This window comes from Bos grunniens, chromosome 19 (genome assembly GCF_055505025.1).
Source record: "Bos grunniens cultivar Pamir isolate PY7600 chromosome 19, Bosgru_T2T1.0, whole genome shotgun sequence".
NCBI lineage: Eukaryota > Metazoa > Chordata > Mammalia > Artiodactyla > Bovidae > Bos > Bos grunniens.
In genome coordinates, this window is record NC_141183.1 from 19,099,153 (window position 1) to 19,222,198 (window position 123,046).

The 123,046-nt window shown below is 39.0% G+C and overlaps 1 protein-coding gene across 8 annotated transcripts; it reads left to right on the forward strand.

The window, feature by feature from the left end:
• Window positions 1-24,486: 24,486 nt before the first annotated feature.
• Window positions 24,487-119,426, forward strand: GPATCH8 (G-patch domain containing 8). Of its 8 annotated transcripts, XM_086357355.1 has the most exons (11): window positions 24,487-24,557; window positions 45,572-45,646; window positions 46,637-46,671; window positions 51,802-51,819; window positions 53,898-53,970; window positions 71,752-71,796; window positions 73,887-73,954; window positions 75,348-75,434; window positions 95,302-95,445; window positions 108,448-108,578; window positions 113,280-119,426. In XM_086357355.1, exons 7-11 carry the CDS (start codon window positions 73,928-73,930, stop codon window positions 117,184-117,186), a joined length of 4,296 nt encoding a protein of 1,431 aa, XP_086213481.1. In that variant the 5' UTR covers window positions 24,487-24,557; window positions 45,572-45,646; window positions 46,637-46,671; window positions 51,802-51,819; window positions 53,898-53,970; window positions 71,752-71,796; window positions 73,887-73,927; the 3' UTR covers window positions 117,187-119,426. The 8 variants fall into 8 exon arrangements, with proteins under 8 accessions (XP_086213481.1, XP_086213478.1, XP_086213479.1 ...); XM_086357352.1 differs by lacking the exon at window positions 71,752-71,796; XM_086357353.1 differs by lacking the exon at window positions 46,637-46,671.
• Window positions 119,427-123,046: the final 3,620 nt, after the last annotated feature.

Sequence of the window (123,046 nt, forward strand, 5' to 3'; positions counted from 1 at the left end):
TGGGGCAGCGGTAGCCGTGTGAAGTGCTGGAAATAAGGCGTTGCTGTTCAGTCAGGTCGTGTGCTATGAACTACAGCCCACCAAGCTCCTCTGTCCATGGGATTTCCCAAGCAGGAGTACTGGAGTGGGTTGCCATTTCCTTCTCCAGGGGATCTTCCCGACTCAGGGATCAAACCTGCGTCTCCGGCATTGGCAGGCGGGTTCTTTACCAGGGATAAAGGGAGAAGAAAGTTCTCTGCTGGATAGGGTCCTTCCTGATCCCCAGACACCACTGAGGCAACCACACAAACAGAATTGACAAGAATATAGGAAGCTTAAGCAAAATGAGCATCCCCCAAGGTGTAATTGTCTATTGGATCATCTTTCTTTGCTCAGTCGGTGTAGATAAGTGTATACATACTAATTTCACCTCCTAATGCTTTGGAGTAGCCCTCCAGGCTCCTCTGTCCATGGGATTTTACAGGCAATAATACTGGAGTGGGATGCCATGCCCTCCTCTAAGGGATCTTCCTGACCCAGGGATTGAACCCGCAGCTCCTTCGTTTCCTGCATTGCAGGCAGAGTCTCTACCCACTGAGTCATCTGGAAGCCCCATGCTACCTACTGCTTCTCTTAAATGCTCAGGACTGCTTTCCCCCTTTCATGAGATATGATAAGTCTGTGTGCTGCATGAATCTGAACCTTCTGAGTTTGTCTCTGAGTCTCTGAGCACCGCAAACTGATGTTGAAAAATCAGGCCTAACATTTATTGATTTGTTGTGTGCTAAATACATGCCAGGCCCTGTGCCAAGCACGCTGTTGGTTTATCTCATTGAAGCTCCATAATGGCTCAATGAGATGACTACTATAATCTCCCCTCTTTTACAGATGGGGAAGTGTATTAGTTTTCTATCGCTACATGACAAATTGTCATAAACCTCATGGCTTAAAACAACACATATCAGAAGTCTGAGGGTTTGATTTCTGATCGGGGAACTAATCCCACATGCTATGCAGCGCAGCAAAAAGGAAGTCGAGGCATGGTTTAGTGGATGGGCCTCTGCTCAAGGTCTCATGAGGCTGCGGTCAAGGTGTCAGCAGGACTGTGTTCCTATCTGGAGGTTTGACCAGAGAAGACTCTGTTTCCAAATTCCATCAGGTTTTTGGCAAAATTCATTTCCTCCAGGGTATACTGACCATCTCAGTTTCTTGTCTGTTGTTGGCTGAAGGCAGTTCCTTTCCACAAGGGGTTTCCCAGTCTATCAGTCAGTGTCCTCCAGAGAAAAAGCACCAGTAGGATGTGCTTTATACCCAGCACCAGTGGGTATAAAGATATTTATTCCAAGAAGTTAGCTTACATCCAAAAGGGGGCTGGCAAGTATGACATTCACAGGGCAGATCAGCAGGGTAGAAACAGTCAGGCAGGAGCTAAAGCTGCAGTCTTAAGGCAGAACTTCTTTATTCCTCAGAGAAACTTCAGTTTTGTTATTCTTTTTCTTTTTTTCTTGTTTGGCACAGCTTGCAAGTTCCCTGACCAGGGATGGAACCTTTGTCCCCTGCAGGGTAAGCCCAGAGTTCTAACCCACTGGACTGCCAGGAAACTCCCCAGTTTTGTTCTTAAAGCCTTTTGATTGATGGGATGAGGCCACGTGGCGCTAGTGGTAAAGAACCCGCCTGCCAGTGCAGGAGACATAAGAGATGCAGGTTCGATCCCTGGGTGGGGAAGATCCCCTGGAGGAGGGCATGCCAACCGACTCCAGTATTCTTGCCTGGTGAATCCCAAGGACAGAGGAGCCTGGTGGGCTGCAGTCCATGGGGTCGCAAAGAGTCAGACACGACTGAGGCGACTTAGGATGCAGCACACACCCACATTACCAGGAACAATCTCCTTTACTTAGAGTCAACTGTAGTCTTCACCACATCTACAAATTACTTCCACAGAAACATCTAGATAAGTGGATGGGATTGAATAAGGGGGTACTAGAGCCTGGCCAAGCTGACACGTGACACTTGCCATCACACCTCCCATGGCCTCTTGCTTCCCCAAGCCAGCAAGCAGCTTCTCTCCAGTGAGCTGTCTAGCAAGGAGTCATATATAAATCATATATAAATGTAACCAATCATGGGCCTGACATCCCATCCCCTCTGCCAGATTCTACAAAATTAGAACCAACTAGAGGGATCCTCCCACAAGCAAGGAAAGGGGATCGCAGAAGAACATAAACCCCAGGAGGTGGGGACATCTTAGAGTCTGTCCACCACAGAAGCAGAGGCTAGGGAGAGGCCTGGGATCCTACAGTGGTAAAGCCTGGGGTCTGTTAAGGGCTATGCTGGAAGCCCCCTCTCCTGCTCTCTGCTAGTTCCACGCCCACGGGCTAGCCCAGCTGTGTGCTGTGCTTCTCATCTTTCCCTCATGCTTTTTCCCCAGACAACTCGGCCTCTTGTAGGTTCAACTGTCACTCGCAAGCTGAGGATGCCAAATCTGGGTTTCCTGGCTTCTGACCGTCTGATTCTCATGGGCCCATATTTCCACATGGTTGTTAGCGTGTCTCTAATGCTACATGCTACATTGTGGTGAAGAGACCCTGGTGCAGTCTCAGCCTTGGCTCAGCCACCAGCACTTTGAGGAGCCTGGGAAGTCCCTGGACCTCTGCCTCTCAGTTTCCTGGACTCTTCTCCCCTACTCCCCCCAGTCCTCTCCATTTACTCTCCCACATCTGCCCAACGCACTCCATTCTCCCCGTCTCTCAGTGAGATCTCTATTATGGTTCCCCTTACGTCTCCTCCCAAGTCATTCTGCACCCCAGCTGGCATGATCACCTCATCCACTCCCAAAAACCTGTCAATGACTTTCCACTGCCCTTGGCATCAGTGGTGAGCTCCTTGCTCTGACCTACCAGTCTCTGTGCGGCTGGGCCCTGGTTCACAACTCCAGCTTCCTCTCCGGAACCTACAGTTCCCTGAAAACTGAGTTCAGGCACCAGTGTGGCCCCAGTGCCGCTCAGCACCATGCCTGGAACCTAGGATGAACCACCGCATACCTGGTCATGTGAAAGAGAGCAGTGAATCAGGCAACCCTTCAGGTCCTCCTTATGATTCCTCTAATCTCTGTCCGCTCCAACCAGTAACAGGTCCCGGGCAGCCAGTGTTATTGCGAATAGATGGATTGGCCACACCGGGCCTGATTGCCATTTCCATGCCCCTTGTTCCTATTCCTTTATTGATGATTCTACAAATTATATAATTACATAGAGGGCATATTGTTTTGGCCTGTACCCTAAACACTACACTGTGCATCAAAGTCTAAAGCTAATCAATATATTTACTTGCTTTCCTCCTGGACCAAAGAACTCTTTAATATAATTTACCATTTATGTTGTACATTTTAATTCTCTTCTTTAACCTCACTGGACATTATTATTATTATTATTTATATCATCAATACTTATTTAGATTTGTGTACAGATCTTTTCACTTCTTAAAAAATTTCTTTGAATTGAGATAGAGTTCATCATTGTAAGTGTAGAGTTCAGTGGTTTTTAATACAGTCACAAGATTGTACAATCATCAGACACTTTCATAACATTTTTATCATCCCCCAAAATAAATCCTGTACTCATTAGTAGTCATCCCCATACTTTCTTACCCTAGTCTGGGCAACCACTAATCTACCTTCTGTCTTTATGGACTTCCCCATTTTGGATATTTCACATAAACAGGATCACTCAGTATGTGACCTTTTGTGTCTGGCTTATTTTATTTAACTTAATGTTTTAAAGATTCATATGTATCATCAGATCAGGTCAGTCGCTCAGTTGTGTCCAACTCTTTGCGACCCCATGAATCGCAGCACGCCAGGCCTCCCTGTCCATCACCAACTCCTGGAGTTCACTCAAACTCACGTCCATCGAGTCGGTGATGCCATCCAGCCATCTCACCCTCTGTCTCCCCTTCTCCTCTTGCCCCCAATCCCTCCCAGCATCAGAGTCTTTTCCAATGAGTCAACTCTTCGCATGAGGTGGCCAAAGTACTGGAGTTTCAGCTTTAGCATCATTCCTTCCAAAGAAATCCCAGGGCTGATCTCCTTCAGAATGGACTGGTTGGATCTCCTTGCAGTCCAAGGGACTCTCAAGAGTCTTCTCCAACACCACAGTTCCAAAGCATCAATTCTTCAGTGCTCAGCCTTCTTCACAGTCCAACTCTCACATCCATACATGACCACAGGGAAAACCATAGCCTTGACTAGACGAACCTTTGTTGGCAAAGTAATGTCTCTGCTTTTGAATATGCTATCTAGGTTGGTCATAACTTTCCTTCCAAGGAGTAAGCGTCTCTTAATTTCATGGCTGCAGTCACCATCTGCAGTGATTTTGGAGCCCAGAAAAATAAAGTCTGACACTGTTTCCACTGTTTCCCCATCTATTTCCCATGAAGTGATGGAACCAGATGCCATGATCTTCGTTTTCTGAATGTTGAGCTTTAAGCCAACCTTTTCACTCTCCACTTTCACTTTCATCAAGAGGCTTTTTAGTTCCTCTTCACTTTCTGCCATAAGGGTGGTATCATCTGCATATCTGAGGTTATTGATATTTCTCCCGGCAATCTTGATTCCAGCTTGTGTTTCTTCCAGTCCAGTGTTTCTCATGATGTACTCTGCATATAAGTTAAATAAACAGGGTGACAATATACAGCCTTGACATACTCCTTTTCCTATTTGGAACCAGTCTGTTGTTCCATGTTCAGTTCTAACTGTTGCTTTCTGACCTGCATACAAATTTCTCAAGAGGCAGATCAGGTGGTCTGGTATTCCCATCTCTTTCAGAATTTTCCACAGTTTATTGTGATCCACACAGTCAAAGGCTTTGGCATAGTCAATAAAGCAGAAATAGATGTTTTTCTGGAACTCTCTTGATTTTTCCATGATCCAGCAGATGTTGGCAATTTGATCTCTGCTTCCTCTGCCTTTTCTAAAACCAGCTTGAACATCTGAAAGTGCACGGTTCACGTATTGCTGAAGCCTGGCTTGGAGAATTTTGAGCATTACTTTACTAGCGTGTGAGATGAGTGCAATTATGCAGTAGTTTGAGCATTCTTTGGCATTGCCTTTCTTTGGGATTGGAATGAAAACTGACCTTTTCCAGTCCTGTGGCCACTGCTGAGTTTTCCAAATTTGCTGGCGCCCTTTCACAGCATCATCTTTCAGGATTTGGAATAGCTCAACTGGAATTCCATCACCTCCACTAGCTTTGTTCGTAGTGATGCTTTCTAAGGCCCACTTGACTTCACATTCCAGGATGTCTGGCTCTAGGTCAGTGATCACACCATCGTGATTATCTGGGTCATGAAGATCTTTTTTGTACAGTTCTTCTGTGTATTCTTGCCATCTCTTCTTAATATCTTCTGCTTCTGTTAGGTCCATACCATTTCTCGGAGAAGGCAATGGCACCCCACTCCAGTACTCTTGCCTGGAAAATCCCATGGACGGAGGAGCCTGGTGGGCTGCAATCCATGGGGTCGCTAAGAGTTGGACACGACTGAAGCGACTTAGCAGCAGCAGCAGCAGCATACCATTTCTGTCCTTTATCGAGCCCATCTTTGCATGAAATGTTCCTTTGGTATCTCTGATTTTCTTGAAGAGATCCCTAGTCTTTCCCATTCTATTGTTTTCCTCTATTTCTTTGCATTGATCGCTGAAGAAGGCTTTCTTAACTCTTCTTGCTATTCTTTGGAACTCTGCATTCAGATGCTTATATCTTTCCTTTTCTCCTTTGCTTTTCGCTTCTCTTCTTTTCACAGCTATTTGTAAGGCCTCCCCAGACAGCCATTTTGCTTTTTTGCATTTCTTTTCCATGGAGATGGTCTTGATCCCTGTCCTCTGTACAATGTCACGAACCTCATTCCACAGTTCATCAGGCACTCTATCTATCAGATCTAGGCCCTTCAATCTATTTCTCACTTCCACTGTATAATCATAAGGGATTTGATTTAGGTCATACCTGAATGGTCTAGTGGTTTTCCCTACTTTCTTCAAGTTAAGTCTGAATTTGGCAATAAGGAGTTCATGGTCTGAGCCACAGTCAGCTCCTGGTCTTGTTTTTGCTGACTGTATAGAGCTTCTCCATCTTTGGCTGCAAAGAATATAATCAGTCTGATTTGGGTGTTGACCATCTGGTGATGTCCATGTGTAGAGTCTTCTCTTGTGTTGTTGGAAGAGGGTGTTTGTTATGACCAGTGCATTTTCTTGGCAAAACTCCATTAGTCTTTGCCCTGCTTCATTCCGTATTCCAAGGCCAAATTTGCCTGTTACTCCAGGTGTTTCTTGACTTCCTACTTTTGCATTCCAGTCCCCTATAAATGAAAAGGACATCTTTTTTGGGTGTTATTTCTAAAAGGTCTTATAGGTCTTAATAGAACTGTTCAACTTCAGCTTCTTCAGCGTTACTGGTTGGGGCATAGACTTGGATTACTGTGATATTGAATGGTTTGCCTTGGAAACGAACAGAGACCATTCTGTCGTTTTTGAGGTTGCATCCAAGTACTGCATTTCGGACTCTTTTGTTGACCATGATGGCTACTCCATTTCTTCTGAGGGATTCCTGCCCGCAGTAGTAGATATAATGGTCATCTGAGTTAAATTCACCCATTCCAGTCCATTTCAGTTCGCTGATTCCTAGAATGTCGACATTCACTCTTGCCATCTCTTGTTTGACCACTTCCAATTTGCCTTGATTCATGGACCTGACATTCCAGGTTCCTATGCATCATAACATATGTCAATACCTCATTCCTTTTCATGACTGAATGATATTCCATCGATGGAAGTTCCACTTCTGTTTATCCTTTCATCTGTTGATAGATGTTTGGGTTGTTTCCGCTTTTGTATACAAGTCTTCATTCCTTCCTGCATCTTAGACCTTCCCTTTGGCATCCCTCTCCTTCTGCTTGAATTGCAACCTTTAGAATTTCCTTCAGTGAGGCTCTGCTGGTAGCAAACTTTCTTAGTTTCACTAGTTTTCTTTGAAAATTCATGGTTGAACTCTAGGTCAGAAGTTACTTTCTTCCAGCATGTTCAAGGTATCATTCATTCCACTGTCTTCTAGATTCCATTATCGGGTTGAGAAGACTACTTTGAAGGTTTTCTTTCTAGATTTGTCATTCTGAAGTTTCATTGTGACGTATCTACATGCAGGTTCTGTTTTATGTATCCTGTTTGGGTATTTGGACTCCTAGAACTTGTGGATTGATGCCTTATCAATACTGGAAAATTTGTAGTCATTATCTTTCAAATCTTATCCTTGCCACACTGTCTTGTCTTTTTCTTCTAGAACTCTGATTAATCTATGATTGACTTTTTAAAATTTATCCTCCGTGTCTGTCAGTCTCCTTTCTCTTTTTGCCCCTCTTTTCCACATTCTGGGTAATTTCTTCTGCTCCATCTTCCAATGCCTTTCTGGGATCCCACTTCACCTTAGGCTTCACCTGGAAATTCATTAACTCTTTTGTCAAATATCTGTGATATCGTTGAGATTTAAAAAATCTTTTATGCATCATTTGCTGTTGTTTTCAGTGGGAAGGTTGGTCTAACAGTAGCCCATTATTACTGGAAATGGAAGTCCTTTATCCTCGTTCCTCCTGTTTGTCATATATTCTCCCTTCCCTGCTGCCCCAAATTGGAGCCATTCTCTGAGGACTGGCTCCCTTCCACCAGCCCTTTCCCTTCCTGCCCTTTAGAACTTTCCTACCGCAGAACTAGAACTGACCGTACCCCATTCAGCGGCAGCACCCTCGGACTTGTCTTGCATGATTCACTTATCAAACAATTTGGGGAATGACTTATTATCTCCCCCACTAGATGATCATCTCAGGGAAGGCAGGAAAAGACCCTACCAGTGGCTCCAAATCCTAGCAAATCAGAAGATGTGGGGATGGGGGAGATTCGAGTTCAGGAAGTTTGAAGCCGTTTCTGGGTCTGACTAGACATCTGGAGGTGCAGGCTAAGAACTCCTCCCCTCTCCGACACACACACACACACATACACAGTGGATCTTCTGCCCAGAGCTGAAGGCTTCTGGGAAAGATTGTTTCTGGTCTGGACCCGCCTGGTCTAGTCTGAGATCTCCATTAGTCTCCTCTGAGAAGGCTCGTCCGCACTGCCTCTAGTCGACAGTAGGTGGCAGCACACACATTCTCATTGCAGCCCTGCAGCTGTTCGCGGACTTCCGGGTGGGGCTGGGACAGATCCGAACATGAAGGAATGTGACTGTCCCAAGTTGGACCTCCTTTTAGTCCCCGGTGCCCAAAACACAATACAGTAAACAAGTTTTCCTCCAACCCTCTCCCTGTCTCCTCTCCCCTAAGGCTTCGAGCTACGGCGATCCCCACCAAATCCCCGTCTCCTGTCCAGTGTTGTTTTTTTCCCCTACTTAATTTTGCCCTGGCTGACTGTCTTCTCAAATGCTCACTCTTTCGATCCACTGTCTTAACCATTCTACGTTCAAAAAAAATTTTTTTAATTGATTACAATGATCTTAAACTTTACAGATGATAATGAGTGCCAAGAAAACTATGAAAAGGAACAGAATGAAAGAGGTCTTGCCTTACAGACTATGAAGCCCCCAGAGTTAAATCGACATAGTATTGGTATGGGAATGGATAAACAGATCAGAACAGAATAGAGAATCCAGAAATAAGTCCCACTACCCAGGTTCAATCCCTGTTTTGGGAAGATCCCCTGGAGAAGGGACTGGCAACCCACTCCAGTATTCTTGCCTGGAGAATTCCAGGACAGAGGAGCCTGGCAGGCTACATACAGTCCATGGGGTCGCAAAGAGTCTGACAGGACTGAACGACTAACACACACAAACATCAGTTTCTAAGATATAACACAGGGGGTTGTTAAGTTAACCAGGGAAAAAAAAGGAAAATGATTTTGCAAAAGCAGGCTTTCCAAATGAAAGAAATAAAACTAGAGCTTTATCTTACACCAAATACAAAAAAGAACTTTAGATGCATTAAAATTTTTAAATGTAAAAAAGTGACTTATTTTACAACTAGTGGATAGAGAAGTTCTGGAGATCTAATTCACAACATAGTGAAAGTATGCAATAATACTGTATTATAAACTTCAAAAATGCTGAGAGACTAAATCTTAACCGTTCTCAACACACACAAAAATGAAATGATAAATATGATGGAGGTTTTAGCTAACACTACTGTAGTGATCATATTGCTATATGTAAAGGTATCAAACCAATAATTTGTACACCTTAATATTGTATGTCAATTGTATCTTGAAATAATTTCATAAAATCTTGTATGAAAATCTAGAAGCCTACATGTACAATGTAAGGATGAGAAAATCTTAACCAAGACTAAAAACTCCAAAGCTGTAACAGAACTATATACGTTAAAAAAATCATTTTGCAATATACACATCTATCAAATGATCATGATGTACACCTTAAACTTATACAATGTTATGTGTCAATTATATCTCAGTAAAGCTGAAAAAGGGCTTCCCTGGTAGCTCAGCTGGTAAAGAATCCACCTGCAATACAGGAGACCCCAGTTCGATTCCTGGGTCAGGAAGATCCCCTGGAGAAGGGAACAACTACCCATTCCTGTATTCTGGCCTGGAGAATTCCATGGACTGGGGTCCACAGACTCACAAAGAGTCAGACACGACTTTCACTAAAACTGAAGAAAGTTCCATTTTTGGATGGAAAAATAGACCATAAACACAGTTGTTTAGATTAACAATAGATTTTTTTCTAAATGTGCAATGCAGTTGGGAAATCATAGGTTAACAGCTCTACCATACAGAAAATTCTTACAAATTCAAGACAACCCCATAGAAAAATGGCAAGGTCATGCTCCTGCTCAGTCATGTCCGATTCTTTGCGACCCTTTGGACTATAGTCTGCCAGGCTCCCCGTCCATGGGATTTTTCAGCCAGGAATACTGGAGTGGGTTGCTATTTCTTTTTCCAGGGGATATTTCCAACCAGAGATCAAACCTGCAACTCCTGCATTGCAGGCAGATTCTTTACCCGCCGAGCCATTGAAATTCATGAAGAATTACTTGAAATTCATAAGTAGATAGAGAAATGGAACATTAAATAGCAAAATAACATGTCACTTTATACCCACCAGACTTACCAAAATTAAAGGATGCCAAGTCATCACTTTCTGGAAGGAATATGGAGAAAGGTGGATTCTAGGATGTTGTCGGGTATTGTTGAGGGAAGGAGGTGGTGCCACCGCTCTGAAAAGTAACCTGACAATATCTATTAATATTTAAAACCCTTCTACTCTTTAACTGAGCAATCCCACTCTTGCGAATTTATCTGATGGAAATGAAACCACCACTACACAGGGACAAGTGTATGAAAGTGTACAAAGATGCTCAGTGTAGCATTAATAACAAAGACACTGAAAACAGTGAACACCCGTCAGTGAGTGGTTGAATAAAGGATGACACACAATGGAATATTATGCGGTTTTTAAAAAGAATGAGAGCTGTACCAATTGTCTTGGAGCAATCCTCATGAGGAATGGTTGTATAAGAAAAGCAAGATGCAGGAAAGTGTGAATAATGTGAACATGTATTTTTAAGACTAACAACAAAAATATTTCACATATATGTGTATATATATGTGTGAGTATACAATTATATGAGTGTGTTTTTTTTTTTTTAATGAATGAATACATGGAATTCCCTGGAGGTCCTATGGTTAGGAGTCAGTGCTTTCACTGCTGTGGACCAGGGTTCAGTCTCTGGCTAGGGAACTAAGATCCCACAAACAGTGCAGTGTGGCAAAAAAAAAAAGAGTGAATACCAACTGGGGCTGTAGATATGGATTAGCTGGTCAGGGAAGTAGGAGAGGGAAAACCATGTTATTTTTTTAAGAAGAAGACTGCTTTAAAAATTTGGGGGAAGATTACACTTGTATGTGTAGATTAAATTATTTATGATGATATGTGGAAAAAATAAACACATTTGACAAGAATAAAATTGGAAAATATCTATTTCAGACATTCATCATGTTCTGTCTTCTCCTATCAAAAGGGGGTGACATTCCCAGATTTCAGCACCAAAAAAACCCCAAACCCAAAAAACAAAACAAAGTAACAACCAAGAGTTGACTTTTCCTTTGAACCCACACAGTACCCCTTACAAACTCATTCCTATCCCTACACCTGGCCTGGGAACATTAAGAATTATATCTAAATCACGTTTGTCTCCCACAAAGTTTGGGGGTCAGGGGACATTATTATCACAGTTCAGTTCAGTTGCTCAGTTCAGTCGCTCAGTTCAAACTCTTTGCGACCCCATGGACTGCAGCATTCCAGGCCTCCCTGTCCATCACCAACTCCCGGAGTTTACTCAAACTCATGTCCATTGAGTCAGTGATGCCATCCAACCATCTCATCCTCTGCTGTCCCCTTCTCCTCCTGACTTCAATCTTTCCCAGCACACAGGTCACACAGGTCAGCTGAAGGTTAAATATTCAGTAAGTCTCCCTAAGTGCCTGGTTCATTGCTCAGCCTGAAGAATCTGCAGAAAGGAAGTAGATGCTGTGGGCTCTGACCTCATAGAATCTCTTAGAGTAGCAGGCTTCAGATTTTCATGGTCATCGGAATCATGTTTTGGGGGGTGGAGGTGGTGTTCAGATTTGGCAGAACTGGAGACAGGGGACACCATAATCTGCATTTTAAACAGCACTCTTGCGTTATTCTGACCCCATTTTGAGAATCTCCTCTAAACTCAAGATCCACATGGACAATTTCTTTTCATCTCCATTTTAATTTTCAAAGACATCTCAGGCTTATCACATCCAAAATGCAACTCTTTATACCCTCTAAATTTGTCTGCCACCCACCCAACCTTCCCAATCTCAGCAAATGACTCCACATTCCATTGGTTATTCATACTAGGAACGTGGAAGCCGTTCTTGATTCTCTCCTTTTCTTATTAGCAACATCTAATCCATTATATTCAGAGAAGGCAATGGCACCCTACTCCAGTACTCTTGCCTGGAAAATCCCATGGATGGAGGAGTCTGGTAGGCTGCAGTCCATGGGGTCGCTAAGAGTCAGACACGACTGAGTGCCTTCACTTTCACTTTTCAGTTACATGCATTGGAGAAGGAAATGGCAACCCACTCCAGTGTTCTTGCCTGGAGAATCCCAGGGACGGCAGAACCTGGTGGGCTGCCGTCTATGGGGTCGCACAGAGTCGGACACGACTGAAGTGACTTAGCAGCAGCAGCAATCCATTATCTTACCAAATCCTTCTTCAAAATGTACCTTAAGTTACTTTCTCTCCATATCTATTGTTCTGTCAGTCGCTCAGTCGTGTCTGACTCTTTACAACCCCATGGACGGCAACTGCCACCTTAGTCCAGGTCATCACCATTTATCATCTCTCATGGAATTTACTGCAGTAGATGCATTTCTGTTCTTCCCACGTCCATTCTTGCCCCCTTACAATCCATACTCCTTATAGGCAATGACGGAGCTCTTGAAAATGTTAATAGGGTCACATTGCTTTTTTCCTCTAGATCTGCCAAAGACCCCGCCCTGTGTGGAGCTCCAGCTTCTTGCCATGACTTTGAGGTCCTCCTAGGTAAGACAGTCCCTGCCTCCCTTTCTGTTAGAGGACCCTTGACTGAAACCACTGCCTTGGCCAGGCTTAATGATAACCACTTGCATGAGTTGTCTCGCAATAGGAGGTTTCTCCTTCCCTGGTGGCTCAGGCAGTAAAGAATCTACCTGCAGTTCAGGAGACATGGGTTCGATCCCTGGGTTGGGAAGATCCTCTGGGAAGGGAATGGCAACCCACTCCAATATTCTTGCCTGCAAAATCCCTTGGACAGAGGAGCCCGGCAGGCTACAGTCCATGGGGTCACAAAGAGTCGGACACGACTAAGCGACTCTTTCACTTCACATAAGTAACATGGTGCTGCCACCCAAAACTAACCAGGAAGACTTGGGAGGTGCCCAAAGGAGGGAGTTCATAATATTGTTCTACCAACCTCCCAGACTCCTTTGTGCTGGAATCCATCTTGGCTGAGAGATGTGCACACCACCAGGAAGGACCCTGAGTCAGACCAATATGGACCAAGCGAGATGACTGGCCACAGACAACCCAGAAACTAACCCCATTACCATAAAACCTGAGACTGTGAGCCATGTGGCAGAGCAGTTCACCTGGGTTCCCTTACCTTTCTGCTCTCTGCCTGGGAGCCTCTTCCCAATAGTCTTTTGCTTTATCAGCATGTGTGTCTCCTTGGACAATTCATTTCCGAGTGTAAAACAAGAGCTCAAGTGAAAAATGAAAATGTGGGCCCCTTATTTAAAAATTGTTAAGAATTTCAAGATATGTTAGCAGAGTATTAAACCAAGCAAAGAGCCCTTCTGAGTACAGATCCTTGTGCGACTGGCCCTGTCTCTGTCTGGAACTGTCTGCCCCAGTTTATAATAGCCAGCTCTCAGCTCAAATGTCACCTCATCAGAGGTGTCACCTGATTGTCACTGAATTTAAAGTAGGCTCATCCAGTTCTTCTCTATCACATCACTGGGTATAATTTTCTTCCCAGCACCTGGCCATATCTGAAATGATCTCATTTGTTTACTTGAGTATTGTCTGTCTCTCCCCACCTTCTCCCCATGACCAGAATATAAGGTCAATGAAGGACCTTTCTTGCTGTGCTCAGCTCTGTATCTCCAGCAGCTAGAGCAGGGCTACTTCAGACTAGGTACAGGATAAATATTTGATGAATAAAGGAATGAATATGCTAACACAGTCCAGGAAGCTGGTCTAGCATTGACCACCTACCATGGGGGAATCCAATGGCCAGCAGTGTTTCTTTCTTTATATATATATATGTATATATAATTTTATTTATTTATATATTTTTGACTGTGCTGGGTCTGTGTTGCTGCACAGGCTTTTCTCTGGTTGTAGAGAGCAGGGGGCCACTCTAGTTGCGATGCACGGGCTTCTCGTTGCGATGGCTTCTCTTGTTATGAAGCACAGGCTCTAGGGTTCATGAGCTTAGGTAGTTGTGACTCCAAGACTCGAGCACAGGCTCAATAGTTGTAGTGCACTAGCTTAGTTGCTCTGCAACATGTGGGATCTTCCTGGATCGGGGATTGATCCTGTGTCTCCTGCATTGGCAGGTGGATTCTTTACCACTGAGCCATCAGGGAAGCCCCCAGTGTTTTCTTTTTATCCTTTGTGTATTGCGAATACCTTAGGCTCTTTTTCTCCCATTGCCTTAATTCTATCCCAAGTCTCACACTTAAGTTCCTATCTTTCCTCTGAGTGAGGAGGGATGAACAGACTGTGTTTGAATCTGATTAGCTGTGTGACCAAGAACAAATGATTTGACCTTTCTGAGACTTGCCTTTTCATCTACCCACTGAGGAATTTTTTTTTCAATTTTAAAATTTTATAATATGTATATATTATTAGTGTAGTTGACTTACAAGGTTTCAGGTGTACAGCAAGGTGATTCAGTTATACATATACACATATATAATTTTTCAGATTATTTTCCATTATAAGTTATTACAAGATATTGACTATAGTTCCCCTGTGCTACACAGTAAATCTTTGTTGCTTGTGGCATATCTATTTTTAAAATTAAAAATCTAGCATTCTACTCATGCTAAGTCAAACAAGTGGAGTCAAAATATCATAACTTTTTAGTTTGGCAAAAATTCAGAACTTTACTAAGATATGTAATATGCATACTATTTATATATTTGTACACAAAACTTTTGTATTATGCTTGATAAAGGCTTGAGAAAGAATTTTTTAAAAAAAGAAGAGATGGAGAAATGGAAAACAAACTAAATGAAATGGGAGCACTGGATATGAAATAGAAAAAGTGGAACAAGCTAGATAAAAGTAAACGATCATCATCCAGTCCAGTTGTTTTTAAACATGGCTGCTCATTAGAAACATATCTAGAACTCTGGAGAACAGAGCAATAACTGAGCATATGTATTTTTCAAAAAATTTCAAGGTAATTCTGATATGCATCTGGATTTTCAAAAGTAATTACAGGTTTTTCTATTCGATCCTAGTTTTGATGCTATAGGGGCTTCCCAGATGGTGCTAGTGGTAAAGACCCTGCCTGCCAATGCAGGAGACGTGAGAGACACAGGTTCGATCCCTGGGTCAGGAAGATCCCCTGGAGGTGGGCATGGCAAACCACTTCCGTGTTCTTGGGCTTCCCTGGTGGCTCAGACAGTAAAGAATCTGCCTGCAATGCACGAGACCTGGGTTCAAGCCCTGGATTGGGAAGATCCCCTGGAGAAGGGAACAGCTACCCACTGCAGTATTCTTGCCTGGAGAATCCCATGGATGGAGAAGCCTGGTAGGCTGCAGTCCGTGGGGTCGCACAGAGTCGGACACGAATGAAGCGACTTGGCGGTGGCGGCGGCGGCAATATTTTTGCCAGGAGAATTCCATGAACAAAGGAGCCTGGCAGGTCACAGTCCATGGGGTCGCAAAGAATCGAGCATGACTGAACGACTTTCACTTCCCTTGTTGATATAGAGTTCTATTATTTTTCTGTTGACCAATCATGATACATGGTATTAAGTGAGTAATAGTTACATAATCACAATAGTAAAAGATGTTTGTCAGTTTTCACAGTCAACAGCCAGAACCGCCCCCCTAAAAAAAGATAATTACAGTTGCAAGCCATAATGGGAACATGATTAACCTAACAATATAAAATAATTACATACAGTTCGAGGGCGTCAAGCAGAGTGATGTAGTAAGTGGAAGTGCATACATGCACATGTTTTCATTCGCCCAGCTAGTCTATGTCATTTGGTTGGTGCATTTAATCAATTTACATTTAAGGTAATTATCAATATGTAAATTCCCCAAGCCAGGCTTGTGAACTTCCAGATGTTCAAGCTGGTTTTAGAAAAGGCAGAGAAACCAGAGATCAAATTACAAACATCCGTTGGATCATCGAAAAAGCAAGAGAGAGTTCCAGAAAAACATCTATTTCTGCTTTATTGACTATGCCAAAGCCTTTGACTATGTGCATCGCAGTAAACTGTGGAAAATTCTGAAAGAGATGGGAATACCAGACCACCTGCCCAGACCACCACCTGCCTCTTGTTGCTTCTTCTCTCTAAAGGAGGAAGCTAAGAGGCTCGTGTAAGCTTCCTGATTGGAGGGACTGGGAGTGGGAAACCTAGGTTTTGCTCTGGTGGGCAAGGCCTTGCTCAGTAAAGCTTTAATCCAATCATCTGCTGATGGGTAGGGTGGTACTCCCTCCCTATTGTTTGGCCTGAGGCAACCCAGCCCTGGGGTCTACAGGTTCTATAGTAGGGTTAAAGGCAACCTCCAAGAGGGCTTATGCCAAAAGGGGCCTTCCAGGACTGCTGCTGCCAGTGCCACTGTCCCTGTGGTGAGCCCCTGCCAACCCTCACCTCCACAGGAGACCCTCCAACACTAGTAGGTAGTTTTGGTTCAGTCTCCTGTGAGGTCACTACTCCTTTCCTCTGGGTCTTGGCGTACACAAGATTTCATTTGTGCACTCCAAGACTGGAGTCTCTGTTACCCAGAGTCCTGTGGAAGTCCTATAATCAAATCCTGCTGACCTTCAAGGTCAGAGTCCATGGGGATTTCCAGGCCCTTTGTCAGATCCCCAGGCTGGGAAGCCTGATGTGGGGTTCAGAACCTTCACAACTTCTTTGGTATTATTGTTCTCCAGTTTGTGGGCCACCCACCCAGTGGGTAAGGGGTTTGATTTTATTGTGATTGTGCCCCTCCTACCATCTCGCTGCAGCTTCCTCCCTGTCTTTGGATGTGGGATATCTTTTTTTGGTAGGTTCCAGCATCTTTCTGTTGATGGTTATTCAACAGCTAGTTGCAATTTTGGTGCTGATATTTATGTTATCAGCTATTTAGATGATTTTGAGATTAAATATGTGAAAATTAATGAAGGGTTGTTGTTATTGTCATGTTATTGTCATCGCTAAGTCATGCCTGAGTCTTTGCAACCCTGTGGACTGCAGCATGCGAGACTTACCTGTCCTTCACTGTCTCTCAGAGTTTGCTCAGACTCATGTCCATTGTGTCAACGATGGCATCCAACCATCTCATCCTGTCACCCCCTCCTCCTCCTGCTCTCATTCTTTCCAGCATCATGGTCTTTTCCAATGAGTCGGCTCTTTGTATCAGGTGGCCAAATACTGGAGCTTCAGTTTCAGCATCAGTCCTTCCAATGAATACTCAGGGTTGACTTCCTTTAGAACTGACTGGTTTGATCTCCTGGCAGTCCAAGGGTGCAGTCTCCAGCACCACAATTTGAAAGCATCTTCAGCACTCAACCTTTTTTATGGTTCAACTCTCATATCAGTACATGACTACTGGAAAAACCATAGCTTTGACTGTATGGACTTTTGTCAGCAAAGTGATGTCTCTGCTTTTTAACAAGTTGTCTAGATTTGTCATAGTTTTTTTCCCAAGAAGCAAGCATCTTTTAAGTTCATGGCTGCAGTCTCCATCCACAGTGATTTTGGGGTCCAAGAAAATAAAGTCTGTCACTGTTTCTATTTTTTCCCCATCCATTTGCCATGAAGTGATGGGACCGCATGCCATGATCTTAGTTTTTTGAATGTTGAGTTTTAAGCCAGCTTTTTCACTCTCTTCTTTCACCCTCATCAAGAGGCTCTTTAGTTCCTCTTTGTTTTCTTCTGTTAAAGTGGTATCATCTGCATATCTGTGGTTGATGATATTTCTCCTTACAATCTTGATTCCAGCTTCAGATTCATCCAGCCTGGCATTTCATACGATGTACTCTGCATATAAGTTAAATAAGCAAGGTGACAATATACAGCCTTGATGAACTCTTTTCTCAATTTTGAACGAGCCCATTGTTCCATGTCTGGTTCTAACTGTTGCTTCTTGACCTGCATAAAGTTTTCTCAGGAGACAGATAATGTGGTCTGGTATTCCCATCTCTTTAAGTATTTTCCACAGTTTGTTGTGATCCACAGAGTCAAAGGCTTTAGCATAGTCACTGAAGCAGAAATAGATGTTTTTCTAGAATTCTCTTGCTTGCTCTACAATCCAATGGATGTTGGCAATTTGACTTCTGGTTCCTCTGTCTTTTCTAAATCCCTTCAGGGCTCACCTAGGGGGATGTAGTGGCTTGACGGCTGCATTATCTTTTACCTGATATGGCAGGCAACATTTTTTCATTCACAATATGAACAAGGATCCCAACAGGAAGAGATGTACAGTAAACAAAGGATGTTGCATCCATCAAGTCCACATTATAACCTCCCTAACCACTTCAGTATTCTTGCCTTGAGAACACCATGAACAGTATGAAAAGGCAAAATGATAGGATACTGAAAGAGAAACTCCCCAGGTCAATAGGTGCCCAATATGCTACTGGAGATCAGTGGAGAAATAACTCCAGAAAGAATGAAGGGATGGAGCCAAAGCAAAAAGAATACCCAGCTGTGGATGTGACTGGTGATAGAAGCAAGGTCCGATGCTATAAAGAACAATATTGCATAGGAACCTGGAATGTCAGGTCCATGAATCAAGGCAAATTGGAAGTGGTCAAACAAGAGATGGCAAGAATGAATGTCGACATTCTAGGAATCAGCGAACTGAAATGGGTGAATTTAACTCAGATGACCATTATATCTACTACTGTGGGCAGGAATCCCTCAGAAGAAATGGAGTGGCTATCATGGTCAACAAAAAAGTCCGAAATGCAGTACTTGGATGCAATCTCAAAAACGACAGAATGATCTCTGTTCGTTTCCAAGGCAAACCATTCAATATCACAGTAATCCAAGTCTATGCCCCAACCAGTAACACTGAAGAAGCTGAAGTTGAATGGTTCTATGAAGACCTACAAGACCTTTTAGAACTAACACTCAAAAAAGATGTCCTTTTCATTATAGGGGACTGGAATGCAAAAGTAGGAAGTCAAGAAACACCTGGAGTAACAGGCAAATTTGGCCTTGGAATACGGAATGAAGCAGGGCAAAGACTAATAGAGTTTTGCCAAGAAAATGCACTGGTCATAACAAACACCCTCTTCCAACAACACAAGAGAAGACTCTACACATGGACATCACCAGATGGTCAACACCCAAATCAGACTGATTATATTCTTTGCAGCCAAAGATGGAGAAGCTCTATACAGTCAGCAAAAACAAGACCAGGAGCTGACTGTGGCTCAGACCATGAACTCCTTATTGCCAGATTCAGACTTAACTTGAAGAAAGTAGGGAAAACCACTAGACCATTCAGGTATGACGTAAATCAAATCCCTTATGATTATACAGTGGAAGTGAGAAATAGATTGAAGGGCCTAGATCTGATAGATAGAGTGCCTGATGAACTATGGAATGAGGTTCGTGACATTGTACAGGAGACAGGGATCAAGACCATCTCCATGGAAAAGAAATGCAAAAAAGCAAAATGGCTGTCTGGGGAGGCCTTACAAATAGCTGTGAAAAGAAGAGAAGCGAAAAGCAAAGGAAAAAAGGAAAGATATAAACATCTGAATGCAGAGTTCCAAAGAATACCAAGGAGAGATAAGAAAGCCTTCTTCAGCGATCAATGCAAAGAAATAGAGGAAAACAACAGAATGGGAAAGACTAGGGATCTCTTCAAGAAAATCAGAGATACCAGAGGAACATTTCATGCAAAGATGGGCTCGATAAAGGACAGAAATGGTATGGACCTAACAGAAGCAGAAGATATTAAGAAGAGATGGCAAGAATACACAGAAGAACTGTACAAAAAAGATCTTCATGACGCAGATAATCACGATGGTGTGATCACTGACCTAGAGCCAGACATCCTGGAATGTGAAGTCAAGTGGGCCTTGGAAAGCATCACTACGAACAAAGCTAGTGGAGGTGATGGAATTCCAGTTGAGCTATTCCAAATCCTGAAAGATGATGCTGTGAAAGGGCGCCAGCAAATTTGGAAAACTCAGCAGTGGCCACAGGACTGGAAAAGGTCAGTTTTCATTCCAATCCCAAAGAAAGGCAATGCCAAAGAATGCTCAAACTACTGCATAATTGCACTCATCTCACACGCTAGTAAAGTAATGCTCAAAATTCTCCAAGCCAGGCTTCAGCAGTATGTGAACCGTGAACTTCCTGATGTTCAAGCTGGTTTTAGAAAAGGCAGAGGAAGCAGAGATCAAATTGCCAACATCTGCTGGATCATGGAAAAATCAAGAGAGTTCCAGAAAAGCATCTATTTCTGCTTTATTGACTATGCCAAAGCCTTTGACTGTGTGGATCACAGTAAAGTGTGGAAAATTCTGAAAGAGATGGGAATACCAGACCACCTAATCTGCCTCTTGAGAAACCTGTATGCAGGTCAGGAAGCAACAGTTAGAACTGGACATGGAACAGTTTCCATGTCCAAATAGGAAAAGGAGTACGTCAAGGCTGTATATTGTCACTCTGTTTATTTAACTTATATGCAGAGTACATCATGAGAAACGCTGGACTGGAAGAAACACAAGCTGGAATCAAGATTGCCAGGAGAAATATCAATAACCTCAGATATGCAGATGATACCACCCTTATGGCAGAAAGTGAAGAGGAACTAAAAAGCCTCTTGATGAAAGTGAAAGTGGAGAGTGAAAAAGTTGGCTTAAAGCTCAACATTCAGAAAACGAAGATCATGGCATCTGGTCCCATCACTTCATGGGAAATAGATGGGGAAACAGTGGAAACAGTGTCAGACTTTATTTTTCTGGGCTCCAAAATCACTGCAGATGGTGACTGCAGCCATGAAATTAAGAGACGCTTACTCCTTGGAAGGAAAGTTATGACCAACCTAGATAGCATATTCAAAAGCAGAGACATTACTTTGCCAACAAAGGTTCATCTAAAGGCTATGGTTTTTCCTGTGGTCATGTATGGATGTGAGCGTTGGACTGTGAAGAAGGCTGAGCGCCGAAGAATTGATGTTTTTGAACTGTGGTATTGGAGAAGACTCTTGAGAGTCCCTTGGACTGCAAGGAGATCCAACCAGTCCATTCTGAAGGAGATCAGCCCTGGGATTTCTTTGGAAGGAATGATGCTAAAGCTGAAACTCCAGTACTTTGGCCACTTCATACAAAGAGTTGACTCATTGGAAAAGACTCTGATGCTGGGAGGGATTGGGGGCAGGAGGAGAAGGGGACGACACAGGATGAGATGGCTGGATGGCATCACTGACTCGATGGATATGAGTCTGGGTGAACTCCGGGAGTTGGTGATGGACAGGGACACCTGGTGTGCTACAATTCATGGGGTGGCAAAGAGTCAGACACGACTGAGCGACTGATCTGATCTGATCTGAACAGGGAGCCCTAAGGGAATTCAGGTTGTAACAGAATGTCCATGGCTGCAGCCATGCCCAAGGGTTCACCCTCAGGAAACTCAGGATGAGAAAGCACAGGATACCGGCACCAGAGAGCTGAGGTGCATTATCACTGAGCCCAGACTCTTGCATCTTCCCATACATAGAAAAGTGCTAACTTCTTTAACTTGAGGTATCTGGTTTTCTTTAATTAATAGTAATCTTTTGATGTCCTGACTACCTGGTTTACTGCAAAAACTTCTATAGATTCTGGCTCTTCCCCTCCCCCCCTCTTCAGAGAAGTTCCTCAGAGTGACCTGAGAGTCCTATCTCTCAGGCTTGAAGTCCTCAGAATATCTGCTAAATAAAACATGCTGTGCTTAGTTGCTCAGTTGTGTCCAACTGTTTGTGACCATAGACCATAGACCATAGACCATGGACTGTAGCCTGCCAGGCTCCTCTGTCCATCGGGATTCTCCAGGCAAGAATACTGGAGTGGGTTGCCATGCCCTCCTCCAGGGGATCTTCCCAACCCAGGGATCGAACCCACATCTCCTGCATTGCAGGCAGATTCTTTACCTTCTGAGCCACCAGGGAAGTCAGAATAAAGCATTAACTCTTAACTTTTAGGTTGTGCTTTTTTGTTGTTGTTGTTCCAGCCTCCAGATGGTATAGTCTCTCACTGGGGGAAGCCCAACTCTGTGATCAGAATGTTGCCATCTACCAAAACTTCCCATTTTCAACATATCTCCCTCTTTTGCTATCACATGAAGCCTCACTGGTTCAGTCTTTTCAGAGACCAACCCTCCAGTTGTTACCTGGGTGGGAAAGGGATTTACAGTCTAACTGCTCCCTGAACTGCTTTGTAACCAGTCCTCTTGTTTTTAACCCCATTTACACCCTCACCTTCAGTGGTACCTGGCAATTCCAGGTCTTGAGCTTCTCTGCTACACCTTAGCTTCAATCAATTTGTTTCCTGGCTTCTCTACTCCAAGACTTTGTTTCTCCATTCTGCTAAAGCCATTTCCATTTATCTATGCTCTCCAGCTTCCAAATGTTGTTGACATCACATCATTTATTTGCTATTGTCCCGTCTTCAGATCTGTTTGTTCATGGGAGCTTATGCCCTTCTCATCCTTTTAAGTGTCATTTCAGTGGGGTTGGCAGAGGGAGAAGAGGTAAATGTGTCTTGTGACTGCATGGAATTCAATCTACCCTATTTACCCTCAAGTCTCTTTATAAAATGTTTCAATTATGTGTGTTCTGCCTCTCCTTAAATAGAGAGCTCTTTTCACTGCTTAGCATTGTATTCTGCTTGGACTGGGGGTAACGTGAGGCAGAGGGTAATAACAAAGGAATAGAAGATACACACGTTCTCAAAACATTTCATTTGACTCTCTCAGGGTAGGGTAAGAGCCATTTTTCCAACGTGTGATTTCTGTCAACTACTATTTTCAAGGTGGCACTAGTGGTAAAGACCCCACCTGCCAACGCAAGAGAAGTTAGAGATGCAGGGGTTCTGTCCCTGGGTTGGGAAGATCCCCTGCAGGAGGGTACTGGCAACCCACTCCTGTATTCTTGCCTGGAGAATCTCATGGGCATAGCAGCTTGGCAGGCTACAGTCCATAGGGTTGCACAGAGATGGACAAAACTAAAGCGACTTGGCACATCACACTCTTCTTTTAAAAGTCCTGCCACCTCTCCTGTTTTATGTATTTTGGCTAAGGAGGCTGGAGGGCTAGGTGTGGTGCTCAGGAAGTTCAAAGGATGGAAAAATCTGATTCATAAACCATACAAAGTCAGTGCTGGGCAGGGGCAGTAGAGATTACCGAATTCAATTTTCTTATTTTTAAAATAAATTTATTCAATTGGAGGCTAATTACTTTACAATATTGTAATGGTTTTGCCATACATTGCCAAGAATCACACACTCCAGTACTCTTGCCTGGAAAATCCCATGGATGGGGAGCCTGGTAGGCTGCAGTCCATGGGGTCGCTAAGTGTCGGACACGACTGAGCGACGTCACTTTCACTTTTCACTTTCATGCATTGGAGAAGGAAATGGCAACCCACTCCCGTGTTCTTGCCTGGAGAATCTCAGGGACGGGAGAGCCTGGTGGGCCGCTGTCTATGGGGTCGCACAGAGTTGGGCACGACTGACGTGACTTAGCAGCAGCAGCAGCAGCCATGAATCAGCCACGGATGTACATGTGTCCCCCATCCTAACCTCCCTCCCACCTCCCTCCCTGTCCCATCCCTCTGGATCATCCCAGTGCACCAGCCCCGAGCACCCTAATTTCCTTATTTTTTAAAAAAGGAAACTTAAGTCCAGAGAGCTGTAGTTTATTTGGATCAACTGTGGTCTCTTGAGAAATACTCTCAAGCGATCGCTTGAAAATGCCACGTTATTAGCAGTCTTTGGCCCTTTGGGTCTAAAGGTTCTCTCGGTCCCAAAGCAGCGTGCCCCTTGCTGCTTCTTGGATCAAAGGTCGTTTCGGAGGTCGTTGCTCTCATCACCCTGTTTGTTTGTTTTTTTTTCCCCTAGCACTCGTTAACTTTTAAAATTATGTAATTATTTTATTATTTATCTCATTTTCCCCACTGGAATATAGGCCTTGTGAGAGAAGGGCTATTTCCTGTCTGGTTCGACGATTAATCTTCAAGGTAAACAAGGATTCTAAACTAAGAAGTCTGGCTCCAAAATCTGCGCTTTCGGCCACTACATTATGCTGTTATTTGGTGAAGAAAGTAGAGGGTGGGCTTCTGTGTATTCAGGCAAACAAGCGGACAAAAAGAGAAACCACTAACAGAAACGAGCTGAAGAAAAACATCCGGATCCAGGAGCTCAGCGCCCGCTCGTGACCTTTCTCTCCGGAAGCGCTTGCGGCCCTCTAGCGCGAGTACGCACGCGCGGCGCCGGGGTCGCTTTGGGTCGCGCGCGAAACCGAGACGCGAGGGAAGGTTCCGCCTCCAGGACAGAAAGGCGCCTGCGCCGTCGGGGCACTGGTCGGGATACGCATTCTCGCTTCCTCCCTCCCTCGCATGCGCGCGCGGGTGGGCGTGGGAGGAGGCGGGGAACACAGAAGGAGAGCGAGGGGGCGGGTGTCGCGGGAGGGAAGGAGCGAACCGGAGAGCGTCGTCCTGAGAGCAGTGAAGGCGGCAAAATGGCGGACCGCTTCTCCCGCTTCAACGAGGACCGAGACTTTCAGGTAAACACGGGCGTCGCCGAGGTCCGGGGAAGGCGCTGGCCGAACCAGAACCTCTTCATCCCCCACTCCCAGTTTTCTTTCGCTCGGGGCTCTGCTGTGGCTTCCGAACCTGCTCCCTTTTCTCCCGCCTCCGATTCCTCTAGGGGCCTCCGGGTTTGAGGCGAGGCCGCATCTTCTCTCACTCTGTATCTTACGTCTTTAACTCGGGCCGCTGGGTTTGCGGCCTCGTCCTGTTTGGCCTGCGGGTTTGGGAGCCCCAGCCTGGCCGCTGGGTGGGGTGGCTGTGCTGCCCTCGGGTGTGCCCAGCGTGTGCGGGCGCTGGGATGGCTCCCAGGGGAAAGCGGGGGTGGGGGGGTGGGTGGGAGGTTTTGGGGCGAGTGTTGCTGAGACTGGGGCTCCTAAACCCCTGGATTTTGCTCGCACGGCTCTTCATGGGATCGGTCTCCCTCCTTGCTCACTGTAACAAGTCGCTTTCATTGTCTATTTTTCCATTTCCTCACCCGGAAAAAGGGGGCTTTAGTTATCAGACGCCTCCATGGTTAGTCAAACATTGAGATTTCCCAGAGCGTAAATGTTGCTGTTGTCATTACGTCGTTAAATGGGCTTGCAAAACAGTAAGTTACAGGAGGATGGTCGATGTGAGCTTAGCCCCAAATGCTACCTTGAGAGATTGTAGAAAGCGTCATGATAATGGACTTTACAAGCGGGTGGTGACTGCTACCAACAGCTTGATTTTTCTTTTCTTCAGTTGCAAACGTTGTATGGAAAAATGTCCTTGCCGTGGCCAGCATGATTGAGGAAAAAATTAAGGCCAAATTAGAACAACACGTCTTTCGGCTGCTTCGAGTACCTTCCTGTTGAGCGTTGTTAACGCAGAAATCTCAGCGACTAAAAGGGATTTAGTAGAGATGGGCTATTTCTAGGGTAAAAGACGTCCTTAGTCTCAAAGAAATCCCTGCATTACTGCCGCAGACCCTGGCAACAGCAGTTTGGTTCAAGGGATGAACGTCCGAACTCAAGTTATTATCCCGCTGCAGCTCTTTCTCAAAGTTACGTGGGAATACTCTAGGTAGGTTTAGGAAGGTAGTTTGAAGGGTTTGAATTCCGCCGAATGTTTGGGTTGGTAACTAAACAGGTAAAGCATTGAAGGCAACAATGTAACAATGTAGCAGCTAGAACGCTGAAGAGAAGTTTTGCAACAGTAGAAGACCTAAGGCTGTTGAAAAGCCTTGTGATCATGCGCCTGCTGAATAGCTGCAGCACAATACAGGATCTCAAGGTGTTTAAGGCTGGAATGCAGGTCCTGGAAAGTTTAAAGCCGTTCTTATTAGCTATTTGATCCTTGGGAAAGGTGAGGTTTTTTGTTTGTTTTTTAGGGAGCACCATAAAATAAGAGTAGGCTGCAAGATGTGGGGGTTTTATTGGTAGTTTTTAAGGAGACATGTTGATAATTAAAATCTTCTAGTGCTTTTCAGAATTTGAAGGTCACTTAAAATTGAAAATAGATAATACGGACAAATAAGTTTTGTGGGAAAATGTTAATTAACCACAGGATTTCAGCAGTGTTGAACAGGCAGGATTTTTAGGACCTTAAAAGATTTGAAAACTGGAGAACAGAAAATGAATGCAGTCACCTGAATAAATTGAGGAAAGCTTCTTTTTCAAGTTAAATGACTTTCTCTTCTCATGCTTTAGTTGTGTATATATGATATGCTTTTGGTTGCTTGGTAGGCCTTTGAAGATATTACATATGTTTTATCTTCTGCTTCTATATTGGTATAGCCAATTTCTGCTGTATTGTGTCAGCCGGGTAAATGTTGGTTTTTAAGATTCACATGTCCCAGCATTATGGGTAAATAGGATATTAGTAATGAAAACCTATTAGACAATTACAGGATGCTAAAACTTCTGTAAATTATTGTGCTAACATTTTTTTTAATCATTCATTTTAAAATATTTTAAGTACTATTTTTTCTGAGTGTTTCAATAAAGGGGAAAATGTAGGTGAATTTTCATTAATGATGTCATTTGATTTAAAGTTATTGGAGAGAAAATGCCCTAGGAAGCTCCTGCATATAGCTTATCTGAAACATTGTTCAAGCTCAGGTTATTCAAAATTAACTTGGCCTTTTAAGGCTTTAAGTGATAAATGAGGTGAAGCTACTCAGTGCACTTGAAAACAAATCCAAAGTAGGTTTCCAGATACAGTACATGATCCTGTTTCTTTAAACAGATCTTCTAGCAGTGGAAATTTTTCTGTGCACCTTCTCTGGTAAGTTCTAGATGACTATCATTTTCTTTGCCTTTAATTTGGCAAGGGAATTTAGAATTGTAGAATTTCACTCTTTACCAGTTTACCATTAGGTGCAAATTTTGGAGAGTTTAAGGGTTGTCTCTTGAATTTAGTATGGAGTCAGAGGAGGCTTCACTATTAGATTTTTTTTTTTCACTATTAAATTTTGTGAACACTTAAAAGTTTCAAAGGTGTTTTGTATAATATAGAGAGGAGCCTAATTGGCATATTACTTGAAGCACTTAATGAATATAAAGAGTAATCATTATTATCAGGGATATGTTTGAAAGCATTTGATAACTTCATTTTAATAATAAACAGGTACTATTCTGTGGACTTTACATATGTTGTCTCCTAATCTTCCAATAACTCTATGAGGTGCGTAGTGTTACTCTTACTTTCAAACTATCTGTACCTGAGGCAGCTCAGGTACAGATAGTTAAATAACTTGGCCAAGTATCCGCAGCTGGTAATGGCAGAACCAGGATTTAGACTCCTGCTTTTTGACTTTGAACCTGTGCTCATGACCAATAACTTTACTGGCAATTGTGTATTTTACATAACTGTAACTGAGTCATCAAATATGGAGGATAAACTTATAGGTCACAAAGAATAAATGAGCTTTCAGAGAGGTGATACAATTACAGTTTCTACTCTGTTGCATTTTGTCCAGATCTGTTTCTTGTTGGTCTCCCAAGGGCTTCTAGGAAGGCTTCTGACAGTGATGTTACCCTTTGTCATAGAGGATATATTGTTAACTCTTGTCTTAGTTCTGACATTATTTAAAAATACCCCCTTTAAGTGGTGTTTTATCTTTGGAAACCTTTGTGGTTTGGGCTGATGTATTTATTTTTTAAATGTTTTAAGAGTTTTAACTACTTCTTTAAGAATCTGACCTCAATTTCTGAATGAGACATGACTTCTGCCTACATTTACCAGATTAAGGCATATTTGTTCACAGATTGAAATGTTACAGAAACTAGTGGAAAATAGCATGGTATAATTTACAAATGTAGATATATTTTCAACACTTTGAATTCCAAGTTCACTAAAGAAAGTATTTTTTGTACTGTGATGTATAGCAAGCAATGAGGTATATATACACACTGCTTAGCATTTAGTGGTTGCGCAGCTATTAATGATGATGCAGCTGAATGTTAGTGAGGAAATGTTCCTCAGCTTGTGTGCTTGCAGAGGACTGGTGATTTCAAGTAGCTTCTCATTTCCTCTTGTTCTGAATGCATTCTGCTTGAGGTTTCTAATGAAAAGAAGCTACGGTAATAGATCAGTAGGTGATAAAGTAATGAAAAAAACAACTATCTTAAAGGTCATAATAAAAGTGTAGAAATTACCCAAGAACTTTCTGTAACGTATATAGTAATCATAGTGGTACACAGCAATAAGCTATATAACTTTTATGTAGTATGTTTTTTGTGTTTCATATGTGACACCAGGATGTGACCTTCAGATAATTCTTAAGTGAGACCATTGTCAGGAGGTTTACAGTTTTAAAATATTTAGGTCATAGAAGTATATTAATATATTTTCTATGTGGGACTGTGTAATACAGTTGGCATTCTGATGCAGACATGCCAGAGATCACACATGGGCAAATGTTCTAACCTCTGTTTCCTATCATCTGAAAGATACCACTGCTGTGAAGATCATTGTCAGCTTTGCTTAGGATATTGTAACTTACGCAAAATCATTACTGTTTCGATTCCCATACACAGGATAATAGGTGGAAAGGCCTGGAATCAAGGCTGTACAAACTTCAATATACTTACCATGCATTGGTATAGTTATTAGCAAATGCACCATTACTGGTTAGTATATTCTCAAGGGATTAAGAGTGACCAAAGTAAGGTAAACATAAAAGAAGTCTCCCTAGTTGTGATGTCAAGGGTACAGGGTATATATTTAAGGCAAAAGGCATTTAAAAACATGAGACATATTAAGAAATAACATCAGAGAGAAAGACATTTATTACAACCTTCCTCGAAGGGAGGATGGGGTTGGCAAGAACTGTGATCATAGGGCTTCATTTGATGGCAGCCTTACTTATTTCATTTTAAAGTAGGTATGGAAGACCAAGAAGAAAGATATCTAGATAAATATATCATTAGGCTGAGTGCCAATAAAGTTATGGAAAAATAAATGTTCTGTTGTAGTCCTTCCGTTTATTTTGTATATGTCACAAACTTCTCATTAAAGTACTGCGAGAGATATTTTTATTACATTTTCTCAGGTCTATTTATAAGTTAAATAACCAGAACTAACATTTGTGACTTAAAAAATTTTTTAAAGCATATATAACTGGCTACCTCGATTGTGCTGCTTCATCTCTGGGATAATTTCCATATCAATTCAATCTATTTGGATAACATGATAAAATGAATAAAGGACGGTTTGTTTTCTTGATGTGGTCAAGATTACCATTTTCGGAAAAAAAGCAAAAGTTCATGAAATCTTGAACCCCTCCATGTAGAGGTTTCATCTTTGCTCTTGTGACTTAATAAGTTTCTAATGTTTTATTAATGAAAATGAATTCCAGCTTGAGGTAGACATCCAGTTCTTGAATTCTGTTAAAATTCCTTCCTTGAAACTACTTGATACTTATATGTCTGGCATTCTCTTTTCATATTAGCACTGGCATTTAGTATTAAGTGAAAGCTGACTCATGGCAGTTACTAAAGGCATTACAAATGACCACCACAAATACTGAAAGAAGGCATTGATTTGATATTGCAGTGAATACCAGAAGATGTTGTAATGATTTTCCAGTTATAAAAAGTGAATTGTCCATTTAACTGTGGAAGTCTAACCAAATGTGCTTAATACATGTTGTATTAATCAGTGCAAAAAATTAAATATGCCCAAGCTGAATATAGTGTATTGTTATGCCTATACAAAATGATTTCTTTGAGATTTAACATACACTTAGTATTTTATATCTAATTTAGGAATGTTTGGGAAAAAAAAGTATAGCTAAAGTTACTTTGGCATTGTACACAAGTTAAATGTTTTAGTATGTACTATAGTGAGTAAGAAATTAACATTTGGGCCCCAAACAGAGTTTCCTGTTATTTGCCTGAATTCTTCTTTTTACCAACAATGTTAGAGTAAGGTAAATCTTGTATTTTGTGTCACTCAAGTGACCAGAAAGTTACCTTTGTAATATTACATTTACTCTTGTCTCATGAGTTTCCAATTATTTTTGTGATCCTTGCTAAAGCATTTTATGTTGATTTCAAGGGGGCATTTCAGTTTATGTCTCTGTTTATTAGAACTGGAATACAAAATAGCTCTCCAGGTTTAAAGTTATTATAGAGAAAAGTGATTGATCATGTTCTGTATCTGACATTTTAAATAATGATTGTTGGAAAAGTCAGTATTCATATCTCATGGTTCATTCAATATTATTTTTCCAGAGTTGATGAGAGGGAGAGGCTTAATTTTTCACCCTTTTTATAGGCAGTACTGATAAAATCAATAAATTAATATGATACTTTAGGTCTTGACTATAGAAGAAACTAAAGCTGATGCTTGTGGATTATATGCTGTAGTGTCAATAACTTATCTTGTTCCTATGAGTAAAATTATGGAGTATAAAAGGGACAAAAGTAGTTGAAAATCTAATTAATACTACTTTAGGGATTCATCTGCACAAGAGATACAAAAAGGTATATTTACTTCAGAAATATTTTTTAGAATATAAGTTAATTTTTTTGAAAAGTTGTTAAAACAGTATTTGAAGTGTTTGTTTTAGGAATAGTATATATGATTATGTCTTTGGGGGAGTTGATTAAGAAGTGGTGTTTTTCAGGGAGCTATTGTTACAGCTGGAGAGACACCAAAAGTAAAAACAGTATGTATTATACACAAGACTAACATGATTATCAGATAAATAGTATTACAGTAAATAAATGCAAAACCCTAAGGGAGAAAGAGAACCCTTAAAGTGGGATGATTAAGTGTGCCTTTATGAAACATTTAAACTGAGTCTTGAAAGATGGGTTTGCATCCTTGCAAAGGGAAAGATTGGGAGGCATTCAGCTGGAGAAAATAGCCAGGGTAAAAATGTAGAGGTAAAACTAGCAGAATTGGTTGTGGGTTTTCTTGTTTTGTTTTTTTTAAGGACAATGAATAAACCATTGGGAATGGGAAAAGGAAAAGCTAGGGCTACAAAAGTTTTATTTTAATGCTGTAAGCAGGCATGCACTAGCTATTTAAGGTGTTAAGCAGGGGAAAAGATGTAGGAAGACTGATTTAGATAGAGTTGTGTTAGATGTGCTACACATACTGTTAAAGCTGTGATGACCAGTCTCCATTAACTGGAATTAATGTGAATGGGGGCAAGGGAGTAGAGTAGAAGGTGTATACAAGGGAATGATTATGATAGTGGGCTATGTGATTTTAAGCTTGACAGAGACACAAGTGAGGACTTCGAGGGTTAAGGGTAGAGAAAGTTGGATCATTGGGTCGTAGGTTCTGATGAGGCTGAAGGATTCTTGGAATGGAGGTTCTAGAGGAGTTGGAAAGACAGAAGGTTGTGGCTGGAGAGCACAGCGTTTGAAATAGAGATAATGGAAGAGTTGACATCGTAATGACCATGAGAGCGAAATGGCTACAGTAGAATGGGCATCAGGGTCATTTTAGGAAAGGAAGTTTGGAAACTGAGGCACCGGGATGTTGTAAAATCGTCTAACCTGGATCTTAGAATGGTAATATTGTATAGTTGCATACTGTCATGACAGTTTAATAAGTGCCCTTGTAATACAGTCTTGTCTAATTCTCCCAGTAACTCAGCAAGGTAAATAGAGTAGGTAGTAAGTCTATTATAGATGAGGAAACTTGTGTAGTACAGACCTGAGTTTTGAACTTTAATCTTCTCATTTCTTTTATAGCATTCTTTATGCTGTGACTTATAGCCCCTTTGAGGTGATGAGTGTTGGTATGGTCTACATTGTACAAAGCATTGTTTCTCTTTAATACTTGGCAGCATTTTCTACCAGTTAACTAACTGGTCGGAAATAGTTGGTATGCTTATCGTTAATTTTTCCCCCCCAGGAGTATCTTACCTTTATAAGCGTAATTGGTCGTTTATAACTTCTTGCCTGCCTTTTTGCTGTTTATAGGTCTACCAGAAATTCCATTCCATTTCCCAGTCATTTATTGAGTTCCTGTTTGTTGGCACGGCATCATAAAATATAAAAAAGGATAAGAAAAGGTTTTAAAAAATCAGTCTATTTTTTTCATTTATTCCAGTAGAAGAGTAGATGGCAGAGAAGAGTGGTACTTCTACTGGATACTGTCAAAATAAGGTGTCAAAATGTATCCATGACCATTATAGCATCAGAAGTTGACTGCTGTGGAATCTAGTGATGAAACTATCAGCTACTGTTTGTTGAATAGTATTAAATGACAGGCTTTGTGCCAAGGCATTTTGGAGATGTTTATCTAAGTAACCATCCAAGCGAGGTGGTAGTATCCTTCACTTTACAGAAGAGAAAACAGAAATTGAGGCCACACAGTAAACTCAGATTTGAACCTTGTTCTCTCCTTAGATAATGACTTCTCCTGTCATTCCTGATCGTTTCAAGAATAAAATCCAAATGCACTAATTTGGCTTTTGAGACTGTTAAGCATCTGGTGCCATTGTAACAGATGTGTTTCTTTTCTTGCCCTGTCATTGTCTTGCCATCCTGTAGTTTCTGTTTTTATCTGGACCTGCTAGGCTTTTTTGTTGTTTTTGTTTTTGCATGTCCTCCTACCTGTCTGAAATTCTTACCACTCATTCTTCAAGACTCAATTTGTTGTGTCTCTGACATCTTCCCTAGGCAGTTAGTTGCTTATTTTCTTTGGTCATATTTCAGTAACAGCATTTTTATTAGTAATAGTAGCAGCTAACAGTACAGAGTGCTCTCTGTTGGGCACTATGTTATGCTTATTATCTCGTACAGTCTCCCAGTTAGGTAGATTCTATTTTTATCTCCGTTTTACAAATGAAAAACTTACCCACTTCACACAGCTAGTGAGTCGAAGAGATAGCTTTCAAGTAGTTTGGACTAGTCTCAGCCTTTAACCACTGTGTTGTTTTTATCTCTCCTACTGTATAGTTTATGATACTTATTATTTTATTATATTATAATGCTTATAATTTATCTCATCTCCCTGGATGTAGAACTCCTTGAATGCAGATTCTTTCTTGTTCATTTTTCTAGAATTGGTTCAGGGTCTGGCACCTACAAGTTGCTCAGATATTTGAATTAATGGTTAAGTAGAGGCACATACAGAGAAGGCAATGGCACCCCACTCCAGTACTCTTTTGCCTGGAAAATCCCATGGATGGAGGAGCCTGGTGGGCTGTAGTCCATGGGGTCACTAAGAGTCCGGCACAACTGAGCGACTTCTCTCTCACTTTTCACTTTCATGCATTGGAGAAAGAAATGGGAACCCACTCCAGTGTTCTTGCCTGGAGAATCCCAGGGACGGGGGAGCCTGGTGGGCTGTTGTCTATGGGGTCGCACAGAGCCGGACATGACTGAAGTAACTTAGCAGCAGAGGCACATGTGTAGGAAGGAAAGACTGTGTAGAGTCTGAGGATTATGTCTAACTTGGGGGATCAACTTCCTGCTGTGTTGTGGATTATCTAAGTTGAACTGTTAGTTCTGTGATATCCTATAAAGCCAACTGAACGATATTTCAGGAATGGAAGTTGTCTTATGGAGAGTTGTAGTCTCACTTTATATTGTATATGTTAATGATAGCAATCTTAGTTGTGAGTTTTCTTTTGTGTGACATATTGTATATACACATTGTTATTCTGTGGAATAGTGCAGAATTTTTGTCACATGTCTAAATAGACATTTATCGTACCAGCAAGTGGCGAAAGAAATAATAAGCATTGATGTGGATCCCATAGGACTTGTTAACTACTGTCTCCATATCTTTTTGAACACCTCAGAAATTGTTTGCTGATTTTGCCCGCATTTCTGAAAAAGGTCTATTTCTATTGTGGGGTTTTTAAAAGATACTAATTTTTCAGTGTAGTGAGTTTTTGGAAACCAGTCCTTTCTTGGTCTGAAGTCCAGTTATCCAGAAAATTTGATATGTCAAACAGATGTACATGTATTTTTAGACAAGGGTGTGATATGCTCATACCCTTGACTCAGTGTAGTGTGTTTTCAAATTCTTAGATACTTACTGAGATTGCTTAGCCAATTATCTCTCCTACCAAATTACATAGAATTAAATTTAGTAAGTGGATTTATTTTTCTGGGTTACTGACTGGCCTCAACAATGTCTTGAAACAATAATTTATTACTTTTTTTTAACTCTTTAAATCTCAAAGCCTGTGCAGTAATACAGTAGTGTCATCATCTGGATTTGATAGCTGGGGAAACAGGCCTAAGCCCAGCGAGTGGTTTGGTAATCTGCCTAAGGTTATAGATGGCTCAGCGGGTAAAGAATCTGCCTGCAGTGCAGGAGACAGAAGAGACACAAGTTCAATCCCTGGGTTGGGAAGATCCCCTGGAGGAGGAAAATGGCAACTCTGTCCAGTATATTCTTGCCTGAAAAAGCCCATGAATAGAGGAGCCAGGCGGGCTACAGCCCAGGGTCCCAACTAAGTGAGTAAGCGCGCATGTGTGCAAAAACACACATACACCCATAATTGGACACAACTGAATGAGTAAGCACACACACACACACACCCCCCCCAGCAGACACACACACACACACACACATCCCTAGCAGACACACACACACCCCTAGAAGACACACACACCCCCACTCCCATCCCCACCCCCAGCAGACTGCTTTGATTTCTGGTGTCTGACTTCAGAGATCTTTGGCTTTACAGTAATGTACTGAAAGTCATTGGAAATCAGACTGTATGATGATGAAAACAATAGTGAAGAACTTGGGTTTTTGAGGAATTGACCCCAGTGGTGTTTCTAAATTTAAATATGTTTTTATTATACTAGTAAAATGATATCAGTAATCCCCCAGGATGTTCATTTCTTTATTTTTATGGCCAAGCCATGTAGCTTGTGGGATCTTAGTTCCCCAACCAGTGATTGAACCTGGGCCCTCAGCAGTGAAAGCTGAGTCCTGACCACTGGATCACTAAGGGATTCCCCAAATGTTCATTACTTTTTGGATATGTTTTTCATCCTGAGATGTTTTCTTTCTGATTTGAGACCATACTAGAATTAGTTTATTTGGCAGGGGTAAGGGAGAGGGAGACAGAGATGAATTCTCATTATTTGTTGTCAGAGGAGAACAAGTTTTGTTCATAGGTGAAATACGAAGCTGTTCTGTATGGCTCTGTACACTAAACAAAACCATTTTTAATCCATGACAGGTGAAATCCGCATCATTATATGTTTTGAATTTAGAAACTCCAAATTATAAACAAATATATTATTTGAGTTGTGATGTAGGGTTACGATTAATATATCTACTTTGTGACTTTAGACAGTCTCTAAGGGGATAATGGTAAATACAGTAGAAAAAATAAATTTTGATTGCAGAGATTTGGAGCCGAGACAGGAACATCTATAACAGGTAGCTTAATAGCTAGAGACAGGGGCTAAGATGGGTTTGCATGAGTGGTACAATAAAGCTGACAAAGAAAACTTTAAACTTGGCTCATACCTAGTCTAGGTAGGAAAGCCAGACAGGATTTAAATTTTCAGTCTGTATAATCCTCCTGTTAATAATGGATTTGATTCAAATTGGAAACTTTGGATCTGCCGACTTTTACTATGAGTAATACTTTTCATCAAAAAAATTTTTTTTAGAAATGGTATGAAATTTTAATAACTAAGAAGACGGAAGAGGCTCACCTCTTCGGGGTCTTAAATATTTTGTTTTGCTATTTGAAATTACGGGTTGTTGGTTGTGATCCTTAAAGAGTGGTCCCACACTTTTCTTTATTTCTCATTTTCCGTATTAATTACCATATAGTTAATTACTGGAAAAGCTGTGGGATCATGTAGATTCCAAAATCAGCACTGGTTAGCAAATAACAAGATTCATTTATATGGATAAATTTAGGGCAACCTTAGTCTCTATTTATATTGAAATGATCACTGCAGCTAAATTTATAATAGAAAATTTCCACATTTGTCCTGTGCTTGGAAGCAGAATCCTTGACCTGTAAGGAACTAAAGCTACCATGTACTTCAATAATACGCAGGTCAGTCAGGTTCTATTCATTTGTAGTTAAGACCTACCCCAAGTTGATCCTTTTTTGAAAGAAGAGGCAGTTAAAAGAAAGTCAGCTGGCAGTATGTATATGTGGGTGTGCATTTAAAAATCTTTGACACATTATGTGTATGTCTGATCTTTTTGAACTTATATTTCTGATCAGCATAAATGAAAACCTATATTTCACTCTAAAAGCAGGTAATATTTAAAAAGGAAGAATTGATTTGGACAATGAAATAACTGTTCAAAACAGTGATCATTGAAATCAAATTTTAAGAATGCCTTAATAATCACAGGATCTGTGAATTTTCACCAGGATGACTGTTTATACCTCTTGTCCAGGGGTAATTAGGATTAGCACACCCTCTTCCTCTGTCTATGCCCTGGTTTGTATGATACAGTCATCCTAGCTCTAATGGGATTTCAGAGATCTAAATGTGGTTTTGGAAGCAGGGTAAAGCAGAAAAAATTACTTCTCTTCAAATCCCTGTTGAGGCCAGCAGATAATCAGATGTCTTGCTGATTATTTTTGGAAAGAACAATCTTACTAAATTTATCAGAATGACTTGGAAAAAACTTTTGTGGGGGAGAAAGGCAAGAAATATTATCATCATCATCACTGCTACTGCTACTATAGTTTGTGCCCTGGGAGTTTGAAATCGCTTCTTATATCCCATCCTTCATTTTGCTTTTCTAGTACAACATTCAGAAGAGACAGAAGGATTCAGAGTGAAAGGTTAAATCACTTCTTCTCAAAGACAACCACTGTTTAATTATACGTGGATTCTTTCAGAGTTACTTAATATATACAAGCAGTCTCCATTCTACCTTTCCAAAAATACAGTTTTTAGCTCTTTGATTTTTTTCTCATAATATGCTTTCAATAATAATGATAACTAAAAGGTTTTTGCTTTTATTTTTAACTAATTTTAGACTTACAGAATAGTCCCCAAAATAGTGTAGAGGGTTTTGGTATACTATTCACTCAAGTTCTTCTGCTACAATATTTGTATAATAACCATAACATAATTATCAAGACTAAGAAATTATCTTTGGTAAGATAATATTAACTAAATCATAGACCTTATTTGAATTTTACCAGTTTTTCCACTGATGTCCTTTTTCTGTTCCAAGATCCCATCCAGGTTTCCACATTGTTTACATTTAGCTGTTTCTTGGTTGTCTTCTCTCATTTGTAATACATCTTCAATCTTTCCATGTATTTTATGATAACTAAATTTTAAAAAATTTATTGGAGAAGTGAGTTCCAGAAAAACATCTATTTCTGCTTTATTGACTATGCCAAAGCCTTTGACTATGTGCATCACAGTAAACTGTGGAAAATTCTGAAAGAGATGGGAATAACAGACCACCTGACCTGCCTCTTGAGAAACCTGTATGCAGGTCAGGAAGCAACAGTTAGAACTGGACATGGAACAACAGATTGGTTCCAAATAGGAAAAGGAGAACGTCAAGGCTGTATATTGTCACCCTGCTTATTTAACTTATATGCAGAGTACATCATGAGAAACGCTGGACTGGAAGAAGCACAAGCTGGAATCAAGATTGCCAGGAGAAATATCAATAACCTCAGATACGCAGATGATACCACCCTTATGGCAGAAAGTGAAGAGGAACTAAAAAGCCTCTTGATGAAAGTGAAAGTGGAGAGTGAAAAAGTTGGCTTAAAGCTCAACATTCAGAAAACGAAGATCATGGCATCCGGTCCCATCACTTCATGGGAAATAGAGGAAACAGGGTCAGACTTTTATTTTGGGGGGCTCCAAAATCACTGCAGATGGTGACTGCAGCCATGAAATTAAGAGACGCTTACTCCTTGGAAGGAAAGTTATGACCAACCTAGATAGCATATTCAAAAGCAGAGACATTACTTTGCCAACAAAGGTCCGTCTAGTCAAGACTATGGTTTTCCCTGTGGTCATGTATGGATGTGAGAGTTGGACTGTGAAGAAGGCTGAGCACTGAAGAATTGATGCTTTTGAACTGTGGTGTTGGAGAAGACTCTTGAGAGTCCCTTGGACTGCAAGGAGATCCAACCAGTCCATTCTGAAGGAGATCAGCCCTGGGATTTCTTTGGAAGGAATGATGCTAAAGCTGAAACTCCAGTACTTTGGCCACCTCATGCGAAGAGTTGACTCATTGGAAAAGACTGATGCTGGGAGGGATTGGGGGCAGGAGGAGAAGGGGACGACAGAGGATGAGATGGCTGGATGGCATCACTGACTTGATGGACGTGAGTCTGAGTGAACTCTGGGGGTTGGTGATGGACAGGGAGGCCTGGTGTGCTGCAGTCCATGGGGTCGCAAAGAGTCGGACACGACTGAGCAACTAAACTGAACTGACAGTTGATTTACAGTGTTGTTGGTTTCAAATGTACAGTAAAGTGAGCCAGTTATATATATATATGTCTCCACCGTTTTGGTTTTTTTAAGATTCTTTTCCCATATAGACCGTTACAAAGTATTGAAGAGAGTTCCCTATACTGTATATCCACCCATCTGTACAGCAGGCTATTATCTGTTTTGCATATCGCTAACTAAGTTTTGACTATTCTGCTTTCTATAGAGAATATTATTTCAGAATTATGGAGGTAAGGTTATTGTTTTTTTAATCTTTGGGTTTTGTATAGTAGAATACAGTGGCAGGAATATGGGACTAAGAATCAGAAGCCTTTGTGAATTTGTGACAATCTCTGTATCAGTTAATGTATCAGTTCTCTTGTTTGTAAAATAGAGATGATTAAAAAAAAATCCCCTAAATTTAACTGGTTCCCAGATCCTGTATTGAGTATATCATGAGCTTATTAGGGTAAGATTTCTAAAGGATTTTATAAAGCTAAAGAAAGCTATACATGTCTGTGTCTGTGGAATGGTATTGATCCTTCCCAAAACTTTTAAAAATAAACCTTTTATCTTAGAACAGTTTTAGATTTACAGAAAGTTTGCTAAGGTAGCACAGTTTTTTTATACACCACACCTCTCATATACTCTGTGCCTGTTTCCCCCTCATTAACATCTTTCATTAGTACGGCACATTTATTTCTGTATTAATGTCTCTAATCACCATGACCATGATGAATCTTGCCTTATGCCTTGACTCCTGCCATTTTCCATGAAATTAATACTGTTATTCTTTTCCCTTGCATTTTCCTGATATGCCTTTACTGATCCATTTGCTGTAAACCTTTTGTAATTTCCATGTGTCAGATGTTACCAGCTTCTAATTGGACATTGCCTTGGTACCCAATCTAAGTTTCACCCATTTGCATAGAAAAATGTAAAGTTTTAAAGCAATTAAAAAGCAAAAATCAGGAAAAAAAAAAAACCCTCCACTAAAACAGAGCAAGTAATACAAATGTAAAAGTAGATATTGTTAAAAGTTCAGGCTACATTGTAATAGGAAAAAGTGAAAGAAAGTGCTACTTTATTTCATTTCTTAGAGATAATCATTGTTATCAATTTTACAATTTTGTAGTCAAGTTTTAAAATGAACATACTATTTTGAAGAAATGCTTTGGAAATTTTGACTATGGGTTTACTCAGATTATTAACTTTTTTGTTGTTTACTTTTTAAAAAATACATAGATTTTATTTTTTAAGTCAGTTTTAAATTAGGCTCAACGTTCAGTTTCCATATATCCATTCCCTCCTTCACATCAGCTGTAATCAACAATTCCCACCAGAGTGGTACATTTGTTACGAGAGGTGAACCAGCATTGACACCTAATTATCACCCAAGGTCCTAGTATATCTTAGGGTTCACTCTTGATGTAGTTCTGTAGTTTTGGCATATGTGGTATAATGACATGTATCCACCTTTACAGTATCATATAGTTTCACTGTCCTAAAAATCTGTGTTCCATCTGTTTATCCCTTTTTTCCCTTTAAGCCCCTGACAGCCACACACTGTATGTGTGTGTACCTGTAACTGTTTCCATTGTATTGCTTCTTCCAGAGTGTTACTTACTTGGAGTCAAAATATGTTATCTTTTCAGATTGGCATCTCTCACTTAGTAATATGTTTTCAGGACTCCTCTGTGTCTTTCTGTGACTTGATAGCTCATCTTTTTAGTGGTGAATAATATTTTGTTGCATAGATGTATCATGGTCAGTTAATCTGTTCATCTCTTCAGCATCTTGGTTGTTGCTAAATTCTAGCAGTTGTGAATAAAAACTACTGTAACTGTCATGTACAAGGTTTTGTTTGATGTAAATTTTAAACTCATCTGGAAAAATACCAAGGAATGCAATTGCTGGATGGTATGGTAAGAGTATGTTTAGTATTGTAAGAAACTGCCAAACTGTCTTTTGTATTTTGTTTTCCCACCAGCAGTGAGTGAGAATTCCTGTTGCTCCCACATCCTTGCTAGCATTTGATGTTGTCAGTATCTTGGATGTTAGCCATTCTCATATGTAGTGGCATTTCATTTTAACTTGCAGTTCTCTAATGAAATAAGTTGTTGAGCATCTTTCCATATAGTATTTGTTATGTGTATATTTTCTTTGGTGAAGTGTCAGTTTAGATCTTTTGCCCATTTTTTAGTTGTTTGTTTTCTTATTGTTTGAGTTCTTTGTATATTTTAGATAACAGCTCTTTGTCCGATGTGCTTTTTTGCAATATTTTCTCCTGATTTGTGGCTTGTCCTCTTATCCTCTTGACAGTGACTTTCACAGAGCAGACGTTTTACATTTTAATAAAGTCCTTAGCAGTTATTTTTTTTTATGCATCATACCTTTTGTGTGCTGTGCTGTGCTAAGTCACTTCAGTCGTGTCTGACTCTTTGTGACCCTGTGGACCATAGCGTGGCAGGCTCCTCTGTCTGTGGGATTGATTCTCCAGGCAAGAATACTGGAGTGGGTTGCCATTTCCTCCTCCAGAGACTCTTCCCGACCCAGGGATCAAACCTGCGTCTCCTGCATTGGCAGGCGGGCTCCTTACCACTAGTGCCACCTGGGAAGTCCCGTGCCTTTTGGTATTGTATCTGAAAAATCAACAGCAAACCCAGGATCACTTAGTTTATTTATTGCTTGCTTTTACTTGATTTTCATGTCATTATGTTTATTTTGGTGTAGATGAAAAATGTTTTATGCTTCACCACTAGGGATTATTAGCTTTTTGGTTAACATTTTACTTTTGGTAGTAATTAGGTTTTTGTAGTGGCAAATTTTAAATGTCAGGTTTTTTTTTCCCTTGTAGGATACTTTTAATTCACTTTAAATCTGCAAATTCGTAGAATTTTAGGCCAAGAAATGACATGAGTGTCTAGTTCAAGTTCATTTTGCAGATGAGTACAGAATGGATGAAAACTATAACATGATTTGTATGAGGCCAAATACAAGATAGTAATAAAAACAGGACGCTAATTGGTTTATTATGGCAAATCAGATACTCAAAATATTGAGAAGTGATCTCTCTCAATTCCCTAAGTTAGTTATGATAATTTGTAGGATATTTCTTTTCAGGCTGTTTAAATTCAAGTGCTATCACTAAAGTCAGCAGATACTTAAAAAACTAAACTTTAGATGTTGGTTAGTTTTTTTTTCCCCCCCCCAGAAATACTTACCAGCTCCTGTCATATTTACGTAACATTGCTTGTTTAATTTTTGTCCACATAGTCTCACACAACCTTTTTGAGTTTTTCCCTTCCATTTAACTTCAAATTAACATACTTCCACATAGTTTTAAAACTTTTAAATGACTCCCTAATTGTTGCATTAATAAAATAGAATTAAACTCTTCCCTTGTTGGACATTGGTCTCTACTTTTTAAAACAAAAGAGAAATGCTACAGTATTATCTGCATTTTAAATATGTAATAGCTGTGGAAAATGTGATACTCTTCTCTCAGTGTTCCCCCCCTAGTACCTTTTACTTCTGGGGAAAAACTCCCAAAGAACACAGCATAATACATAACTGTATTTTTGAATTAACACCATTTAAAATTTCTGGGGAAATATTTTAAAATTTATTTTAAAGTGATACTGATTCAAAAATACATAGAGCTTTCATTTTAAATATTCAGAGATAAAATACAAAGTGATTGTGATTTCTATTAGGATATTTGAGTATTGGGTAGTTAAGTATAAAATTCAAAAGAAAAAAACATGTGCAGTTAAAAATGGCCTCTGTCTCATCTCTTGTCTCTTAAACAGATTTCTGAGTTAACTTCTAGAATCAAGCAGTTTTTAGGGGGCTGAAAAAACCACTAGTTGGTGTTTTCCTCTAGTTTTGCTTTTTTCAGAATGCTATATAAATAGAATCGGGTAGCTTCTTCAGCATGACCTCTTTTACTTAGCATAATGTGTTTGAAATTCATACAGATGTTGCTTATATGAGTAGTTTGTTCCTTTTATTGCTGAATATTTGTCCATGTATGGGTGTACTATAGTTTTTACATTCCTTTCCCAGTTGAGGGACATTTGAGTAATTTCCAGACATTCACAGGCAGGTTTTGTGTGAACATAGGTTTTCGTTTTTCTTGTGTGAATACCTAGTGACAATGTTGATGGGCTATTTGGATAAATGTGTGTAGAAGTGTGTAAGAAACTGCCAAACTATTTTCTTAAGTGGCTGTACCATTTTACATTCCTACCAGCAAACTTTTGCCTACTTTAGAGCTAGATTTTCTTAATATTGTGTTCTGTGACTTCTTTATATATTCTGGATACAAATCTTTTAAGGTTTGTGAATATTTTCTCTCAATTCAATGTTTCCATTTTTTCTTTCATAAGTTGTGCTTCTGGGATTGTATCTTAAATCCTTGTCTCACCCAAGGTCTGCTTTTAGGTCTGTGATACATGTGCAGTGTGGATTGAGACTTTTTTACATATGAGTACCTAGTTCTAGCACCATATATGGAAAATACTTCTCTAATTGTTTTTGAACCTTTTTGAAGAACAATTAATCAATTGTCCTAAGTCAAATAAAGGTTTAGCTGCTTTAAAAAATAGTAGCCAATTATTGTTGGTAGTTTGAAATTATTCTTTTATAATTAAATTATATCAAGCTATAGAGTAAAAGAACTGACGTGAACATGAGTTTGAGTGAACTCTGGGAGTTGGTAATGGACAGGGAGGCCTGGTGTGCTGCAGTCTATGGGGTTGCAAAGAGTCGGACACAGCTGAGCGACTGAAGTGACTGATAGAGTAAAAGAGAATTATGAAATTTGGCCAGACATTGGTGTCCTATGGGCTTCCCTTGTGACTAAGCTGGTCAAGAATCTGCCTGCAATGTGGGAGACCTGGGTTCGATCCCTGGGTTGGGAAGATCACCTGGAGAAGGGAAAAGCTACCCACTCCAGTATTCTGGCCTGGAGAATTCCATGGACTGTTTAATCCATGGGGTTGCAAAGCGTCTGACACTACTGAGTGACTATCACTTTCACTTTGGTGTCCTATACTGTGAGATTTGGGTTAATCTAATTTATCCGGATATTTATTATTTAGGAATTTAGATGTACTTTGCAGTTAACAACTTTTAAGTAACTGTTAAACTTAAAAAATAAATTTATTTATTTATTTATTTTTGGCTGTGCTGGGTCTTTGTTGCTGCACAAGGTTTTCTCTAGTTGCTGTGTGTGGGCTTTAGTAGTTGTGGCACATGGGCTCAGTGGTTGTGTTTCCTAGGCTTGGTTGCTCTGCAGCATGTGACATCTTCCCAGATGAGGGATCAGACCCATGTCTTCTGCATTGGCAGGTGGATTCTTTACCACTGAACCACCAGGGAAACCCCAACTATTAAACTTTTAAATGCTAGAATAGAAGTTAAATGCCAAGAGGCAGGTGTTACTTTAAAGAGATCATTGGATGAAATATTGGAGATTAAGACAGACTTTCAGGATTAATGGCTATTTTTTTTATATTATTTGTTGATGGTTGTTTTTTCATCATTCTGGGAAGGGAGAGTTGTAGTGTTAGTTGCTTAGTCATGTCCGACTCTTTGTGAGCCCGTGGACTGTATGTAGCCTGCCAGGCTCCTCTGTCCATGGGATTCTCCAGTCAAGAATAATGGAGTGGGTTACCATTTCCTTCTCCAGGGGATCTTTCCAACCCAGGAGTGGAAACCAGGTCTCCTTCATTGCAGGCAGATCCTTTTACTGTCTGAGCCCCTCTGCTCTTAAATCCTGTTCCATTTTTAAGATTAGCTTTTATCTTTGGAAACCCCACTCCTATCCTATTACTCCTTTCTTCTTTTGGATAGACTTTACCATACAGTTTTATTATCTTTAACCTGGTAAAAACAAATAACATAGCATTTTTTCATTTTAATTAAAGTGCATAGTCCAGTGGCGTTAAATACGTTACCAGTGTTATACAACCATTATTACCACTGTCTAGTTCCAGAACTTTTTCGTCACTACAAGACCCCATTCTTGTCCTTAAGGACTTCACAGTCTGGTTGCGAAAATAAGTAACTTAATGTTTACCATATAGTGTGGCAAATTACATGTCAGAGCTTGCTATAGTTAAGCTGTATTCGTTCAACTAAAATTTTACTTTGAAAGAGCAAAGTAATTTTTGGTTAGGTTAACATCCGGGTTGTCCTACCACTCCATACCTGAATTAAATTTAGGCTAGACTGAAATCTTTAGTCTTCTTGGCTTAAATAAATTCAGGACTCACAACTCCTCATGCTCTTACTTTGTAAGATCATTTGAGGAATAGCTGTATTTGGGATGGTAAAATAATCTGCCTGCAGTGCAGGAGACCCAGATTTGATACTTGTTACTTTATAACAAGAAGGAAACTGAAAAATTGATATTCTGATTTAAAGCTAAATTATGAACTCTTCCTTTTCTCATGGAGCAGAAGAAAAAAACAGAGAGAACTTCCTAGTTGTCTGTTCCCACCTCAGTTGAGCTGTTTTGACTTATTCTAGTTGTAGTGACAGCTTCCTTGATTATGGTCAAATATAGCGTTATACAGGCATGCTTGTGTCTTTTAGCAGATCATTTGAGGAATAGCTGTATTTAGGATACTGTGTCAAGAGATTGTGTTTCTGAACTCCTTGAAGCTTTGGAGTTGGAAATTGATGATTTAAAGTTGACCATTTTAGCAGTTTTAGTGAAAGGCAGTGTTAGCAACATTGAACAGTGTTGTAATACAGATTTTATTTGCATTCTGCTGTCAGGGTTTGTTTGCTGTAGCACAAGATTGTTTTGGAAAAGTAAAACACAATACAGCCCTTTGTTTTTAAGATTCTGCAGTCTTCCTAATATAGTCAGTCTAAGAAAGAGTTGCTATCCCAAATGATGGTTAATATTTTAGTTAGCAATTTCAATGTTTATCATAAGAAAAGTTCATATTACTAGATCTAGACTTCTAATAAATTGTGTTTACAGATTTAAGAAAGCCTGAATTTGTGACAGTTTTGGTTGTTTATTCAAAAAGAATGAAAAATTAAAGATAACCCCCTAGTTTGATTAGTTTTACTAATAATTTTGGCATTTGCTTTTAGAAAAATAACTGTAGTCTTGTTTTTTTCAGGGTAATCACTTTGATCAATATGAAGAAGGACATTTGGAAATTGAACAAGCATCCCTTGACAAGCCTATAGAATCGGTAAGATCAGTGCTTAATTTGGGGTCGTAGATAGTTAGATAGGTAGTGTTCGTGTGACACTTGATGTGAATGAAGTTAAACTTATTAATTAACTTATAGTACAGTTTAGAGCTGTTTTCTTGCATGCCCTACAGTAATCAAGTAGAGTTTGAGTTGTAATCTAATATTTAGTATGTTAGGAAATCAGTGAAAAAAATCTAGAAACACTTTAGAATTTTGATGGAAAAATATCATTTTTGGCCCATACTCTGTTAAAGATAATAAGTTTAAGTTTAGTTGAAGTTTTTGTAAATTGAATAAAGGAGTAAAATGTATTTTGATCCTTTAAAAAACTTCACCTTTCCTGGCAACACAATCATGTGTGAAATGTTCCATTAGGAACAGTTAGGGGCTAATATTTTTATTTACCAGACTCTTGTGAGACATGGTAACTTTGGTTTCTATGGTTTAAGAGATGTCTGGTTTTTGTCGAAAGTTGATTGTATCTATTCACATGACTTAATTTTAAATATTGATATAATGCAACAGAACAAGTAGATTTGTTTTCCTGACTCTTTAATTTTTGAACATTATTTTTATTTTGAAAAGCCCTTTATTTTCAGATTACACAGTCCATTGTTAAAATGTCTAAATTTGTCAGTATTGTCAGTATTTAATATTTGTTCTTAAGTGTATGTATTTAGTAAGGGTTTCAGAGTTATTGATTAACTAGAATGCAAAGTCAACAGAGAGAGAGTCTCTATAACAGTCAAGACGTTCCCCCTTCTCCTTTTAAGAAATACTAGCTTCTCCTCCTCCCTCAGGAAAATAAGGCAATTTAGAGAATACAGATATTTTAACTTTAGCTTTTATTTTAATAGCTGTAGCATAGTAAAGGATCAACATATATTTATGTTCCTAACTAGGTTGGTGTTGTGTGTGTTTGTGTGTGTGTTTAGATGTTTACAGAAATTTACACAACTTGGGGTGTTCGACATTTTTCTTCCACAGCAGTTGGCCCATATTAGCTAAGCAGCCATGATCTGGTTTGTATTGCACGGTCTGCCTTTTTTTAATTTCTTCTCTAGGGTTTCTTTCTCCCCACCTCCCCTTCTTATTTCTGTTCTTCTGGTCCAGTGAACACTGCATATAGTACCTTCTGTCTTAATGTGCTGGCATGATGCTAGACTTAGGCATGGCAGTAATTGATGACGCATGTGATAATGCTGCAGAGGGAGAATTCACATCTGATGTTGTGCTGAAAGCCCAGTCTTGTGTTTTGACTTAAGGATGAAATGCCAGGCCCACTTTGATGAGTTAAAAAATATTTGAAGTTTTTGTCTTATTTTACTATCGTCTTGGGAATTATCACAAGGTGGAGTTTTACAGTGAAATCTGTGGGCTAGCTAGGTCAGTATTTTATACTTGGAAAATAACTTTTCCATATCATTTAAATGTTTCTTTGGGTCAAAGTTTAAGAATAGATAGCTGTCAAAAGAAAGGCCCAGGTGCCATATTCTGCAAGGTACAAAGTTGAATAATATTATACAAGCTATAATTCAGTGGGTACTCTGACTCAACAGTAGCAGGAAATTTAGCTGGACTAAATTTGCGGCCTAGTATTCATTATTACTTTACTCAAGAAAGTTTTAATAAAAGCATGAAATTAAATGATTTTAACATTTTAAAAGCCTTCTTTTAGGACTGCATTTAAAGGTTTTTGGAAAGTTCATTCCTTCGGCATGTGGGACTAGTGCTCTTTTTCCTCTCACAATGTCCAGGAATTTTCCCAGCATATGTCATAGAAAGAACACTATCATAAGGCAGTCTGACTGAGTAATCTCAGTGAGTAGGAGTGGAATTGATATATGCCTTATTTATTAAATAGTATTATCTTCTCCACTAGAAATAGCAAATATCCTTGGACTGGATGTTTAATTTTTTATGAATAAATACATGTTCAGAGATGTATAGTAGTAAATTGTACTTCTAATGAAAATCTACTCCTGAAACACATTAAAACATGGATTATTTGTGATGTAGTAGTTTAGGTAGTAAGGTGCTTCATAGCCAACGTGGTGTTAGATAGAAGTGGGGCAAAAAGAGAAGGATTTTATTTCTGTTCCCCAATCATTTGGGGGTAAATTTAAAGTTTTAAAAGAAAGTCCTAAAATGATTGGCATAAAAATAGATAGTGTAGTAACCTCCAAGAGCCCTGTCACCTTAGAAATGCCCACCAAGTAAGTGTATATTAGTTACATGTCTGGCTGGCTGGCTATCTTGTTGAGCACTATTGAGCTATCTTCTTCTTAGGGGGAAATAGAGGTTGCTTCTAACACACAGAAAGAGTCTCTGCTGAATTAAAATCTTTCTCTGCAGCAATATCTATTGAGAGGTGCTGACTGTTTTGCTACAGCATGCAACTCAAAAGTGGCTGGAAATATGCAGCTTTGGGAGTCTACAGATCATTGCAGGAGCTAAAGGTCTAGTCATTTTTTTTTTTTTAAACGAAGGTAATCTGCAGCAGCTGGTAACCGAGGAAGTCTCTGCACAGGTTTGTGCCAAGAATATGCCCGTGTAAGGGGTTATTGTGAGTATAGGATTAAGGTCTTTTTGTTTTGTAATAGGGTAAATGTGTTGCAAACCAGCAAGATAGGAAATGAGATACAAAGATGTAATAATACATTATGATTTTGATAAACTCCTGAAGCTTAGATTTGTTCCTGAGATGATACAGGTATTTCAGTTTCAATCTGGAAATGTTGAAAATACATCAAAATCCAGCATTAATGAAATAGTTCAGTATCTTTGGTATAAATTTTTATTTTCCCTGGTTTATTTCAACCAACCAGATATCTTTCAGTGAAGTTTCTGGTCAATAATAAAACAATGTTCCAAGAAAATTATTAAAGAATTGCCAGATAACTTGTTTATCTGAATTAAGGAGAAGGTGGGAAGTATTAACATTTTGCTCTTATTACAAAAAACTTTTTAAAATTTATGTTTTAATGTAGCTACTTTATGAGATTTTTAGGTCCCACCTATGATTATGATCTCCACTTTATACTGAAAAATAAAGCGTTTAAAAACCAAAATCTTAAAACCATAACCCAGTCTAGGATTCCACCATAGATCCAAAAATTGGTTGATCTGACTTAAGGTATATGGTTTGTTGTGGTCTTTACCATAGAAAGAAGATGAGAAATCAGATGGGAGAGTGATTATAAGCTGTACAAAAGGCAAATCCCTGCGCCATAGACTTAAAATATGTTGTCATTGTTGCAGTTGGAAGTGAAACTGCCTGTCATCCAGTACTTGGTCTTTGTTCTACCTGACTGATTAAAATTCTGTCTTTATAGTTGTCAGGTTGACTGAGCAGGTTTAAAAAAATTAAGTTTTCAAATTCCAGTTGCTGATGTTTACTTTGCATATCTAAGGATTTAGAAGTGTATGTATAAGTGGGTTTTGTCATGTTGCATATCTGTTTAGATCTGTGGACTCCACTAGTTCCAAACTGTAACTCTATAAGACTGCTGATTTGATATTTAGCAGTGACCATATGTGGACTGCACTATAAATAATGTGCTTCTTGGAGCTGAATGGTGTAGCATTACTATATGGCTTTTCTCTCTAGTCTTCATTGTGTCATCTGTAGTGAGCTGTAGATTTTTTTGTTGGGGAATTTTTACAACTTGTTGTTTGCATGGGTTCACCTAGTAGCACTTGGTTTTTGCTTATAGAGTCTTTAATACACAATCAGCAAAGCTTACAATCCACTCAAGAGATTTGCCATTTTTGTCACTGTTGAAAATGAGCTAAATGGTGTAAATTGAATGTGGCTGTCAACTAAAAGAAAATTCAGTGTGGAATTAGTATTCATCTAGTCACTGCCATAATTGTAGTATAGTTTTCTCTTGAGACTTGGTATTCTATTTCCTATTATTAAAAAACTTAGAAATCAGCCCCACGCAATGAAGTGAATTTTAGTCTATATTTTGGCAGACTCCTATTATACAGGTTTGGTGGGGTTTGGCAGACTCCCGTTATACAGATTGGTGGGGCTGTTTCCCAAATGGTTATTGTTTCTTTGATGGTATACAGCTTCAGGGAGCAGAGAGAAGTTCCTGGGAAAGTTTTCTACTTGGTATTTAATTAATAAAATTGTTGAGGAATGGCTGAAACAATAATGAGATGGTTTTTTGTGTTTGTGTTTTGGCTGGTATTGTGTTTTTAGCATATTGGTAGTTGTTTCTAATACACATTTCTTGCTATTATTGATGTTCCCATTTAAAAATTATATCCTCCTTTCTTGCACATTTAGTACAGAGGATTAAAATATAGCACTTTAATTTACATTTGAGTTTAGAAACAGAAAAACCATAAAGGCCAATTTAGGTAATCTAGATGAAAAAAGTTTTGAGTTTTTAGCTCAGCTTCATAGTTTAACTAGAATTAAGAACTTCATTCCTAACCAAATAAAATGCCACATTGCCACCATTTTTGGAGTCTTAAGGACAGAGAGTAATGAATAGGTCATGGGAGGAATTCCCTGGCAGTCCAGTGGTTAGGACCTCTGCACTTTTAACTGCCAAGAACCCAGGTTCAATCCCTCATCAGGGTACTGACACCCCACAGGCTGTGTGGGACGGCCAAAGAACAACAAATAGTTTGTGGGAATTCTTTATGAATGATCTGGAAAACCACCCTTTTGCCTACCTCCCTTGGGCAAAGTTAGTTGCTTTATTAATTGTTTAAAATTAGTATTTCCCTGCATTTTTTCCATGTGTAGTTAAATTATAAACAGCCTATCACTATACATGCCCCTTTGTCAGTCACAAACCAGGCTGTGTTAAAAAAAGTTATTTTCAGTTCTGTAAGATTATAACTAAACTTCAAATTATTTATTTTGCTTAAAAATAAAAAATCAAGTTTTTTTAGTCACTTTTGTAGTAACCAAAATAATAAACTGTTATTTCAGGAGTTAAATAGTGCTCATTGCCCTTGTTATGTCTAGATTACCAGTTGAGGCCACAGATTGCTGCAGTTTACTGTTATAAATGACATTCATAGAAATGATTGACACCCTAACCAGAGTAATGATTATCACCAGTTGGCCACTGAATTCCTTGCTCTTTCACAGTGAAAGTTCAGTGAACAGTTTGATCACTTCAGATTAGACAAGTCTGCTTTGTTCTATTAATACTTTGTTATGAGATATTTTGACGTGCCTTTCTTGTGTTACCCATCATCCTTAAGCCTACTGGATTTTTCACTAGTCTTTATAAAACTTTTTTCTTTTGGTAGGAAAAGGGACCATAGTGAATACTAGTCCTTTCTGCAGAGTTGCAGAACTGCCATTTTTTCTCCAAAAACAGATAGTCTGAAATGATAGGAAAGGCTCAGATTTTCCGTAATAGTCATTCACTTAATCTCAGAGGTTGGTGAGTAGAAGACTTTCTGGGAGATATGCCTATTATTATTGTTGCTTTTTGTTATAATTGCAAGGTCATAGAGTGGCATATTAATAATATTAATACATAACCCCTGACATTTCATTCCCTGTTTATACTTGGGGAAAGTGAAAGAAAATGAAGTCACTCAGTCGTGTCCGACTCTCTGTGACCCCATGGACTACAGCCTACCAGGTTCCTCCGTCCATGGGATTTTCCAGGCAAGAATACTGGAGTGAGTTGCCATTTCCTTCTCCAGGAGATCTTCCCAACCCAGGGATTAAACCCGGGCCTCCCGCATTGTAGGCAGATGCTTTACTGTCTGGGCCACCAGGGAAGTAGATTTAATTAAAGAACAGTTTTCGTTTAACGATTTAGAAGAGAAGTACCACTGCCATTTTGTATCAATAGCTTTTTTTGAGAAGGTGACAGCCATCTTGAGTGGTTTTGTAAAAGTGATGCTAATGTGTATAACCCTAAATTTTTCTTTTTTCTCCCTCTCCCTTTAACATTTGCTTTTCCTTTCACTGTTGTCAGTCACAACACGCTGCTCTTGAATCTCTCAGCTGGTCTTGACTCGTGAATTTACTTATGCTTTCACTCTTCTTTAATAAATACATTAATTGCAAGCAGTGAATTGAAAACAAGACAAAAAAAAACAAAAAACGACCATTAGTGATTGGACAGTTTCTTACTTTGTGTTACATTTAACTGTTCTTTTGACAGCCCAGTTTTTAAAGCCAGGTTCGTATGGAAATGCTTTCACTCCACTTGCACTGCTTTTGGAAATAGCATACTGCTTCATCTGTCTGTTTATTTTAGTGCATTCATAATATAACACGGTCAGCATAATGTCTCATCTCCACTTAGCCAAAAGATAGAGTTTTCTTAATTTAAAAAAAGGGACAACAATTTTTGTCAGCATGGTTTTAATACCCTAAATCTGTGCCTAGTTATAAAATTAGCCTATTAAGAGATTAAACAATACTTTATTCAGCTACCTTATCTTAGAGTCATTCTGCTATCCTTGTCCTTTCTGTAGTTAATTTAGTTGTAGGAATTATGATATAAAACAAGGATTTTATGTGCAGGTAAGTGTATTTCCACAGTAGTACTATAAAGGCCTCTCTCTTTATCTTCATTTTCTGCTAAAATTAGTTGTGTTAAGACTTACAAAAGTTTTTTTTTTTTTTTTTTTTTACAGTAAGGTTATTTATATATAGGCATTCAGTACTGGGATTACATATAACCATAGTATTTTCTCATTCTCTCAATTTCTAGCAAAAAATAATCTCTAGTGACCTTTTGTGTACAGTAATGACTGTGTATATGTATGTTTAAAGTAATTGCATGTTTTGTTATAGAAACATTTTCATTATCATTTGCCCATTTTTTCAAGTATCCTGATCTTTGTTCCTCTAATCAATAAAGTAATAAGCTGCTCAGTCCAGTTTTCTAGTTGGCATCCTGTCATAATACTCATAGAAGGAAGTTGACCTTTTTTTTTTTAAACAGAGCATTAAAGAGACCTAATCTTCTTCTTATAACTTACTATCAGAGAATATAATAGTAACATATTTTTTCCTATAATTCCAGAGCATTTTACCATTGAATATGTAGCTGGAAGATAAAAATCAATTTAATATGTCTGTTTTTAATTCAGAGATTTATGGTTTAGTTGACTTCATAATTTGATTTTAGGAAATACAAGATTATTTTCAAGTGGTGATACCCAATTAATATTATAAATTACATTTTAATGCATACAGAACACTTTCTGTTTACAATTTTTAAATGTTTTCCTTTTGATAAGTAACATCATTTTATCAGATACAGCTAAATGATTATTTTAGTGTTCTCTCCGTATTTGTAAAAAGTAAAGAATTGGACAAAGGTCTGCAGAGGTTTCTAAGATCTTGAAACCTTACGCAAAAGCTGACATTTAATTGTTGTTTCTAGTGTCTTTACATGTGATTTACATTGAATGATCTTTTCCACTGTGCTCCTAGGAAGATGAGACATTATGTATATTGGTTTTTTTCCCCTACATGCACTAATGGTTCTTTACTGTTAACTTATTGCTAGGCCTGTTTCATTCTAACATTTTAGCATTTTTGTTAGATTACATGTTGAAATGCATCACTCAGTCTGTGCTTGAGCTCATTTTATTTTTCTGTTTAATCAATTTAATTTCTCGTTTTACTAACCTCACTGTTTTTTCAGTTTAATATTGGCTGCATGCTAGTTAAATATTTATATTTTATATATATGTATTAAAAAACCAATCAAGTCTAGCCTGGATTTTGCTCTGATTGTGTTTTCATTTCTAGTGGTGGGGCAGTCTTACACTTACAACTTACTTTGTATCATGAAAGCCTGACACATAAGCAAAATAACTAAATACAATGTAGATTTTCTTTATTAAAAAAAAAAAGCTCTTAAAGTGGTGCTGTCTAGGTGGTGGATATGATTGTATAAGTACTTTGATTTTATGCTTTTTAATGTTAGTTTTAAACTTCATAAGTGTATTCTTCCCCCTTTCCCCTTCCCTTTTTTCTCTTTTTAAAAGTGTTGTGTATAAAAATTGCCCAACACACCATCAGAAAGGACCCTTTCCCTCTTTGTTCTTCCTGTATAAAATACTAGCCAGTATTTCTTTTTACATTAATGCCCCCTTTATTGGGCACATTTCCCCTATTAGCACCTTTTTTGCATGCATATATGTAGAATTATCTCTTGTTCATCACCTGTTAAATATCACTAGGAAGGGAAGAATATATTATTGGAATATTTTTGGTTTGTCTCTCTGTTCTGTCTGTCAGGATAATATTGGACATCGCTTACTCCAGAAACATGGGTGGAAGCTGGGCCAGGGATTGGGAAAATCTCTTCAGGGTAAGTTTTTTAAATATACCAAGAAAAAAGAAAGAAAAAATGTTTCTGATGCAGATCTTATGCCTGAATATATTTTTTGTCTTTTTGAAAAAGTTTTTGGGCTTTCTCCCACTGCCTTTTATCCCCTAGAGTAGTCTGTTTTTCCTATAACTGTATTTGAAATCACTGTTAAGCTAATAATTTGCAAGAGTAAGCTGCTGTGTCGTGAATACTTTCAGGAAACATACTGTGTATGGCTCAGTCTGTTTTAAATTTCTTTTGGTGGAAGTGATGGTTGGGTAAAGTAAATGAAATACGTAGTATCAGAATGTACTCTCTTTGTATCACTTAGTGATGTATTATGGCTGCTGTATTTTTAAGAGAATTAATTTCAACAGCAGAGTTTAATTTTTGCCCTCCTGAATTCTTCCTGAAGCTGGTGATTGCCCTTGTTCTTTGTCTCTAATCAGAATCCATGCAATAGTAGAATAATTAACCTATATGAAACATAAAATTGAAACAGAGATTTCCTAGGGTTCTCTGAGAGGCCATTTCTCAAGTTCAGGTCAGTCTCTGGGAAATGTATGGTTTACAGTTTACATTGTATGTAATTTTTTCTTTTAACTGTACTAATCATTTGGATAACAAACACTGCTAACATTTCTGCTTCTGAGTTCTTACTAGTTGAAAACCAGTCAACCAACTCCATTTACTTATTAGCTCCGTCGTATTCAAGGGCTGCTGTTCTCTGCAGATGTGAACAGTACCTCAGAAATGATGGAAATCATTGCACTTCTACATTTGGTCATGAAGGGTCTCATTGTATAAAGGGATATTTGGGGAGAGGTGCACTACTGTTGACTAATTTTTTGAATTTGGGAAATGAATTTCCATAATATGAGTGGGCAGTCTAATCAGTTCAAATGTCTGTATTAAGGGCCACAATAGGACGGGGCATGAAACAGGATGTTTCAGTCTTTAAAGCCTTTGCTTTTTAAAGTATACATCCACAAATTCTATTCAGTTGTGACATGAGAAATGCTCAAAAATATATTTCAAATGAATATTTATTACTAAGCATTAACCTATCCTTTGGGGGAGGTAGAAAGATTTGATCACCACTAAACTTGTTTTCCAGTGGTGCAAGAACTCATTGTACACAGTATAAAGAATACTCAACAACTGAGAGCAATTTGTATGGCATAGACCATAGATTTTCTAAGAGACCAGAAAAGAGAAAGCGTCATCAGGACTAAAGTAGAAATGACTTCTTGGTAGGTTTAGTCCCAGTGGTTTGCACAGTTAAATGTTGGGTTGGGTTGAATGGAGGTGATAGTTCAGAATAAGGTCTGAAGATTTTATTTGATCTTTTCCCCTACTATTTGAAACCTCTCTTCCTATTCAGAGATTCCCAGGAGCATTGTTGATTGTTACTGTTTTTGTTCAGGTACAGAGGGGAGTAGAATTTGGGGACATTACGTAGGGGACTAGTGAATCTGTTTGAATCCCAGAGTTTTCCATTGTAAGCATCGGAGACTTCAAAGTACAACTAAAACTGGCAGAGAAGAAGAGTGAAAGAGACGTGTAGCAAGCGAGTTTAGAAAGGTGCTCTGTGATGGTCTAAAGAGGTGGGATGGGGAGGGAAGTAGGAGGGCGGTGTAGGAGGGGAGGGACGTATATATACCTATGGCTGATTCATGTTGATGTATGGCAGAAACCATCACAATATTGTAGAGTGATTATCCTCCAATTAAAAATAAAGTAAAATTTAAAAAAAGATCAGGTAAACGGGTGCTTAACTATTTTTGGGTGATGGAAAATTATTGTTTCATTTTAAGAATACTTTCAAATTTGGGTGTCTTTAAACTTTGAACTCCTTGAAAAGAGAAATCAGATTTTATCCATATTTCACATTCATCTCTGTGGTGATTGGCATGTAATAAGCACTCAATAACTCATCAATCCATTATTTATTTAAAATAGAAATTTGAAGCCCTTCCTTTTTTTCTTTTTAATTGTGGCAAAGCCCACATAACATAAAATTGTCATCTTACCCATTTTTAAGTGTACATTTCAGTAGTGTTTACTAAATTCACAGTGTTGTTCAAAGCCCATGTGTCTTGAATGGCTAGTATGGTCTCTACCCTTCAAAAAGAATGAGACCTTATTCTCCTGCCAACAAAATGGATTTCCCTGGTGGCTCAGACGTAAAGCGTCTGCCTACAATGCGGGAGACCCAGGTTCTATCCCTGGGTCGGGAAGATCCTCTGGAGAAGGAAATGGCAACCCAATCTAGTACTCTTGCCTGGAAAATCCCATGGATGGAAGAGCCTGGTAGGCTACAGTCCACGGGGTAACAAACAGTCGGACACGACTGAGCAACTTCACTTTCACTTTAATTGTCTTGGAAATGGCTCTTTTATTTTTTTAGTGTCACATTCAACATTGTCCAGGCATTGAGTTGATTTCTCTTACATAGCTCTTTCTGTAATACCCACATAGTTTGGCTAGAATATAGCCACATTTATGACATATTTAGATAATTCATGACAAATTTTTTTCATTGTACCAAACCTTTGCTACAAATAACCACTGAATAAAGAAAGCCCTGTTGCTCTGCAGAAAATCATAATGCCTTCTTACTACTGCATAGACTAATCACTGCAAATAATTTCTAGATTCATGGCTTTGTAAGTTCTTTGCATTTACTTGTTTATTGTCCACTTTTAGTTGCTTTTGTTTGATTTTAGGCTCTAACATTTTTTAACATGCAGTCATCCACTGAATTTAAGCCTGATCTTTTCGAGATTTTGTTAACATCTAAAAATTATTGAAAGCCCTGTGAGACTTTACGGAGTGCTAGTCTTTGGGGCTGCGGTGTATGTATATAACTTGTCACTGGATAGGTTGGAGAATAGGGCATGCTAACTCTGAAACAGAATTCTTTGTGGCACGATAGAAAATTCAACTTTGTTAGGTGGGTTTAATTTTTACTTGAATTTCCCTTATTTACCTTTTGTTCTCCCCTAATTATTAGGGCTTCCCTAGTGGTGCTCGGAGAAGGCAATGGCAACCCCCTCCAGTACTCTTGCCTGGAAAATCCCATGGACGGAGAAGCCTGGTAGGCTGCCGTCCATGGGGTCGAGAAGAGTCGGATACTACTTCACTTTCACTTTTCACTTTCGTGCATTGGAGAAGGAAATGGCAACTGACTGCAGTGTTCTTGCCTGGAGAATCCCAGGGACGGCGGAGCCTAGTGGGCTGCCATCTATGGGGTCGAACAGAGTCGGATACGACTGACTCGACTTAGCAGCAGCAGCAGTAGTGCTAGTGGTAAAAGAACCCGCCTGCCAATGGAGGTTAGACATAAGAGACACCAGTTCGATCCCTTTCGGGAAGATCCCCTAGAGAAGGGAATGGCATCCCACACCGGTATTCTTGCCTGGAGAATCCCATGGATAGAGGAGCCTGGAGGGCTTCAGTCCATGGGGTCGCACAGTTGGACACAACTGAAGCGATTTAGCACACATCACAGTGTTTATTAAAATATTCAAAAGTTAAAATTTATATGTGGCAGATAAGTGATTGTTAGTATTAAAAAAAAAGACTTGTAGAAAAGGTTGTTGCCAAGATACCTGAAGGAAACAACAATAAAGAAAGGCCTGCTGATGAGAAATATTATGAATGGTTGTGTGTGTTTTTTTTAATGCAGGCAGAGGGTATGTTTAATTTGGAATAAACAACAGCAAATGATAGTTGTATTTTGTGGCTGTTGAATTGGATTTGGTTCTTGAAGTTGTTTTATGACCTTGTGGCAGCTTTGAAATGGAATGGAATGTAGCTCAAAATCTTTATTTTGCTATGAAATAGGTAAGTAGATGTAGCCCAGAAGTGGTTCCTAAACTTTCTTTGTTATATTGTCTAAGAGCTGTTTGATGATGTGGCTGATTTTTTTGGTCACAAAGACAAATGAAGAGGTATGATATATTTCATATTCCATATTTAGAGGGTTCACTCAGTGACAGTCAATCAGCATTAGCTCAGCTATGAGATAATAATGTATTCTAGTTATACCAGCTGTAAATAATGTAAGTCATGGGCAAAGTAAATAAGATTGTTCCTGCTCTTCAGGTTTATTTTCCAGTCCTGTAAGTCTTGCTTTTTAAACTTACACTACACTTGTGAAGGTTTTTTGAGGCCAGGGACCGTGTTTTATATTTTTTAGTATGTGATCAATTGAATACTTAATTGACAAATTGCTTTAAGTTCCTTGAGAGTAGGGATTCTCTTTTATTTTTGTTTAGAAGCACTTGGTATAGGGTATGAAGCAGTGTGAGCAGCATTTGGAAACTTAGGATTTAGGTTTGAATTTGGCTCTGCCACTTACTTTAAGTAAAGGGACAAGTTGAATTATTTGTTTCAGCAATAAATGAGGATTAAAATCTCTGCCTATATTCTCACAGTGATTATGAGGGTAAAGTAATTAAGTGAAGTTACTTTATGCAAACTGTAAAACACTATGTAAATGCTAATTGTTATTAACACCTCAATTGTATGATGTGTGTTTAAGTATTTTAACTGAATTTGAGTTAATCTTTAGGTATTCATCAAAAACCTAAGTATCATAAAAATCACAGAGAAGCCTCTATCTTGCTACTCTGTATTTCCCAGAATTTGTAACAGTAGTAGCAGTAGCAGCAGCAGCTAAGATACTGCTGCTGCTGCTGCTGCTGCTGCTGCTGCTAAGTCGCTTCAGTCGTGTTCGACTCTGTGCGACCCCATAGACGGCAGCCCACCAGGCTCTGCTGTCCCTGGGATTCTCCAGGCAAGAACACTGGAGTGGGTTGCCATTTCCTTCTCCAGTGCAGGAAAGTGAAAAGTGAAAGTGAAGTTGCTCAGTCGTGTCTGACTCTTCACGACCCCATGGACTGCAGCCCACCAGGCTCCTCCGTCCTTGGGATTCTCCAGGCAAGAACACTGGAGTGGGTTGGCCATTTCCTTCTCCAATGCATGAAAGTGAAAGGGAAGTCACTCAGTTGTGTCTGACTCTTTGCGACCCCATGGACTGCAGCCTACTAGGCTCCTCTGTCCATGGGATTTTCCAGGCAAGAGTACTGGAGTGGGGTGCCATTGCCTTCTCCGCTAAGATACTAATATGTGCTATTACTGTTTGGATGGCATCACCAACTCTGTGGACATGAGTTTGAGCCAGCTCCGGGAGTTGGTGATGGACAGGGAAGCTTGGTGTGTTAGTCAGTGGGGTTGCAAAGAATCGGACATGACTGAGCGACTGAACTGAACTGAACTGAATATGTGCTAGATATTTGACTCCCAGTTCTGTGCTTTTAATGCTGTGTATGTTTTAGGGTCATAAGTCCCTAATTTTGCTTTTTGTTTCAGTAATTCTGAGCTCTTAGTTACATCTAAAAGAGCCTCAGTCACTAAGCAGTGGGGTTGGGACAAATAATTAAATGTAAAAAATAAAATTGTTAAAATAAACAGTAGGATAATTATTAAAGATAATCTTATAATAAGGAGAACTTTAAGTTCAACTCCAAACCCAGAAATCCTTAAAAGAAGGATAAATTTGACTATATTTCATCATAGTAAAGTAAAAGAACAACAGCTAAACAAACTGGGGGAAATATCTGTAATATATCATTGTAGACAGAGGACAGATTTCTTTATGTATTTATCGGTATGTGAAATACTTGTAATCAAAATAGAAAGGGGGAAATGGCTATGAATACTGTTTACAGAAAAGTATTGCAGATGACCTTTAGGCATATGAAAATATTCTCATTTCTTCTCATATTAGAGATAATGCATATTAAACTATGAGATATGATTTTTTACTTGTTGGCTTGGAAAAGGCTTTAAAAAAGACTAGCCTGGTCAGATTTGGGGAAAATAGGTTCTTACATTATAGACAGTGAGACTGTAAACGGATAAAACCACTATAGAAAACAGTTGAATTACTTAAAGATTAAAATGCATGTATCCCTTTAGATCCAACAATTCTATCTTTAACTTATTCATGAAATGCAAAAAATAATGTATGATTGAAGTTATTCATTATATCACTGTGATAAAAGATTAGAAATAGTCTACCATATTTCCTTGATCCTAAGACATTTTTTCATATTTTAATAAAGGTAAAATTAGATGTACCTTATTAATGGCATTAAAGTTACAATGGCAGCTTTTAAAATTTCTTAGTGGCACATAAAACAGTGTGTTTCTATTTTCCATTATTTTAAATGGAATACACATCAACCCAGCAGCTAACCAGCTTCTAAAACATAGTTGCCTGTTTATTGATTTTAAAAAAAAATTAAGATATAAAGTATACATTTTTTCCTGATTACCAAATAATTTATATGGTTCTTAACAGTTGCTTTCTCTGTTGTAACATGTCCATAGCTTTTGTTGATACTTAAGCAGCTTTCCCAAAGTCCTACAAGTTGTATATGAAATGTATTATATCTATAGGTTTCTCACATATCTTTTTCTTAAAAATGTTGAATTAGATTTTTGAGATTGAAGCATAAAAATTTTATTGTATGAAATCGTTGGCTGGAAAATATGTCAAGAGAGATGAACTGAAGCATTTCACTGTGAAACATTAAAAGGGTACATTCTGTGGGGTTTGTGCATATATTTGTTTCTTATTTGCTTTACTGTGCAGAGAAAAGTCTTGCCTGGAAAATCCATGGACGGAGGAGCCTGGTGGGCTGCAGTCCATGGGGTCGCGACTGAGCGACTTCACTTTCACTTTCATGCATTGGAGAAGGAAATGGTAACCCACAGTGTTCTTGCCTGGAGAATCCCAGGGATGGGGGAGCCTGATGGGAGGCCGTCTATGGGGTTGCACAGAGTTGGACACGACTGAAGTGACTTAGCAGCAGCGGCAGCAGAGAAAAGTCATTGTTAAGGCAGACTGTGAAGGGAAAGTGAGTTGCTTTTTACTGTATCCTTTTAAAATTTGATATGATACACTATTACTACTAAAAAATGTAGAAAGAAAATTGTTTTGAAAAAGACTCAGAGTAGACAGAATCCAAGCAGAGTAGAGTTGGTTTCTTTAGTGTTTCTTTGGTTTTATGTATGTATCCCTCCTCCCACTCTAGTTTCAGTTAGCAAACAAATGGTAAATATAGTTGGATAAACCCTGCATTAGCTAAGCCCCAACAGTGCTTATATTAATACATTTTATGACTAAAGAAAAACTAGATTTGAATCCCATACAGTAGAAATATGTAGTGTTAAAATTTGGACTTTATTGTTAAGTTAGAATGTTGATTTTTAAAACCACACTAACTTCTAAGAAAAATCATTCTTTGGCTGGGGAAAAATAGGTTTTCTTTAATACTATGATGACACAGTAAATGTTCTGGATAGGATATTTGTAAAAAGCTGAGTTGTTGTCCTTCCTTAGTTTCCCTTTGAAATTTGTTTTCATGGATTATATGCCACATCTAGAATGTAAACATTCTGCATGTCAGTATGGATTGTCAGAAAGGCTTAGTTATACTTGTTGCTGGTCTAGCTGAAGGAGCCTGGTAGCTATAATGATCTTTGTTCCTAGGTAATTAAATGAGCTGTGCAGTCTTTATGCATTTTCAAAGGTAAGCATAATTTTAGTAATTCAGGTATCAAATTTAGTAAGATAACAGATTATATATAACCCCTGACTATCTTAAGGGAATTTAGTTAATATAAACAAATGAATCCAGCTGAATCCAGTTAGTAAACAAAATTTAGAATTGACAATCTGTAGTTAAAAAGTCTAGATTTTAGAGCTAGAGTTATTACCAACCTGCTGCTGCTGCTGCTAAGTCGATTCAGTCGTGTCCAACTCTGTGCAACCCCATAGACGGCAACCCACCAGGCTCTGCCGTCCCTGGGATTCTCCAGGCAAGAACACTGGAGTGGGCTGCCATTTCCTTCTCCAATGCATGAAAGTGAAAAGTGAAAGTGAAGTCACTCAGTCGTGTCCGACTCTTAGCGACCCCATGGACTGCAGCCTACCAGGCTCCTCCATCCATGGGATTTTCCAGGCAAGAGTATTGGAGTGGGGTGCCATTGCCTTCTCGATTACCAACCTAGATGGCATATTAAAAAGCAGGGATATTACTTTGCCAGCAAAGGTCCATCTAGTCAAGGCTATGGTTTTTCCAGTGGTCATGTATGGATGTGAGAGTTGAACTGTGAAGAAGGCTGAGTGCAGAAGAATTGATGCTTTTGAACTGTGGTGTTGGAGAAGACTCTTGAGAGTCCCTTGGACTGCAAGAACGTCCAACCAGTCCATCCTAAGGGAGATCACTCCTGGGTGTTCATTGAAAGGACTGATGGTAAAGCTGAAACTCCAATACTTTGGCCACCTCATGTGAAGAGTTGACTCACTGGAAAAGACCCTGATGCTGGGAGGGATTGGGAGCAGGAGGAGAAGGGGACGAGAGAGGATGAGATGGCTGGATGGCATCACTGGCTCGATGGACATGAGTTTGAGTGAACTCCGGGAGTTGGTGATGGACAGACAGGGAGGCCTGGCGTGCTGTGATTCATGGGGTCGCAAAGAGTCGGACACAACTGAGTGACTGAACTGAATTGAGAAATGAAAAGGGATTGGGGGATATGAGAAGGGGAAATAGTGAACTCAGATGCTGTATAGACTAGTTGCTCAGTATAGAGATTGTTACATTTATAGACAGACATTAAATATATGTTAAAGTGTTATTTAACCAGAAGACATTAAATATATATCAAGTTCATGCAAAATAATTAGAAAGGAAGTAGCAAATTTTTCTAAATTTAGATCAGATACTTTTTTACTAAGAAAAGAGTAGACCAGTTATAGAAGCAGTTTGGACATCCTCAAGGTAGATTACGTTAAATGAAGCATTCACTGGTGAAGAATTACATTAAAATAGTTGCACTTCTATTAAATACTTGTTTTCAAGAGACCATAATAAACAATATACATGACATTGTGAGATACTACCCTTACTCTCATAAGTTTGCCATTTATTTTAGGAGATAAGTGGAAGAAACCTTAAGAGTAAACTCTGTAAGGATAAATGACTAGGGAAGACCTCACAATGAAGTCTTAAGGAGGGAGGAATAAGTATTACCAAAGAAAGAGACACTGATGTATACAAGGTGATTACAGTTGGTGAAGAGTAGGTGTAGCTGGCTAGAGCAGAAAGTGTCCATTCGGCAGTGAATGTCACACTTTAAAAGCAGAAGAACTTATCAAAATACATATTTTTAAAGTGAACTTTGACATATAAAAGAATGGAAAAAACCATAATTATTTGGTTGAAGCAGGGTTCTGGGTGTCCAAGAGCAGATGAGAAACCATAACTAGAAAGCAGTAATGGGAATTTGGTTCAGATAGGCACAAATCTAGTATTATCTTAACTAAAACCTCATTTAATTATTTTTTTTAATTTTTAATTGGAAGATAATTGCTTTACAGTGTTATGTTGGCTTCTCCCATACAACAACATAAATCAGCCGCCAGTCCATGTATGTCCCCTCCCTCCTGAATCTCCTCCCACTCCCTACCTCATCCCACCCCTCTGGTTTGTCACAGAGCACCGGGTTGAGTTCTCTGTCCCCATATAGCAGCTTCTTCCATTGTCTGTCTATTTAACACATATAATTCTTAAAGCAAGACTATGTTATTCCAGCTTTGCAGAGGAAAAACTGAGGCTTAAAGAAGTTGAGCGAGTTGCTTAAGAATAAACCGTCAGTAAATGACAATATCAGAATTCAAACCTTGGTCTTTCTGACTCCAAAACTCATGCTGCTAACTAACTACCACACTGAGTGTAGAAGGCTGCTCCAATTTGGAACTTTATTTTGTAAACAAAAGGCAGTTTTTTATTAGAAGAGAGGTATAGACTTATCTAGCAGATAGAAATATTAAAGCTAATTTAATCAGAAATTCATTTTACAAATGAAGAAATGTAGGTTTAGGGTTCCAGAATGTTGAAAGGCAGTCCCTAGTTCTCTTGATTTGTGATCTATTTCTTTCCATTATACCAATTAGCACATTGGTGGTAGAAGTTAAGTACGAATCTTGCCAAAGTATGACTGAAGATGTAAAACCATTTAGAAAGTTGTCTGAGTTGATAAGGGCATAGAATAAAATGATAGCAGTGGAACTGGAAAGGAAAGTGTAGTTATGAAGCATGATAAATCAACTATGAAGCATAATAACAGTTGATTCATGCATGTGTCTTGCTAGCAAGCCTTTGTTCACTGGGTTTAGTTGTTAATCCTTAATAATAGCTAGTGTTTAAGTGTTTACAAAGTGCTTACACATGTATAGTCTAATTTAAGTCCTCTCTGGGGTAGTTACTCTTTTTTTACAGATGAGGAGATTGACATTTTAAGCAATTCTTTGCCCAAAATCTTACAGCACATAGGTAGTAGAATCATGTTGCTAAAAACCTATGCTTTTAATCAGTATGCTATCTAAAATGTACTTAAATGCTGTGTAGTGGCTTACTTCTGTCTTCTGGAGAAATGTGATGGTGGTGAGAAATAAAGTACTGCATAATTGAAATGTACAATAGTTACTCTGGTTGAAAAAAATGTAGGTAGCTTTGAATGTGATGTTTTTTCTTAGAGCTCGTGAAGTGGTCATTTATGTTCTTGATGATAAATATAAATTTCTGTAAATTCACTGGAAACTTGAAGCTAGATTGAGTAGTAAGAACCTTGGCCACATTTTTAGGAGTGATAGATAATTGATCTCCAAAGGTAAAGAGAATACTGTAATTTCTTGTCTCATACTATAATTTCCTCCTTTATTTTTTCTTACACTTTGTATTTCTCTTGTGGTGTTTTTAACATTCTACCTTGAATAATTTGTATTTATGTGTCTCTTAACTCTCGTGAGCCATCTTCCCTGGTGGCTCAGAGGTTAAAGCGTCTGCCTCCAATGCAGGAGACCTGGGTTCGATCCCTGGGTCGGGAAGATCCCCTGGAGAAGGAAATGGTAACCCACTCCAGTATTCTTGCCTGGAGAATCCCATGGACAGAGAAGCCTGGTAGGCTACAGTCCATGGGGTCGCAAAGATGGGGTCGCAAAGAGTCGGACACTACTGAGCAACTTCACTTACTTACGTACTTAACTCTTGTTAGACTGTAAACTCCTAAGTGATAACAATTACAGGCGTTTATGTGTTTTCTGTTGTTGCTTTTCAATATGTTTTTTTATTCTGCATATAGTTACTGAATCTGTAGAATGTGCCAGATCTGTACTAAGTCTTAAGAGTTAAGGAATGAATAAGATATAGCTCTTGTCTCCGGAGGCTTATGTCTAATATAGACACAAGTGTAACAGATAAATCTAGTGCAATATAATACTGTAATTGTGAAGTTAAAGGTACAGTGGGGGCTTAATAGAGAATTGAAAAACATAACTTAGAATTTTAACTTATTTCTTGAAGGATTTAATAAGTGAAAGATTTCATTGCGAGAATAAGGAAGCAAACAACTGTATTAGCATCTGCCCAACTATACTTGTTAGTTGATACATGGAATCATTCATCCATAAGAACCACTGGTATTTAAAAGGAGGGCCAGATATAAACATGATAAGAACACCAAGTTTAAAAGTATGATTTGTGAGAAATATATTTTGATAAAGAAAAAAGCTAAAAACGAAAATATTTATTAAAAATGGCTACCAAAATTTGAAGTAATGGATTGTACATTTAGAAAAGGGGACAAAATAATATCATCTTACATGTATAAATGTGGTTTATTAGTTCTAAATTCAGCCTTTTCTGTCTTACTAAGTCTTCTGAAATCTGTGACGTAGATAATTCTGTAACCAAATGAGTTACAGAGAAAATCTAGCTGGAGCTTAGAAGGAAAGAGCAGAGGACAGTCTCAGGAGTAGGACTTGGAAGCTCCGATGCCTGTTGGGGCCAGGTGGTAACATACACAGTTGCCCACTGAACTTGAGACAGTAAGTAGGAAGTAGTGTGAGTTGTGCCATGTCTGGAGAGGAATAACTGCCCCTCAGCTAGCTCCTGCTCATTGTTACTGTGTAGGAATATAGTGTCATGTGTTGCCAGACCTGAATTTAAAAAACAAAACCAGAAATCCAGATATTCTGGTGAAACTTAGTAATTGAAAAATGTTGGCTCAAAGTTTAAAGTAATCTGAGATAAACAAACATATGCAAGGCCTATATTTGATTCACAGGTTACTACTTTATGACCTCACTTGAAATTTGACCTGGGTTTAAATTCAAGCTCTGCAATCAGTTAGTGGTGTGACCTTTCTTCAGTATGCTCAAATCTTTAAAAGATTTCAGAACTGTTTGGGGAATTAAACATGATGGCATATAAGCTTTATACCTGTATCTTATCTCATTTTCCTCTCCCAATAGTAGTTTGGGAGATAATGCCACTTTAAACAGATTGAGAAACCTAAGTGTTTATCCATAGTCAAACTGCTGAGGATAGTAGCTGTGTTTATAACAAATCTTCCTACCTCTACTCTAGTACTTTTACCATTAGACTGGTGATTCTCAAGCTTTAGTGAGCAGCAGAATCACTTTGGGTGCTTGTTAAAAATGTAGATTCCCAACCAGTACAACTCAGCAGGTCTGCATTGGGGTTCAGGAAATTACATTTTAAATAAGCTCCCTAAGTAATTTGCTTTAGATCATATGAATAAAATAAGCTTCTGAGAATGTTACCTTCACTGTGGCAAGTCGGGGTAGACGGTTCTTTTGCTCATCCAAAATAGATTAGTGATTTTTAGTCTGATTTAGTATAATGCTATTTATTTTTCTTATAATCTTATCTTTATCCTGATTTACACTGTTTCCTACATTATTATTTATGGACTTCGTGCCCTAGATTAGTTTGCATGATTAAAATGAAACTGGTTTCTCGTACTTCTTACGAGAGTGGCATGTCCAAGAAACTTAAAATTAGCAATATATAAAATTAGTATATAAAATATACCAATATATAAAATTAGTATATAATCATCATGATTTTATTGTAATTAGAGTAGTGTTTCCAATCAGGTGAAAACAGTTGAAAATATAAAATTTCACTGGTTAGCCAATATTTGAAAAGTCGAAACTAAGAGGAGACAGAAATGCCTTCAAAGTTGTATGGAATCATAGACTTTAGAACTGGAAAAGAAAATTTCTATGGATAACCTAGGATCTCTGGGCTTTTTAGAAGAGATGCCAGAGGAAATAAGGGAGATTTTTCAGTAATTTCAATTTATTTGACTTTCTCAATTTACTTCTACATTCCATGTAGACTTCATCTATTACAAATTTGGCATACAGTGGATTAATAACTTACTATTCAGTACACATACATAGGTGTTAGTGTATTTCTCAGGTGACAGTAATAGTAAAATAGTAAGCATTTTGACAGTGTTTAAGTTTTTCTGTTTTGTTTAGGTATAATTTACCTAAGAAAATTGTTTGTACCTGATAAATTTCTTAGGTGATCTGTTTTAATTTGGAGAAAGTCTTGCTAAAGTATACTTCATTCTTTTGGCTTAGATGTAGTATTTGTGTAACCTTTTCAAACTCAGTAGTCACTCTTGTTAATGGAATGATAATATGGGAAGGATTTGGGGGTAGATGATAATTTTCTCCTTCAGTAAATAGGACTGTTTCATTATCACCAGGTTGTTGGTAGAACATTAGAATCTATCACAGCTTCTTAGAGTATTTTTAATTTTAAGGTATTTTAAAATGCCAGTTTTGGAAATGAACAAATTGATTTTTTAATTTTCTGAGGCCTTAAGACAACAGTGTTTAGCAGCATCATGGTGAAATGTTAGGGTTTACAAAGCATCTTCTATTGTCTGTTTTGATCTACATGCCAGTCCCGAAAGTGGAGATAATGTCTCCATTTTGCTGGAGAGGCTGCAGGGACTCATGGGCTAGTTGTCCAGAGTGACACAAGTGTTTAGAAGTTACCTCTTACTAGAGAACTGAGATTTTGTAGCCACCTTTTTTAGGGACTACCTAGAAAAATATAGAAAGAAAATAAAGGTGAGTTGCGAGTTTGAGGTGTAGGATTAAGGAAGAGCAGTTTAAATGGAGCTGGAAAACATTTTGGGGTTTAAGAATGATCTTGGAATATTAAGGAATTCTCAGTGTAGTTATGGAATAACTTAATAGTAAGTGAATACAACTCTAAGAAAACATTGGATTGTTGGACATTACAATACCATAGGACTAGCTACTCTATACTGTCTACATTTAGCCACTAAGTCGTGTCTCTTTTATGACCCCATGGACTGTAGCCCACCAAGCTTCTCTGTCCATGGGATTTTCCAGGCAAGAATACTGGAGTGGGTTGCCATTTCCTTCTCCAGAGGATCTTTCTGACCCAGGGATCAAACTTATATCTCCTGCATTGGCAGGCAGATTCTTTACCACTGAGCCACCAGGGAGTTGTTTTGAGGCCCTGTCAGCTGACAATGAAATAAATATATGTATGCTTAGCCAAGAGAAACAAAACAAAACTAACCTTTTCTTAATATATTAGATTACATGATTAAAATTGAACTATTTTGTCCTAGAAAGTAGCTCTGATTCTTTGGGAAGATGGAAGGATTTTTAGGTCATAGTTTTTTAAACTTCTGTGCCCTTAAAAAAAAAACAAACACCTGTGCCTGAAAATCAAAATAACCTGGTTGTTATATAGATCATTAAACAGTCTGTGGCAAGAATATAGTTAGTTTTTGTAGCACTAGAGACTTTGGATTCTATTTTGAGTAGGAATTCTTTAAAAAAAAAAAACTTAAAAGCCATAGGGTATAATTAATATACTTGATGTTTACTAAGAAAAAGATATCTAAATGATGATGAAAATAATCATTATTTTTATGCTACTGAAGACTGTTATTTTAAGGAGAAATTTGCAGAAGTAAAGCTTTGGTTTGGAAATATATATACCACTTTTTACCCAGGAAGTATTTCTGAAAGTTGTATGTAATCACTGTTTTTTTAAATGAATGAAATTATATTTAAACACATTAACATAATGACTTCCCTGGTGGCTCAGACGGTAAAGCGTCTGTCTACAATGCGGGAGACCCGGGTTCGATCCCTGGGTTGGGAAGATCCCCTGGAGAAGGAAATGGCAATCCACTCCAGTACTATTGCCTGGAAAATCCCATGGACAGAGGAGCCTGGTAGGCTGTAGTCCATGGGGTCGCAAAGAGTTGGACACGACTGAGCGACTTCACTATAGCTTACTATAGAGTCTTATTTTGAGTAATTTTACAAATCAGAGAATAGTCACCATCCTAATTTTGTATTATTCTTGATTTTCACATATATATTTGAGTTGCTTAAAGTAAATAAATTTAAGATGTCAGGTCAGATTCTTGACTTTTATCAACTTAGTGGCCTTTTGGAAGTAAAATTTGTGACTTTTTTGATGGCTTTTATATTTACTTTTGCCTTATTAGGGTCAGTCTTTAAAAACAGTTTTAGACTTAAGCTTTTTGAACCATACATGCATTAGGTCCACAAATGTTATTTTCTACTCCCTCATGCCAGAAGTTTATGTTGGTAAGATTATTTTGCCTAATTATAGATTATTCATGGGCTATAGGACTTTGTTTTAATTACTATCACAAAAATATGCCCAAAGCCTTGCAGTAGTGCTTGGTATGTAGAAGCAACTCAATAATTATTTGTTGTTGGATGAATCTCAGCAAAGGAACAGACAGCAAAGGTAAATTGTAGTGTTATCTTATCTGCTGACTATCCAAAAACTGTTTTAATCACTTTGGAAGCTTCTTCATTTCTAATTTGTTTCTGTGGAGAAGTCATGTGTCTTCTGTTTCTGAAATGTGCTGTTTACCAGATTATGGTTGTTCTTCAATATTTTCTCTCCAGTTGTTCTTTTCCTGGGGTTTATTTAAAAATAGTGTTTGTTTAAAAAAAAAAAATAATTTCTCTACAGTCCAGTTCTTTGGGCCAGTTTTGTAGATTGGAGTATCCTAAAGTGTTTCAAAATCAAAACTGGTTAATGAAAGGGCTCATTCTCAGAAACTGTGGCTATAAGCAATCAGTGAGTTTTCATATTTGGCCTTATTCTCTTTTGAGTTAAGATAAGTTATAATACCTTTACATTTTAGCAAGAGATGTGTACATGAGTATTTTAGCACATGTGTCATTGTAGAAGTAAGCCTACCTTCTAAAATATACAGTATACAGTACCAGTTGGTCAGTGAAACCTCATTAAAAGTTTTTTCCATCTCTTTAAAAAAATTTTTTATTGAGGTACAGTTGATGTAGAATATTATTTTGGTTTCAGGTATACAGCATAATGATTCAATACTTGTGTGTGTATATATATATATTTAAAGTTTTTATTTAGAAAATATGAATATCAATTTTTTTCCCCTCACATGAATACATTGATAGTAGAATTTTCTATAAGTAGTATGTTTTTTTCCCACCCTTGTCCAGTCAGCTAGATCACAGTCAGAGTATCTATATATAGACCTTTGGCTGAAGAGGACAGTTTCTTCTTAAGGAAAGTATTTATTGTTCTGGTTGAAGTTGCCTCCTTTGAAATGAAATAAACAACAAAATGTTCTTATTTTAATGAATTTTAAGAAATACTTGTCCCTGTTAAGAGAAGCCAAGAAATAAGAGAAACTGGATGTAGTTCAATTTGTATTAAAAAGAAGTTGAGTTTTCTAGGGGATTATTATATTAGCAAACATTCTTTTGCTATTTATCATTGAAAAGTCATCACTATGGGTTGTTACTCAGATATTCCTTTATGATAGGATTTGTCATTGATCACAAATGAATAAATGAGGGTTTTTTTTTTTTTTTTTTTTTTTTAATACTGCAGCCTCTTCATGTATGTATTCTTCAGTGTCTTTTCCCAGTGGGATTTTTCCTTGGTCTGGAACTTCTAATAATGGAAAAAAATTACTACTTGGCGGAGGCAGCAATGTTACCTTCAGATTGTTTTTAAAGCCAGACTGTTTTCTCTGAGTGGACTAATTGTAAATGTGACAGGCCTTTTGATGCCAATTTCTCTGGAGTTCCTGGTGTTCTTCAAAGTTTGGCTTTATTATGTGCAGAAAGAAAGCTGTTGGTGGACTTGGGAAGACTTGATTAAAAGGAAACAAAGTTCTGAGGAAGTCTACCACAAAAGTTGTATGCATTCATAACAGAACTCAAATGTTCATGTTTTCCAAGCACTGACAATCTAAGATTATTTTCCAGACCTTTTATTTATTATAATGAGGTCTTGATGATCCCCTCTACGAGACAGTCCTCTTAGAGTTCTTTTAGTGCAGCCAATGACTTGATAATCACTTGATGATCATCTGTCTTTGATGTTATTTCCTTAAGGAACAAGTCCCACCTCGGGCCTTGAGTACTGATTTGAACAGAATGAGTAGTTAAATGAGAAACTGGAAGGGAGAGATAGTTCTCTCACTTTCTAGGGAGAGATAGTTCTCTCACTTTCTAGCGAGAGATAGTTCTCTCACTTTCTCCCACCTTCCCCCCAACCCCTGCACTGTTGTAGAAGAGGTTGTTCATGTTTTTCTCAAGTAGCAGTACAAAAATCTCACACCCTGATCCAACCGGTATGAAAACAACTGCGGTAGCACACAGTGACCTTCCTGCATCCCCAGCTGAAATTGGGGGAGGGACAAAGCCCAATTTGTTACTTTACCCCATCCTGTCTGCCTGCTAGAAGGCCTGTTTCCTACCCTAATGGTTTCTGCCTAACAAATGGTGTTTCTTTTTTACAGCATTATGATCCTGGACTTGTTGTGGTGATGGTAAACTTAGCAGTGGTAATTTTTTATTTTCAGACTGAATTACTCCTTTGTCATCAGTGCACCAATATGTTAGGCTTACTTTCTCTGTTGTAGCCTTCATCCTTCTGCTTGGTCTTTTTCATTTTCCTTTCCTTTCCTTATGCAACTTGTCTGATCTTTGTTCATGAAAGGGTAATGTTAAGAAGGGATGTATCTGTTTGTGTTAGAATTGCCAAAAAAAAAAAAAAAAAATCAGTTAAAACATTAAATTCTAATACTGTAAAAACTTGATTTCCCCACAATATAATGGGCACTAGCACTTGCTACTGCAATTTATAAATAAATTAAAACAAACTTTGACTGCCCTAGAAGGCAAAAGTACTAATGCAGAGTTTATAACAGGGGTTTACAGAGGTAATGAATTTCTACCAAAATTTTCTTGATTCTTAACAAAGCAAATTCTGACAGATCAAAAAATATATCAAAACAAAAAAAATAACTTTGACATTTCTTTCCAATTCTTTCATTGGACCATTTGTTTTTAACCAGTAAATCCCTGATTGAGACGTTATGAAAGTGATATTGCACCTAGGAAGTCATTTTTATAACCTGTCTTAATTTGGTCCTTTTGCTAAAGATTGCAGTCACTGCTTATTTATTATACCATTGGGCAGAAGGTAGTAACACATTTTTATTTTGTTTAACTGGCAGTTTTTGATAGTATCTAAAATAAGGCTGTTTTACAACTTGGTTCTCTTTTCTAGTGTGAGATGTTCTTTATTTACTTAAATTTTTTTTTCATGTGATAATTATTCTTGATTAGCTTCTTATTGTTTAAAAGCAATAATGGGAGATTGATGATAAGTAATTAAGCTTCTGAATTTGTTTTTCATTTCTTTTTGAAACAAAAATCAATCCCACAAATACAGAGCAACTAGATTCAAGTGGTTGCTGGTCACTTTGGAAACAGCTTTTTTCCCCTCCGAGACTAATCCTAGTCATGGGCATGGCATTTATTGCTTTTTTTTTAACCCCCCAAATTCAGTTTTGGTCATATCTCAGATTTAGCCTGACAAAACTCAACTTTTAGCCCAAAGGTATAATATATATGTGTGTATAACAACAACAAAAAAATAAATTAATTTAAAAAACAATTGTTTACACCAGCCTGAGTGAAATGATGAGGGAAGTAAACATTGTGTTTTTTCACTAAAGGTATACAACGGATAAGGTAAGTCCTCTTTTCAGTGGGCTTACATCACAATAAACAGCGCAAGTTGTGATGTAAAACAGCTGTGGTAGTAAAGTGCTTGTCTGCCCCATTTTGCTTTGTTTGGCTGGTTATGAGTGGATTAAATATACATTTTAAAAAATCTCCAGCATAGATCAATTAGTTTAAAGTCAATTTTCTTCGCAACTAGTCCTTTTCACAGCTTACTGATTGCCATAGTCAGTGTTAAATCCACTCTGGAAAAATGGGACCTTGGAGCACCAGTTTAAAAGTAAAACTAAAAAAAAAAAATAAAAGTAAAGTAAAACTATTCTTTCCTCAGGGCAACTAACTGTTGCGTTCCTTTTAATTATTTTCACCCCTTCATTTAATTGTAAAGCATGTTTTGAATACAAAGAAATATTAAACACGCTGAGTTGCAGTTATTGAATTTTCCTGTGTCATGTTTGAAACTGTGCTCTTCCGATTTAAACCTGTCAGTTGACATATTTATTACCAGTTTTAAAAGTGTGTGTGGGAAAATGTCAGTGAACAGTAAGAGTGAAGTGATTCTTGATGGAAAGTTATTTGGGAGCCTTTTTAAAAAGGAATTTCTAGTGTTCTTGATTTTAAACTTCCTGGTGCCATTGCTTAGGAATGCTTTGCATTACTTATTTAATTTTGCTTTAGTAATCTGGAATCATCCCCAACTGGAAGGTCAGCCAAGGTGGTTAGTTGGGCTTAAACTGGAGAGGTAGGTTTGGTTGTAAGCTGTGAGAATGGCTTGTGTTTGGTTCACTGTAGCTTTCTGGTCTCTGCACTCCAAGGCAAGATCTCTAACCACCCAAACCCAATGTGTAAAGAGAGCTGTTGGCTTAGCCTTACATCTCACCTTGATTATATGTTTCTGTTACAGGGAGAACAGATCCCATTCCAATCGTCGTCAAATATGATGTCATGGGCATGGGTCGCATGGAAATGGAGGTAAATTGATCTCATTGGTTGACTTGTTTTATGGGGTATTTAAAATGGATACTAATTCCAAAATTCAGGTGTAATATTAATATTTTTGAGGGAAAATTAAAAAACTTATTTTATATTCTCATTTAGTGCTGTCTTTGAGGTAGGTAGGTGGCAAATAATGCCCCTTTTACAAAGAAGTTGAGTGATTGCCCCAACATTATGCCACAAGATAAGATCAGACTTAAACCCAGGCCCTTATGCTCATTTCAGTAGGCTCTGTAGCTCAAATCTTAAAATATTTGTTGTGGTAGAAGCTTTGCCCCTATAGAGCTGTGTCAACAACCTCAGATATGCAGATGATACCACTCTAAGGGCAGAAAGCGAAGAGGAACTAAAGAGCCTTTTGATGAAGGTGAAAGAGGAGAGTGAAAAAGCTGGCTTAAAACTCACATTCAAAAAACTAAGATCATGGCATCCAGTCCTATCACTTCATGGCAAATAGACGGGGTAAAAATGGAAACAGCAGCAGATTTTATTTTCATCGGATGGTGACTGCAGCCATGCAGTTAAGAGATGCTTGCTCCTTGAAAGGAAAGCTATGATAAACCTAAACAGCATATTAAAAAGAAGAGACATCACTTTGCCAACAAAGGTTCATGTAGTCAAAGCTATAGTTTTTCCTGTAGTCACGTACAGATGTGAGAGTTGGACCATGAAGAAGGCTGCACGCTGAAGAATCGATGCTTTCCAACTGTGGTACTAGACTCTTGAGAGTCCCTTGAACAGCATGGAGATCAAACCAGCCAATCCTAAAGGATGTCAGCCCTGAATATTCATTGGAAGGACTGATGCTGAAGCTCCAATACTTTGGCTACCTGATGTGAAGAGCCAACTCATTGGAAAAGATCCTAATGCTGAGAAAGATTGAGGGCAAAGGGAGAAGGGGGCGACAGAGGACGAAATGGTTGGATGACATCATCAACTCAATGGACATGAGTTTTAGCAAACTCCGGGAGATGGTGGAGGATAAGGAAGCCTGGCTTGCTGCAATTCTTGGGGTTGCAAAGAGTTGGGCAATACTTAGTGACTGAACAACAATAGAGCTGTGTACTGCTCTCATCTGTGATACCTTCTTTTCATTGCTTGAAATATTATGCTCCATTTACTGCTAATTCTTTGTCATTGAACATTGAAGTAAAATCTGTTATCAACTATGCCTGTTGGGAACCACCAGCATGAGAGGATTAATGAACTATTTTGCATGTTTTTTTTTCTCTGTGATGTGACAGTAAAGCAAGAGGCAGTTGAGCAAATTACATATTTTCATATAGTACTGTAGTTGTGTAAATGACTTTTTTATGGCTAGATGGGAGTACTATGGCAATTAAGTCTAATTGTATCTATTTTTGTTAAGCTTGATTATGCTGAAGATGCTACCGAACGGCGCCGTGTCTTAGAAGTAGAAAAAGAAGACACGGAAGAACTGAGGCAGAAGTACAAGGTACTTAAATGAAACCATTCTTGCATGTGGGGCTTTCACATTGAGGTATTCATTTTGGTGAAAACAATCCTTTGACAACAATATTTGTTTGCCATTTGGTATTGATTAGTCTTAGTCCTCAGGTTTCTGTTACTTATTGCTTCTGTTAAAAACTTTAGAGATATTATTATCTCTAAATGTAACAACCACTTTGTATGTCTGTTGTGGAGATTACATTAGGGTTTGAAAACAATGCCTGGAATACATTAGGTAATAATAGTAAGAATTGATGAGTCCTTTGAGAGCTTGATACTATTGATAAGCCTTTTTTTCCTTTTTTAATGGATGAGGTGTTTAAAGAATAACAATGGAGAACTTTAGTATCTTCCTTTTTAAGCTGATAGTAATAGAAAACTGTAGCTTAGAATATAAGTTAGCTTTCAAAAATGACTCACCAGGGGCATCCCCCTTCCCTTCTCTACCAGGAGGACAGAAATTAATCACCAGAGACAACTCTAGACCCTAATCAGCCCAAAGATGGGCACCAGAGAGATCTACATAGCAAACCTTTATCGTGCTTTGTGCTGAGTCGCTTCAGTCATGTCCTACTCTGTGCAACCCCGTGGACTGTAGCCTGCTAGACTCCTCTGTCTTTGGGATTCTCCAGGCAAAGATACTGGAGTATGTTGCCATTTCTTCCTCCAGGGGATCTTCCCGACCCAGGGATTGAACCTGCATCTCATGTCTCCTGCATTAGCAGGCAGGTTCTTTACCACTTAGCACCAACAGGGAAGCAAACCTTTACTAACTAACTCTTATCTTCCATTAGTTCCCCCATTTGCTGTTCTAGAAACTTAAAGTCCTTTTCCTTTGTCTTGTCACTTCTCTAAAAAGTTATTGTTATTTTGTTAAGATGCATATAAGCTCAAGTTTTAACCACCCCTTTTGAGTTAGCCATCACTGACTACTCGGATGTGTATGCATGATGCCCTGATAATAAATTTCTGATTGTTTTTCTCTTGGAAAAAAAAAGACCAACGTACTTGCTTTTTAAGATGTTTCAGTAAGTTCAATCTCTACTATGAAATAGGTAAATTTGAAGATAAGAAACAGATTTAGTGAAAACTATCATATAGAAACTGATTTTGGTCTTGGTATTTAAGGTAAGCGGAAAGTAAAGGGATTCATTTTTAAAAACCTGTTCTACCATTAAAAAAAATGTATAAAGCAAAAACTGACAGAACTGCAAGTAGAATTGTTAAATCTACCACAGTAATGGGAGATTTTAATATATATCTCTCAGTAATTGATACAAGTAGAGGAAAGAAATATCTGCAAGGATGTTTGGAAGCTTGGAACAACACATTTAACAAATTTCACCTAATGCTTTTATAGAGCTGTGTATCCAATCACTTTGAAAATAGCAATTTTCAAATGTATATGAAACTTTTATTTAAACAAAAAATTTTTTTCTACCATGTTTGGTGTGTCATAAAAGTATGAACAAATTTCAGAGAACTGAAATCAAGTTTTGTGTGTGTGCTTAGTTTCTCAGTCATGTCCAACACTTTGCGGCCCCACAGACTGTAGCCCTCCAGGCTCCTTTCGTGGAATTTTGCAGTCAGGAATACTGGAGTGGGGTGCCGTTTCCTCCTCTAGGGGATCTTCCAGACCCAGGGATCAAACCAGCCTCTCTTGTGTCTCCTGCGTTAGCAGGCGGATTCTTTACCACTAGTGCCACCTGGAAAATCAAGTTATCAAGCCACAAAACAATTAGCTTTTTAAAAGTTTTTTAAAACCTTTCAAAATTAAGATACACATTTTTATTTAACCTGCCAGTAGAAGCAGAAATCACAATCGTAATTGCAAAATATTTTGGACTGAAAGAAAAAAATGTTACACATCAAAATTTGTAAGGTAAGCTAAAGCAATATTATATTTTATAGCAAATACATGTCCTTAAATGCTTACCTCAGAAAAAAAGAAAGGCAAGAAATAAATGAAGTAAACGTTTCTCTTGGGAAGTTAGCAAAAGAATAGCAAAATAAAGACAAAGAATGTTAAAAAAAAAAAAAAAGAAGTAATGAAGATAATGATAAGAACAAAAAAAGAATGAAATAGAAAACAAATATACAACAGATCCAAAAGTTTGTTCTTTGACATACTTGTGGTGATATTAAGAAAGAAAAGATGGTAGAAAACCAATATCAATAATGAAAAGAGAGGATATCATTGTAGATGTGGCAGGCAGTAAAAGATAAAAATAGTATGGATAACTATGCTTTGAATGTAAAGATAGTTTTAAGTAGACAAATTCTTAAAATATATAACTTCCTAAAATAGACTTGAATAGAAATGGAAAACCTCAGTAATCTTATAATGTGTATAAATTATATAAGTTAAATATGTAGTGAAAAATCTTTCCATACAGCCCAAATAACTTCACTATACTGAGTTCTATCAAAAATCATAAAAGAAATAACTTCGGCCTTGAACAGCAGCTATTCCTGATCTTCAGGGAATTGAAAATGAAGAAAAAATTCTAGCTCATTTAATGAAAGAGACTAGTACCATAGATCCCCTGGAGAAAGAAATGGCAATTTAACTCCAGTATTCTTGCCTGGGAAATCCCATGGACAGAAGGAGCCTAACAGGCTGTAGCCCATGGGGATTACAAAAGAGTCAGACATGACTTAGTGGCTATAAAAAACAACAGAAAGTACCATCTTGAAGATAAATCCTGATAAGGACAGTTAATTATAATGACATATAACACAAATGCAGATTTTTAAAATTTTTTTCCTTTTTTTAAACTTATTTTTTAATCGGAGGATAATTGCTTTACAGTGTTGGTTGGTTTCTACCATACATCAACATGAATCAGCCATCGGTATACATATGTCCCCTCCCTCTTGAACCTCCATCCTACCTCTCACCCCATCTGACAGCCCTCTGGTTTGTCACAAAGCACTAGACTGAGCTCCCTGTGCTATACAGCAGCTTCCCATTAGCTATCTGTTTTACACGTGGTAATGTATATCCTAAAGGAAATCAGTCCTGACTGTTCATTGGAAGGACTGATGGTGAAGCTTAAACTCCAATACTTTGGCCACCTGATGCGAAGAGCTGACTCATTTGAAAAGACCCTGATGCCAGGAAGGATTGAAGGCAGGAAGAGAAGGGGACGACAGAGGGTGAGATGGTTGGATGGCATCACTGACTCAATGGACATGAATTTGAGCAAACTCTGGGAGTTGGTGATGGACAGGGAAGCCTGGCGTGCTGTAGTCCATGGGGTCACAAAGAGTCAGACGCGACTGAGCAGCTGAACTGAACTGAACTGAATGTGTATATTTCAGTGTTACTCTCAACTCGTCCCACCCTCTCCCTCCTCCACTGTGTCCATAAGTCTGTTCTCTGTGTTTGAGTTTCTCTCCCTGCCCTGCACATAGGTTACAGGTGCAAATCTTAAAATACGAGAACTAATTTAGGATATACCATAACTAAGTTATCCCAGGAATGCAAGATTGATTTAATGTTAAAATCAGTTTATATAGTCAACCATGTTACATGACTAAAGAGAAAAAATTATGTAATCATCTTAATCATTCATTCATAATCTTGTCCACCTGACCAAGAAAGGACCTTTTTTAACCAGATGGAATGCCTATAAAAACTGTACAGGAGACATCATACTTAATATTGAAAAGTTGAAAACTTTCCTTTTGAGATAGGGAAATGTGACAAGGATGCCTGAGTTATTGTTTTTATTAAATATTGTGTTCGAAGTCTTAAGTAGCAAGGCAGTAAGGCAGACAGGTAGAAACAAAGATATAAGATGAAAGGGAGAGACAACGGTCTTTTGTTTGTAGCTATGATTATATTCAGAGATATCCAAGAGAATTTACAGAAGAGTTACAAACAACAGAGTTTAGCGGGATGCTTGATACAAAATCTAATTTAAATTTGCATACAGACTGTAGCCTGCCAGGCTCCTGTGTCCATGGGATTGTCCAGGCAAGAGTACTGGAGTGGGTAGCCATTTCCTTCTCCAGGGGATCTTTCCGACCCAGGGATTGAATCTGGGTCTCCTGCATTGAAGGCAGATTCTTTACCATCTGAGCCACCAAGGGGTGGCATCTGTATATCAACAACAGAGAATTAGAAGCTGGAAATAACAAAATGTCATCAATTGTAATAGCAAACAAGTATATGAAGCATTTGAGTATAGATCTAATGAGATGTGGGAGACTTAAGAGAAAAATTGTGAAGCATTATTTTCAATGAGGCATTAAAGAACAATAAATTTTAAAAATGAGATTTTTTTTTTATTATGGTCATGAATTAAAAGATCCAGTATTGTAAGGGCATTTGTTTTCCTTCAGTCTTCCTATATATTCAAATCAGTCAGATAGAAATCCCAATAAAATTTTGTATGGAATTTGATAAGCTGATTCCAAAATTTATATGAAAGTGCAAAGGCCCAAGAATAGTCAAAGCATTCTTAAAGTATAAGATAGAAAGCTACAGTAATTAAGATATGTTATTGGCACAGGAATAGGCCAATGGAACAGAAAAGAGAGCCCAGATGCAGACCCTTACATATTTGACCACTTGATAAGAGAAAGGTGATATTGCAAATAAGTGGGGAAAAGAATGAATTTTTCAGTAAATGATTCTGAGACAATTGGCTATCCATATGGGAAATAGTGACTTTGAACTTCTGCCCCCATCAGTTCAGTTCAGTTGCTCAGTCATGTTTGACTCTTTGTGACCCCATGGACAGCAGCATGCCAGGCCTCCCTGTCCATCACCAACTCCTGGGGTTTACTCAACTCATATCCATTGAGTTGATGATGCCATCCAACCATATCATCCTCTGTCCTCTTCCACTCCCGCCCTCAATCCTTCCCAGCATCAGGGTCTTTTCCAGTGAATCAGTTCTTTGCATCAAGTGGCCAAAATATTGGAGTTTCAGCTTCAACATCAGTCCTTCCAAAGAACATTCAGGGCTGATTTCCTTTCAGATGGACTGGTTGGATCTGCTTGCAGTCCAAGGGACTCTCAAGAGTCTTCTCCAACACCACAGCTCAAAAGCGTCAATTCTTCAGCGCTCAGCTTTCTTTATAGTCCAACTCTCAAATCCATACATGACTACTGGAAAAACCATAGCTTTGACTAGATGGGCCTTTGTTGGCAAAGTAACGTCTCTGCTTTTTAATATGCTGTCTAGGTTGGTCATAGCTTTTCCTCCAAGGAGCAAGCGTCTTTTAATTTCATGGCTGCAGTCAACATCTGTAGTGATTTTGAGCCCAGGAAAATGAAGTCTATCACTGTTTCCATTGTCTCCCCATCTGTTTGCCACGAAGTGATGGGACCAGACGCCATGATCTTACTTTTCTGAATTTTGAGTTTTAAGCCAACTTTTTCACTCTCCTCTTTCACTTTCATCAAGAGGCTCTTTAGTTCCTCTTCACTTTGTGCCATAAGGGTGGTGTCATCTGCATATCTGAGGTTATTGATATTTCTCCCAGAATCTTGATTCCAGCTTGTGCTTCATCCAGCCCAGCATTTCTCATGATGTACTCTACATATAAGTTAAATAAGCAGGGTGGCATTATACAGCCTTAACATACTCCTTTCCCGATTTGGGATCAGTCTGTTGTTCCATGTCCAGTTCTAACTTGCTTACTGACCTGCATTCAGATTTCTCAAGAGGCAGGTCAGGTGGTCTGGTATTCCCATCTCTTTAAGAATTTTCCACAGTTGGTTCCAAGTGATCCATACAGTCAAAGGCTTTGGCATAGTCAATAAAGCAGAAGTAGGTGTTTTTCTGGAACTCTCTTGCTTTTTCGATGATCCAGCGGATGTTGGCAATTTGATCTCTGGTTCCTCTGCCTTTTCTGAATCCAGCTTGAACATCTGGAAGTTCACGGTTCATGTACTGTTGAAGCCTGGCTTGGAGAATTTTGAGCATTACTTTGTTAGTGTGTGAGATGAATGCAATTGTGCAATAGTTTGAACATTCTTTGGCATTGCCTTTCTTTGGGATTAGGATGAAAACTGACCTTTTCCAGTATGGCCACTGCTGAGTTTTCCAAATTTGCTGGCATATTAAGTGCAGCACTTTCACAGCATCATCTTTCAGGATTTGAAATAGCTCAACTGGAATTCCATCACCTCCATTAGCTTTGTTCGTAGTAATGCTTCCTAAGGCCTACTTGACTTTGTATTCCAGGATGTCTGGCTCTAGGTGAGTAATCATACTATTGTGATTATCTGGGTCATGAAGATCTTTTTTGTATAGTTCTTCTGTATATTCTTGCCACTTCTTAATATCTTCTGCTTCTGTGAGGTCCATACCATTTCTGTCCTTTATTGTGTCCATCTTTGCATGAAATGTTCCCTTGGTATCTTTAATTTTCTTGAAGAGATCTCTAGTTTTTCCCATTCTATTGTTTTCCTCTATTTCTTTGCACTGATCACTGAGGAAGGCTTTCCTATCTCTCCTTGCTATTCTTTGGAACTCTGCATTCAGATGGGTATATCTTTGCTTTTCTCCTTTGTTTTTTGCTTCACTTCTTTTCTCAGCTATTTGTAAGGCCTCCTCAGACAGCCATTTTGCTTTTTTGCATTTCTTTTTCTTGGGGATGGTCTTGCTCACTGTCTCCTGTACAATGTCACGAACCTTTGTCCACAGTTCTTGAGGCACTCTATAAGATCTAATCCCTTGAATCTATTTCTCACTTCCACTGTATAATCAAGGGATGTGATTCAGGTCATACCTGAATGGTCAATTTAAGTCTGAATTTGGCAATAAGGAATTCATGATCTGAGCCACAGTTAGCTCCCAGTCTTGTTTTTGTTGACTGTATAGAGCTTCTCCATCTTTGGCTGCAAAGAATATAATCAGTCTGATTTTGGTTTGGGCCATCTGATGATGTCCATGTGTAGAGTCTTCTCTTGTATTGTTGGAGGAGACTGTACTTCCATACTGTACACTAATCAACTACAGGTGGATTAAAGATTTAAATCTAAAAGGGAAAAACAGAGTTTAGAAGATAGTATAGAGGATTTTCTCTTCTAGTTGTACCTAATTTATCATTTACTTACTTTTATTTCAGTGATACTTCATAATGAAAATTGTTGAGCATACAGGAAAATTGAAAGATCTGTACACTTAATACTTATATACCTACCATGTATATTCTAAAATTAATATTTATAGTTTTATTATATTTCAATGACTTCTTTAAAAACAACTATATTGAAAATCAGTGCCTTTTAAAATATCTTTTTGATTCTTTTCCCCCAAAATTGCCAATTTTTTGGAAAGCAAAACCTTTGCCTTTTGGTTACTATTTCTGTCTTATTTTTCTTAAAACATTCTAAATTTTCTTATTTTATAATTTCTTTCAAGTCTCTATTATCTATAGTACTTTATAAATGTTTTTGTAATTTGCTGCTTCTGACTTTCTCACAGTGGTTTGTTTCCTTGTGTAGTTTGCAGTTTTGATTGTCATCTCATTTGATACACTGTCAGGAATATAAACATTTTAGAGAATGCATTTTTATTGTTTTTCAAGTAAAAGTTATCAAGTAGTGAATACATGAAATATCTGAGTAGTACACAACCTCATTAAATTATATATTATATTTTGAGACCCTTTCTCTCCTGACCAAGAAATTATTTCACTTTTGAACTCTTTGTGGAGATAGAACAGGAATTATCCTCATTTTATTGATCAGATTTTTTTTTTACTCAGAAATCTTATCAACTGTGAATTATACAGCTCCTAAAACCCTCTCCATTTCTTGATGTTTCACTCCTTTATTTCATGTTTGTTCTTCACCTTCACATGACCTTGGAACCTTGACTTTAGTAACTTAGCCACTCCTTAATTTATAGGTCTTGAACACCACAGATTGATCTTTTTCCTTCTCTCAACACTTCAATTCCAGCTTCCTTTCTTCCCAGTCCTTTTTGTCATGCCTGCTTACCAAGAACCTATCTCCACTTAGTACAAATACTTGCATCCTTCATTTCTACATCATTGCAGTAGTGTAGTCTGGGACTGGTGCCAACTCAATGGACTCTCAGAACTGTCAAGGAATCCTTTCATGCGTTATCTTCCTCTTAGTCTGTTCAGCGGTCATTCTCAAAACATTGATCCTCAAGCTCTTACCTTCCCTCAGCTACCCTTGTCCTTCTTGCATCTTTTCTTACTCCTAGTAGGAAGCGTAGAGACAATTTAGACTATCAAATGAGAGTGCCGCCTTCTATCTATAAATCTGCCATCAAACTTTGGTCTATCTGTTCCCATCCTTAAATGTTTTTCCCTGGTTTCATGTTTTGTCAAATGAACTTCCTACCTACATCTGAATTCTGGATCCTAATCCTCTCTGTCTTATCAAGAAGTTTACATCTTTTTTCTTGTGTTGGCAAACTCACTCATACATTTCCTATCACCAGTAAACATTCACACATTCTTAGGGGAAAGGAACCACTAAAACCAAAATAAACTTCACTCTATTGACTCTTAGTTACTGCAGCTACTATTTTTGAAAAAATAGTCTACACTCACTGCCTTCTATTCTTTGTGTGTGTGTGTGAAAGTTGTACATAGTTTTAAAGCCAAATAGCTCTACCACACTTTTAATGGGGGGGTGGGGGGTGGAAATGCTGTCCTATTTTGATACCCTTAGCATCAATATTGATAAGGTATTTAGCAAATATGTAGAAGATATAAAAAGCAACTATAGACACTTGTGTTTAGCACTCTGCTCTATTTAAGAAAAAGAACGTTATCAATAACTTTATGATCCCATCCCATTCACTTCTCTTCCTGAGGTAAGCACTATTCTGAATTTCGTGTTTATCATTCAGTTATGTTTTTTCAGGTAGATTTTTTTTTGCTGCTGTTCACCCATATGTAATATATAGTTTAGTAACTCAGCATATTCACAGTGTTGTACAACCATCACCATTAATTCTAGAACATTTACTTTACTCCCAGAAGAAACCGTGTACTTGTCAGCAGTCACTCCTCCTTCTTCCCCTACCCCACCGCGTCTCCCTCCCCTGGCAGCCACTGTTTGTCACTATAGATCTGCCTATTCTGATCATTTCATGTAAATTATTAATAAATCATTCAATATGTGGCTTTTTGTATCTGACTTCTTTTACTTAGCATAATGTTTCCCAAGTTCATCCATGTAAATAGTATGTATCAAAACTTCATCCCTTTTTAGGACTGAATAATATTGCATTGTATGAGTGTACTACAGTTTGTTTATTCATCAATTAATGGCCATATGAGTTGTTTCCAATTTTTGGCTATTGTGATAATCCTGCTCTGAACATCTTGTGCAAGTTTTTGTGTGAATATATTTTTCAATTCTCTTTTGTGTATACCTAGGAATGAAATTGCTAGTTAAATGGTAAGTCAGTGTTTAACTTTTTAAGGAACCACCACTCTTTTCCACAGATGGTTGTACCACTTTGCATTCCCACCAGTGCTATATGAGAGTTACAATTTCTCCACATTCTTAACACTCGTTTTCTTTTTTATTATAGTCATTGTAGTAGGTATGAGTAGGTATGAAGTAGCAGTATCTTCTTTTGGTTTTGGTTGAGCACCTTTTCATGTGCTTATTGACCTTTAAATGATGTTTTTTTGAGAAATGTCTATTCAGATCTTTTGCGCATTTTTAAAAAATAATACTGTATTTCTTAAAATTAAAAAAAAATTTAATTTGTTTTATTTTTGGCTGTGCTGGGAATGAGTGGGGGCTACTCTGTAGTTGTGATGAAAGGGCTTCTCATTGTGTGGCTTCTCTTGTGGTGGAGCACCAGCTCTAGGGTGTGTGGGCTTCAGTAGTTGTGCCACACAGGCTTAGTTGCCCCATGGTATATGGAATCTGCCCAGACCAGGGATCAAATCTGTGTTGCCTGCATTGGCAGGAGGATTATTAACCATTGGACTACCAGGGAGGTCTGTCTTTTGACAGACTGTGTTTTTATTAATTTTATTAATTTTATTTGTCTGTTTTATTAATTTTCATTTTATTGTATTATAAGAACCTTTGTCAGATGTATGATTTGCAGATATTTTCTTCCTTTTTTTTATTGTCGTTTCACTTGATAATGTCCTTTGTTGCTCATAGTTTTAAATTTTGGTGAAGTCCATTTTATCTTTGTTTCTTTGGTTGCTTGTGTTTTTGATATCATATCTAAGAACCCATTGCTTAATCCAAGACCATGAAAAGTTACACCTATGTTTCCTTCTAAGAGTTTTATAGTTTTAGCTCTTATAGCTTTGGGTCTTTGGTATATTTTAAATTAATTTTTGCATGTCAAAATTAACAGAAAGGGGTCCAAATTCAGTCTTTTGCCTGTGCCTGCACGGTTGTCCCAGCATTATTTGTTGAAAAGACTATTTTTTCCCCATTGAAGGCCTTGGCACCTCATCAGAAATCAGTTGACCATAAATGTGTGGGTTTTTCCCTCTCATTTATATTCCATTAATCTACATGCCTTTGGAGAAACACACTGTCTTTACTACTGTTGCTTTGTAGCAAGTTTTGCAGTTGAGAAGTGTGAGCCTTTCTAATTTATTCATTTTTAGGATTGTTTTGGCTGTTCTTGGTCCCTTACAGTTCTGTGTGCATTTTAGAATGAGCTTGTCAATTTCTACAAAGAAGGCAGTTGCAGTTCTTTCATTATTTGTTTATTAAATCTTTTTACTTACTCTGTTTTTGGCTGTACCTTGCAGCATGTGGCATCTTAGTTCCCTGACCATGGATTGAACCCGTGCCCCCTGCATTGGAAGTGCAAAGTCTTTTTTTCTTTTTTTTTAATTTAAAAAAAAAATTATTATGTGTTTATTTATGGCTGTGCTGGGTCTTCATTGATGTGTACAGGCTTTCCCTAGTTGCAATGTGTGGGCTTCTCATTGTAGTGGCTTCTCTCGTTTCAGAGCACGGGCTCTAGGACACAGTGGCTCCAGTAGTTATGGCACTGGCTCATGGGCCCAGTTGCTCCATAGCATGTGGAATTTTCCTGGACCAGGGATTGAACCCACACCCCCTGCATTGGCAGGCGGATTCTTAACTGCTGGACCATCAGGGAAGTCCGGAAGCACAGTCTTAACGACTCGAGTGCCAGGGAAATCCCCCAGCTGGGATTCTGATAAGGATTATGTTGATTCTATAGATTGGTTTGGGGCGTTTTAAATTGAAGTATAATTGCTTTATATTCCACATGTATGCACTAAAATATGATGTTTTTCTCTTTCTGACTAACTTCACTCAGTATGACAGACTGTAGGTCCATCCACATCTCTACAAATGACTAAATTTTGTTCTTTTTTATGGCTGAGCAATATTCAGTTGTATATATGTACCACCTCTTTATCCATTCATCTATCATTGTACATTTAGGTTGTTTCCATGTCCTGGCTTTTGTAAATAGGGCTGCAGTGAACGTGTGTCACTTTGAATTTTGGTTTTCTTAGGGTATATGCCTAGTAGTGGAACTGCTGGGTCCTAAGGTAGTTCTGTTTTTAGTCTTTTAAGGAACCTCCATACTGTTCTCCACAGAGGCTATATCAATTTACATTCCCACCAACCTGTAATAGGATTCCCTTTTCTCCACTCTCCAGCATTTATTGTTTGTAGACTTTTTGATGATGGTCGTTCTGACCTGTGTGAGATGATACTTCATTGTAATTTTTATTTGTATTTGTCTAATAATTAATGATGTTGAGCATCTTTTCATGTGCCTTTTGGCCATCTGTGTCTCCCCTGGAGAGATATCTATTTAGGTTTTTGATTGACCCATTTTTTTGATTGGATTCTTTGTTCATTTTTTGATACTGAGCTCCGTGAGCTGTTTGTATATTTTGGAGATTAATCAATCCTTTGTCCGTTGTTTCGTTTGCAGATATTTTTTCCTGTTCTATGGGTTGTCTTTTTGTCTTGTTTATGATTTCCTTTGTCATGCAAAAACTTTTAAGTTTAAATAGATCCCATTTGTTTATTTTAAATTTCATTCTTTAGAAGGTGAGTCAAAAAGGTCTTGCTGTGGTTTATGTCAAATAACGTTTTGCTTGTATTTTCCTCTAAGAGTTTTATAGTGTCTGATCTTACATTTAGGTCTTTAATCCATTTTGAGTTTATTTTGTGTAGGGTGTTAAATAGTGTTCTTATTTCATTCTTTTACCTAGTGTCATCCAGTTTTCCCAGCACCACTTATTGAAGAGGCTGTCTTTTCTCCCTTGTATATTCTTGCCTCCTCTGTCATAGATTAGGTGACTGTAGGTGCTTAGGTTTATCTCTGGGCTTTCTATCTTGTATCATTGATCTATATTTCTGTTTTTATGCCAGTACCATAGTGTCTTGATTACTCTAGTTTGTAGTATAGTCTGAACTCAGGGACTCTGATTCCTCCAGCTGTTTTTCTTTCTAGAGATTGCTTTGGCTGTTTGGGGTCTTTTGTGCTTCCATACAAATTCAGTGTTTAAGTTCTATATTTCTCTTGTTAATTCAATCCTATGTATTGTGGTTTTTTGGGCTTCCCAGGTAGCTCAGCTAGTAAAGAATCTGCCTGCAATGCAGGAGACCCTGGTTTGATTCCTTGGTTGGGAAGTTCCCCTGGAGAAGGGATAGGCTACCCACTCCAGTATTCTTGGGCTTCCCTGGTGGCTAAGATGGTAAAGAATCTGCCTGCAGTGTGGGAAACCTGGGTTCAGCTCCTGGGTTGAGAAGATTCCCTGAAGGAGGGGATGGCAACCTACTCCAGTGTTCTTGCCTAGAGAATCCCCATGGACAGAGGAGCCTGGCGGGCTACAGTCCATGTGGTCGCAAAGAGTGGACATGACTGAGTGACTAGGCACACACACTCTAGTTTTTTATGATATTGTTATTTTTTTTATGTTAATCTTGTATCCTATCTTGTATCCTACAACTTTGCTAAATTCATTTAGCAGTGAAATGGCAAAAGCAGATAACTGTCTTAGAAGGGAACAGACATCTCTCTTCTGATTTTAGGGGGCTAGCTTTTAGTCTTTTAAGTGTGATGTTAGCTGACGTTTTTCATAGATGGCTTTATCAGATTGAGGAAGTTCCCTTCAATTCATAGAGAATGCATCTTTTTTCACCCTTTTTCTGTTAACTTTTGTAATCAATATTTAATTGGATTATTTAGAGGTGTTTTATCTAGTCTGTCTTCTAATTTCTTTTTTCCTCCTAGTCTTTCTTAATTGGAATATTTAATCTAGTAATAAAGTCATTTCAAGTATATTTGGATTTAAATCTGCCATCTTATTTTGTCTTCCCTGTTTTCCCACCTTCCCTTCCCCTACTTCTTTTCCTCTTTAAAGCTGCATTCTTTTGTTGGTCTCAGCAAGAAATATTGGACTGGGAGATTTGTAGCATATCGATGATGTTATTGTCATGAAAATGGATTAAATCACCCAGGGAGAAAGGGAAAATACAGTATCAGAGATGAAGATTGAACTTAGCAGCAGACTAAACACAGAAGAGGATAGAATCTATAAATTTGAAGGCAAGTCAATAGAAATTATCCAAACTGAAATTGAAAGAAAACACACACACACACCAAAAAAACCCAAACAGAACAGAATATCTAAGATCAGTGGGGTAATAGTTTAATGCAATATTTTAAAAATCCTAATAGGAGAAAGTAGAGATAATGACTGAGAAGTTTTTTCTTTTTTAGTGGGACATAAAAAGTGGGACATTTTAAAAACAAATGAAATACATGATAAAATGATCTCAGGCCCTTGGGAAGAAGAAAATTCAAACTTCTCTGAAACAACTTAGGCCTCAAAGAACTCCTATAAAGGGAATTTACCTGATGGTGCAGTGGCGCTTTCACTGCTATAGCGCAGATTCAGTCCCTGAATGGGGAACTAAAATCCTGCTAGTCGCACACATGAAAAAAAGAACTCCTAAATAAAGCTCCCCCAAATAAGAAATCATAGTCAAATCATAAATCCAACTGAGAAACTAGACACTATGGACTAGAATTAATGAAGAAAAAAAGAGACGGGTCAGACCTCTTTAAGATTTAAGATACTAAAATTGTAAGCACAGATTAAAGCATGTAAGACAAGCATATGTAGTATGTTTAAGAATAAATTGGGCTCTTTCAACCATCTTGGACTCTGGAGGCTTGCTGGAAATAGGACTTCTAAAACAACAAATATGTCTGGAAGGTTGTGGTCTGAGGCCATTTTTGCTGTCTATAAGCGAGGTCTATGGAACCAGAGGGAACCACACAACTCGCCTGAAAATGGAAGCTGTATATGCTTGAGATGAAACTGAATTCTGTCTAGGCAAGAGATGAGCTTATGTGTGCAAAGCAAAGCACAACTCACTAACTCCTGGTGGAAAACCTAACAAAACCAGTGACATGGTTCATACCAGTTCCAAAACAATCTTTCCTGCTAAGGCCATTGGATCCGGAATCTGTGTGATGCTGTTACCCTTTGAGGATTTAAACTTACTAAAAAATAAATAAAGTGGATTTGTTTAAAAAAAATTTTTTTTAAGAATTCAGATTATGAGTAAGGAAGGGCACAAGACTTAAGGGGAAGATTTAATAGCATTTTACACAAAGTTGAATTTTGAACTGTAACACATCTGAAGAATGTAGCAAAAAGTGGAGAGAGGGAGGGCAAGAAAAGGAGAAATGGAAAATACATGAAAAAAATGGAGTTATATGATAAAGAATGTAAAACTAATGTGTTTAGGTAGAGTTCCAGAATGAAAGAAAAATGGCAGAGGCAGTGTTCAAAGAAGAGATCCCAGAATTTGACGAAAGACACAACTCATATATTCGGGAAGCCTAATGAATCTCTGGAGCAAGATAAAAAAGAAGGTGTACACATAGATAAAACTGTAATATCCTGATAAAATCCTGATAAAACTGTACAATATCAAACAAAAGACAGTCTTTGAAGAACTGTTACAGTAACAAGGAAATCAGAATACAGTGTCAGTTCTGTTATTGATGCAATCTAATGGAATGTTGAATATGCTCAGAACAAACAACCATCAACCTATAATTGTATACCCAGCAAAAATATCTTTAAGAATAAAGATTAAAAATAAATTTTCAGATTAAAAAAATCCATTTGCTAGCAAAAGACTATCTAAAAGAAATTTCAAAGAAAGTACTTACGAAAGAAGGAATGTGGTTCCCATTGAAAGACTTGAGATACAATAATCTCTTGTAATCAATATGCTTTTGCAGCCACCATTGCTAGAAGATGGATTCCACTTGGCACTTCTTTGTACTGCTCACTTTTGAATCAAAGTCTCATATAAAATACATTTCACAGGAAGAGATGGTAGATCATATGTCTTCACCTTAATTTTAAGGAAAATTGGGCAAGTGAACTTTCTGACTTCTTTCTGGGAAACCAGCACTGATAAGGAAGAATATCCACAAATTGCTTTTAGCCAGACAACATGAAGTAGTCCAGGAAGCTTAGAGAAAACTAGTGAGAAGGACTGAAGAGGGGAAAAAATCATAATGTGCCACATTATTCATTTTTCAGTCTTAACTAGTCTGTTCAAACTAGTTTAGTACTGGCCTTACACAAAACACAGCAACCTTTTCTTGCTTACTAACTAAGTAGCTCAACTTGAATAGTTGTAGAGAGATGTTAGATGATAGAGATGTTTTGAAACTGTCCAAAAGATACTAAACTGAATAAAAAACTGATTGTAGAACCTTTGCAATGAGATTTATCTTTAGGTCTGTTAACTAGAAGGAGCTGCTCATGAGAGTAATGGCACCTACTAAAAGGCTAGCAAAGCAATCATGTTACCATTCCTTTCCCCTTCTCACTCTTCTGTATTACCTTATAGCAAATGAATTAAGCCACTTGCTTTGAGATGTGTCTCGATCTCTGTTTAAGTGGAACTGCTGAGTCAAACCAGACCACCTCTTTTTGCCAGTCCCCACAGTTTTGAGCCAAAACCTCATTAAGACTAATGTAAAACCAGCATATCTTTGTTGGCTTTTCAAACTTACCAGTGCCACTTATTTGGAGAATAATCTTGTTATGTTTAAGTCCATAGCTAGCCACAAACTCAAGTAAAGTTTTCTACTATAAAGTCTAAAAACTTGAACATTAATAGTCATTCCAACTTCTTTTGGTTAGTAATTTGCCTGGCATATCTTTTTCTGTCCTTTAACTTTCAAAGTCCTCATAGGGATATCTCTTCTAATCAGCATGTAGTTAAATTTTTCTGACAGTTTTATGTTAGTGCATTTACATTTCTTGTGATTACTTGTAAGTCTGTTTCTTAGATCTTTTTACTTTCTATATTCTTAATTTTTCTGTGTTTTGTTGGCCTGTATTACCTTTATAAAACTGAAGTTTTCTTAATCTTCCCCCCTTTAGTATTCCTCAGTTCAGTTCAGTCACTCAGTCGTGTCCAACTCTTTGCGACCCCATGGACTGCAGCACGCCAGGCCTCCCTGTCCATCAGCAACTCCCGGAGTTTATTCAGACTCATGTCCATTGAGTTGGTGATGCCGTCCAACCGTCTCATCCTCTGTCTAGGTTGGTCATAACTCATTCCAAGGAGTAAGCATCTTTTAATTTCATGGCTGCAGTCACCATCTGCAGTGATTTTGGAGCCCAAGAAAATAAAGTCTGCCACTGTTTCCACTGTTTCTCCATCTATTTGCCGTGAAGTGATGGGGACTGGATGCCATGATCTTTGTTTTCTGAATGTTGAGCTTTAAGCCAACTTTTTTACTCTCCTGTCTCTCTTCTAATAATGATCTTTGAAATTTTAATACAAATAATGCTTAATTTAACAAAGTCTAATGTTCAGTTCAGTCACTCAGTTGTGTCCAACTCTTTGTGACCCCATGGACTGCAGCACACCAGGCTTCCCTGTCCATCAGCAACTCCTGGAGCTTGCTCAAACTCATGTCCATTGAGTCAGTGATGCCATCCAACCATCTCATCCTCTGTCGTCCCCTTTTCCTCCCACTTTCAGTCTTTGCCAGCATCAGGGTCTTTTCCATTGAGGCAGTTCTTTGCATCAGGTGACCAAAGTATTGGAGTTTCAGCTTCAACATCAGTCCTTCCAAAGAACATTCAGGGCTGATTTCCTTTCAGATGGACTGGTTGGATCTGCTTGCAGTCCAAGGGACTCTCAAGAGTCTTCTCCAACACCATAACTCAAAAGCATCAATTCTTCGGCGCTCAGCTTTCTTTATAGTCCAACTCTCAAATCCATACATGACTACTGGAAAAACCATAGCTTTGACTAGATGGACCTTTGTTGGCAAAGTAACGTCTCTGCTTTTTAATATGCTGTCTAGGTTGGTCATAGCTTTTCCTCCAAGGAGGAAGCGTCTTTTAATTTCATGGCTGCAGTCAACATCTGTAGTGATTTTGAGCCCAGGAAAATGAAGTCTATCACTGTTTCCATTGTCTCCCCATCTGTTTGCCACGAAGTGATGGGACCAGATGCCATAATCTTACTTTTCTGAATTTTGAGTTTTAAGCCAACTTTTTCACTCTCCTCTTTCACTTTCATCAAGAGGCTCTTTAGTTCTTCTTCACTTTGTGCCATAAGGGTGTTGTCATCTGCATATCTGAGGTTATTGATATTTCTCCCAGAATCTTGATTCCAGCTTGTGCTTCATCCAGCCCAGCATTTCTCATGATGTATTCTACATATAAGTTAAATAAGCAGGGTGGCATTATACAGCCTTAACGTACTCCTTTCCCAATTTGGGATCAGTTTGTTGTTCCATGTCCAGTTCTAACTTGCTTACTGACCTGCATTCAGATTTCTCAAGAGGCAGGTCAGGTGGTCTGGTATTCCCATCTTTCTAAGAATTTTCCACAGTTGGTTGTGATCCACACAGTCAAAGGCTTTGGCATAGTCAATAAAGCAGAAGTAGATGTTTTTCTGGAACTCCCTTGCTTTTTCGATGATCCAGCGGATGTTGGCAATTTGATCTCTGGTTCCTCTGCCTTTTCTAAATCCAACTTGAACATCTGGAAGTTCGTGGTTCACGTACTGTTGAAGCCTGGCTTGGGGAATTTTGATCATTACTTTATTAGTGTGTGCTGCTGCTGCTAAGTCACTTCAGTGGTGTGTGTGAGGTGAGTGCAATTGTGTGATAGTTTGAACATTCTTTGGCATTGCCTTTCCTTGGGATTAGGATGGAAACTGACCTTTTCCAGTCCTGTGGCCACTGCTGGTTTTCCAAATTTTTTAGCATATTGAGTGCAGCACTTCCACAGCATCATATTTGTATTTGTTAACAGTCTGCTAAATCAATGTCATGACCCACTAGTGGGTCACAATCTGTGATTTCAAAAATTCTGCTTTAAGAAGGTCCTTTTTAATGAATCTCTTGGTAAATTCTCTTTTTATCTAGAAATGCCTTGATCATTTCTAAAAAATTTTCTTTTGGTATACAATTGAAAATGTTTTCTCTCACACTGAAGCATACTATTTTCTATCTTTTTTTTAATTGCTTTTGAATCTGCTATTAGTATAATTATGGGTGATCCTTAATTTTTTTCTGGGTAGTTTTATGATTTCATTGTCTTTAATCCCATAACGTACAGTTTCACTAGCATGTATTAGGTGCTTATTTTTTATTTAACCTGTGTGGTTTACCTTATGCTTTGTGTACCTGTGAAATCCTGTCTTATCACTTCTGAAAAATTTTCAGCCTTTATGTCAGTTCACCTACCATGAAACTCATCCTTTTAAATTGTACAGTTCAGTGCTTTTTAGTATATTCCACAAGGTCATGCAGCTATTGCTGCAGTCTAATTCCAGAACATTTTCACCACCCCTGCTTTATCTATTTTGAGCTGTTTCTTGACTGTCTTTAAACCTATCCCCTAAAGAGTTAATGCATTTAAAAATATTTTGCAATTAGGTTTTTCAGTTGTAAAAATCTCATTTGGTTCTTTCTGCAATTTGCATAGTTTTTTGGTTTTGTTTTGTTTTTTTATAATAGTGTTTTGTTTGCTCATATCTGTAACTCCATTTTATATTTTAAACATTTTATAATTACTTTATATTCTATAATAGAATATTCCAAAATCTGAGTTCTTGGAGGCTTAAATCTGCTGCTTATTTTTTGTGACTCTTGCTTTTGATAGATTTATTTCCTCTTATGTGTGTACTAATCTTTGATTATAACTCCTATTTTGCTGTTCCTAATCTAGGGGAAAATTTGGGACCAAAATTGAGGATGCTTTCTGAGAACATTTTTTATCCCTTCTGCCAAGACCCAGAGATGCTGAAATTTCCAGCCACTTCCAGGCTCTTTTCCTTGTTAGTGAGGCTTCTCAGGTTTAGCTGCACCACCTTTCTCCAACCTCAAGCACCATTGTCACCCATATGTCCTAAGGCGAGCCCTTGCCTATCACAGCTCTAATTTCAGTTTCAGATCATGGCTGATTTAAATTTTGTTTTGTTCTTTTTTTTCTTCTTTGATTTCCCCTTTTGGGATTTGCTTTTCTTTCTATGGTTCCTGCAATACAGTGAAAATTGTGTTTTATGTCGTCTGGTTGGTTGAGGGGCTTTTAGCCAGGGATAGGAGTAGGGGATGCCACAGTATCTAGTCCACCAGACTGCCAAAAGCGAAGGTGAAATTAAGTTCTTTCGACTTTTGTTTATTTAAAGACAGCTCTTAGTATAACCGCACACTAATTACCCTACGAGATTGCTCCTTGTGTTCTATCTGACTTTAACTGGTACCATTAAATATTATGAAAAGCCCTTTTTCTCTCTTCCAATAAGACTACTTTTTTATAACATTCGCCAAGTTCATTTTGTTTGTTTTATTTTGTGGTTCCTGTAGGATTATGTTGACAAAGAGAAGGCCATTGCCAAAGCACTGGAAGACCTTAGAGCCAACTTTTACTGTGAACTCTGTGATAAGCAGTATCAGAAACACCAGGAATTTGACAACCATATCAACTCCTATGATCATGCACACAAGCAGGTGAGGAATAGTTAATTTCTAAAAAAGAAAAAGATACGTTATTTGTTGTTATAAATTTTAAACTTTATGAGAATACTCCCCCAAACTTGTTGACTGTGGTTTCTTGTATCTGCCTGTCTTTATCTGAGGTCATCTGACTGACTTGATTTTTTTTCAGTGACAGAAGTCCTGACATAGACCTCATCCTTCTAAGATTGTAGAGTGAAGAATTGTGAGGTTCATGCATAAAATTTTTGGCTTTGAATGGTTTCTAAATTTGTATTTAGTTTGATAATTCAGCTAAGGATCATTGGGAGCTTTTTTCCAGTTCTCCCTGTTCCTGAACTTGTTAAACTTTGAACAGTTATCCCAGGCTTTGGTCATTTCATCTTCTGTTATCTAAGAATTCATGCTGTGTTGGGTATTTCCTATCAGTAAGTCATTTTGTTACTTGGTATACCTTGGAAGATAGATAAATCTTGAAAAGAGAAATAAAGTTAGATGCTATTTTAACTTTAACAAAAAAATTCTGATGCTGCATGTTGAAGAGCTTGTTGAAAAACAAATTACACCTTCTTTATGGCCTTTTTTTCTTTCTTCCGTTCATTGATTTAGAAAAGTAAATGATTCCTAACTAGTTACCAGCATAAAGAAGGTGGCATTAATTCCCTTGGGAAATTTTAGAAGAAGGAAATGAGTCCTTAAACCTGTAGGACAATTTTGAGACATTTGATCATAGGTGACTTTAGCAGAACTTGCCAGGTCTTTGGGGGCACAGTGGTTGTATTTGATAAATTTGTAAGATGTATGAGCATTGCTGAAATGCTCTTATAAGCTGGACATTTTGAACCGTTTTTCTAATCTTTGCTTCATCTTCCAGCCAACCATTTCAGTGCACGTAAAAGGCAAGCTTTGACTAAGTTTTCTTTTACTAGCATAGGAATAGTTTATAAGCTAGTTGTGGTCTTCCACTTTTTTGCAGCAATCTTTTCCATCGTTAACCACACCTAACCAGTTTAAGATTTAAGAATCTTTCATTAATAGAGTTGTATTGAAGACAACTTTTCAACTTTATATGCAACTTTAGACATTGTTTTAATATATTGTCAGCTCTGCTTGATTTAAGGAAGAGAAAACTAGAGAGCATATATATGGACAAGATATATTAGCAATTACCTTACTATTTCAAAGAATCAAGAAAGACAAATGTAACAGTGACTGTTGCATCCAATTTATTGCATCCAAATTATTGTATCCAATAATTTTTCTCAGCTTTTTGGTGTGTGTGTAAGTCAAATTTGGGAGTTTTTTGTTTTTGTTTTGTTCTCTGGAGTTAACAAAGACATTTAGCATCTAAATATACGTCTACCATTTTGGGCTCATGAGCATTTCTTTAAGAAATTTCTTTAAGAATTGTATTTGATAAATTAAAAGAGTAGTTACATGTATATGTATAACTAAATCATTTTGCTGTTTACTTAAAACTAATGCATTACAAATAAACTATACGCCAATATAAAATAAATTTTTTTGAAAAAATTAAGACTCCAGAAGAAACTTTAGACACCAAAAGAACATTAAGAAAGATTACATTTGTAGTTGATAAGTTTCTTGACTTCCCTTTCTTAGAAAAAAATGAATGAGGAAGTATGATTCAAACTTGAATCATGTGTTGACTTGCTTTATAACGGGAAAAAATTCTGTCAGAGCAAAACAGTTTGGCAAATTAAATCTGAGATAACTACAAAACTAATAAAATTCACATTGACAACAATTAAAGTGATGATGATTTTTAGTGATGTGCTCTCAGTTTGAGAATAGTAAAATTATTATAGCTCTGGTTCATTTGAGTTTCACATATTTATTCTCTTGTGCACCTTGTGTGGACTCAGTTCTCTCACCACTTTTCTCTTCTTTTGTGATTCTTCACCTGGGGAGATTTTGTCTCCCAAGGGACACTTGGCAATGTCTGGAGACATCTTTGATTATCACAACAAGAGAGATGGTGTTAATGGCACCTAGTGAGTAGAGACTGAGGATGCTGCTAAACATCCTACAGTTCACAGAAAAGCTTGCAACAAAGAATCTGGCCCAGAATATTGATCAGTAGTGCTGAGGTTGAGAAACTCTGTTCTCTTAGAACTACTGAAAAACTTTCAAGTACCCATGATACTGTGTGGCCTTTGTTTGATACAGACCAGTTTCTGTCATTATAAGCCCCTAGTTATGTTGTAAACATTTATACTGTTTTCATCTCAGTGATCTCAGATATATTCATGCATTACTGTGTTTTAGAGATTCATCAAAATGAAAGTAAAAAATTAAGGATTTCTTATATTGAATTACCTTATCCATTAATATAGAATATATCTGTGATTCCTGGTCTGGCAACAAAAATCTAGCTGGTATGATTAATGAATGTATATAAGTTGATTTCTTCATCTTAATCAAAAACCCATCTTAGGTATAAAACAAAGAACAGATGCAGTCTAAGTTTGTTATTATAGTTCTTTTTCCTGCCTTTAGGATTTCTAAGGAGACTTTAATTGACCTTGGTACAAAACAGCCACAAAGCAGCTAAATAACTCCTAAGAGGAGGAGATAGGTCCTATTTTTCATTCCTCTTTGATGGACATGAACTTACCATACAAATGGACCTACCATTTTCCAAATTTATGCTCTAAAATCATAGACACCCTGTCTTGTCTTCCAGGCAGGCACACAGGATTATTATGAATCTGAGATAATAGGTAAGTACTTTCAACCCTATATTAGTAATCCCTAGTTTGCATCTTCTGTCAAAGTTACACCATTAAAACTTTCCAGAGAAATAATCTATATGTTAGTGGTAAACTTCCTAGTATAGGTAGGATCCTGAACACGCACTTATCTTTATTAAGCACAAATAATCGCTAGTGGTTAAGAACCTGCCTGCCAATGCAGGAGACATAAGAGACACGGGTTTGATCCTTGGGTTGGGAAGATCCTCTGGAGAAGAATGGCTGTCCACTCCAGTATTCTTGCCTGGAGAATCCCATGAGCAGAGGAGCCTTGTGGGCTATAGTCCATAGGGTCGTGAAGAGTTAGAGACGACTGAAGCAATTTTGCGAGCACACACACACAATGTCTCAAAAAGGATCTATTTGGTCACCTTCATTTGTGGTGATTTTTGTAATCCTCCCCACCTCCTTGGTGCTATGTACATCTCACTATTCACTAGTTTTTCTCAGTTTTCTAAGATATCTTGTGAAGAGAGTCATTAATATGCAAGTATTAAGACCCAGCTTGATTTTCAGAAATGAAAATCCTAATTAGACATTTTGGCTGTTTTTAGCAGTTTAACACTCTTTAATAGTGATAATTTTGTACATTTTGAGATCTCCAAGGGTAAGCCTTCCTTTTCTTAAGAGGTAATCCAATCTGTGATGCATTTTTATATAAGTTTCATATGCCTGAGTGTTCAATAAACGTTAGTATTCATCTTCTACCTTTGTTGGCTTAGTTACAAAAGTTAAAGTTGACTGTGAAGCAAAACATTTTTCCATCTCTACCTCTGTGCCTTTTTATTTTACATAGCTTTTAAAAACACATATCTGCTAATGGATATACAGTAGAAACCATTTTCTTTAGCCTTGCAAGATTTAAATTCCAAACTCCAAAGAATAATCTCTTTCCCATAGGTAAATTTGTAGCAGCACAGTGGTCGGTGCATTATTTTAACACTGATGTGTTTTAGTTTTGCTTTCTTAGTGCCTTGTTACTCATTCAGGATTCTTCCAGTCTTACTCTTTTATTTGTGCCACTAAGGGGCCCTCCTCACTAGCTTCCAGTACATAAACTAGAGATCACAAATTCCCCCAGATGCATGCACAGTTGACCCTTGAACAACATGGGGTTAGGGGTGCCAACCCTCCATTCAGTCGAAAATCTGAGTATGATTTGTTTTTGGTCCTTCATATCTGAGATTTCTCTCCCTCTCGATGGTTCCATATCTGTGGATTCAACCAACCCCAGATCTGTAGTACTGTAATGTTTATTATTGTACTGTAGTATTTACTATTGAAGAAAATCCTGTCATATAGTACTGTAGTATTTACTATTGAAAAAAATCCACATATCAGTGGATCTACACAATTCAAACCCATGTTATTCAAGGATCAACTGTGTTTGTCTGGTATTTGTGGTGGTAGTTTTTTCTCCTTTAATTTCAGTTGATTCCCAACATTTTTAAATGAGATGTTACATAATTCAGGTTTTGATTTATCTTGAAAAATTGAAGCTTCTGAGAACATTGGGCCTACATAATCAACATAACAGTTGGCTAAAGCTGAAAGCTTACCTTCTCTTTAGAAATGCATGTGCTCCTTCTCCAATTATATATATATGATTTCCACTTCATCTTCTCTCTTACACCAACCTGTGTTACCTGCCAAATCCCGCTATAAACATTTTTAAGTTTGTGACTCAGGACTATACCTTTCCCTCACCTCCAACAAGCTTCCACAGGTTGTAGTTGATGCTAGGAAAGTAGCACATTGAAAAGACGCCTGCTTGTTCCTGCTTAGTTAGTGTTTGTATAACTTCCTTGCAGTTTCAAAACCATGTGGTAGTACGATCCAGTTATCAAAATCTGGTACTGTAAAGCAACCTTGAGAAATTGCTTGAACTTGTTCATAGAATCAATATCTCCATCAGAGTAAAGAATGCTTTCAGCCTGCCTCTTCTTCCTGCTAAAATAGCTTCAGTATGAAAACCCCTGTACTGTTCTACTTTTTAAAAAAAAAAGAAATACCAAGGTCTGTTTTAGCTGTAAAAATAATGGTTTCCTGGACTTTGTAAATGACTGAACTAAATTAAATTACTAAACCATTTAAGCCTGTAACAGGTATTAGTGACTTCTCTATTCTGAACTATACAGAGTAGAATCTCTAACTACTACATGATTTAAATTAACTTTGTCTAAACTGTTGACTTTCTGACAGCATTGCTTGCTCTTAGTTAACTATAGCACCTGGTAATGTGTACCAAAAAACAGAAATGTTCAGAGTTTTCCTCGCCTCTCAAAAATAAAATAGGTTCTGAATTGAAGTATTTTGAGAAATTGTTTGGTGATGGAAGGAATGATCATTTTTGGACTTCACATGGGCTTCATTCAAGTTTGGTGTACTCTCCACTTGAAATTTCACTACTTGTCCAGTTTTTGCCAAGATACATTCAATCCTCTATGCTTGGCACTTCCTACATCAGGACAGTAAGCATACCAAAGCCAGTTGAACCTCTGGCAAGACCACTGCAGATTTGAAATGTAACTATATTCCTTTTTCAGTGCAACTTACGATGTTCAGTGCAGGGGTCACAGTGGATGGGACACAGAAAAGTATCAATAAAAACAAAACTAAAAAGGCAAGGTGAGAAAAGATAATTCTCGGACTAAAGTAAAATGAAAAAGATCATTCTAAGTGAAACCACTAAGATTAGCTACCATGAAGATATTTCATAGCTGCTGTATATTTGAAGTGTTGATAGAAAATTATAAATTAGAAAAATAATAAATTGATTATTGTAAAAATGTGAAAAAGGTTAAGAAAATCATAAAGTATTTATGAATGCCAAAGCTTTATAAATACTGACTTAAAGAGCACAGTTCACTTCTGAAGAGATTTTTCTCTGAGAAGCAAAAGCAAATGTGATGAGAGAGGAATGTATCTCAGAACTTAAGCATATTGTAGTTGTAATTTAATAACCTACAGCAGAGAGGTGAAAATTTTAGGTTCGGTTGTGTTTTGTATTGCTGTGGATGCCATTTTCTTTGGGACTGTTTTAGTTAATAAAAGAATGACTTCATTTGGCCAGTCTCCCAAAAATTGAGCATGATTTGAGCCTTTTCACCTGTTAAATCTTACCCACCACCTCTGCTTTTGTTGAAAATAGACTCCTTACACCCTGCTATCACAGCATAGTTAATCTTGGAAAACTCTGTGTCTGTTCAGGGAAACTGTCTGCTTTTGTGATCAGGGGTAACCCTAAGCAGACCTTTTCGGAGCTAAGGTTGCTGGTAAACCCTATACTTTAATACTGTTAGTATGTATTTCTAACTCTGTTCTTCCTTTTGGCACTCAGTTCCAAAGTGAATAAAAGTGATTCTGCCTTATTTACATTCTGTAGCTTTCAACTGGTTTTCTGCTCGTGTACACATACATTCTTCACAGTGGTGCACCATGGGAGATTCTGGCATATGAGGCTATATGTTCTGTTGTAATCTCAAAAGTTAAAGCAACTTCAGGAATGATAAGTTTATGAACAATATTACTGAAAAGAGAATTCTGAACTAGGATGTTGCTGTTTCATTTGCTTTGGGCCTAAGCAGCTCTTCTGAATTATGCTCCTTCAAATTTTACGTAGAGGGCAAATCTTTGTTTTCAGATATGATCTCAAGGATTACATAGATATTCTTAAAACTTGTTATCTGCAAAACCACAATGGTATACCATTTCACACCTACTTAGGTTGCCAAAATGAAAGAAATTCAGTAAGCGCTAGAGAAGATATGGAGAAATTAGAACTTTTCTACACTGCTAGAGGGGTAATAAAATGGTGCAGCCCCTGTGGAAAACACTTGATAGTTCCTCAGAATGTTAAATATAAAGCTACCATATGACCGATATATACTCAAGAGAAATAAAAATAGGTCCACATGAAAACTTGTACAGGTTTGTTTACAGCAACACTATTCATCATGACCCAAAAGTGGAAACAACTGAAATATCCATTAAGTGATGGATATACAAGATGTGGCAGTCATACAATGAAATGTTATTCAGCAATAAAATAGAATGACTTACTGATAAATACAGCATGCATGAATCTTGAAAATATTATGCTAAGTGGAAGAAGCCAGTCACAAAAAAACCTTATATTGTATGATTTTGTTTATATGAAAAGCTTAGAATAAGCAAATCTATGGAGAATACAGTTCAGGTTTCCACACATTGGGTAGCAAGGGACAGTGAGGAATGAATGCTAATGGTTGGGTTTTCCTTTGGGGATAATGGAAATATTCTAAAATTAGTGCTGCTGGTGGTACAACTCTGAAAATATACTAATAAACCCACTAAATTTTACACTTTAAATGGATTAATTTTATGGTATATGAAATACATATTAATAGAATTATTTTTAAAAACTTCATTATCAAAGTTAACTTTTAGTAGTGATGATGGTGACTTCATGTACATAGATATGTGTGTGTATGTTTAGGTATGGATGTGTGGAAAATACCTTAAAGCAGTATATGCATGATGCTATTCATACCATACTTTTAAGGCTTTTGCTGAATTTCAGAACATAAATATAATGCAGTGATTTTATGACAGATTAATTTGACATTCACCAAATGATATTAAGTTATTGTGTTTCAGAGTAATTGTGCACAAATAAAGTATTGCCATAAATGACTAATTAGAATTACAGTTACTTAGCCCCAAAAAATGTATACTTGTCTATTTCCCCTCTGACTTTTTTCAGTATCTGTAATCAGCATTAGTTTTAGTTTTCTGTTACAAAACATTTGGGTTTCTATGTTACTGAATAAAACTCATTTTCATCACTTACTGATATGCACGTGCTAAAAGAATTTACACCTAATGCCCAGTAACTTGGATTTCCTTAATCTTTCAACTCGAATCTTTTTTCCCTGAGTGGTTTACTGCTGAGGCTCTCTGTGTTCTCTGCTAGTCTTTTCCCTCCCTCACTGCACAGTGATTTCGTGGACTGGCTCATCCAGAGGCATCACACACACTGAATCTTGAATTGGCCAAGTAACTGCAGCATGACTGCTCCGGTTTGGGAGAGGAGAGACATTCCTCATTAATGTTCTGTCATTGGAGAGAGGCTGGGAACAGTGGGGAGAAGAGCCATGGATTTAGGGGTATGTGGGATCGTTGACATAATGGAAAGGGAGTAGTTGAAGCTCAAAAAAGGCTGGATTATGTTTGGGCAGAAAAACAGATTGAGTTATAAACAACCACTGCTTCTTTGCTCACTATTTTCCATCTCCGTTCATGAAGTCTCCTGTACCATAGATAAGGTGTGTGTGTTGGAGGGTTAGTTAAGAAGGAAGACTAAGAGCAGTCTGTCTCCTTGGAGAGAGGGATTGCTGTCTGGTGAGAGAAAGAAATCACAGATAATCTTCTGACCCCAAAGAGATAGAATTCAGTTTCTCTTTAGAATTGCATGTGTATTGGAACATAGGATGTTTAGTGACAATAGAAAATACTCTCTGCCTATTTTCTAATACCTGAAATTCTCTTCACATGGAAATAACGGTTTTATTATTTAAAGTGCAATAATAGATTTTAAATACTTGAGAAAGATAATAGATTTATTCCTAGTGAAGTATACTCAATCAAATATAAGCTTCTAGCATCAAATTTTGTTGTGGTTCAAGAGAGAAGTGTAGCATCAAAAGATATTAAAAGTATTTTATTAGATTGAGGTCGTTACTATCTTTTGTTGGTAGGGAAAACAGTGTGCAGAAGTCTGTGGCTCATTCATTCCTGGCTCGCATACATCACCACTCCTTACTGTTGACACTCCACATTATTAATAACGTGGGCAAGCTTATCACCTGCACCAAAAACCTGGTAAGATATACCAGATTCTCAGTTCCTTGGTTTAATTGTTCAGAGTTGAAAGGTAGAGCAGGATTTTGTGTCTGGAGCAGATATTTTTCTGCCAGTACACTGCGGTTTAGCCGGTTTTAAGAACTGGAAATGTCATTTACATTTGAAGTGGTCTTTAGCCCAACTGTGGATGGATATTTTAAGTGCTGGGTTATTTGTTAAGTTCGTCCCTCTACTGGTCTTTTGGGAAATTTAATGGAAATGCCAGCTACCATGTGATTGAAATCAATGAGAAATTATGTTTCCTGCCACAAGTGTGTATACTTTTTTGGACATTTGTTGTTGATTTTTTAGAAAAACAGGATCTTCAAACCCTTTCATTATGAATGGGGTTTGGTCTCCTTTCCTTTGAATCAGATATTTTCCAGCTAAAATTGTGTTATATGGCTTAAATTTATATTAATAAACATTAATAGTTGAATAAATATGTAAATTTATTAGCAATTTTCTTCAGAAATTATACTTTATAATTTTCAGAGATAATATATAGGACATAGTAGCTTTGGAGTCACCTAAATGATTAATTAGATCCATTCACATTAGACAGTGTGCTGGTTTGAAGGTTTTAACTTGACTTTGTGTACAGTATGGAATTTGCTCAGCCTTTGAAAATAGTTTTGGATTGACACATCTGTACTTTTTGGTTTCCTTACTGGAACTCTGTCTTCTTTGACAGACAGATATGTTGCTCTTTTATTCTTGTTTAGAAAAGGTTATCTAAAGTTTAGTTCCCCTCAGAATTCAAGTGGAAAGTAAAAGTACAGGTCACAGGGAGAATTTCATGTGGGTATTCAGTGACAAATGAGCTAAGCTTGGTAGCCTTTTGAAATAGGCAACTTCGGAAAACTGACTCTGAATTAGGGTTTTATACCTATATAAAAAATTACTTTTTAGATTGGAAATTGAGAAGTTTCTGGTCAGTACTTTTTTTGCCATTGGTCCAATTCTGTTCAGAAGTTAAGGGGCTTAAAATTCTGACCTTTTGGTTCTCTAAAGAATGAGATTTATGAGAATTCCCTGTCAATGCGGTGGTTAGGACTCAGCACTTTCACTGCCAGTGCCTGGATTCAACCCTGACTGGGGAACTTAACCTACATGCCAAGCAGTGTGTCCAGACAAAAAAAAGAGTAAGACTTCCTTACTATATAATAGTAATACCTAGGAAAACTATGTTATTTAACTTGACTATGTCTCTAGCCGGAGAAGGCAATGGCACCCCACTCCAGTACTCTTGCCTGGAAAATCCCATGGATGGAGGAGCCTGGTGGGCTGCAGTCCATGGGGTCACTGAGGGTCGGACACGACTGAGCGACTTCACTTTCACTTTGCACTTTCATGCATTGGAGAAGGAAATGGCAACCCACTCCAGTGTTCTTGCCTGGAGAATCCCAGGGACGGGGGAGCCTGGTGGGCTGCCGTCTATGGGGTCGCACAGAGTCGGACACGGCTGAAGTGACTTAGCATATGTCGCTAGTAAATATAGGAAAATATTTCTTACCAAACTTTCCTACGGATGATAACAAAAAGAAATGGTTGAAAATCAAGGATCCAGTGTTTTAAGCCATATTATTCACCAGCCACTTACCAGATGCAGTCTGTGGGTTTAGTGCTGCTCCTTAACAATGCAGGGTTGATTATAAAGATAAGCCAAAGTTCCTGCCCCAAATACAGGGGAAGGGGCAGAATTGAACCATTTAGACATAAAAAATGCTTTACATGTATTTATTTTGACACTTAATCTTGTTAATCTATTGCTATATAGCCCTGTTTTTCTAATGAGGGATTTTGAGTTCAGAGAGGTGAAACTGAAATTTTATACATACTGCCCTTCTGAAAGACAGGAATAAGTAGTCAGACAAAATGATGGTTGCTAGGTGAGCACTGTAACAAAGTGCTAGTAAGACAGCTCAGAAAGAAAAAGAATCCCATCTTTATGTAGAGATCAATAGAAACTTTGTGAGGGGAATTCAGTTTGACCTTGAATAGAAAGAAGAGACTTGGGTTTAGGAATCCATTTTTACCATTGGAACACCCTTATCTAAGAGAGACCTCAAATAGACATTTTGGGTTTGGGAAAGTTGCCAAGTCTTGTCTTTAAGATTTGAGTTAAATTCTAGGGTTCCAAATTCTCTTTTTAAAACCCCAGACTTGACCATAGAGTTTATAGAGGTGATATAGGAGTGTTGCCTATATCTTGTATAGGATTGGAATTTGCACTTGTTTTATTGATATCATCCTATTTTCTTCCTTCCCTACTTCTAATTATTGTGGTGGGTGGGAATTTGAGATGGGAGGTCTTCAGGATGATGTGGAAATAGTCTGTCCCTTCAACTTCAAGTTTGTACCAAGTGGCTGCTGAATGACTGGAAATCATTGACTTGGCCTGGAGACTCAAGACTTTGATAAAATGTTCATTCTTTTAGACAGGGTCCTTTAGTTTGGGAAATAACTCCTAAACGTGTGAGACGGAAAGGAATGACTGGGTATGGGGAGATTTTTCCAGGCCTATGAGGTGGCTGGAGAAAAAACAGTAGAAATGAGAAGAAATGGCATTTTATTTATCTTGGCCAGAGAGCCTGTTAAGTGTTTGGGTCAGGAAAAAAACTAGGTTTGTGGCCTAAAATAATCATTCAGTAGACCTGATAGACTCTCCATGCCCCATTCTCCTTGGAAGGAGGAATTTGGAATTCATGTTTATTTAAAATAGTTGCTCCTTCATCTTGAAGTGTTTTTTATAAAAAGCTTAATTCTGAGTAGCCAGCCTCAGTAAAACAATTTTGCCAGCCGTCGGTTACTTGAACATCCCCCAAATAAAGGTAAATAAGACTAACTACTCACAGACCACAGTGGTCTCTCCTGAAGTTCTGTAACCATTTTTCCTAAAGGAATGGAGACAGTTCCATTTATCTAGAAGGGATTATTACTGTGTCAGTCTGTGTATGTACACATACATGTTTTGTGCAGGTGCTTCCCTCTCCTCAAACGTTTTAGAGTTGATGGCTTTGTCCCTGATTGTTCAGTATAATAGTTTGCAGTCACTAAGAGAGCTTGTGTAGTAATGCTTGCTTTATTTTTTTTCTCTTCCACTCTTGTTTTATTTTTTACTTTTTTTTTTCTTTGTGATGTGACATTTTCAGCTGATGTATTGAAAGCAAATCCTTCTAATTTGGAAGCCCAGATCACAAGAGTGAGTTTTTCTACTAGTGTCTTTAGCTGTATATCTTTTTCTGTGTGTGTCTTTCCACCCTTTCCCTCTCCCAATTCAAAAATACTCAAAACACATTTCATAAATATTAGATAAGAAAATTCCTCTGTCTGTTCAGCATCATGCCGTTCCACAAAGCAATGTCCACTTTATATTGGGTCAAATTCCTTTTCTCAGTGCTGTTGTAAAAAGCATAGGTTAATGTATGTGTTTTGTTTTGGTTTGTTTGCTTTTATATTCTCTAGTATGTTGAAACTGATTTTAGTTCTGTCTTCATTGCAGATAGATATGTCTGGATTCTTGTCATCAGTGTGTCATAACACTGTTGTTATTTTTTGGTGGTTGTTTTTGTTTTAAGGATAATTATGTATAGTATCTTCTGAGAATAAAAGACCCATTCTTTCATCAGGATTTTAAGTAATAAATTCTTTGGCTTATCTATTCTCCCATCTCATTCCCTGGTTGTTCCTCTTGGGGCCATGAAGGAATGAAAAGCCACACCTATTACTTTCTAATTTCAGCAGACTGACCAGATGAAAGTGGTCAGACTGGTGAGCTCTGAACATGCAAGCATTAGAAGACGGTTTGATTAATTCACAGGAAAACTGTTCATGATGAAAAGAATAGCACCTTTTAATGGGGAAAGCAAAGTAGGCTTTCTATTTGTTAGTCTGATTCAGATAACCTTCCCATGTAAGCTGTACATTGCTTTTTAAGATCTTACACCTGGGTAATTTTCTGTACTGGCTTAACCCCTTTCTGTTCTCTTTGGCTTGTGTTATTACAGTTTAACTCATATTCTATTTGTCTAGTTTTGCATCCTGAAAGAGCAGGTGATTAAATAGTCCCTTTTCTTTTCTCCTAGTGTTCTAAAATTTGTTTGTTGCTTCTGAAATTATTTAATTTTGGCCAATAAAGCAAATGGTATGCTGTCCTAATTAGGAATGCAGATACTTCAGGTGCTTTACCCAGAGTAATCAGCCATTGTGTTTTCAGTTACCATAAGAGTACAACAATGTATATTCTACACTATGCTAAAACCATTGATTATGGATAAAAATTCTGAAGGCCTTGCTTTCAGGATCCCCAAGTTATTCTAAATCACCCACTCCCTGTTCCTTTCTTTTGTTACCTCAGAGATTGAAAGATCTCAAGCAGAGAGAGTTTGCTCGAAATGTCTCCTCAAGATCCCGCAAGGATGAGAAGAAACAGGAGAAAGCCCTACGGCGGCTCCACGAGTTGGCAGAGCAAAGAAAACAAGCTGAATGGTGAGGACACTGTCTCTCTGAGGGCTTACAAATAATTAATAATTTTTAAGATTTAAGAATTTAATAATCCTTTTCTTAAAAAATTAAGGTATAATTGACATATAATCCTTAAATTTTAAATAGATCTTCTTTCAAGCTAAAAGAATATCTATACTTGGAGTATAATATACTGATTAAGAATATGCACTCCTGGAACTTCCCTGATGGTCCAGTGGTTAAGGGACCATCTGCCTTGCAGTGTAGGGGATGTGGGTTCGATCCCTGATAGAGGGAACTAAAATCCCACATGGATCAGAGCAGTTGAGCCTACATGCTGCAACTAAGACCCAACACAGCCAAATTAAAAAAAAGAAGAAGAATATATGCTCCTGAGGCCATAAACCTATGATCTGTGTGACCTTAATTATCTAAGCTCTATGCCTCAGTTTCCTTATCAGTAAGATGGAAATGATAATAACTTAATTCTTACAGTTCTTGTGAGAAGTCATTAAGTTGTTATATCAAAGTGCTTACAAAAGAATTCTAGCACATAGAAGATCCTCAGTAAATCAGTAAATTATGCAAATATTATTCCCATTCTCCATCTTTCCTTGCCTCTCTGCTTGAGGGATCTCAGTGCCCAACCAGGGATTGAACCCCGAGCCATGGCAGTGAAATCGCCAAGTCCTAACCACACCAGGGAATTCCCCTCCCATATTATTCTTATGTAGAAAAGCACATACCTTACAGTATTCTACTGGAGCAGATTTCAGTGTTTTAACTGTGTAGAATTCAGTCAGTTCAGTTCAGTTCAGTCGCTGAGTCGTGTCCGACTCCTTGCAACCCCGTGAATCGCGCAGCACACCAGGCCTCCCTGTCCATCACCAGCTCCCGGAGTTCACTCAAACTTAGGTCCATCGAGTTGGTGATGCCATCCAGCCATCTCATCCTCTGTCGTCCCCTTTTCCTCCTGCCCCCAATCCCTCCCAGCATCAGAGTCTTTTCCAATGAGTCAACTCTTCGCATGAGGTGGCCAAAGTACTGGAGTTTCAGCTTTAGCATCATTCCTTCCAAAGAACACCCAGGGCTGATCTCCTTCAGAATGGACTGGTTGGATCTGCTTGCAGTCCAAGGAACTCTCAAGAGTCTTCTCCAACACCACAGTTCAAAAGCATCAATTCTTCGGCGCTCAGCTTTCTTCACAGTCCAACTCTTACATCCATACATGACCACAGGAAAAACCATAACCTTGACTAGCCGGACCTTTGTTGGCAAAGTAATGTCTCTGCTTTTGAATATGCTATCTAGGTTGGTCATAACTTTCCTTCCAAGGAGTAAGAGTCTTTTAATTTCATGGCTGCAGTCTCCATCTGCAGTGATTTTGGAGCCCCAAAAAATAAAGTCTGGCACTGTTTCCACTGTTTCCCCATCTATTTGCCATGAAGTGATGGGACCAGATGCCATCATCTTCGTTTTCTGAATGTTGAGCTTTAAGCCAACCTTTTCACTCTCCACTTTCACTTTCATCAAGAGGCTTTTTAGTTCCTCTTCAGTTTCTGCCTTAAGGGTGGTGTCATCTGCATATCTGAGGTTATTGATATTCCTCCCGGCAATCTTAATTCCAGCTTGTGCTTCTTCCAGCCCAGCGTTTCTCATGATGTACTCTGCATATAAGTTAAATAAGCAGGGTGACAATATACAGCCTTGACGTCCTCCTTTTCCTATTTGGAAACAGTCTGTTGTTCCATGTCCAGTTCTAACTGCTGCTTCCTGACCTGCATATAGGTTTCTCAGGCGGCAGGTCAAGTGGTCTGGTATTCCCATCTCATTCAGAATTTTCCGCAGTTTATTGTGATCCACCCACTCAAAGGCTTTGGCATAGTCAATAAAGCAGAAATAGATGTTTTTCTGGAACTCTCTTGCTTTTTCGATGATCCAGCAGATGTTGGCAATTTGATCTCTGCTTCCTCTGCCTTTTCTAAAACCAGCTTGAACATCTGGAAGTTCACGGTTCACATATTGCTGAAGCCTGGCTTGGAGAATTTTGAGCATTACTTTACTAGTGTGTGAGATGAGTGCAATTGTGCGGTAGTTTGAGCATTCTTTGGCATTGCCTTTCTTTGGGATTGGAATGAAAACGGACCTTTTCCAGTCCTGTGGCCACTGCTGAGTTTTCCAAATTTGCTGGCATATTGAGTGCAGCACGTTCACAGCATCATCTTTCAGGATTTGAAATAGCTTAACTGGAATTCCATCATCTCCGCTAGCTTTGTTCGTAGTGATGTTTTCTAAGGCCCACTTGACTTCACATTCCAGGATGTCTGGCTCTAGGTGAGTGATCATACCATCGTGATTATCTTGGTCATGAAGATCTTTTCTGTACAGTTCTTCTGTGTATTCTTGCCACCTCTTCTTAATATCTTCTGCTTCTGTTAGTTAGTAATAAGCAATAAAGCCTAGGAGATTCTATTTATTTCTCTACAGATTCCTGCCTTCTTGAGTATTGTTTTTAATGTTCCTTCATGGTTCTTGATGATAAGTATGGGGCTGGTATTTAGCCTTAGGTGGAATTAGCCCCCCTTAGCCCCACCTAGGGCTGCATTCCCAAGCAGCTAGTCTTTGATGGACCTAGTCTTTGAGCATCTGAGAATTCATGAGGTATGTGCCTCAATCTGAAGGATTTAGGTCCCTCTGTTTGTTTTTAAAGGCTGGCCAGGAACAAGAGGAGCTGGTTACAGTGGAAAGAAAAACTATGTGACTTTTAAAAGTTTACAGTGACGTTGAGGCCAGAGTTTTCAAGATCGTGACCTTTCTAGATTTTTGGGTACTTGTTTACTTATTAACTTCTCTTGTGTTTTGGAAAAAGGAGGAAGGGAGAGAACACATATAGTGTAAGTTTTGAAACAGAATTAACCCATGACCTCTAATACTGAGTTACAATGCCTGTAAACTGATTCTGATTCCTTCTTAGCAGTTCTTTATGTAATAAATACATTCCTCTTGGACTTGTTGTAAGGATACTTTCTTTAAAAATATATACCAGACCACTTTTTAGTTCCAGACATATTTTAGTACATGTTTTTCTTCATTGGTGACTTTTAGTTCTTTTTTATGTATTTATTCAATCAAACTGTGCAGCATTAGTACTGTTTAAGAAATAAACAGTTAAAAGATGACCAAGTAAACTCTTGGGAAGATAGAAGAAGGTTTTGATCCATCATCAGGTATATTTCATCATCCTAGGAGTAATGCATGACCCCATAGTATATTGGAGTTGCATGGCAAAGAGTAAGCAAAAGGTCACAATAAATTCTTTTTTATTTCAGTTTGAAGGTTTCTTTCCTATGGGGTGGATTTTGTGACACAGTGAGAGTATCTCTTGCTACCCTAGTCAGGTGGGTTCCATCTTCCAATAACAAGAGTTCAGATAGCAAAGGGGTTACCATATTATCTGAATATATTTGGTCCCTGAGTTTAGGACAACTAGTAGTTAGGGTTTAGATTAAGAGAATTTCATCCAAATAATTGTCTTCAGGTCTTGAGTTTGGCTTAAGAGATACCTGTATAACCCACACTGTAAAAATTTCAGATGTGACAGGAGTTTAAAACACTGGCTCTGAGGCTCCTTGGTGTTTCTGTTTTCAAAGCTGAGAAAGTACTTGGTAGAATCATGATCGTTGCATGGAGTGCCCAGAAGATGTCATAAAACCAAAGCAAATGTTTGGACATGGTGCCAGGAGATAGACACAGACTCTTCATTTCTGTAACAGACATGCTAACCTAACCACAGACCATCAGAGAGTAGCACAGTGGAGGTCTCTGACTGTGTTCAACTCAGGGAATAGGCACATTTTAAAAAATTGAAATCTGAAAGCAGACAAGAAATCGAGGGTTGTGTTTTTGTTTTGTTTTGTTTTTTAGCTGTACAAAGTACAATTGATCCTTGAACAATGTGGAGGTGAGGGGTGCTGATGACTCCAGTCCCCACACAAACTCATACACCTACACAGTCAGAAATTGTGTATAACTTTATAGTCAGTCTTCTGTATTTGCAGTTCCGCATCCAAAGATTCAGTCAGCTGCAAATTGTGTGACATGTATATACTAAAAAAAAAAAAAATCTGTATAAGTGGGCCCTTGTATTTCAAACCTGCAAACCCATATCATTCAAGGGTGAACTGTGCAACCTTTGGGAATAAATTTTCAGCCATATGTTTGGTAGCATAATGATGGGTAGGATGGTACAGTAAAAATTGAGAGCAGATACAAGACAGGTGGGCTATGCCAGATGGTAATGATAGTGTATTCAGTTGTGAGGTTAAACCTCAGTATTTAGACAGCTTAGGAAGAAACAGCAGTAACTGTCTATCCCTATGAATGTAGCTCGGTAGATTAGCAATATGAGACTTTGCCTTACCTTACTGAGCAAGTTCCTTCCGTTAGCATAGTGCTGAGGAAGGACCACCATTCAGTGTCTTTAAGATCTGCCTGTGATGAATGGTCAAACATAAGAGAGAAGTGTTTTAGAAGTATGAGGGACTTCCCTGGTGGTCCAACAGTTAAGACTCTGTGCCTCCACTGCAGGGAGCATGGGTTTGATCCCTCCTCAGGGAACTAAGATCCTGCATGCTTTGTGGCACGGCCAAAAAAATAACATAGTATGAAATGTACCCCTAAACCTGTTTTTTTGTTTGTTTTTCATTTTTCTAAACCATTGTATAGTGCACCTGGAAGTGGTCCCATGTTCAGACCAACCACAGTGGCTGTAGATGAAGAAGCTGGAGATGATGAGAAGGATGAATCAGCAACAAACAGTGGCACAAGTACCGCTGCCGCTTGTGGCCTGGGATCTGAATTCTCCACGGATAAAGGAGGCCCATTCACTGCAGTACAAATCACTAATACCACTGGGCTGGCACAGGCTCCTGGGCCAGCCTCTCAAGGCATCAGCTTTGGCATTAAGAATAATCTGGGGACCCCACTACAAAAATTGGGAGTGTCATTTTCCTTTGCCAAGAAGGCTCCTGTCAAACTCGAATCAATAGCATCAGTTTTCAAGGACCACGCAGAGGAAGGGACCTCTGATGATGGAACAAAAGCTGATGAAAAGGGTGCAGACCAAGGACTGCAGAAGGTGGGAGATTCTGATGGTAGCAGTAATCTCGATGGTAAAAAAGAGGATGAAGACCCTCAGGACGGAGGGTCCCTTGCCTCAACATTATCTAAGTTAAAAAGAATGAAGCGAGAAGAAGGAGCTGGGGCTACAGAGCCAGAGTATTACCACTACATCCCCCCAGCACACTGCAAAGTAAAACCTAATTTTCCTTTTCTGCTCTTTATGAGAGCCAGTGAACAAATGGAAGGTGATAATAGTACACACCCAAAGAATGCCCTAGACAGCAAAAAAAGTAGTTCTCCCAAGCCTAAAGGCTGCATCAAGGTGACAGCAAGCCAAGGACCAGAAAAGACAGTCAGTGAAGTCTCCGAACAGCAAATGGAAACCAGTGCGGCTGAGCCCTCAGAGCCTGGAAGCAAAGCTGAGACAAAGAAGCCCTCAGGAGGGGACGTAAGTGAGCATAGTTTAGAGATTCAGAGTCAGAAGGATTCAGAGATCCAAATGTGTGAGTCTGACCCTCCTAAAGAAACTTCTCAGGCTACTCCAGCAGGGAGAGAAAGCCGGGAGGGACCCAAACATCCAACCGGTCCTTTCTTTCCGGTTTTAAGCAAAGATGAAAGCACTGCCCTCCAGTGGCCATCAGAACTGTTAATTTTCACGAAGGCAGAACCCTCCATTTCGTACAGTTGTAACCCTTTGTATTTTGACTTCAAGCTTTCAAGGAACAAAGATGCCAGAGCAAAAGGGACAGAAAAGCCAAAGGACATAGGAGGCTCCTCAAAGGACCATCTCCAAGGCCTTGATCCTAGTGAGCTGCATAAAAGCCAGGAGGAGGAAGAGAGTGTTCAACATTCTTCAGGAGGCAGAATCGATGCACCTGCTTCAGGGGCTGCCTGTAGCGGCCTAAATAAGCAGGAGCCTGGGGGTAGCCATGGATCAGAGACAGAAGACACAGGGAGAAGCCTTCCTAGCAAGAAAGAACGATCTGGGAAGTCCCACCGACACAAAAAGAAAAAGAAGCACAAAAAATCCAGCAAACATAAACGGAAACACAGGGCTGACCCAGAAGAGAAAAGCTCTAAGGCAGAATCTGGGGAGAAGTCTAAGAAGCGCAAGAAGCGAAAACGAAAAAAGAATAAATCATCAGCCCCAGCAGATTCTGAACGGGGGCCCAAACCAGAACCCCCTGGTAGTGGTAGCCCTGCACCACCAAGAAGACGGCGGCGAGCCCAGGATGATTCGCAGCGGAGATCCCTTCCAGCTGAGGAAGGGAGCAGCGGCAAGAAGGATGAAGGCGGAGGCAGTGGGAGCGCCCAAGATCATGGTGGGAGGAAACACAGGGGTGAACCTCCCGCATCATCCTGCCAGCGAAGAGCTGGCACCAAGCGGAGCAGCCGATCCAGCCATCGAAGTCGACCCAGTAGTGGAGATGAGGACAGTGATGATGCATCATCACGCCGGCTGCACCAGAAGTCTCCATCCCAGTACAGTGAGGAGGAGGAGGAGGAGGAGGAGGAAGAGGAAGAGTCGGGCAGTGAGCATTCCCGAAGCCGCTCACGGTCTGGCCGGCACCATTCCTCTCGCCATTCCTCCCGGCGCTCTTACTCCAGTAGCTCAGATGCTTCTTCAGACCAGAGCTGCTATAGTAGACAACACAGTTACTCTGATGACAGCTATAGTGACTATAGTGACCGGTCACGAAGGCACTCCAAGCGCTCCCATGACTCTGATGACTCAGACTACGCCAGCTCCAAGCACCGGTCCAAGCGGCACAAATATTCATCTTCTGATGATGACTATAGCCTCAGTGGCAGCCAGTCCCGAAGCCGATCTCGGAGTCATACCAGAGAGCGCTCAAGATCCAGGGGCCGTAGCCGCAGCAGCAGCTGTAGTCGCAGCCGGAGCAAAAGGAGAAGCCGCAGCACCACAGCCCACAGCTGGCAGCGGAGTCGGAGCTATAGCCGGGACCGCAGCCGCAGCACCCGGAGCCCTTCACAGAGATCAGGCTCCAGGAAGGGATCGTGGGGGCACGAGAGCCCTGAAGAGAGGCGTTCTGGTCGTCGAGACTTCATTCGCTCTAAAATCTACCGCTCCCAGTCTCCCCATTACTTCCGATCAGGCCGGGGAGAAGGTCCTGGGGAGAAGAAGAAAGAAGACGGCAGAGGAGATGATGGTAAGGGAATAGGCCCACCCTCCCAGAACAGCAGCGTTGGCCCAGGAAGAGGGTCAGAAGGTGACTGCAGCCCTGAAGACAAGAACTCTGTCACTGCCAAGCTGCTACTGGAAAAGATTCAGTCAAGGAAAGTGGAGAGGAAACCCAGTATGAGTGAGGAGGTGCTGGCCACCCCTAATAAAGCCGGTCTCAAGCTCAAGGACCCCCCACAAGGTTATTTTGGACCCAAGCTCCCCCCTTCTCTTGGCAACAAGCCTGTCCTTCCTCTGATAGGGAAGCTCCCAGCTACCCGAAAGCCCAACGCCAAGAAATGTGAAGAGTCTGGCTTAGAAAGGGGAGAAGAGCAAGAACAGTCAGAGACAGAAGAAGGGCCTCCAGGGAATAGTGATGCTCCATTTGGACATCAGTTCCCCTCAGAGGAGACAGCTGGCCCCTTATCAGACCCACCCCCAGAAGAGCCAAAGTCTGAAGAAGCTACTGCTGATCACCCTGTGGCTCCGCTAGGCACCCCAGTGCACTCTGACTGCTATCCTGGGGACCCATCCATCTCCCATAACTACCTCCCTGACCCCAGCGACGGGGACACCCTTGAGTCCCTGGATAGTGGCAGTCAGCCAGGCCCCGTGGAGTCCAGCTTGCTGCCTATAGCATCAGACCTCGAGCCCTTCCCCGGTTACGCACCGCCCAGTGGGGAACCCAGTATTGAGTCAGTTGATGGAGCCGAGGATGCATCCCTCGCCCCACTGGAGAGCCAGCCCATCACCTTCACTCCCGAGGAGATGGAGAAGTACAGCAAGCTCCAGCAGGCCGCACAGCAGCACATCCAGCAGCAGCTTCTGGCCAAGCAGGTGAAGGCCTTCCCCGCTTCGGCCGCCCTGGCCCCAGCCACTCCAGCCTTGCAGCCTATCCACATTCAGCAGCCGGCCACGGCCTCTGCCACCTCCATCACAACTGTGCAGCATGCCATCCTACAGCATCATGCCGCAGCAGCTGCCGCTGCCATTGGCATTCACCCCCACCCTCACCCCCAGCCACTAGCCCAAGTGCATCATATCCCCCAGCCCCACCTGACCCCCATCTCCTTGTCCCACCTCACTCACTCCATCATCCCTGGTCATCCCGCCACCTTTCTGGCTAGCCACCCCATCCACATCATTCCTGCCTCAGCCATCCATCCCGGGCCCTTCACCTTCCACCCTGTTCCACACGCTGCCCTCTACCCTACCCTGCTGGCTCCCCGGCCTGCTGCAGCAGCTGCCACTGCCCTCCACCTTCACCCACTACTTCACCCCATCTTCTCAGGTCAGGACCTGCAGCACCCCCCCAGCCATGGCACATGAGTTAGGGGACAGGAGCCCAGACAGGGCCAGGGAAGGTGACCCATGCATCTTCCTTTGGGGTGTCGAGCCATTAATACCAGCAAGTAGAAGCTGGAATGGGCAGTGTCTGACAGCCAAAGAAGTGAGTTTTGGCTTGCAGGGGTGGTTTTAGATTTGAGGTTTGCTTTGGGTTTACTATCAGGGATTTTTTTTCCCTTTTTCCTTTTCTGTTTGTCCCTCCCTCTCCTGTGTTTCTAGGCTAGGGAACACCAGTAAGTGCTACCCACCCCTCTTCGGCAACATCCCCAAACTGTCGAGTTTAGATACTCCCCTCCTCCCTCTACTTTTTATCCTCTGCACTTCTGTGTATAAATTTTAAAACATTTTCCTCCTCTCTGGTTGGCGGGTTGTCCATCCGGTCCTGCCTTCTCAGTGTCTTTGACCTTGGTGACCTTATTTATCCCGAGTGAGGTGGAAAGGGAGTCTGACCTGGAACCAGATGCCACTCAGGCTGTCATTTGATCCACTTCCCACACAAACAGAGCCACACGTTTGGCACTGTTGTCCTTGTGTCCCTCATCCCAGAAGAGACATCTGCATATCCCAGAAAAGAAGATCGTATCATGAATAGAAGCTGCGGAACAGAGAGGAGCTCATGTGTCCGAAGGGTGTATTTTCTTCTGTCATGTTGATGTTTCCTTCTTAATTTATAGGATTTTTTTAATGTAAAAAATTGCACTGAACTCTATAAACGTAAATGCTGCTTTTTGTAGCTCATATAAAAAAGGTTCCATATTTGTAGTATACTGCAATAATATTTTTTACATCCAGCTCTTTAAGTGATCCTTGTTCTGGTGGCTTTGTGTAAATATGTTTGCCCTAGTTGAATTAAGAAACTTTAAAGGTTATCAAATGAAAACAAAACAAAAAATAAAGTATTTGTTTTCTGCTAGATGCAAAAATGACTAAGCATGTATATTTTATCAAGTTCATGTATTTTTTGAAGTTATGAACCATAAAAATGTTAAAAAGAGGAACATTGCTTAACTTTTTTTTTTGCTGAGACCTAATTTGCAGTAAGTGGTGCCGCCAGTACTGGGAGTTTTGAACTAACGGGCTGCAGTCAGCTAGGGGTATTGAGGAATAGTTTTGACAGTCTCCCTTATGTGGTTTGCCATTTCATACAGAGAAACTGGTGGGCCCCACGGAGGAGGAGAGAGATTCAAGAGCTTTATTCTCTGGAAGCAGTGAGATTCAAAGTGATTGTCCTTGGGGATTCCTGGGTTTCCAGGGTGCCTGTCCCAGGCAGTCCATTTGCCTTCCTAGTATTTAGCCCCCTCTGACAAAAATTTTTCATGTGCCTTTTGGGTTGGCTAGAAACTGAAGTAGAAGTAGACTGGAGCGTGGTAGAGTTGGGACGGTCTTCCTCCTCTAATTGAGGTGAGCATATTTTTAGATTCTGCAGATTTTTTTGCTTCATAGTTTCCATGCCTCTACCCAGCTTAGTTTAGGCAGTAAAGATTCCTTTTTTCTTTTCTCTCATGACACTTAGCAGAGGCAGTACCACCTGAATTCCTCTTCCTCCTCTTCTTACCTTTCACCTGGCTCTCAGTCCTGATGAGTACAATGACCCAAAGGTGTTCATCTTGTAGATCTCGTCTTCTTTGATGTAGTTAGAACTTCCCTGTTGGGAATTTCCTTACCTACTCCTGTGGCTAGAATTGGTTGGCTGGTCACCTGACAGGAAAAACAAAACCCTACGTACATGGGCCAGGGCTCCGTGTTCTGCCTTTCTTCTTCAATGTCCAAGACAGAAAGGCTTTGAGTTCATGTCAAGCAAGTGCTGGGCAAACAGAGACTCTGTTGAGCCTTCTACCTGTTCAGTGCTCCTCATCTGATTCAGAAGCATCACTTTTTTGATAAATAGCACTGGAAAATGAAATCATCTGTTTGAAGTGAAGGGACTCATTTTTCTTTGCTTTCAGCCCATGTAAATATTTAAATAATACAGTATTAACATTTTTGTGCTGCTTCCCATTAGCTTGTAGATTGAGCCATACTCTGGCTGCCTCTCTACCTTCCTGGGGGCAGTTTCCTTTAATTTCCACAATAGTGATTTTAAAACTAAAAGGAGAAACAAAATAATCTATCCTTACTTACAAGCATAACAGATTGTATTTAACTTTATCACATATGATAGAGATATATACGCTGTAAAATTAGGGAAAGGAACTTTCTAATAAACCAATGATTTGTGGAAACTTTAGAGTCTGTCGTGATTGTTGCCCCATCCACTGAGTGGGGAAGGGATGGAGTTATGGGTCACAAATAACATCTTGTATGAAGTGGTCAAAGGATAGATTCTTATGAACCAGCTGTTTATGATGTTTAGATTGTGCTTCTCAAAGCTCAGTCTGTGCAAGTAGAGGTGAAACGTTGTGTTGTGGGAGGAAGTGATGGTTAAGTTTCTGGCAGTCTTACGTAGATGTCTTGGAATGTATATCTCCTTTCCACCAACTCTCCCAGATTTGTTTTTCTTTTTGGCTGCATTGGGTGGCATGCAGGATCTTTCCCTGACCAGGGATTGAACCTGTGCCCCCTACAGTGGAAGCATGGAATCTTAATCTCGACTACCAGGGAAATCCGATTTGGGGGCTTTTGAGTGGACTTCAGGGCAATTGAAATGAGTCACCTGCCTGGCCTTCCCTGCCAGAGTCCTGAGTCCTCCAGTACCAGTCCTGAGTTATTCTCAACCCTTTACTATGAGTACAGTGCTAGAGAGCTACCTGGTAAAAGGAAGAATGTGCTAATTGTTACTGAGCAGATAAAATTCTCTACTCTTCTATATGCAAAAGGCAGGGGAGATTGTGCATCACATGCTTACCATAGTCCTGTAGTGATGAATTCGTTTCCTCTCTTCTTCAGCCTTTCAAGAAGGAACAGTACAATGTCTATTTCTATTTTCCTATTCTTACACAGTTGTATTCTCCCCTTGAAAAGAAGCTATTCCACTTGAACCTTGAGTTGGATGCTCAACTCAGATCTGCCTATTTCTCTAAAATAGCAAAATCCCCGCCCCCAAGTAAAGGATGTTAGAAAATGAAAAGTGGAAATTCCCTGGCGGTCTGGTGGTTGGGACTCTGCATTTTCACCACCATGGCTTGGGTTCAGTCCCTAGTCAGGGAACTAAGATCCCCCAAGTCTTGTGGCACAGCCAAAAAAAAAAAAAGTGGTGTTCTGAGCAGGCAAGGTGTCAGCAAAGAGGCAGACTGACCTGTAGAGATCCTCCATGTGAAGGTCTGTGCGGCTGCCTGATTACAGCAAGGGTTCTGCTACCTGCCTCAGCCGCCTGGGCTGCAACATGGAAGTTCTTCCTCCTCTACACCCTCAGTGACTAATTCAGGCCTTGTCAACCCTTTCCATTCTTGTTTGCCAGGGGTACCATCACCTCATCCCGTGTCTGAATTATTGCAGCCTTTTCCTGGCTGGCCTCCCTGACTCGGATATACTGGATTTTCAGAATTGTGGTTCATTTAGTACTCGCTGCTTCCCAGTAAAATAGTAAACTCTTGAGAGTGTAGGGACCAATTCTTATACTTTTTTTTTTTTTCTTAATCCCTTAGACTAGTGTTTTATGTAGGGAGTTGAATACTTTCAGTAACATTTTGATTATGTGTTCAAGAAAGAAAAGCAAAGCAAAATACTATTAGTAACAGGATTATGCATCAGGATTTAGCAAGGAAACATCAAAGATGAAGATTTTTCTATATCCTCCACATTGCCTAGCTCACTGCCAGACCCATGGTAGTTCAGCAATTGTTGACTTCATGAAGGCTTAGCATTCATTGAGAGATTCGAAGACTTAGGCTGATGGGATGGAAAAGTGAGAGCAATGTGTCAGCCCTCCTCTGCCTACTGTCAACCCAGCTGTGTCCCCAACAGCACTCCCACAAGGAATAGAATCTTTATTGAATACCAAAACTGTCCCTTCCCAAATCTGATCCTGTTTGAGTTAATGATACTACCCATCCTACCAGCCAGCCAGCATAGCTCTGAATTACTTTTGACACCTCCCTACCACATGGCAGTTGCTGATTGTGTAATCTCTGCCCTCCTTTGCTCCTGCCACCAGTACCCTGGTTCAGGCCTCATCACCTTTAACTGAGAGGATGGTAGGCACCATCCATCTGATCTTCCCACTAAGTCCTGCCTTTTCTAATCCCTTCTATCCATAGGCAGCTAGTATAATTCTGATTGGAGCACCATTTATCATGTATCTTATTCCCTGATTTATTAATTAAAAAATCTGATTCTCCATCTCCTATGAATTAAAGTTCAGATTTCTCAGACATTCAGGGACCTGCAGTGATGAGACCCCAGCCTTCATTCCACCCTCATGCCCCAGTCCTCCCCTGTGTTGACTACTTACCTTTCTCTATAACTGACCTCTGTGTTCTGCTGTTACTTCCTTTGTCGAAAAACCCCTTCATTCTCTGACAAAAGGCAATATAGTACAATGGTTAAGAACGTGAGTTCAAGCACAAATGTGTTTGACACACAGTTTTTGCCACTCTGTGTACACTTGGACTATTTACCTAAAACTCCGTGCCACAGTTTTAGCATTTCTAAAATGGACATAATAGTAGCTAATTCATAGCGTTGTTATGAAGAAGCTGATAATATAAATGACTTCAGCTAGGTATCACCCCTACCTTTTTCAAGGCATTTACTATTCTGCTGCAGTTATATGTGTTCATGTCACGTCTTAACTCTCTCTGGACTGTTTTTTAAGGATCCTTGACAACTGTCTTTGTATCTCTTACCACTCAATGTCTTGAACAGAACGAGAATTTATTAAAAACCTTGGTGAAGTGTGAGTTAATTTGGGGCTACACGGTACACCAGTAATACAGTTCCACTCAGCTGAGGACTGGGAGGGTGGAAGCTTAAGTACAGGACTAAGTATTACGTGCTTGCTGTGAGCTTGGCACTGGGAATTCAGCAGTGAAGGAGGCCCAGACTAAAGTTCAAGGTGCTTCTAACCTAGAAAGGGATAGGATTTTGAGCTGTGTGCTCAAAGGAGGTGAATTATGAGGACAAAGGCGGTGCTGCAGGGATTCCAGAATGGCCTGGGGAGTTGGGCGGGATAAGATGATGGTTAAGTTTGATCAGAAAATCTAACAGCCCTGGTAGTCCAGTGGAATCCACCTTGCAATGCAGAGAACTTGGGTTCGATCCCTGGTTGGGAAACTTAAGATCCCACACGCCAAGGAGCAACAGTTCCCACACCGCAACTACAGAATCCGTGCACTGCAAGGAAAGATCCCAGATGATGCAACTAAGACCCAACGCAGCCAAATAAATAAAATATTCAAAAAGAAAATACGAGCAAAAGCAATGTGACTATGTTCTTTACCCCAGCAGATCTCTCAAATTTCCTTCCTGACAACCTGCTTTTTTGGGAAGACAATGCAGTGCGCCAGTAAGACTTGCTTGGCACGCCTCTTCCTCTGAACATCCGTTAAAAAGTGCCCTTTCTGCTCAAAACTATTCCTTTTCTTTCCACTGTGTGAGCCTGCATTTGCATCTTCCAATCCTCAGTGCCTGCTGCTATTCAGTCTGTCGGCAATGCCTACAGTGTGATGGGCTCTTGGCTAGGTCCTGGGGCACCAGAAAGGAACCTCATTCTCAAGGGGCCCGTGGACAAAATCCAGTGAACAGACCATGACTAAGCAGAGTGATCAGTGCTGCATCCCTGTGTGTTAACCCCAGAGTGCCAGCCCGAGGAATTGAGGGAGGCATCCCCTAGGCAATGACCCCACTAGAATCAGGTCTTAGTGATTGGACAAGAGCTCTGTCACCCAAGAAGGAGTTAGACCTG

What these genes read in the sequence shown, in the direction of transcription:
- GPATCH8 (XM_086357356.1), top strand. Translation starts at nt 24,513, where the DNA reads ATGGCGGACCGCTTCTCCCGCTTCAACGAGGACCGAGACTTTCAG. An exon ending in TGGGTCGCATGGAAATGGAG is followed by an intron (nt 73,955 to 75,347) that starts GTAAATTGATCT and finishes ATTTTTGTTAAG; the next exon opens with CTTGATTATGCTGAAGATGC. An exon ending in TTATGAATCTGAGATAATAG is followed by an intron (nt 98,175 to 107,242) that starts GTAAGTACTTTC and finishes TGACATTTTCAG; the next exon opens with CTGATGTATTGAAAGCAAAT.